We start from the raw sequence: 138,055 nt of genomic DNA, 5'->3' as shown, positions 1-138,055 counted from the left end.
TATTGTGCATGGTGGGTATGTCAGCTTAAATAGCTGAGGTGTTGATTCATAAATTGTTATAGAACTGTTAGAATAAGGGATGGAAGCTGACAGTCTCTACGCAGTTAGAATTATATAGGTATGCCCCAAATTAATGTATAAATGAAACTCTACGGTTAGAAAATAATGGAATACAGATGAGATGATGTAGAAGGTAAAAGAATGGATATGAGAAAAAGGGATTTGAATTTTGGATAGGAAAGAGCACTTGCCTTGTTCAGATCTGTTCCTCTTGATGTAGTTTTTCCACAACTGAGGTGAAAACAGGTACACAGTTGTTCTGGTCTAATTGTAATAAAATTAACGACTATCTTGAGAAGAGAATTTCCGTTCCGTCAGACCGTCAGGGTCGATGAATGGGTGCTTCTAGCTAAGCTCAAACAATGGTAACTTGATGATGGCCTGAGCCTCGTCTGATGGACTGTTTCTGCGGTAATGGACTCTGCAGGTCCTGACAGGTGATCCGACCTGGGGACAATCCTTGTGTTCGGTGTGAAGACGATGGAGAGAAGTCTAGTCCAGAGGTTTTGTATAGATAGAAAAATGACTTGCACGGTTTGTACCTTTTAGAGGTTTGTGCATATTGAAATCAAAGGAATCCTGGTCTGTTGTTTTAGTTTTTCTTTACAAGATAATTAAATGATTTAAGTTATTTCCAAATACTTTTTTTGACAAATGTACATCAAAGGTAAACAAAAGGATTCTGAAATTTAATAAGATTTTAAGTAATTCATAGATGTGATCGCTGTAACTTCAAAATATAAATATTTTTTAAAAGTCTTTTTAAATGTTATGTAATTAAATAGTAATAAATCTCAACTGCAAATCTGTAAATAACTAATACAGAAGAAATTCTTTGGTACCGTAAGCTCTGTTAGATTTATTCATTCTCATGTGAAAGAATATACCACTCATTTAGAAAGCCCGTAGATTGATGTAATTGAGTTTTTTTTTCTGTGTTCCTCGTCTGCTGTAACCTTTATTTCCCTCATTGCCTGGAAATTATACATCATCTTGCAGTTAATTTCTCAATACAGAAGTTTCTGACGAAAATGTTAAGTGTATTAGTAATTATATATATATATATATAGGGCGTTTCAAAACAACCCCGACAACGTTTGGAAAGCGATTCCTGACACTAAGATAAGACAAAAGGTATAGACCAACCTGGGTGCACAAATGTTCCTTTCGTAGTTATAGGCTGCCGAAAACGTGAAAAAAAAAAAGAACTTTAAAGGTCCATAACTTCAAAACTATGGGACCTACTGAAGTCGGGTGATGACTTCACTTAGGGACTAATATGTGCCCTACCCAAATATCCATGTTTCAGAATTCTAAGGTAATCACACAACAATTTTTATTGAGGGAATTTGGCTGCGGGTACATAATTTGAAGTACTCCGTAACTACCTCTATAAGAATTGTTGCGGAAGTACCGCAGGATTCTGAAATATGGATATTTGGATAGGGCACATATTAGTTCCTGAGTGAAGTCTTAACCCGACTACAGTAGGTCCCGTAGTTTTGGAGCTACGGACCTTTTAAAGTTCATTTTTTTTTTTTTCCTGTTTTCGCTAGCCTGTAACTCCGAAAGGAAGCATTTGTGCACCCAGGTTAAACTATACTTTTTGTCTTATCTTGTCAGGAAATTTTCATTTCTTTTATGTTCAACAACATTCGAGAGTTTTCGAGCAACAGTAGCAAAATTCTGCCCTCTCGTGTTCAAATGTGGAAAATATTGCACGACTTTCCATATTCTTCCCGAAAATTCCACGGTAAACTTCCATCCAGTGCTATTTGGACAGTTCAGTTCATTACAATGAGTACACTCAGTGGAGTAAAATTATTCAATAAATAGGTTAACCAGTTTCCAAGCAGTTTTTATTTGTGTATTATCAAAACCAAGGGTAGGAAACGGAAAATCGTCCATGAGCATCGTAAATTCCAAGAAGAATTGGAACTGCAATATTTGTGTGTTCAATGTGTAAATCCAGCATAAGTACCTAAGTTATAAGCAGGAAAAGTTACGATTATTAAATTAGGTAAAGAGCACGTCGAAAATAATAACCAAACATTCGAAGTCTTTCATGTATGATAATTTTGTAAAAAGCAAAGCTATTGAAATAGTCAGTCATGAATATGAAAATACATTTCAAAGTCTATCACCGTCCTGCAACATATCACTGAAAGAATAACTGAATTGGCAATCGATCTGAGTCATGAAATAAAAAGCGTCAAGTTTTATTGCATCTGATAAGGCTACTTATATCGGTGACATAGCTCAGTTAACTGTGTTTCTTCGAATTTGTGATGCGGAATTCCAGGTTTTTGAGGAACCACTAGACGTTGTACCGTTATATGACACTACCACTGGAGTTATGTCCAAAGCTGGTCGCGTACTTCTGGAAAACTGGTGTACCTCTGCAAGCAATCCTGAACTATGGACAGAGTTCCTTCAATGACTAAAAAATAATGGCTTCGTAGTACGCTTATGTAGAAAGAAAAGTAAATATTGTGAAAGACCTAATTTCCATCACGTCTACTGCATTATGCACCAAGAAGTGTTATGTTCAGAACTGAATAATATGAAAAATGTTATGAATCCGTAAAACAATCATTATAAGATCTCATGGTTTAAACCATCAATTTTTTTTTTAATAATGTAATACATGCTTTCTACAAGATCTACAAAGCATGTATTACGGGCTTCCCTATTGTACAGAAGTGTGTTGCCTGTACTACTCGACGATTCGTGAAAGATTCTGGAACTTGACAGACGAAATTAGACACTTCTTGGAAATCAAAGAACAAAATAGCTTGCTGACTGCACCTTTGTAGGTATGATATCTTTTTCTCACGATCGATATTACGAAATGTTTGTCAGATGAATTTGAAACTGCAAGGAAAAGCTACAATTACGTAGGGTGGCACCGCCTATGGTCGACCACTTCGATAAAGTAAGTTCGTAAGATCAAAATTATACATTGGCGAATCACTATGAATAACTTTGTAAAAACTTTAGACATTGCCTAATATCACTGCAAACTTGTATTGACTGATTCTTCACGGTTCGACTGGATCGCGCCAATGTTTGAGAGACTACAGCGGGAGGCTGAAGAATTAAAATTTTCCGTAATCCTCACGAGAGGAAGGGAAAATGTAGTTTTAGAAATAAGGTTGTAACTTATTCACAATTAACGTTGCAAGAAGCTTTTATGGGATTAGTGGTTTAGTTGAATACCTGAATATAATGACATTTGTTTCTTTTGAGGCAAACAATGGTTATGCAAATTACTATTTTTCTGAAGTCGATGATTTTGTAACTTTATTAGAAATCAACTAGGAACGTATATGTGTTTGAATGTGTGCAGTCAATATGCTGTTTACATCGCAGAAGTATAAAGTTAAAGCAAAGGAAACAGTAGGCGACCGGGGAGGTCGACTATGGGATATAAGTGGTCGACTTTGGAAAAAGAGTAACATTTGTGGTAAGAGAGTGGTATAAAATGAATTTGAATAAGTTTCAACGGACCTATGAAATTTGCAAAACTCCAGCAACAGAGTGTGCCATGCGACTTCTAAAAATTGCTATTACGTGTCAAAGTATGATAATGCAGCCCCTCTTTGCTCTATTCAGACTTGTTTTCATTCGTATGATTTCAGATGCTGAATAATGTGGGGTTTTCTCTCCTTGCAGAATGTTGATCCACTACTCAACGTGCTTAGAGTGAGAGAGAGAGAGAGAGAGAAAAAAAAACTATCCAGACTATGAAGCCACTTTTTCAATTTATTTATTTATTTATTAGGTTGAAGGCTGTAGGTCTATTCAATCGCGTTTTCTTGTTCGGAAGTCTGATAAGTGTGATGATACCTCATACGATTATTGTAACTGTAATTTATTTCAATTTAGCGTCCCTTTCAGTAGCGAGGCTATATGAGACGTGGACCTACGGATTAACGTGGAATCCGAACCACATAAGCTTCCGCTGGGAGTCGAACCCGGATCTCCCACGCCAAAGGCGTGTACGCTACCGCTTAGCCACGAAGGAGCTCTGTAGTTAGTTTATGTAAGATGGTGTGTATCAAGTTGTGTTTTATTTTATAGTTTACAGGTGACTTAACATAAGGTGTCTACATGACGCTTCAATTAAGAAACAACTGTTCAGATATAGAAGGACATATTGCATGATGCTCTGCATACTATACGCTCAAGGAACATGAATGTGCGTAAAGCCTCAGTAACCTTCGGTGAGCCCCAAAGAACATTACTCGAAGGCTGTGTGGAAAATGACCAGAAGTCGACAAGTGGGACCTAAAACAGTATGGTTAAAAGAAAAGGAAAATAAGCTTAGTGAGTGCTTAACACTATGGGCTTCACAAGGAGAACGATTTACGTATATCGTTCAACGTAGTTCAGCAAAATAACAGAACAGGAAGATACGTTGGCTCATATCATGCTTTTCTTAGAATATATCCGGAAATGACTGAGAACAGCGTAAACAGTATCTAAAGTACGTGCGTGCTTTACAGAAACTGCAGTTGCATATTGGTTTCAGGAACTGGAAGAGTACATAAATAGTGTTGTGAAACTTTCTTGCAAGATTTAGAAAGAATTCTCAACATCGACGAGGTGAACTTTTAATTATGTCTATGAAATGGTGTAATTTAGGCCTCAAAGGTTGGCAAAACTTATACGGAGTTGCTCATGGAACAGGGAAAGATACACTCACTATTCTAGCTGAACTCAATACTGCAGTGTATTTTGCCAACTATGGTAGGTTTCCACAATGGTCACCTAAAGATTTGATAAATATTGCACTAGAAGAAAAAAGAAAAGGGCATAGGATGTTATGTGATAAAGGATCAAATCTGAGGCATTCCATGATTATGTCTATATTGTTTACATTTTGCTCTCTTGGCTGAAGAATAAAAAACGAGGTTCTCTTGCTTTTCCTTGTTGGCGAACACAACTTAGCTTTAGTATGTATAACCTACATTCCAATGTCAGCCACATATTCAAGTAGCCGTACATTGTGCTTGGCGAAAAATTGAAAAATTGCAAACACACCTTCCATGCACTCTCAGGAGTCACGAAGCGTTCTTCCCTGATTTGAAAGCTGTTACTGCTGAACAGTACGAAGATTTCCAGTGCTCAAAGTGTTTCTATGTAGGGAAAAAAAAAAAAAAAAAAACTGCAACGCGCGATGAAGATTTTCTAGTGAGTTAATGTGACCCTACGAAATGACGACCCATAACAAAATTGCAGAAGCCATTCAATTAACTTGTTTCAAGGGTTCTACGCAGTGGTGCTATTCTAATTTATATATAATTTATGTATTATATAATCTAATTTATAATAGCCTAATACAAGGTGCTGTGACGAAATTATGTAGCACAGAATATCTTGGAAACGAGTTCTACAAGATAGATTGTTGCCAAAAATATTGGAAAGACCATCATCCAGCAATGGATCTACAATTGTTGATAATGGCGTATCAAATATAAATAACCCTAATCATTTCACTATGATCCTAGTTCTCATTCTTGATATCTGAGTATCATTCTTGGTACTCCATGCGTGGGTGTATATATGTGTGTTTATGTTTAGGTATAACAAACGGTTCTGCGATCTCAAAATATTTTAACAACCGGTTCTAATGAACCAGTCCGAACCGGCTGAATAGCATCACTGATTCTACGGAATATCATTGATAAGGACTATGAATCAGAATTAGATCATCGAGCAAGCATATTTATATATATATATATATATATATATATATATATATATATATATATATATATATATATATATATATATATATATATATATATATATATATATCTTACGTATAACAAACAAAGAGTAATAGGGAATACAGTCTTAAGGCTCTCTACGACTGGTTTGGTTTGCTACATCAAACCAAACCCTACGACTGGGTTCCAGAATAATAAGAAATGACTAGAGTTTTATGTTCAGCTTAAGAGATTTTTGTGTGTCTGGTACAAAGATGAAATTATTAATTATAATATTTTAAACTGTATTTGTAGTTTTTCGTTCAACTTCATCATTTAGCTATACTGTAGCTTGCACAATTGGCAGACCCGTAGCTAGGAATTTCGGCGCCCCTACACTTAACTCAGCAAGCTTCTTCTCTTTTTTTTGGGGGGGGGGCGTGGTGGCTTAGTGGTAGAGCGTTCTCCAGTGCAAGGGGTCTCTGGTTCGATCCCAGCTCGCGCTAAGTTGATTTTGTGTTGGACAAACCGTATGCGTAGGTTTTATCGTGGTTCTCCCGTTTCTTCCCACTCTTCATTCCACCATTTCCTTTCATCCCCTTTAACGTAGCCTGCATATTCATGGGACGTAAAACCAGGCCCGTAGCCAGCCCAATAGTGTGTGGAGTCCCGATCCAACCATATTATAGTTCATTTGCCAGCCTACCGTGAAATTTTAGGGGGGCCGGCCCCCTAGAACCCCCCTGTATATGGGCCTGCGTAAAACTAAAAGATTTTATTTCATTTTTCTTACATATAAGACAAACATATTTTGTTATGATGCTACGCTGAAGTTTCAACAAGCTGCTTGGACAGACCATTGCAACAGCCGAAAGCGATCATTATTAGTGCGGAGCTTAAGTGGACAAGTTTATGAGAATTGTGCACTTCTGGAAAAAAAAGGTGAAACTTACAGGAATACTTGTTTACACCTGGCAGAACAAATCTAGAGGTAGGGCCCAAGTTTTTGGCCGCCATATTGGAAAATGGGCTCCATTTTGAAAAATAGGGCTTTTTTCAGAATATTCATTTTCAGTAGCTACTGCTTCATCACTATTCATCCGAATTTCATGGTTGATACGTCATTCTCTTCACAATAAAACAGGCTTTTAAATACAATATGGCGCATGTCTGTGTGACGTAAAAGAAAAGGGAAATTTGGAGGAAATCGGGAATTTTTCTTTTTAAAATATCGTTTTTGGAAGTTTGAGGTCCCCTAGAATCGCCCCAGGTGAGAGTATGCTACTCTAATGTACCCTGAAATAATACAAAGTGTTATGGTATCTCTTAGCCAAATAACATTGGAATATCCTATATAATGACCTGAGAAAACATATTTTCTAATCCTGTTTGAAAGTAGGAAATTTATACTAACAGGGAAACTTGCGATCTAAAATTTCTGGATAAATTAATATTCCAACAAATTTCGTGGCTTATACTTCATTTTCTTTAGAATGGCACAATTTCTCAATTGCAATAGTGTCCATGCTCCTGTGAGGTTGGAAAAAGGGAAATTTAGGGGAAATCGGGAAATATATCTGGAAACTTTTAAAAAAAATATTTCTTGGTCCTAGAATGATTCCGGATGAAAGCATGTATCCTTAATGTATCCTGAAAAATACATTGGAGCATTGGTAATGTTTCTGCCAAATACCATTCCGATATCATACATAGTAACGTTGTGAAAAATAATTTCTCAATCTTGTTTGCTAGGACAAAATATCACTTTTTAGCAGTACTTCATAAGAGTTAACTCTGACGTTACGTAGAGAGAAACACTTAACTCATTGTGGATTAGTGCCTATGTTTCCGGACGTTGCGCATCCACCTGCTATGATTAGACATTCAATGTCAATAGTAGTAGATGTTGTAAATTATCTCAATGAAGGACAAACACCCGGTAATACTTGTGATGTTTCCCTGTATGCTATTGGAAAACGTATTCAGTGGACATGTCTTGAAAAGTTTGGTGAAGACAGATATGTTGTGATGATCGGGACCCTACAGCTGGAAGAGTATATCATGAGTGTATTCGGAGATCTTTTAGATGGCAGTGGATGGGTTGAATGTATCATTGGGGCTGAGTTAATATCTGGTAGAGTTCAGTCTTATACCAAAGTGCATTATATTACAAGGGCAAGGTATGCACATCAGGTGACGTTGTGTGCCTTTGTTTATCTTGTCAAAACAATCTTATACACAGTATATTAATTGCCATGAAGAAAAACATGGTACTGGTGAACCTCTTCCATTTAAGGAATGGTGTAAAGACAATTGTGAAAGAATTCCAAGTTTTGCATATTGGAGTACAGTGATGGAACTAGAGAATTCGCTTCTGAAAATTTTGACATTAATCTAAAGCTCCAACTTTGAGCTCTATGTGAACTCTCTGAGAAGATGTTCTAGTTGTCTCTTTTCATTTAACCACCAAAACCATGCCAGGTGGCTTCCAGTGCATTGGAGTGACATAAAAACTCTGCCAGAGATACACCCGAGAATTCATTATGAATTTTTAACTGGGAAGTTTACTGCCAACATTAGTGGGAGATTATTTTCTGCAACGGCATTGGACCAGGCGCATGGACAGTGCAATGCTTACGTTAAGGGGGATGGAGGTGCAGTGGGATTAACCGAAAACACAGATGTTTTGAGGTGATGGATGGTGGCTCATTCAGAAGTAATAAGATTGATACAAAAATTAGCCTAACATAGCCTCAAAGGAACACCATGAATGCTCATCAAAAACCCAGTCTTTATTTTTCAAACATGTAAAGACTTTGAAAAACACTACTGAAGATTTAGGCAATCCCTCTGAAGACAGCAGGCAAGATTTGCGAAATGTGCAGGATCAAGTCATTGTTTCTCAAAGGGAAATTGTGGATAATAAGAAATAAGAGACCTTGGAATGCATTAATTTAAAGAATTTGTCAACAACATACTTAAACAGAATTGAGAAACCGATCAAACGAAGTCAAGTGAAGTTATTCGAAACCAAAATTCCAACAAGAGCAAATCCCAGTTGCTGATGAGAAAAGCAGGAAATGATGTCAGACTCTTTTCAAAATTATACATCGTGTGTCAGCAGCGAGGTTATGATCTTGAATTTTTAGCCATGAAAACCAGCCATTTCCATCTTCTTTGTCAGACTGTGAGCGTCTTGGAAACTCTAAGAAATCTGATCTTTAGTGTTTCAGAAATGTTTATGACTATCCCAGCTACAAACCTTCAGCATCATGTGCCATACTGGATGGCCCATCCTTAGCCCACATGATACCTCCTGGAGATGCCAAGACTTTTGATATGTACACAGAAATATGTCAGCATAGTTCTTCACGAATGGAGCAGTATAAAGAGAATTGACATTGTCTGGTATGATTTTCTTTGTCAAAATTTAATCAACTACAAGCAGACTTCGTATGGATTGCATTCGGCACTGGAAATAATTCAGAGTGCATCCCAATTCATCTACTATTTACCAAACTTGGAGTCGAGAAAGCTACTTCCCTTCCATTTTTCCATGCATTGTCGGGTTGCAACACAATTTCCTCGTTTACTGGTTATGGAAAAAACGCTTGGGAAACATACAGAAATCTCCCGAAGATCACACAGACATTCCAGATTTTGTTCCAGCAACCTGCAGAAATTGAGATGTTTATGGACGAAATTGACCAATTTGTTGTTTTGGTGTATAATAAGTCATCATGTTATAGCACAGTTAATAAGTGTAAAAAATAACTCTTTACAAAGAAAGGATGTTCCATGGAAAGAATACCATCAGCTTTATTGTAACGTCTTGAGGAGTACTTATCAAGCTGGCTGGCTATTGCTGGAGACAGTGTTTGGTTAAACATCCTACCTTACTTGATCCTGGCCTTTGGGGTTGGCAGAGAATTGAAACTGGGAGCTTTGAGGTAGTGGTGGGCACAAAAACCGGTTTTTCGGTTTTTAGAAAAAACGAAAGCGGTTTTTGAAATTTTTCACCGAAACCGGTTTCGGTTTTCTTCAAAACCGGTTCGGTTTTTCACCTGATCCGGTTTCGGTTTTCTTCAAAACCGATTCCGTTTTTTTTAATTTGTTCAAATTCTGACCAGAATGGTGTTTCGTTGTTCTCCGGAAACCGAATCCATTTCCACAGAAATAGTCTTATGTGTTTTCGAAAATAGCGGATTTGAACATGGCCGCCATTAAGGCAACTCTTACCATAGACCTAATATTTATCCACCTGCTTTTTATTTAATTATTTTCATTAACACTAAATTTACAAGGTGGGGTAAAGGACTAATACATATGCTGCAACAATATTTAATTTACCTGTAACTTTTTACCAATTGCGCGTAAATCAAAATTAACGTCACCATTGTTCTTCTGATTAAATTTTGCGCCTTAAATCATGTATCACATGACCCTATTCCTATTTTAAAAACTTAACCTTAATTCAAAATGGCGGATTTCAAGATGGCCGCCGTCAGGTATACCCTTACTATATGACTTCCCCCTAGTCCTAATATGTACCCATATATTTGTTATTCACCTTTTGTCGTTACAAGAGGTCTTACAGGGCTTTTACCTCCAACTGTATGAAGACTATTCTGTACTTCCATGTGATGTTCTGGTAGCTGTATCTCCTAAACCCCTGGAGCTTCGCACCTACAACTTCACTGAAATACTGACCACATTTATTACTACTTTCTCATATGTGTCTCAGTCAGCAACTCGATTCACCCAAACGTAAGGTTTACTTGTCAGGACCCCGTTTTCTCGTAGGCCGATGGAGGAGAAGGTTGAAATAAAAAGTTTTGGGCGTCCAACTTCAATTTTAACAATCAATCAATCAGTCAAAACAGGTAAGAGACAGTTTCAGCGCTCTTTTAAAATCGAGTATTATAACAACATAGATTAGGACTAGCTCGGGAGAGTAATGCTCTTGGAAGTAGAAACGAGAAACATAGTTCTGATTGGTGGGAGTTATCCACTTCTTGCCACGTTGCATTAAAATAGCAGAAATCAACCGCTTGCTGCTGTCGGTCTTCGTGGCCGAGTGGGCTAGCGCTATATGCTAGTAACAAATGTCTCTATTGGCGCGAGTTCAAACTCGCCCCGAGGAAAGTTTTTTTACATTTTTATAACACTTATTAAATTAAAATATGAAAATAATACTTAAAAAGTGATTTACTTATTTTTTGCAGATAAGTAGTTGTAGTACTTATGCCCTTGTACTCCATGATATAGGGCTCGTTTTGTTCCTCTTGTACTTCATGATATAAATTTTGTGACCAACTTTAAACAACTGGCTAGGATAGCGCGTAAAACAGCTGGCTAGAGTAGAGCGCGGAAAACGTACTTCCGGGAGTATTACTCTCCCGAGCGGGTCGTCATAGATTGGCTTTGTGGTTGTGATGGGGGAAAATGTTTTTTTTTGTTTTCCTTGTTTACTTTTTTGGGGTGAACGTGTTTGGACTGAAATAGACATAAAAGATATTAATCATTTGAGTACACAAATTAAAGGACACTAGGGTACAAATACCCAGATGAAAAATGTATTACAGTTAGCTTTATTTGGTACTGTCAATATAGCTCAACAGTTAGACAGTGAGTATAGGCGAAATAAAGCTTTGCATAACAAAGAGTGAGACATAGTTATATTTTAAATATTATAATTAATTGTGTACGTTTTTGTGGTGCATTTGAATTAGCGTTGCGGGGTCATGACGAGACAGAAGGATCTTCAAACCCAGGTGTTTTTCGTGGCCTCATTGATTTCAGTGTAGAACTTGACACAGCCATGAAAACACATTTGGAGAAAGCTACTGTCTTTAAGGGAACATCTAAAACAATTCAAAATGAACTTTTAAGTATTACGTTAGAAGTTTGCCAGAACAAAATCTCACAAGAAATAAAAGAATCAGAATTTTTAGCTGTGATTGCAGACGAAACTAGTGATGTAGCTAATACTTTTCAAATGGCCGTCATTTATCGACATTTAGTGAATGGAAAACCAGTTGAAATATTTTGGACTTTCCTCGAACCTCCTAAACACGATGCAAAAACTTTGGCGTCATGCCTGTTAAAAGAACTTGAAAACATAGATTAGAAGAAACCCCACAAAAATTAATTGCGCAGACATACGATGACGAATCAGTAATGTCCGGAATGTCCAGAGGAGTACAAGCAATTATTAAACAACAGTTTCCAAATGCCGAGTACGTTCATTGTTATGCACACCAGCTGAATCTAATTATGTTCAATGCTGCTTCAGTGGTAAGAAATGTTAGAATATTTTTTGCCACTTTGCAGGGAGTTTATTTCTTCTTCTCAACAAGTCCACAGCGTACAAAATTACTTGATGATATCGTAAAGAAAAGACTTCCCGGTCTGTTCTACGAGATGGAACATTATATTTTTTCACCAGATATAATATTCCTTCAGGAAACATGGTTAAATTTTAGGATACCTTTAAAATTGAAAGAATATACTTGCATCAATCAAATAAGACATGATGGATACGGAGGAATTTCTATCTGTATTAAAAGAAATATTAAGTATCAATCTTTTTCGATAGATTTCAGTCATTTTCATCCACACATTCAAACCCTAGGAATAAAAGTTCAGAATATTAAATTGATTAATTTATATATTCCTCCAAAAATTCAAACTAATCAAAAAATTTGGGATGAATTATTAAACTCAAATCATAACATAGATTATATTATAGGAGATTTCAATGCCAACTCAAAACTATGGGGAGCTAATAAAAATGACAAATCTGGTAATGATTTGCTAAAATCTTTAACTAATTCGAACTACATTTATCTCAATGATGGATCTCCCACTAGAATCAGCATAAATTCTTATAGTGCACCGGATTTAACACTAACTAAATATACTTATTATATTGAAACAGATTGGCGCACTTACCATCACCCTTGCAACAGTGACAATTTACCGATCATATTTAAAACACATTTCATCAAAAATTTGGATTCATCTTCGCAACAAATGACTAAAAACTTTAATTCCAAATTACAGCATGTACAAACAAATTTCAATGTGAACGAGTATCAAGAATTAATAGAAAGGAAAATATTAAATTCATCACCTCCTCAGAGTATCTTCAAACTTATAAAGAATTCAGCAACGGAATTAAATAAATAAATAAATAAAAATAAAGAGAATATAGGCTTATATAAAGCATATAATAAGAAAAAACCCATATGGTGGAACCAAATATGCCAGAAATATGCCAATGCTTGTCATCTAGCTTATAAGAACTTCCTCAATAACAGGAATAAAACAACATTCATCGAGTATCAACAACAGAAGGCTCAACTAAGGAAAATTATTAATCAAAATAAAAGGTTTTGCTGGCAATCTTTTTGTGATTCTTTATCGGAACGCACTTCGACATATAAAATCTGGACATTCTGGACAAAATTTCAAAATTATCATTCAAAACAAGATTCACCGTTACATCTACAAGATTTAAACTGGCTAGAATTATTCCATCAAAAACTAACTCCATGCTCAGCAAATAATAATCGTCTTGGGTTAACAAAATTACTATTTAGCAATAATTCATCAGACTTAAACTCAGAATTCAATATGAAAGAATTACAATTAGTAGAGGAACTGTACCAAAAGTGGGCCCCCATTTTGTTTTTTCCATATATCTAAGAAAATATCGATCAGAAAAAAATGATATTCAGGCTGAAAATAATACGATATGTAATTGCATTGCTTGTTTCTTCCCATAACAATCAAGAAAAAAATAGGTTGAGAAAAAATGGATTTTCATATGGACTGCATTTTCGGCATTCGAAAAAACTGTTCCAAAACCGGGCCCCTTTAAATTTAGATAAATTACACAAAACGAAAACCTGTGTTACTTAAATGAGTTACGCATTTAAGCTACAAACAACATCCTAAACACTGGGGATTGAAATAAAATGAAATATGAATGTTTAAAAGACTTTATTAGAAGAAATTGAAACAAATTCCGAAAAGTAAAGAACACACTAAAATTGAACTTAAAACTTAAATATTCTACATTCTAGTGGCCGAAATGCAATCTGAGAGTCTTTTTCTTAACTCCAGCACAACCTTTCAAATAGATTAAACTTGTAAACTGAAAATGTATAAACTTAAATATTCCACATTTTACTAGCGGAAATAGCAGATCAAAAAGTCTTTTTTTCTTTTTTAAGCTCTAGAACAATCTTTGAAATAGACTAAACTTGAAGACTGAAACTTTCAAAACCGAAATATTCAATATTCTACTGGTAGAAATAAGAAATCTAAACATCTCTCTTTCTGCAACCTACTTATTTGGCATTTAAAAAAAATCCTCAAACTTCAGAACCAAAACTTCCAAATTAAACGTGATAAATGAAATGTTTCACAAAGTTAAGATTTATACTGGCGAAAGTCACCAATATAAACGACTTTGGCAGTCTCCTCACAATCTACATGGGCCCACTAAAAGCACATGATACAATGGACCCAGAGTTCAACTCTCGTATCACTCAAAAAAGTTTCAGTGCAGAACGTGCAGGTGGCATCGTCATCCGTGGACGATGTTTTCCCCGGTGGAACGTTTAAAGTTTAGAATATTGTTGATGCTTCCTTATATCAGAGATTGAGCCACAAGTAGAATCGTCTTCCTTGGCTCTTCCTTTCACCTTCAGCGGTATCTTTTACTTTCCTGGATCATAGGATCTTGATAATGACTTGACTCTACCACGTCCTCGACCACGATATTGAGTAATTAGTTTCGACTTTGTTTTGGGCATTTTGGTCCTCTTGAAAATTGTAAATAAATTGCACGAATCATGATAATTTGGTATGAAACATATCTTTTACTTTTGCACAACATAGTAGGGGCTCGCTTTAGGATTGACAAGGGGGCCCACTTTACGACCATACATGTTTCTACTTTCGCTGCAAATAATTTGTCACTCCTACGTCTAAATTACTAGCTAATTACATAGAACATACCTCTTACCATTAAGATTAAATAAATAAATAGTTGGTTCAATTATCTCTTTACTAACTATGGAAAACAATGCTTGCTCGTCGGAGCTTCAAAACTTTCCATTGCATGAAAACTCGTCAGATGTTCATTGCAGAACAAAGGATTAACTGATCAACACAGGAACTAGCGCTGCATGCAACAGTAACGGTAAACTACAATTCAGCTTATTTCTAGCATTCTACGCCAATACCCGGAGCAGCAATTGAGGGGGCCCGCTTTATGGACCCGGGCCCGGGTTTGGTACAGTTCCTCTACTCAATAACATTCATCGAAACACAACACCTGGAATTGACGGAATTGGTTATAAACACTATAAAATTTTGCCACTAAAAGGACAGCAATTACTCCTAAAATACTATAACCAAATATGGAATACAGGTAATATTCCACCAGAATGGAAAAAGGTATTAATTATACCTATTCCCAAATCACAAGCGTCTCCATATTCTGCAGACAACCTTCGACCTATTTCGCTACTTCCATGTGCTTATAAAATCTTTGAAAATTTAATTCTAAATAGATTAAATTGGTTTCTAGAATATTACCAAATTTTCCCGTATAATATAATTGGTTTTAGAAAAAATCAATCAACATATGATGCATTAGCTTTAATTACATCAGATATTTATAAAGCTTTCATTACCAGGAGGTCAATGTTAACAATTTCATTTGATATAAAAGGAGCGTATGACAATGTAATATTGGACATTCTCATAGGAAAAATGGCAAACCTAAAAATTCCAGGAAAAATTATTCGTATAATTCACAATTCTCTCATAAATAGAAAAGTATTCATCAAACTTAATAATACGTATTCGGAACCTAGAGAAACTTCCTTAGGATTGTTGCAAGCCAGCAAACTAAGTCCAGTATTATTTAACATATATGTACTCGATTTAATAAAACAATTGGAAGGATAGTAAAATAATATCATTTGCTGATGACGTAATTTTATATAATCTCAATTCCTCAATAGACAATGGAATAAATACACTAGAATTCAACATTACATACTTGGTTTCATGGATGAAAAACAATGGTTTCGATCTTAACTGGAATAAAACCAAATTTAACATATTCACTAGAAAAAGACATAATGTACAAAGGAAAATATCATACAATAATATAAAATTAAAGTCAGAACCTTATATAAAATATTTAGGAATGTATTTAGACAGAAAGCTAAACTGGAATCAACATATTTCTCAGTTAACAAGAAATATAGAAAAACAATCGCAATTATTTAGATGCCTTTCAGCGAAAAAATGGGGGATTAACCCAATAACATTAATAACAATAATGAAACAAACTAGCCAAGCAAAATTATTGTATGGGAGCATCTTCCTTCATAACAACAATAAAATAAATAACAAAGTGGACCAAATTGTATACAACATAGCAAAAATCATCTTTTCACAACCCTCATACTGCCCAAAATTGGCGATATTAAATGAATCCAAATATACCGCTTTTTCAATAGAAACTTCCAAGATATCAGATAAATTTATTATAAAAAGCTTTAGTAAATCAAGATCATCTCTCATAGCAAACTTACAAAAAATAAATATGATACTAAGAAAAAAAAACTAACACGCCTTACAAGAAGAACAAACCATGGATTTTAATGTCATACATTAAATTACAAAAATACGATCTGATAATTCATAAAATACCATCAATCCCATGCTAGGCATTGAAATACTCAATAAATTTGGTTCAAATAAAATCGATAATTCCGCCATACTACAATTTTAGGAATGTGGGAATACAAATAGTATTTACCAAAATATTTGGGAATATTATATAGAAAAATATGGTAAAGAACATTCACTAATTTATACAGATGCCTCAAAATTTGAAAATACGAATGTAGGTGCAGCTATTTACGTAGAAGAAAGAAAGATTACTCAAAAGTTTCAACTTCCAAAATATTTGACAATTTTTGATGGAGAAGCATTCGCCATACGACAAGCTCTACTATACATTAAAAAAATAAATAAATAAATAAAACATATACGCAAAGCAATAATATGCACGGACTCCTTAAGTGTAATCAACGCTCTAGGTAATACTCACTGGAATTATAAAGTTTCATGGATTATTCTCAATATAAAATATCTTTATTCATCCTTGATTAAAGAGAACTACTCAATACGTTTTTTATTTATAAGATCACATGTAAACATAAAAAATAGCGATATAATAGACCTAGCCGCTAAGAAATCATGTACAGAAGGAAACAGAATATCACTAAAAATCAGTCCTCAAAACCTAAATTCAGAATTAAAAAGCATAGTAGAAAATGAAATTCAAAGTTACAAAACTCAACATACAAATCCTCCAGGAAAGCTATATTGGAGTATACATTATAACAGAAATAAAAATTTCTATCAAACTCTACAAACCTGGTCTAGAAGAGAAGTTATTATATACTATAGATTACTATTTGGTACTGCTTTGACTCCATACAAATTATATCAAATCAAGAAAAAGGAAACCTACCACTGTTGGTGCGACAAAGGTATTGGAACTCTGAACCATATATTATTTGAATGTGAATTGTACCAAAATCTAAGAAAAAAACCTATATGAAATTTTGATCAAAGCTCATGAAAATACTCTAATTTCATATAAATTTATATTGGCATCTCATAATTGGAATTCAATAAAAATGATTATAAAATTCTTGATAGAAACTGGTATCAATATTAAAAAAAAAAAAAATAATCACTTCATACTATCAACTCTACAGGCATAAACATATAGGAATCAACAAGAATTAATTAAAATTAACATAACAATTCAAAAGGAAGAATTACAATAAAGGATTAGTTAAAAAAAAGAAGAAGAATACATATTTATAGAAACTTAAAGTCAACGAAGCTATATTATGATCAAGAAAAATGCAATCAATACAGCAGGAATTAGAAACCAAGTTAAATTTGGACAAGGGCAATTTGGAAAATAAATAAATAAAATAAAAACCTCTTTCATCAGCATAAGCAATATAGCTTCAAAAAATTATCATTCAACCATGATAAAGAATTCACGGATTTACTAAATAAACACACAACTTACATTTATAGCATACTAGCTTATAATAGCTGATGCTGTATAAGGAACACCGATGATGGTGAAGAAGACAAGAGATGGAACTTCCAATCACGCAGCGTTAATACAATTTATCTGTACAGAAAAGAAATATTTCAATGTTTGAGAGAGATTCTAAATAATGAAGACATTAAAAATTCGAGCACAATTGAGAAGGTAAGAGCGCACATTGACACACTTACAAGACGCAGCTTTGTGTTTTGGCTAACCCTGTTCCACAAAATGTTACCTTATGTTGATATCTTGTATGGACAGTTCCAAAGAAAGGACATTGATGTGGTAGGTGCTTAAAAGTATGTTTCAGGTTGAAAAAATAAGAAATGAAGAAATCGATATTGAGTCTTTAGTTTCGTCGGAGACACCGAAAAGAAGAAATACTGATAACACACAGCTAAACATGGAAGCGAAGGAAGTATGTGATGCGATAATTAATAACGTTAAACAAAGTTTTAGTTTTACTGGCCATCTTGTGGCGGGCACTTTATTCTGTAATGAAAAGTTTGGAGAATACAGGAAGGAATTTCCAGAAGAAATTGTTCAAAACGTTTGCGACTTCTATCCATTTGTCAACGCAAAGCAGCTTCATTTCGTATTTTCCATAATATATAACACTGCCGAGTTTTCATCAATATCTGGACCAGTTAGTTTATTAGAATTTTTCCAGCACAATAACATTGAGAGAACCTTTTCTGAAATAACCAAACTTCTGAAGGTTTTGCTCGTTATTCCAATGACTTCATCAGAGGCAAAGAGATGCTTCTCTACCTTAAAGAGAATAAAGACTTTTCTACGGAATACCATGACAGAAGAGAGACTATCTGCGCTGGCAATGTTTTCTATTAAGAGAGACTTGGTGAACACCATTCCAGATTTTAATCAACAAGTAATAGAAAAAATGCAGCTCGAAAAGAACGAAGGATGGACTTTCTTTTTAAATAAGGTACGATTTATTTAATTAAATAATTTTGTTTAGCTTTATTTTTGTGTATATGTATATTCTTTCTTTTTCTTTAATGTTTCCGTAATGCTCTCATGCTGTATATATTTCCATGCCTTACAGCACATGCTACATTCTAGTTATCTCTTGTTTATCAACATCTTTGTAAAAGTGTCGTATAAACGTGCAATGACAGTGATTGTTTACCTTCATAGGAAGGAAACAGAAAAGATATGTTAGTTTAGTTATTGTAAATATACTTAAATCAATAAACATAGCAGTAGAGCTTGGAGGCAAAGGCACAAGAGAAGCAAGGTTGGTGGTGAAGTGGAAGTCACGCGTAGGCGTAAGCATGCACCTTTGATACTGCAACTGCTGGTTTTACAGACCACGAACCACTACTGATGTTTACTGTTTATATTCAAAATCCAAAATACAGTTTGGCTACTATATATGTGCAAAATTACAGAAATTATTTAATTTCTTAATGAATGAAAGTTCTGAATTTAAGGTTACTTATTATTAATTAAAATTAAAAATATACTAACAGTGCATAAATGTCTTGTATGAATATGTACAGGTAACAGTATCACACTAAAAGTAGTTGGAGAAATGATCCTAATAAATTTCCTCCGATTAGAAGCATTTCAAATGTCATTGGAATAAAAAATACTGGTAGTGATTACTTTGAAAAAGACGAAATTCGTTGGGTTAAGTTCTGACCCCATAAGCCCCTATTCTACAACTGCTTCAATTTGGAAAATGTTATTCCCCTTTGTTTGCCTTCATTTTTATTATTCCCGCGCAAACAGCAGCTTGCCTGTGTCTCTTTGTTCCTCTCGTTTTCATACCTTCATTCTCACCATCGCACAGTGGGGTCAAACTAAGCAATTTTTGGCAAAAAAAAAAAAAAAACTCGAAAAATGAAAAAGATTGACTCGATATAATTTGTTATAATGGAACCTTAATAGTGTACACGACACAAGATAGCGTGCAGGAAAGGAAGTGATAGCAACTTACAATGAGCTCATGACACGTGTAAACTTGGTTATCTGTCGAAGCCAGGGGCGCTGCTTTCCTGCAGTAGTCAGGTCTTTAGTATGACTCCAATCTAGGTCAAAACGACTCTGCATAAGGCGGAATATGTTTAATATATCCGATAATGTATTCATATCGAGAACTTGTCATAATTTTATGTATGGAAGCGTCCTTTCATCATCAATGCTGGTACAACGAATTATCCACAACTTGGAAATAATTTTGAGAAGCAAGAAATTTTCATTAATTTTATTCTTCTTCAGTTGTGAATTGTATAATTACGGGCTATTTCATCGTCACGGGCAGGACATTTACACTACATTTTTGATGCTTTAAAGTTGTATATCTCTAAAAGTACAAGATAAATTCTGCATAAATTCTGCAGTGGCATGCCCACTGTCACGAGCAGGACAAGATTTCAAATTGGAATAAATCGAAATTTATTATTAGCATTAGTCCAAAATTTGGTAAATGTGAAATGCACGTGCAGATTGATATTCCTACTAATTGTTAAGTACAAACCACACTCTCAAATTTAGTAATTTAATACAATAAACTTTTGATAGTTTTCTGTCACAGGCAGGATTTTCAAGTTGTCATTTACAGATGGTGATCAGAAAAATGGAAACACTTGTAGTTGGCAACACGTCAGATGTATGGGTTGGCAGTGGTGTCGTGGCACCCGCAGCGCTGACCGCTGGTGGTGGTGTGTTAGGTCGGTCTCCATACTATGTCAGTCGCAGTGGAACAGCAGTGTCCAGTGGCTGCAGCAGACGGAGGTAGTGTAAAATGGGAGACCTCTCAGATTTTCAAAGAGGGCAAATTTTTGGTGCGCGGTTATGTGGAGTGAGTGTGACGGCAGTGGCTACTGTGTTCGGTGTGTCGCGTGGGACAGTGTCGAAGGTGATGACGGCCTACACAACACACGGGAAAACCACATCGGCGAAGCGGAACAGTGGGCGGAAGGAAATCATGAGGGACAGGTCACGCCGGGTATTAAAACGCATTGTCACGCAAAACCGTCGTGCCACTGCGGAGCAAGTGACAGAGGAACTCAATCAGCACCTCCCCCACCCTGTTTAGACAATCACAGTCCGCCCCGAATTACATGACATGAAGTTACGGGGTCGTGTTGCACGGGCCAAACCGCTCATCAGGGACCATAACGCTTTCGTACGCTGCAAATGGTGCCGCGACCATGCCACTTGGACCGTTGAGGACTGGAAACGTGTGATATGGTCGGATGAGTCATCCTTCACCCTATTCCCAACCACGGGCCGTGTTTATGTGTGGAGAACGCCCAAAGAAGCTTATGATCTGCAGTGTCTCCGCTCAACTGTGAAACATGGCGGCGGCTCGGTGATGCTGTGGGCCGTCATATCATGGTTTTCATTGGGTCCTGTGGACACACTAAGCGGACGAATCAATACCAACGATTATGTCGCCATTTTAGGAAACCACTTGCATCCTATGGTCCGGATGTCGTTCCCGGACAATGACGCCATCTTCCAGAATGATAATGCACCCATTCACACAGCTGGCGTTGTTGTAGCGTGGTTTGAGGAACATCGGGATGAAGTTCAACATCTCTCCTGGCCCGCCCAATCCCCAGATCTCAACATAATTGAACATCTGTGCTCCTTCTTGGAAACACGACTCCGGCGACGATTTCCACCTCCATCCTCTCTCACAGAACTGGCCGATGCCCTGCACGAGGAATGGTGTAAAATTCCACTTGCTACCATTCACGACCTCTATGCCTCCATCCCACGTCGCATCAAGGCTGTTCTGAAGGCGAAAGGTGGCCCGACACCATATTAATCTGGTAAGTTGCAATTTTGTTCAGGTGTTTCCATTTTTCTGATCACCATCTGTATATCTTTAATGATATAATAAGTTTCAATTGCCGCTTGTAGAAAAAGGAAGCATCTTGAACAGCTCGAAGTTACTGTAGTCAAATATGCACTATGTACCGTAAAATGTTGCCAATAATAAGAATTTAAAAAATCCTCCAAGTTTACATATGTTTGTGATATGTTACAAATCCACAATTTAGACTTAAAATTTTACGTGAATTGAAAGTATAAATAATATTTTCTTTACAAGAGAGTAAATTTGGTTCTATTTACTTCATATATATGTAAAAATGCATTGGTTTCGACAGTTTTTGAAAATTTGGGATCAGGCTCACTTTCGCGTGGAATGGCCATTATACTTTTTCCTTTCACGCGCAAGAATATGAACAAATGGTAAATTGCCAAATCAAAGCATATTGCCCACACGTGCGATTATGCCATTCATAAAATTTTATATAATTTGGGGGCGAATATAAGGAATATTTCCTTTCGTGATGTAAAACTGTATTTTTGATGAAATAATGTCGAAATAACATAAACATTTCAGTCCACGGATCGTTTACATTTTCAGACATGATCATATAGTGCATCTTGGTGCGCGCCACCTAAAAAGTGTATTTTTTGTTTTTGTTGTTTGGTTGTAAATGTATTTTATGTCAAAATCTTTTCTTCTACATATTGAATATATTATTGTAGCCACAGCACACCAAACTAATGGGTTTTCTTACAATTTTCTGCTTAATATTGCGCATTCCTACTTTTTGCCAAGAATTCAGTGCTCTGGCCTCACGGTGCGTCGTGATTAATCCGATTGGGTGGAAAAGTTGGATTAATTAAGGAAACACATCATCATCAAACGCGGAACACATATTTCAGACTTTGGGCGTTTCTGATTTTCAAAACGCTTCTGCGTACACTAAAAGTTATCACTCAGCACCTTGCATATCACGTCGTCATTAAGAAAGCGTATATAACAACTTTCTTGAAATATAAAGGAGAAACTTGTTGTGACTCTTATTGAAAAGTTTAGATTGCGAGCGAGCGAGTAAGAAAACTTTTAGCAAATCTATTTCTTTGCAAATCGATAACAATATTGATTTAATAAGGCGCCATAAAGCTTTTCCGGGGCGCCGCGTCGTTTACTCATTTCCAACATATTTTCTTCCTTTTTGCTCATTCGGCGCACTGACGCTTACGGCATGGCGAACATAACTAGAACATACTAGGCACGTTCCACAACATGTCAGGCATGTGCCTAAGGGGCGGACATAGACTGTGACTATAACTTGTCGTCCATGTGATTTCTCTCTCAGAGGTACATAAGGCATATACTGGACACATTACCATGTACCTGAGGGAACATGATAGGCATATGCCTGCTATGTGATTGTGCTGTTAGAGCTGGTCAACTAGTGGTATACGTAATGGTCGAACTTAGTTTTTGTGCGGTCAACAACTGTACAATTTATCACATTTTTCATTAAAATTTCAAATAAATTGTTATAATGAATGTTTTGATAAGTAACCCAATCCGATTGTTCCTGAGGGAGCACGGTGTACGATACATATTTCTTCAGAGCTGTGCCGTTATAAAAAGAAAGTAAATTAACGACATAAGTTTTTTGCAATCAAATTCGGTCGACTACTGTGTGGTTGACCCTACATGAATGATCAGGTAAAAGCATTCGAACGCAAGTAACTGATCTGGGAGAAACAATAAAACAAACTAATTCTAGACAAGTTCTCAACTTGTGCAAAGTGCTGCAATATCCCCTCATATTTACAAACAACACAGGAGCTTGCGCTTCTGCATAGAAACAACCAAACAGCCGACGGTTGCACTCTCCAAGGATATAAACTAGAAGGACGAAGAATCACGAAGACGACCCCTGCATAGGCTCTGCCTAAAAGAATGGCTATAAAAGAACGTGTTAAGAAGCAGAAGACAGTTCCAGCTGACAATGCTTTGGAAAAAATACATGCTAAAGCCCCAGGAATAGACCAAACACCAACGGAAGTAATTCAGAATCTCGGAGTAGCAACAAAGAAGAAACTATTTAATCTTATTAATGAAATATACATCTCGGAAAAATACCAAGACTTCGAGAAAAGCATATTGGTTCTCATGCCGAAGGAAAAAAGCGCCTGGGAAACGCAAATGCGTAGAACACAGAACGTTAAATTTGCTTTCCCATGCATCAAAAATACTGTGCAAAATTATCGCACAACAAATGCAAGGGAAATCGAAGAACGGCTATCGTAAGATCAGTTTGGATTGAGAAAAAGGGGAACAAGGGAAGCAATATTAATCATACGGTGGATCATAGAACAGCACAACAACCCAATTGTGATAGCATTTGTAGATATAGAAAAAGCTTTTGACAAAATATATTGGAATATCATGTTCAGAGCGTTGAAGAATCTGAAGGTCGATTACAGAGACAGAAGAGCAATATATCAACTTTACAGGAACCAGACAGCTGTTACAGAAGATGAGAAACAAGAATAAGTAAAGGAGTAAGGCAAGGATGTGGACTTCCACTTCTCCTGTTCATCTATATAGAAGAGGCTATGAAAGAATTCTTTGATAAAAACGAGAAAGGCGCAAAAGTAAATGACCAGGTTTTCAGCAGAATAAGGTTTGCTAATGACAGCACTGATAATGGAGAACGCAAAGGACTTGCAGAAAGCACTTTGAAACTTGAACGATCAACTAGAAAATAAAGAAAAACGAAGTGATAAAATGCGCAAGAGCAAGACAGGAGAGGAAGAGAAAATCCAACAGTTAAGACGTTCTCCTATTTAGGAAATATAATAACCTCGGACGGGAGAAGTGAAAAAGACGTAAGTTGCAGAATAGAACAGGCTAAACAAGTATTCAATAGGAAAAGAGGACTACTAACATCAAGAACTGTGCCGTCGGACGTTCGAAAACGATTTATTAAGAATCCTGTATGGATCGTGGCGCTTTACGTATCAGATGTGGACATTGAGAAACGCAGAAATATCCAAGCTGAACGCGTTTGAAATGTACTGTTGGTACAGAATATTGCGCATATCATAGGCCGAAAGGAAAAACAATGAAGATGTACTAAAGGAAGCTAATGAAGGACGGTAGATCATGAATAGGAAAAAGAAAAAACAGCATGCTTGGCCATTTTATTGGACACTCCGTTTGGATCACCTTGTTGATAGAGGCAAAAGCAGGAAAATCAGAAAAAGGAAGACGAAGGATAGAATATATAGATGCAGTTACGATGAAGAGACCTTATCGAAGTATAAAACAGCTCTCCCAAAGAAGAAAGGTTCTAAAATTTCCATGTTGCCCACCAACCTATGGTTGAGATGAAAGATAATATGGGAGGCTCTATTGGTCACCTTGTACATTAGGAATAATACATTGCTTCTCTATTAGATTTCTCAAACAGAAAATACAATTTATTTTCTGCTTACATTATTTGCTAATATTATAATATGCTGAAACACTGGGCGCGGCATTAAAACGTTTAATAAACGCGCCCATTCTCTTTTGATCATCGCAAATGTTACAAGATTGATCCAAGCTTTCCACCAAACTTTTGGAATATATAAAGTATTGTCTCCTGCCATTTCCATTTGACATGAACGTAGTTTATATATCATGCAATGTATGAACGTGAACCAAATTGCATTCACACTTCCAAATTACCGCATCTGTCAAGATTAGACAACTAACTTTGTAGTGATGGTGCCTGATTTGGGAACTAGGTAAGGCGATTCCACAAGTGCTCTAATTTGTTCTATAGATGTTAGTGTAGCTAACTGCAAAAAGTAAAAATCCCTTTGCCTTTGTAACGCATAAACAATCAGAAAGAACCAGTGGCGGTTAATGTTAGTGTTGCAGCGTTGCGCAACGACCAATATTTCAGGAAAACAAAATATTATTAGCAATAGTAGTAAAGAACAGAAAAAATACTTTCTAATACTCCCATACATACTTTAAATAACATATTTTTTCACTTCTGTAACTGTTCGTTTCGTTAATCCGTTTTAAAAAAGCGAAAAATAATCCGTCACAGAGTCTCTAATTTATATTATGTTGCAGCGAGCATACAACGACCAGATTCCTTCAGCGCGGGAATTGAAGCGAATGTTAAGTCTCCTTTCCGCTATCTCAGATGTTAAAGGGACTGGTCGTTGCAGTGCTTCTGCAACACAGCACGGTTTCCAGTGAATGAGAAGGTTTTTCCTGCTAAATAAGCTTTCTGAATTTTATTTCACTAGCAATTAACAAATGTTATTTGTTTTTATGCATTCATATTTTTAAATTACGGTACTTATACTGAAGCAAATCAATATAATGACAATAAAAAAAAAGTGATAGCAGAATTACAAAATAAGAAAGAAAATATGTAGTAGAGCAGAAATCAAATGAAAGTAGATCCGCATTTACAAGTTAATTCTTGGCTTATATAGATAACAAAGGTTTCTTCTACAGTAATTTGTGAACCAAATGTTAATAAGTCAATATGTAGAATCCCCCCCCCCCCTCTGTGGATAGTATTTTAGTATATACATATCTTTTATAAAATAAGTATATTGTATACTCTTGATAAAACTGTATGGTGCGGAACGCCACATTGAATTTGGGACTAGTTAGCAATGCTCAGAGCCGTAGTCACGAGGAGGGTCCAACGGGTCCGGACCTCCCAAAAATTTCGAAACTTGACTAACATTTGTAGACTTTCTTAACGAACTATACTTGTTTAACAGAGAAATGATTGATGTACGCCAAATATTTTAAGTCTCATCATGTACTCTTTCTTTTATTATAGAAATAATCGTTCTATCATTTTTTTCTAAAAATATAGGCAGGGGTGCCCACAAGGGGGGGCTATGACGCAAACTGCGTTATTGAAATATTTGGGGGGTAAAAATTAATCGAAAATATTTTTTTTCATGGAAGAACACCTACGGATAGACAATTGAGGGGGGTGCGTCATGGACATGAGGGGGGTGGGCACCACTGATATAGGTGACAGTAATTAAGAATTACCTATCTTTTCGCGTACAGTATAAGACAGGTTCGTTATTACGTAGGCGTATTGGACCTTCCTCAAATACTTTGTACCCCTCCCAGCTAGCATGTTGTTCCTATATCTGGCGGATTTCAAGGTTGCTTTCCAGAACGTATGACATTCATAAACATTGTTTCGCCTCATGTGGAAGTATATTGTGTTCATCGTGCATTGCGTAACAACCAAAACGGATGATTTGGAATGTAGTTTTTTCTTTTACGCACATGTATGTGTGTGTGTGTGTGTTGATATATGAATAGGGTTGCCAACTCTGTAAAATAAAAAAAAGGCACTTCCTCAAAATTTTCTATGATATATTTCTCAGCGTGAAGTATCTCTGTTCGGACCTATCCATGGAAAGGAAATGTACTATCGTGAACAAAAGTGCATTAACACATATATTCTGTATGTCCTTAGGACATTCACTAATAAGCTTAATAGATACATTATGCTATAAATGAGAAACTGAAGTTGATCAATCGGCATTGATCAATTTATTATATTTACCAGTAACTACCATTTCTTTTAAATTACCGAAACAGATGAACAAAAGCATAATAATCTTTACGTGACAATTTTGGATATGGAAATGAAATTCACTCTTTAAACATACACCGCCTTATGTAAGTCGTTTTGACGAATGATTAGCATCATACTAAACGTCTGCAGGAAACTAACGTTAGTCGAACTCTTTACCATGGTTCTAATCACACTTCATAAAGACTCTGCATAAGGCCCATAGTCTCTACTTCATCTATAGGAAATTGCTTTAAGAAGTCCTTTTCCACTCTTAATAAATACATAAAATTCCTTGAAAGTAAATTTCAAATTTTCCCTGATAGAGTTCCTGTCATATCTCTAAAATTTTCTAAACAGGTTAACAAAATATATTAATCGTTGATAGATGGTGAAAGGTAACAGTTTTGAGTTTACAGAATGAGCTACTTTTCAATATCTGTACTTCGAACTAGATACAAATTTGAAAAAAAAAAGTTATAAAGGGGCTGGTGAGAAGTTTGTACCCGTCACCGGCTTTAATCAAAATAACAGCAATCTTTCTGCCCAGGCGAATGAAAAGCCGGCCAGCTGACAGCCCTATGTATGAATATGTGACATTCGCAATTCATATATATCAGTATCTCTTTTGTATCAGTTGTTTTGGTTATTAGTTATTAGATCTAATTTTATTGTGTGTGTTTTAATTCTGTACATAACCTACAAATTCTGAATGAATTGCATATCATGACTTCTGTAAATAACTTACAAAAATTGCCCAGCTTTCAACTGAGGAAAAACTTACAATTAAGGCTTAGACAAAACGAGCAAAGTGCAATTCAGGAGAGTGTTCAAAAAAAAAAAAAGGTTTAAATTTACAGGACAGAAAAAATATTTAGTGAATCTACAAAGCTTCTGAAATTAATATTAACTGTGCCTATGGCTTCAGTAAAAGAATATTTTTTTTTTTCACATCAAAAAGAACTGACACTTTCAAGAAATTGAATGTCCCAAGAAAGGTTATCACCATTGGTTATGCTTTCCATCGAAAAAGACCTGATAATAAGAATACCAGAGTTCAACCAGCATGTATTAAACAGATTTGCTCCAATCAAAGAGAGGGGAATGAACTTACTAATTAATTAAGGGGATTAATCGGATTAAATGTTCTGCATTTTTTATTTTTTAAAAACAGAATTTTATTTAGTTTAACATGTCACATAGCATTTGCATCTAAAGTTATGCTGATTAGTCAATGAGTCCACTTTATATATTCTGTCTCCGATCGTTCGTACTGCAACACCCTAAACCACAATTCACCAGCCGCCACTGGAAAGAACACATCATTTAGTATGTACAGACCGATTGAGATCATGAGAGTTAGAAAGTGATCTTAACCTTAGAGATACCAGGGAAAAATCAATGTTGTTCAAACTAATTTTGTTCCAAAACATACAATATTTTATAAAATATTTGAATGTTTTATATTATCAGTTACGTTACCTTCACATTTGTTAGTTTTCAGTTTTAATGTCTCTACTAAAACTTTATGAAAAAGTATCACGTCGTATTGGGAGATTTGACTCCGATATTTGTTTTGCGAAATTTTATTCTATGCGCAAACCATCTTATTTTTCATTATTTTTTTTAATAAGTATTATTGTGTCATTTACACACTAAAGCTAACAAGAATATTCTCCGTTGTTCTATTATTGGTTTTCAAGATGTTCGAAAAATTCAATAAAAAAAAAGGACACTAAGAAAGTAAAAACAAGATGTACAGTGTGTCAATTTGTGAAAACCATTGCATAAATAGAAAACAAATCAAACAAATCATAAGTTTCGAATATGACAAATAGTAAAAATGTACATCTTTGAATATTCATGATTCATGAGTTTATGTAATTTAATCTCCATTAGAAGCATTTGCGACAATAAAGAAACACAAGTTATCTTTTGTAGAACGCTGTAACATACTTGTATCATTCACTATCCCTTGCTATATTCTAATTAAACGAGAACTGTAATTTAGTAAATAATAATTAACAAAAAAATAGAATATGAAAATGGATTACTGTTCCTGATAATATTTCAAAAAGATCTATCTCCATTCTCTCGGTTAACATATGCATGATTACTGCATCTCATCTTGAGATGAAGAACTTTCAGCAAAGAAAATTTATCATTCACCGTGTAAGAACATATTAAAGTTTAAAGTATTAGTGTACAATAGAGTGGATTTGAACTGAAGACGTTGGCATCAGCAGACCAGCGCCGATAACACCTCGGCTGGCGAAGTCTCCTAACTTGATAGTTGTCTTTATAAGATCAAGGCCGGGGAGAGAGACAGAGCGAGACAATGAAAAAAGAAGAAAATAAACAGACGAGTTTCGCTTCCCGAATGAAGGTTTAAGTAGCCAAGTCTAGGTTATCCTAACCTACATTTGGAAACTAATAACCGAGCAATAGTCGATTAAATCATACTTTGCTCTTGTAACCTATTTTTATGATAGTAGTTACCGAGACAATTGGCAAAAATTTTGTTTTCAGCGACTTACTAGGGTTCTTTAGTCAATAAAAGCAAGGCGTTAAGTTTTTGGCTTGTTTCAATTTTCGGTTATAAGGTATTTTCTCAACCACTTGCTTCAATTAGCAAAGGAACTTTTGTCAAGTAACGTATTGGTAAAATTTTCTACACTGTTACACTGTGGGTGTTACACTGAATCACTATTATGATATTGGAAAACTATTTGCAATCAGTCGTTCTTTTAGAAAATATTCCGGAGAGGCACCGCTGGTACTATTCTATTTATTATTATATTATAGACTATTATAGACGTATTATTTTGGTCTCCTCCGGAAGGGGGGGGGGGAAACATGTCTGGAAGAAACACTGTAATCATACATTATATACATAGGGGCAGTGTGCGAATTAGATAATCTATATTGGGGGGGGGGATAAAATTAGGCCAAAGGACATAGTCTGAAGGTTCAAATTTCAAAATGAGACAATAAATGCCTTACCCCCATATTATATATATATATATATATATATATATATATATATATATATATATATATATATATGTGTGTGTGTGTGTGTGTGTGTGACCTGTAATAAATGAGAGATTTATTAATTTAATAAATCTACCGACAATAACTATGCACATATATATTGTCTGACATACACACACCCCACTAAACCTTTCTGAACGTGTTTTAATGTTGTACTCACTCTTGTCCCCGTAGCTCTCTAAGGTTTATTTAGTTAATAACTTGGCTCGAGCGATAGCCATGATCACAAGCATATGTTAATTTTTCCACTCATATTGAAAGCTTCCACTTTGCATTAATACATACAGGTTGCGAAAAGAAACCTACTTCAGTCTTGTGAAAACCACTAAAATTATCAGTTAAACCGGACATTTTTTAAAAGAAAATCTAGATATTAGCCTATCAAATAAGAAATGGATTGTTGCTGGGCCCGATTTCTCACATCAAGGTCAAATCGAAGGCCAAATATTTAAAATCTCTCAATTTAAATTTCGAGCTTGTGCTTCTACTTCCCGCTAAAGCTGTGCTCATCACGGCTTTTTTTCTCCAAATATCGATTCCGTGATGGGCACGGAAAGTCAACACTTAAAAATTACTTTACTGTTAGGTTGAAGATGAGTTGATTCACTATGGGCTACGTTATTCAAATAAAGTAAAACATTACACTGAAGTTTTTCAGATAACATTAATTGCGTGGACAGCAAACTGTACAGAGAAAAGATGGAAAAATGAAGGGTTAACTTTAAAAAATACCCGCTCCAGTTGAAATGCTTATACAGACACGGACAATGACACGGAGAACCAGTCGTATTAACAAATGCTGAAACAAATCTTGAATTATTCGCTTATTCGCCTAAAAATCACCTTCATTAACATGTCTGCTCACTAGGAGCGTATCCCCCAGCGTGTACGTTAACATATACTTACGAGAGAATACCTATATCTCAGATTTTGAGTACAGTTTCAAAAGTTCATTTCCGTAAACTGTAAAAGCAGTGATTACTATGCTAATTATCACAAATTAAATGCAACTTTTGAGTTGCATACACACAACCTACTAGGGAATGAAGACCATGTGCTAACAAAGAGTACACTGGAAAATGAAATAACATGTTATAACAAAAATTAAAATAAGATGATAATCGATACAAATATAGAGGATGAATAAGACATATCCGAACTTCGCCAAGTATGGTAGAAGAAGCTATTTGTTTACTTCTTCTTGGCCAACCGCTAAGAACATTTATAAATCTATATGTGGCTTTGTTATACGCAATTAGTACATTCAAATTCACGAACGATGACGAACTGAAGGGTACGAAGGTACAGTTGCAAGTAACAACCGTAGTCATAATAATATAGTTCTACTAAACAACGTTGAAAATAGTGGGTAATTAGGTGGTAAGTAGAAATGACCAAAATTGAACAGTTTACATCGATCATTTCGAAATATAGATAGAAGATTAAATTTACAAGAAATAAAAATCAGTGAAATTTGGAGTTACACTAAGCATAGTTTGAGGGGGAAAGCGAGCATCCCCGGTGGGGATACTTCAGCTGACTTCTTTGGGGGGGGAACAAAATGTGATTGAGGGGGAAAATCCCCCTCATCCCCCCCGGTAATTCGCACCCTGCATAGGGGTCTTAGCAGGGTACAATTCTGTTCAGAAAAACCTAGAAACCCTTTCAGAGACTGTCCAAAAACGTGAGTCTATATCCATCGCAATTCTCGCAATCTGTACAGAGGGAATTGCATTCTCCCTCTGTTCTTACACAGATACTAGCTGCAGAAAGCACTTGTGCCTACGGTAGCTGAGCGTGAGGAGGCACTAGGTCTTCGTAAAAACTTTTGAAAATTGAAGATCGAGAGTTCGAAACTCGTTCTCAGATGTTTTTGTATTTTTTTAAACATGAAGACATGAGGAAATAATTAAAAGTGTAATATTTGTTACACATGTAAATTCCAAAACAAACATTTAAAAGGCTTCGAGAATTAGAATCTATGATATGAAACACAACATTGTAGTTTAGTGCCATCTGTTTTTGTAATTGTGTCCCAACTAATCGTCATTAAGGAAAGGAAATTTAAGGCCATTTTCCTCATGACTTCATATTTAAAAACAGTTCCATTGGATTTAGTAATTTCAAAGTGTAATTAGAAATGTATCCTAGGGTGTGCACTTAACCATTGGCATAATCAATACAGGGTGAGAAAAAAGTCCAGCATCACTCTTTCACTTTTAACACTGGCTGCAGGAAAGATGAAGAAACTTCGGATGTGGATAGTTGGGTGAGGCCACCGGCCATCTTGAAATTTTTCATTTTAAATTTTGATTCAAAATTTCAAATGGGAATGGGCCATGCGACACGTGATTTAAGGCTAAAATTTCATAAGAAATACAAATCTCAATCTTTTACTTAACTTTAATCAGTAATGCAATTTTGTAAAGTATACATTGCATGTGTTTGATCGCAGTGTCTGATGAAGTCAATATGTTCAGTTAGTTGACGAAACCCTTACACGTTTATTTTAAAATAAATGTTGCTTTGCTCAACGACTTGTATTTTTAGTTCAAATGTAATTAAGGCATATCCTTGGCGGAGAAATCATAATCGACATGTTGAATAGATACAAAGACACAGGAACTTAAGGAGAGTCCCCCTTTCATCAACTGACGGGACAAGTGTGTGAGACGATTACTTGGGACAAAATTGCAAAACCAGATTAATTGGACTACAATGTTGTTTCATATCACTAGATGGAAGAGATACAGTAAATCATCCTTTTCAGGAACTACAAAATGAGACAAATGCTTAGTGGTAGAACCTTCGTATATGGTGCGAGGATCCTGTTTTAGTCTGAGGCCGTATTTCTGAACCAAATTCGTGGGTTTCAAGGTTCTTCCGTTTCTTTCCACATTTCATTCCATTAATCCATGTCATAAATCATCGCCCTTCTTTAGCTTCCAGGGCATAATCGTGGGACATAACGCTGTTCTATTGGGGAAAAATGGATGATAGCTTTCTCCAGGAGTATATTTAAAATAGCTATCATACAATGACGTGTGGTCCTGTTTCTGATCGGGGAACATGTTATGAATAGTAATACAACTTTCACCATTGACAACACAGATAACATTAGCATCCGTTTAATATGGAAAATATGTTCACGGATTTTCTAGCTTCTCCCGTTTCCTCTCACGAGCCTAAATGACATAATCGTGGGACGTTAAAGCAGGGGCGGATCCAGAACTGACTTCTGGGGGCGGTGGGTTGCCATACTGTTACTTAGAACTACTTTTAAGAGCTTCAAACTCTGGGATGGGTTTTATTTACAAATATATCAAACAAGAAAGTTTCCTCTTCTGGGGGACGATCGCCCCCTGGATCCGCCACTGTGTTAAAGATTTAATTTCGGCCGATCGATTTCCAGTAATATCTGCGAACCATGGAATTCATTTTTTTTTCTTTCTGTAACAGTATTCAAAATTGCTACGTCTGTTATTTTGTGAAGTAATATTGCAAACAAGAAAGAACTGAAAATTTTCTCAGCTACAGAGTTACTTAGGTCATTTTGTATTCTACTCGAAATTCCAGCAAACGTAGTTCTATTTAGCAAATTGCTTTGCAACTTCCTAAATCATATCTTAGAATCAAATTCAGCACTTCAATGTAGTTGCTCCTGCTCATTGGCTTGTTAACTCGCCTATGTGTTCTATGTTTCAATTCCTGCTCTCCTAAAGAGGACTTCTGGCACTCATACATTCTCTTTTTCTATTTGTTTTTACATTTACATAGTGATGATGATAATTTGCTTGACCATCAATCCTTTTGTAATTGAATATCTTTTCACCGTAGGCCTACTTGGACGGAGTTGGTTTTGGGACAATTCACGACACTCACTATTTACATAAAAAATGATAATTGAATTCTGATACATTTCAAACGCATTTTTAGTAACAAAATAAACACTACTATTTATTTACATTTACATATATAAATGCTGAAGACTTTTTTTCAGTGCTAACCAACGTATCTGTGTCGAGTTGTGGTCGTTCTACTTTTCCGCAGTGTTGGGCAAGTACGTGTAAAAATGTAACGCGTTACTTGCTCCAGAAAAGTAACTGTTACACTACGAAAGTAACGCGTTACTTTTAGGTCCGAAACGTTGAATATGTGAAAAAAATTATTACTTCAGATTTTTATACTACTACCACTACCACTATTATTATTATTATTGCAGTTCTGAATTGCTTTCTGTAAATGCAAGAACAAATTCTTAATTGACAGCTATATGAACATTTTCATATAATGAAACACTGACTAAAATACCATACTGCGTTACTCGTAGTGATGGGCACGAGTGAGTTTTCTTTGAAACTCGATTCGACTCAAAGGACATCTTTGAGCTCGACTCGAAAAATTTCCTCCAACTCGACTCGAATTCGGGTCGAGTCGAGCCAAATTCTGTGTATAGCTTCAAGTACCCTACATAGACAATATAATTATTATCAACGATGCTACTACTACTACAACACTGTGTATAAAAATGAATGATATTCGGTTTGTGCATGAATACTTAAAATCTAGGTCTGCCGACCTCGGTAGTCGGTAGGTCTAGAAATCAAGGACATTGTCCACGAGGTTCTGAATTTGGGTTGTGGGTCTAGGTCGAGTATTCAGGCTCGAGCCAAACATTGTTAAAAGAATTGAGCGTGGCCAAATATGTTCAAAACCACGGGCGTCTCTGGCGGGGGGGACGCGTCCCCCCAATATTTTGAAGCGCAAAATATTCAATATTTTATTCTAATTTATTTATTAACGACAGAATATCATGTAAATAATAGTAATTATATTTATTTGGAATATAATATTCAGGCTGTGAAACGATTGTAATCGAGTTCTTGATATACCTTAGGGGTCCGTGAAGGTAAGCAGAAAGGTAACAAATAGAATCGAAGTTAATAAACAGGTTGGGCTAGGTAGTACCATTTAAATCACTTTCTTTGATGCCCCCCCCCCCAAACTTTACGTGCCAGAGACGCCAGTGTTCAAAACTACTCGGCCCGATGCAGATTTGTCAACGACTTGAGCATCTCGGCTCACAGCTCATTCACTATCCATCCAAACCGAGCCGAGCCAACAGCTCACCCAACAGAGCGGCTAGAGCCCTCGGCTTAGTTGAGCCGAATCAAGCAAATGGCTCATCCCAACCAAACCGGCTCGAGCCGATGGATCATCCCAAGAGAGCAGTTATAGTCAAATATGTGCGGTTAAAGGAGCACTCTGATTAGCCGAATGCAAAAGACCTCAATAATTTATCCCTCTACAAGCGACGTTCTCTTCGTCGGCTCTGTGGCCAAGTCGGAAGAGCACGCGGCTAGTGATCCAAAGGTTGGTGGTTCGCGCTCACCCTAGGGTAGGTTACATTTTTTACTTGTTTAAAATGTTGCTTAGACTCACCTTAAAGTAAACACATTACGCAATAGGCGATTTAACATATTTTGGGGGAGTAATTTTGTGGTTCATTGACGCTTACGGCATGGAGAACATACTAGGCACGTTCCCCAGGTACATGTCAGGCATGTCCCTAGGGGCGGACATAGACTATCACTTGCCATCCATGTGATTTCTTTCTCAAAAGTATATAAGGCACATACTGGGCACATTCCCATGTACCTGAGGGAACATGATAGGTATATGCGTACTACGTAATTGTGCTGTTAGGCTAGTACTGAAACATTCTCCACTCTTTTATCATTAATGCACTGATGTTTAAGCTATAAATTGTCACTTATTGCACCTCCCTATCTTTTCTCGTTTCAGAGTAATGGAGCAATCCATGGCATTCAGTGGTGACGTCTGGTTGAAACAGCGCGATGTCTTTGAATTTCTGACTGCGGAAGGTAGTGCGCCCAGGAATATTCATCGCAGGCGGCGAGTCGTAGAAATACCATTACTACCTGGAAACGAAGTGTCAGTCGATGGAGTACCGCCACATGTCCTCTTCCCCGCCAAAAAAATCAGTTCTCATCTGCTGGCGGTGTTGCTGACATTCCGCCTCATCCCGCCTATGGTCCGGATATTGCGCCATACGACCTTTGGCTCTTCCCCAAACTTAAGGATCATCTTAAGGGCCCACGCTACACTTGTGACACAGAGGTAGAGAAGTAGTTCGGCAATTTTGTTGCCAGCAACTATCACAATTCTTCGCCGACGGCCTGAACAACCTAGTTTCGCGTTGGCGCAAGGATGTTGCCCGTAATGAGGACTATGTTAAAAAATAATGCTATCATTTGTAGCTGATATTGCTAGCTTTCCACTTATACCTGCATTGGTGCTGTCAAACACAAATTAAGATACCACCTTGAAGACATTAATTTCTGAATCGCCCTCGTAATTTATGCTAACTGAAATGCCCGTTCTTTGCACGGGGAGGACGTTTATGGAAAATAATTGAAACCCTTTCAGTGCCTTAGGGTACACCTTTTGATGATAACCTGACATGATAAAAACCCAGTTCGAAGTAGGAAACAACTATTATGGTCCAACATTTATTTCAAACTTTTTTACTTGTTTCTCTGTCATGATCAGAAAAAACAAGACAACATCAATTTTAATATGAAGAAAGTTTTAAAAATTCCCTCATGCAAAATGGAATTTTCAAAAGTGATGAGAGACATGTCCGCTTACTTTTAATGAATAGTTTATATATCGTTTCGTTTTCCTATGTTCAAACGATTGTGAGAATTTCTCGCATAAATTTTGAACTTGGCTCCTCTTAAAATATGCATTTTAATATTAGTAATATAAGAGCACAGTTCACGGGAGCAGATTCAAAAATTAATTTCAAACAGTTCAGATGCTTTTAATGTGATTCCACCACAAGATGTTTCATTTTTATATACCGTATCAGACTATTAGTTAAAAAAAAAAAAAAGAGCAAGCGTCAAAAAAGGTTGGAAACCATTGATGTGAAGAAAAGATTGATTCTTATTTTCTCCCAACGCACGCAGAGGTAAACGCTACAACAGTGAGCCACCGTGGCTACAGTAATTATCGTGTCTTGGTACTCCGAAACGGAACTTCTAGTTTTACGTTACACGATTATGTTCTGTATGCTAATTGATACGAATGATCAATGGAAATGAATTACGGTGGAATTAGCTAAAAATAGTGTTCCCGCTTGGATAAAGAAACCTGAATGGGCAAAGGGCCTAACATTCATATTCCAAATGAAATTAAACTCAAGATAGGCTAGTTTTGTGATCATTAACCTAATCCCTCCGACCTCTATATTAGGTCTGCTAGACAAACTGTGGAAGCTGTTAAATGTACATGTCCTGATGCTCATTACATGTCCTGCTGTAGGTTTCTGGACCACACTGTACAGCTTTGCTAACCTTAAATATGCGATGGGGCTTTGTGGTGGACAAACAATGTATGCATTTGTGTTCTCCCACTTTGTGTGGCCCCGCGGACCGTAGTTGCTAACGCCCTTGCTTTTGGTGCGAGCGGTTCCGGGTTCGATTCTCAGAGGCGGGTACTCGGTCGAAAGTGTAAAACGCTTTTTCAGGCCAGCCATCCTGAACAAGGGTTTTCTCATTCACACCAGCCAAATGTCGGAATGGTAATTAACATACAGGTCCCAGGCCACTTCGTTTTCCAATTTTTTCTTCCTTTCCTCGGATAGTATGGTCGCTAAGGGACGTCATCCCTCATACGAGACGCGCTAACATGGTCATAGATGCTGAAAGCCCAGAAATCTGAATCCTCCCACTTTGTCTTCCACTATTGCATTCATTCTCATCATCATGGTCTCCTTTAGCATAGTCACATAATCTGAGATTTCATTTCATTTACTTAGCTATTCGATCTCAAAATCTTCAATATGGAATAATCATTTCCTAGACAGATTTTCTTGTACAATGTGTTATGTAGTCCGAAGGCTTATTTTTCTCGGTACTACAAAACTCTTAAATTTGGGAATGATTTTTTTTTTTAACAGAGCATCTTTATTTTCGTTAAATACAACAATCTCTTAAAATTTGTGTTAGTAACTTAAAAACTGCCTAAAAAGATCAGTTGCGAATTTCCACCGTAAGCAACTGATAGATTATCCCAGCTTCATCTTTCAGTAATCAAAATAAATAAAATAAAAAGGAAGACGTAAACGTATGTTGAAAAATCTTAGGAATATTGAACACTTACTCAAAATGATTCTGATTGGGATTCTAACCACGAGTCCCTGGCATTTGACCCCGAGTACTTTTATTTATTGCGTCTAATAAACAATACTATTAATTGTGCTATTTCTATGTTCTCTCAAATCTTCCTTAGCTGGATGCCAGCGAGTTGTCCGATCTGCTGAAGAAGGTGTCAAGGAACACCGAAATAATACAGTTCATAACAAATTCAATATTAAACGCAGTAAATAAAAAGAGTACCTATACAAATTATTTGGTCTAGGAATTAATTCGTGCGGGTGGACAAGAGATGGCGCAACGAACGGAGCGTCCCACAGTTCCGTGTATCCACACATGTGTTGCAAACCCCTGTCATCGCGTATCGTTCGTAGTATAGGGCAGTGGATTAAAGCGTCAACAACACCAGTTTGTAGTTAAGTGAACATGGCGCAATTTGTGCCTGATAAAGTGTTTTTGCGGGGTGTCCTGCTGCATTACTTTAACATGCAGAAAAGTGCGACTGAAAGTCATCGTATTTTGGTGGAAGTGTATGGTGACCATGCTCTAGCTGAGCGAACGTGTCAGAAGTGGTTTGCACGGTTTAGAAGTGGTGATTTCGGCTTGGCAGACCAAGAGCGAGCTGGACAGCCAAAAAAATTTCAAGACGAAGAATTGACAGCATTGCTCGAGCAGGATTCGTGTCAAACGCAGGAACAACTTGCAGCAGCATTAGGCGTTGATCAAACAACAGTCTCCAAACGCTTGAAAGCCATGGGAATGATTCAAAAGATGTCACATTGGGTTCCACATGAATTGAAAGACAGAGACGTTGAAAGACGAAAAACCATTTGCGAATTGCTGCTTCAACGACAGAGCAGAAAGGGGTTTCGGCATCGAATTATTACGGGTGATGAGAAGTGGATCCATTACGAGAACCCTAAACGAAAAAAGGCCTGGGTGAAACCAGGTGAACCAGGTCCATCACAACCAAAACGAGATATTCACTGTGCAAAGGTTATGCTGTGCATATGGTGGGATATGAAAGGTGTGGTGTACTATGAGCTGCTGCAACCGGGTGAAACTATGAATGGAGAACGTTATCGACGATAATTAATGCGTTTGAAGCAAGCTCTGGCCAGAACACGACCAGAATGGGAGAACAGACATGATAAACTTATTGTTCAACATGATAACGCTCGCCCACATGTCGCAAAACCGGTCAAAACCTATTTAGAAAATGTCGGATGGGAAGTTTTACCCCAGTCGCCGTATTCACCAGACGTTGCTCCTTCGGACTACTACTTGTTCGATTGCATGAACAACGATTTGATTGGACAGCAGTTTACTTCTTCAGAAGATATCGAAACATGGGTCTCTGACTGGATCGCTTCCAAGGATGAGGACTTCTTTCGCCACGGAATCCGTACATTGCCTGACAGATGGGCGAAAGTGGTGGCTAGCGATGGACAATATTTTTCTTAAGGTATTTATGTATTTTGTGTTTGTACTACAGCTTCAATGTGTGCGTACCAACCGCACGAATTAATTCCTAGACCAAATATTATAAGCATGTACCATTTCATATCCTTCATTTCCCGAAGTGGTAAGTTTAAATTATAAGCATAGTTTTAATAATAATTAATGTAACAGTCACAACCTCACATACGAACAAATATGCCATGCGCTTCACTCCTCCATCTCATGGCTCCGGGTCCATGTGTCTTTCAAATCACAAATTCAATCAAAAAGAGGGAGGTTGGTCTCCAGAGAAAGCAATCCACATGCGAGGCTTAGCTTTGTACTTTGTTGGATCGCATATTTTAAATGCCGGGTGATTGACCCGGCACAACCCCTTACCTGGAGGACCAGTGACTGACTATCGTTTCGAAGAATAGGCAATGGGATTTTCACACCTCAACGCCCCCCCCCCCTTCCCAAACGCTCCCTAAAGTCCTTATACTGATTTGCATCCCAAATAATAGGTTATTTAACTTGGTAGCCAGTGTCCATTTCTTTCTATACAAAATTAATCAGTATTTGCTTATGCCTCCTGCCACAATTTTGCTCTTTCAATCAAAAGAAAATGCAAGCTTTGCTATGATAATTAATTAACTATGATTGTCTATTGTATATTAAATGCTAAGTTCTCCTTCACAGTTAACGCTTGTAAAAGCATCACTAACGTATAATTAAACTTCGATTGTCCCATTTTCAATGACTTCTTTTCTTTCGTAAGAAATACTATGAGCGCCACCTGGATCCTAAAACTTACCTGTCTTAATAATAATAATGCTGTGCTAAATCTAGCACCAAAAGTAGTAACACTGGGCCTTACAACTGGAAAGGTTTGTTCAGACCCGCCTATGTAGTTTACCGAGCATGTAACGGGCGCACTACGCTTGCACTACTGTACACAAAAACTCCTTGTCAGCAATAGTACGAACTCATAGATTACACCACCATCTCATATGAGGAGGGAGTGAAAATAGTACTGAGAACACACGTTGAACATGGTCGTGATATGAACCTAGGAAAATTTCGTACTTGTTGGAGAGGGATAAAATTTCCTCCCCAGGCCATCCCTTGAAATCATCACTAATTCACACAACTCCGAAAATATAAAAACAGTGAATTTAATATCGCAATATGACCTGAGGTATTGCTGTCTTCTTTCCAAGGCTGAGTCCTCCACCAAGGATTGAACCAGGAATCACGTGTATTGGTAGTATGCGTTAACCTTTCTCCTTTAAAAACAGAATTTGCTTGTTTAACCAGAGTTTTGAAGTAGTCCGAAGGCTACAGCGTGTTTAGCAGATTTTACAGTGTGTTTGAATAAAACGAAAGAATTCATTACAAATTTTAACATATAATACTGTTTCAATTTAATATATACATACTATGCGTGTGTGTATTATGATACACTCTGTCTTGAAAAGTCCATAATACTGCGCTCAGGAGAATATCTTAACTCTTAGTAAAAGTGAAGTTTTTTTTTTTTTTTTTCCAAAACGAAACAATTGAACACAAAAAACAAAGTGAGGTGAATAGCATACCCAAGTAACGATCTAACTCCTTAATGTATTAAAACTAACCTGATATTTGTCGTCGCCCAGTTTTGGAATCGAAGAGAGCCTGGACAAAGACTGTAGAAGGGATTTTTGTTTAAAACGAAAAAAAAAACTTAAAAAATCAATGGCATTTCTTTATTTAAAAAAAAATCATGCTTTTACTGAAAATATGTCTGACATTTAATAATATTGATATGGTAACCCTTGGCTAATGGGAATTTATCCTTACCGATTACTATTCAATATACACCTTGCAATGGTAAGCATGTCGTTCGGAATGCTCCTCCGAAAGGGCACTTCCAGTAGGTCTCCGTGTGACCATTCTCATTGGTTAGAAACAAATTGGTTGCCCTAATTTTTCGTTAATGGTCTGTTGAATGTTGAAACTTCTCTGGATCTGAAACAAACATATACAAAGAAAGAAAAGGGGGAAAAAAAGAGAAATAAACAAACAGGCTCCATGGAATTTTCTTCAAAGCAAGACTCCCTGTCTCACAGCCGAGCGTTTGTGTTTTTGAGCATTTTTCCTCCTTCAGGGAAAAGCATCTGGAAAGCAGAAAGCAATTCTACATGACTCAGTGACCCGTTCAATTAGCCTTTATTCATGTGTGTCATCAAAGATTACTAGTTTGTGAAAGTCAGTAGCAATGATCGCAGGTGGAGAAATTTGCTTTGGATGCATCTGTAATCGTGGCAATAAATGTAGGTATTGGAATAAGATTATCACGCAGCTACAGTATTATTTTTAACAGACGGTAGGACTTGAGTAGGAGAGAGAACCTGCCTGTTGACCAGGGCCACAAGAAAAATTCTCTAAAATATAGTCACTTTGACATATGATTAACATCATACTAAAGGCCTGACTATTGTAGGAAACATGTCGAACTCTTTAGTATGGCACTAATCACGTGTCAGAACGACTCTTGCGTAAGATCGACAATATCTTTATTTCTCACTTGCATTTTATTCCCTCCTTGCCTTTTATTAACATCTATTGTCCTAAGAGTTGAGTTGCTCGTTTGGCAGTTATGTGACAGAAAGCTCTTGTACTTTGAAAGACAAAACAGTACCATATTTACTCTTCAGTGAGCAAACTAATGATCCTACAGTATTATAAAGGCCGAAAAACAACCAAATTTTACAATGCTCTGCAACTGTAATAAGGCAAGTTAGACGGACATCCAGTGCCATCCAGTACCTTAGTGTGGATTACTATGATCACAATATGGGTTACATGGGATAGAAAATTTGACTTTTTACAAAAGGCTTCCTTTCGAAAAAGTACTTAGATAAGCATAATATCCAATCCCATGGAGATGATTGAAAGACTTAAAGATCATAGTGCCATTTACAGCAACTTGATATCTTATATCGTTCCGTACTAGGGTTTGCCCAAGTGGGCCCAGCCCGAAAAAAACCACCTAGTTTTTTCGGGCTGGACCCACCTGAAAAAACCCACTTTAAAACCCACGTGGGTTTTTGACCTATTTGTTAGTATAACTAAGGTGATCACATTGTAAGTGATTTTTATCAGATTTTAGACTTTTCTTGGGCGCATTAGAGTCTTTTACGTTAAGGTATACAACAACATTCAACATAAGACATTTATAAAGTTCTGAATGCACTAAATGATTTTTTTTTTAACTTACCTTAGCTTGAGATAGTTACAGAACAAATTAATGTATGGACTATGCTTATAGCCTATTTGAAGTAAAATAAGCAATTTCGTACTTTAGAAAATATTTTCCGTGAATAGTGTGCTCGTCGACTTCGTGACACCGAGGGACATTATCACTCATACGTTTGACGGGTTTAAGGTCATAGGTGCCGATGCTAATAGTACATATGTAAATACATTAGTAAAACTATTAGTATTATTTCTTACCTTTGATGTAAAACAAGTTTCTTCAACTAAAATTTGGTTGATCAATAACAGTTTAGTTCATTCATTTGTTGCTACTCTTCAAATAAGCATTCTGTAAAATCAACACCAGCAATAGCGTAAAAATTCTTGTCAAATTTAAGAAGCTTAATGCTCGGGGTTCCGATGACTATGTAACGCTTACTATTTCGAGTGCTGAGTTCAAATTTCCGTACTAGTGGAAGTTTTGATGTACACGCCGTGAAAGAAGTGCTCGGGAAATTCCCGAATTAAACGCAGAAGGATCGGAAATGAATACTTCAACAATAAAACTATTTATTTTACGCTTAAGCCTTCCATACGTCCCGTAAAAAACGGGACAGTCCCGTTTTTGGGACCGAGTGTCCCGCGTCCCTGTAAATTTAGTCGGAACAGGGAAATGTCCCGTATTTTAACTCCGTTCCATTTCTGCTATCAATATCAGCTTATTCGAAAAGCAGGGCTCATAGCGAGTCACTTTTTTAACTAAAAGTTACTTTTTTTCGTTGTCACTAAAAGTTACTTTTTTTTTTCAAGTTTGTCACTAAAAGTTACTTTTTTCGGAGGTAGACTTTTTCGTGAGATTTATGTTTTGCATTGGCAGTTTCCTAAGAAAAATATTATAAAAATAAATGGAAAAAGCCAGAAACTTGTTACTTATTACTCTTCTGAAAGCTTCAGTACTTGCTGCCACATGTGAAACAGTCAGCTTTATTCTCACTTCATCTTATTCTTTCTAAAGCACAGTGGAGGGTTGGTAGATGCTTAAGCTCTCAAGGTGGGGTTGAGAACCCTTCTGTGTCTATTCTTTCTTCTGTCATGATAGTCTTTAGTTTTTTCTCGTAATAGGTAACCCTTCGCTCAACGTTGCGTGTGTGTATTTGTGTGATTCATCATGTTCGTCTTGTGTTATCGGGGTGCTTATCGGTCACGAAAAAGTCACGAAATTTAGCTTTTGGGTCACGGTTTTTTATCTGTACAAATGTAAGTACAGATTGGAAAATTTTGTTCTATAAAACGTCAAAATTTACCACCAAAATTGTCTATGGTCGGCTTTAGACGCTACCAAATCGCATGCAAGCCACACTTATATCGCATGGATGAAAATTCGTCCTAATTCGCACCCAAATTCACTCTTGAGAGTGTTACGATATTTTATGATTTGGTAAAGAAAACGTTACGAAATTTCACTATGCTTCTTGTATATTCTTCTTAAGAGTATGCATGAATTTGAATATTTCATGGCTTTGAGAACTCTCAATGATAAGTTAAATATAATGTCTGGGATGAAAAAATTCGCAAGTAGCCCAGAACTGCTTCTACTTACTCAGAAGCTTCTTACGTCTGCTAAGTGTTTACCATAACTAGAAAGCATACTTAGAAAACCTAAGAAAGGAGGAAACTCAAAAAGAAGAAGTAAAGAAGAAAAGATGAAACACACTGAGAGAGAGGTGATGGAGAAATTGACAGATGCAAAAAGGGGCATGATGAGATTTTGGTCACTTTTTCATGTGCTTTTGGTCACTTTTCAACTATTTACAAGAGACCAGATCACTATGAGCCCTGGAAAAGTGAAAAACAAAAAATTCTGACATTGGCTGGGAATCCTGTAGTTAGTGAATGAACAGTACTCTGTTGCATGTAACAGTTTCGAGGAAGTTATTACATCACCCTGTTCGACTTGATAGCGAGCGAAATTTGCAATGCTACTTTTTCCATTGCACTTGATGGAAACTCGGATACTCTCCGGAATATTAAAAAAAAGAAAGAAAAAAAAAGATGACTATGAGTGTTTCTACATTTACAAACACATGGAAGATGACTGACTTTTTCTGCAGCAACATTAGATAAGTTAACAAGAATTATAATCTTGTTCAGAGGCTAGGGGCACAGAATTTTGCTTTGGTCCAGGTCTTAGAAAAATGTAAATCTGGTCCTGACAATTACACACGACACAAGAAGAAATATCCGCTTTTCATCAGGTTAAACTGACGAACGTAATTTTGGCAAATACAGCCATGTAAATAAATATTGCTAAACACGCGAAGAATATTGAAGGTAGATTGTACCACTGATTTAAATAATTTGCATATTATTTTCCTGTAAAGCATTTTTATAGCACATCTTAGGTTTTTAGGCATCTTCATCTGTATAATTAATTGCAGGGCACGAACAGAGAAAAGCAGCTGCAGTTTAGTGAACTTTCGCCTATTATATTCTTGAAAAAATAAAATAAAATCGTTTAGTTTTAGTCTCACGGTTATGCCTGCAATGCTCAAGGTGACGGTGATGATAAATGAATGAAATGACGGAATGAAGAAAGTGGGAGAAAACGTGAAATCCCGAGAAAACCCACGCACGAGGTGTTTGTTCACCACAAAGCTCACTTGGCGCGAACTGGGATCGAACTAGGAACCCCATGCACTAGAGGTGAACGCTCTATCACTGAGCCACCGCGGCCTATTATACTTTTGTTCATAACCAGACTACAGTTCATTGCATTGTGTTGGAAAGTTGAAGGGGAGGAGGGATCTGAGGTGTCATGGAGAAAATATGGCAGGTTTATTTACGCTGGAAGATGTTAATTTCATATACGACATTTTAAAACATTTATTTATTTCATACAACATGAATTGTATCTGTTTTAAATTAATAGACCCCTTTTGGTATTCATATTTGGCGAACGTCAGTCAGGCTTCTGGATGATTTGATCTACATTTGTTCGTTTGTCTGCCGAGCTCCTTCATGGCTATGCGGTTAGCGTACGCGTCTTCGGCGTGGGACCCGGGTTTGCTTCCTGGAGGGAGCTCATGTGGTTCGGATTCCACGTTAATCAGTAGGTTTCGTCTAATATAGCCTCGCTGCTGAAAGGGTCGTTAAACACAAAATCAACTCAACTCGTTTGTTTTCCTCTACCATACACACTACAGGGTACAACTTTCGGTCTTTTAAGTTAAAATTTTCAGAGTACAAGCACGAGACACTCTAAATTTCCTGTATAAATTTTGGCGGCATACCAACGTAAATATCAAAATGGCGGCCATTGTTTCAAAACAGCACCGAGCAGAAAATTGTTCCAAGTTGTGACAACGACAGTCTTGAAATATAAATCATATTTTAACACTTTTACCCCAAAGACATTGAAATATTTCGAAAAAACCCGAAAAAACCCAATTAAACCCGAAAAAACCCATATGGGCCCAGGTGGGTTGGGCTTTTTTCAAACCCTGTTCCGTACGTATGATGAAAATTGGTAAAGTTTGCAAAACTGCTTAAAACCACGTAACTTAGTGAACTTCTTGTAATTGCAACTTCAAAAACTCTTACCGTAATGCCAAAGAAACAAACGAAAACACGTCTTCCATATCTCCGAAAATGTTTCAGATATCAAATAGCTGTAAAAAGTATTATAATCTTTACGCCGGTTGGGTCCGGAGCACAGTTAATGTTGTGTTATTGCAGAGTATATATATATTTGGATGATGCAAACCTTCAGCGCTTCTTTTTTCTCTTAGTTTTTAAGTTACAAGAGCATTTCGGGATAAATGGCCCTCCCTTGTATATGGGAGGGGTAAAGGATGGTCTCAAGTCTTCATTCATTCACTTGCTTCTAGTCTGCGAAAATTACACAGTAAATTCTCACTGAAGAAAAGGATAGAATGTTATTAACTTTACAACAGTGTAAACTTAACAAGAGAACCGTGTTACGTTGAAACGAGGTTTATATTTTTTTCTTTTTAATATGTATTCATTTTAAGAAGAATTTTCTATTTCCAATAAAATGCTCATCATCTATCATCAGTTGTTTCACGAAGTTTCGAACTAAAAAGCAACATCGAAAGATACCACATTAACAGGTAGGTTGTGCTGAAAGAAGGGTCAGCTGTTGTCATTATTCGGGTGCTGTCTTGAAGTTGTAAGGGAACGTAACTGAGCCTTTCAGATTCAGAAACTACATTTGGAAAAAGTCTCATACTATACCAGAGAGCGAATGCTAGATGATATTGAATCCCGAATATTCCCTTCTTCCCATCGCCAGCTGCTTAAAAGAATGAAAGGAAGGGTGGAAGTACGTACACTTCAGATAAAATACAAAAAGTAAATGTTGCTGCTCTTCCCGCTAGTGTGTGCGCCTTTGTGCGTTTCAATGTAAGAGCTTTAAACTATACGTATTACGGTGATTCGAATTCCACGTGAAATTGTGCGTCCCCGTTACAAATATCCTCAATGCTCAAAAGGAACGTCCAATCTCGACTAATAACCGAACATCACTCACTGCAAGCTATCATCATCATCATCATCATCATCATCATCATCATCATCATAAACATTCTGCTATTATTTGCAGGTCACTTGTTGCAAGTGAGAAGCTTCCATGTTCCACGGTCTTCCACGAACCTCTTTGTCTTCACGTACGATTTTCTGTTTTGATATCGTCCATTAATTGTAATCTCTTTTGTCCCCTCCCTCTCTTTCCTGCCACCATACCCTATAAAACGTCCCTCATGATATAGTTTCTTCTTAGCCAGTGTCCCAAGCACTTCCTCTTCTTAATAATATCTAAAATTGTTCTTTTCTCCCCCACCATTTGTAATACCCTCTTATATGTTTTCCGTTCACCCAACTAATTCTCTCCATTCTTCTCCACACTCACATTTCGAGAGCTTCCAGTCGTTTTTCATCATTTCTGATCGCTTCCGATATACAAGTAGAGGCAACATCAGAACTATAGACGACTACAATGATTATGCACTTGTTTCACGCAATTTGTTTGTTTCACCCCTAAACCATGATCCTGCACAGTTAGCTTTATTGAAACTAAGGAGCAATTTATGAAAAATTTATCGAAATTGGCAAGTTAAAAGCAAGAACATTTTAAAAGATTCTGCTACTATCTGATAACATGTGATTCGGCCTATCCACGAACGTACGCAGGAATTTATTTCAGGAGATCAAAAGCTTCTTCATAAGGGGAGGGGGCAGGGGAATTCAATATGAAAACAAATCGGATTCAAAATTATAAAGCCACCCTTAAAATTAGGCAAAATATGAATGTTTAGCAGAAGGGGTCTAGAAGTACATAAAATAATAACAATAAAACACGAGAAATGGAAACACGAGGCAAGTACTCAGATCTAACATACGGTAACGTAATATTAATACAGATAAGCGAAATTCCATCATTTTTTCGAAAATTATGCTGCACCTCTAAACTGAGAAAACCTACCTAATGTGAATAGAAATTACCGAAATTGTAACAATTTTTAGAAGAAAAAACTTACTATACCCTTTCTGCTACACTTTCACCAAAACTTGCAGAAAAGACGGGATTTTGGGAGAATTAGGCTCGAAGACCTACACCCTGAGTACGTTCCTCGTGAGTTACTTTTTCCTAACAAGAGAACCGCCGGAAACCTAAAGTAACACTTCCGTAAAGGTCTCATATGGTAAAAATGCACTTCGAACAGAACAAATAATTTTGTCACAAGATGTTGCATTTGTTCACGTCAGGTAGGGACAAGTAGGGTAGGGTTGGGTTAGCTAGGAGTTAGAGACGTTTTGACCCATTTTGTTAAAATTAATGGAGTATAATTTCTTGTATTGCTATTTATTGTGAATCGGTTCCTATGAATGTTCTGCTCAAAGTGCACTTTTGCTCTTTTTTTAAAAGGCCGTCAGCCGAACTAAAGAGGAAATTCTACTATCCGCTATACATCCCAATACAAAAATATGTAATTAAAGATATAAAATCAGCCCCAAGGTTTCAAATACAACGACGAACCAAGAATATCTGCAATCTCTATATCAAAATAAATGCACCACAATCCCGGCCGAATACTATTTACCATTTCACCGAACGTTAACACTGAGAATTACCTATCAAATTCACAGTATTAAAGATTAAAACATCCAGGCTAGAAATGAAAATTTTAGGGTGAAAGTTAAGCCCTTCACAAGTAAGGTAAGTATAGTGTCTAAGAAATTAACTTTTATCCATCGCCTTACAGTAACTAACCAGGAAATACAAAACACTACATAATGTACGAGAAATCTCAGTAAATCATGATCGGAAAGCCGTGCACTTCATACACTTAGCAAGGCATTTATAAAGGCATTACTCGAGCAGACGGTTCTACCAAAATTTGACATTCCTTATATTTCTAGGGCAAGTTAGAGCTTTGCATTTTTCTTGAGTTGATTTTGAGTTTAACGTCCCGTTTGGCAGCGAGGCTATATGAGACGTGGACCTACTAATTATCGTAGAATCTGAATCACATGAGCTCCCGCCGGAAATCGAACACGGATCTCCCACTCCATAGGCGCGTACGCTAACCGCTTAGCCACGAAGGAGCTCTTGTATTTTTCGGCCTATGTTTAGCAGAAGGGGTCCAGCTCTTTTCTCTAAAAAAGGTTACAAGTTTGGTAACTTCTGTTCATATTCGGTTAGTTTAGGGTAGGGTTGCTTAGTTTAAGGTAGGTCAAGCTGGTTTAGGTTACGTTAGGTTAGTTTAGTTTTTATTATATTAGTGTAGGAGTCTCGCGTAATTTTTCAAAAAATGATAGAATTTCGCTTATTTCTACTAATATTACGTTAGTTTAGGTTAGTTCAGGTTAGCTTACGTTAGTTTATGTTAGGTGAGGTTAGATTTGGTTACATTATGTTACGTCTAAGTACTTGCATCACTCATTTCTCCTGTAAATTTTGTGTTTCTTACGTTCTTCTGGACCCCTTGTACTAAACATACCCCCATTTTTCTTATTAGCAGACCACGCACTAAGTGAGAAGCTCAATTACTACTTGCAGATTGACTTTAGGAGAGTTCAATATAAATACAGTGTGGAAATATGGCATACAACACGAATGCTATCCAACCGAGTCAGGGCAGGAGCCCAAGTGATAGCGAAGGGAGCAGAAGCGTCAGCGACGGGGAATATACGCTTAAACGAAGATACTGTTAAAGTACACTTACACATACAATACTTTCACTAACACTCAAAATTCATTTCAGTATGCTCTGTAATGACATTAATTACTTATATTTACACACTCATTCCTTCATGAAAAATGTTTCACATAGTATTTTACCTATACATTTTGTATTGGTAGAACTGTCTACTCGAGTGAACCTGTTATAAATTATACCGACTTACATTGCTACCCCTCTTTTACTACTTCAACGTCTTAATCCTCAGTGGCACTTGACTAACCCGAACTGTCTCCGGCGGGTTACTAAAGAAAACCCTTCGTGCAAGCATACAACCATAGGTTGATCTACTATGATATAAAATAAATGTAAATGTAAAATAATCAAGTATCATTTTGCAGATATCAGTACTAAATTTTTGCTAATGTAGCCGCAACATGGGCTGAATATTCTTAATTTCTATGTTTAGAATGCTCAAATTGGATACCGTACATGATCAATGAGAATTCCAGCATCAACGGAAGCACATTTCATATTGATGTGCTACAAATATATACATTATTACGGTATCTAGGTAACACTTTGTATCCGTTCCATTCCTATACACGCGAAATTTGGTCTATTGTGAACGCTTCTTGGTCCAGCATACGTATTTCATGTTACATAATCAAGCATACAATATACCTCAAACCTAACTGGAGCTTACTCGAAGATGTTTTATGAACATCAAGGCAATAATTCTTAAAATGCACTTTCCTGATATAATAAAAACAAAAGTACTGCACAGACACGTATGTATATACAAGCAGTAAACTCATAAGTAATGGAATCATAACTATCACACTTCATTATAGAGTCCCCCGTTCGGTTCTATACAAGCAACTACAGCTGATCGGTCAGCGGAAAAATCCCAGGTACTCAGTACGTTTCATTCCATTTAAACACGAAAATTTTTATGTAACATATCACATTTACCATATACCTAATATGAAGTTCGATTATATTAAACAACACACCCCTTAAATTTTAATTTATGCAATTCACATTCATGGGAACGATTTTTAGTTCAATCAATGCTACTTCCACGCATTAACGCAGCACTTTTACGATCTCCCTCCCCTCCCCCAATAATAAATAAATATCTGCGCACTCCACAATATATAGCACTTCATGGTAGTTTTATTTTTTTAGTATACTAACAATGCTACAATTATCTTATTTTGCACAGATAAACACGTTAAAAAATTGAAATATGACAACTAAATATTTTTTTCTCACACGGACCAAATGCCAACACAACAAGGTCGTCCGTGAGTACGCCAACTAGTGACACCAACTTTAGCGGTTTCACTTACATCCGTACAGAAGCCTTAGATAGGGACAAATACGAGAATTTAGCACTAAACACTTTTTATCTGAAAAATATATTTCTAGAATTAAAGACGGCATAAAGTTCGGGTTCGAAATCCCTTTAGAACTTTAAAGACGTTTCGCTCATTAATGAATTTCTTCTAGACATCCTCTAATTTCCACAACCCAATAAGAAGTTAGTTGACGACATTTTAACCAATGAAACAACGAGTATATCCTGAGTTCAACATGGCTGGTGGCGGGAAGTATACCCATAATTCCACTGATTGATTTGCGCATGTCAGTTAAGTGCATTGCAAATGGCGGCTCTTGTTATTGTTCCATGGCGTTTATGACTTCGTCCAAATTATGCCTGATTTTTCCTTATTCTCAGGTAAGTTGTGAAACAGGAACAAAGAATTAAGCATTATTATTGCATGCAGGTTTAATATAAATTAGAGCGAGTTTTATAAGTGGACTATTGCATCGGCATAAGGAAGACCAAAATTGGAGTTGGAAGAGATTTTCCGATTGCTCGGGATCAGTTTTCGTTCCCCGAAGGAATAAATTACATGTAAAATACGTGATCAACGTTGAAGCTAAAAGTGGCAATTGCATAGAAAAATCTGTTGTGTGTGTTTTTTTAGTGGACAAAAGTGTTATTAATGACTTCGACGCATGTTTGTAGTGATATTTATGCGAAGTTAAGAAGCATGCTGCAGGTCTGTTCCACTCCCCCATGTCACAAAATGGAGGTCGAGATCCCTTTCAGTGGCTTTTTGCAGGGTTGATGCAACGCTAATGTTTTCCTGAAGTTCCAGTTTGTGTTATGTGATACGTGGCTGCTATATTATATATTATAATGTTTTTTGGCTTGTTTTCTACACATGAAAAACAGCTGAGTTGTGTGGTGGTGCGTGAAAACTGATCGGGGCTAGGCCCTACTGAAAAGTAATGCTAGTGCTGCCCCTTTAAACACACGTTTGAAATAAATATTTAATAGTCCCATCACATTTAATTGTGTATGCTGGTAATGTGATATAAGAGACTGCTTCTGAGGATTGAAGTATATTTTATGTACAGTTTAATATAAATTTGTGGTTTCGGTATTTAATATATTCTGCACCTGCATTCCTCTATATGAATTGATAGCAATGGGGTGATCCGGTTTACGTCGTGCGTATATTATACCGAGTAGTTTTGCGATGTGGTGATGTTAGGTTTTACAGTATCCGGATTTAATGCAAATAAAATATAATAGAGAAGCATTTTGCAACGCAAGGACCTTTCTTGAAAAGAAATTTACGAAAAAGAGATGCAGAATTGAGAATGGAAGTCCGGTGCTAGAATGTAAAACAGCAATTCATGCTTCTGAACTGCATTATGGAAGTGAAAGAAAGTTATACTTTGTTTATTTTTAGCGGTACGTTATACAAATTGGCATGGAGTTATTTTTTATTTGTTTACGCACCAATGTTGCTTCCATACATTTAGCATAGCTTCTATGGTCCTAGTGATGAGGCAGGTTCATCTCTGGTTGTGTTTATGAGGGATGTATATATCTATAAAGTTGTAGGTATACGGGATTTTGAGAATGATATGAAATCGACTAGTAACCATTCTGGGCCGCGAATCAGCTGTTTTTTGTTGTGCGTATTGTAGGAAGGTCAATCTGCGGGAAGCACTCGGCGCTTGCTGGCACCTGCTAGCTTCAGCCTGTGGTAAATAATCACACCTGTAAAGGCTCAAGGGGAATGACTCTAGATTTTTGTTCCAAGTATTATTTATTTATTTATTTATTCCGTGCGCTATTGTAATATTGTTATTTATCGTTTTGGGGCAGAATATGGTGTAGCCAATTGATCCAAAAGGTAAAATATATGAGAAACCAGCAATTTATAGCGATCTTCAAAAGTTGGGTGCATTCTTGTTATTAAAATAATAGTGCATGTTTATTTTGTTTGAAGCGGTACGCATTTTTTTTTTTTTCGCCATTTCTGGATTCTGTTTAAACTGCACAAGGGATAGGGATTTTTTTTACCCATTTCGGTTCTGTGGTCGTATTAAATCAAAAACGATCAAATTAATGGTAAATGACCATTAGGATATTAGAAACAAATCTAGTTATACCAAGATGCTCGTTTCCTAAATTTCATAACTTTTCTTGCTGTGTTCGTGGTGCTTTTAATTCGTTAGCGTATAAGTCCCTTTCGGTGTTTGCTTTTCTTAAGTTACATAATATTTATTACATTCGTTGTGGCGTGAGTTCCATTCCTTAAGGAAGATAACGCTCGAAATTACTTCGTTATGGGTTGAGATTCTTTATTTAAGTGATTTTGGGATTACTTCATCCAGTTTGTTATGTAAATTCAGCAGATATTTGCACGCTGATGCCCGTTCAATTCATTTTATACATATAGTCTAGCTCTCCATGGAGGACTTTATACGTGATTATTGGGGGATTTTAATGACATTTTTAGTTCCATTTAAATTCACAAAATGAAGAGCAATGTCGTTTATTCACTGCGACTACTTGGATACTAAATTCCTTTGTACACGTAAATTGGTAAGTAATGAGTAGTTTTCGATTTCTTGGTTGATATCAGAGAATATGTAGTATTGTTATTGAGCAGGCAAGGCTGACTTGTGTAAACAAAGCGAAAATGATAAGTTATTGATTCTAATTATAGGCTACATCAGTTCCATCGCACGTTTTATTTCTCTTACGATGGTACTGTAACATACCACATAAATTGGTTAACAACACTTTCTAGTATCGCGCGTAAGTAAGATGAATTTTCTCTGCGGTAGTAACATAAGTGATGGGTTTCGTTCATGAAGTTGTATAGATCTTCAATCTACAGCTTAGCTTGGGATCTGGATCGTAAAGATTCCTGCCGGGAATCGAAACTGGGAGCTAAATCAGGAGGCTTTTTGTAAGTTTCGCGGAGTAAGTCTTGGCAAAATATAATGAAGTGTAAATGTTTAGCAGACGGAGTACGTAAAAAATATAAAATTTACGGGAGAAATGGAATATGTAAGTGATTAGACCTAATATAACCTAACCAAATCTAATCTAACCTAAACTGGACTAACTTAAACTAACCTGAACTACCCTAAACTGACCCAATATTAATTGAAATAAATTAAATTGTATCATTTTTTTCGAAATTATGCCGGACTCTATGCTAATATAATCTTACATAAAGAACCTAACCAAATATGAACAGAAACTATCGAAATTGTAATATATTTTTGAGAAAATAGCTGAACTCCTGTTAAACATTGTCCTAATGCAGTTGTGTCGCTCTGTTGGAAGTATTGTTACGAATGTTGTAAGTAGTTGATGTAATCCATGATAAAGTAATGATGCTCGTATTTGATCTGTACTTGTTTTCGGATCTGGTATAAGCAGAGTAACTTTATCTTCGACGTTGGGTCCTTGACTTATCTGTATTTGAAACACAGTATAGTTGGTTTGAAAAATGGATGCCATCTATTTGTCTTCTTTGCACACGGTATTTGTAGTCCAGAGCGTACTCACCTTGTATTCCGGACATGAAAATCGCAATTACATAGCGTTTCAGGGATTCTTTGCTCCCTTTTTTAATTGTTTACATTTTTATTTGCATATGAATTTATTTACATTAAATACTACTAACGATACTTTTTCTGTCTGAAGGGCACATAAGTATACTATGGTAGTGGTTAGGCTTTCTATGATACAGGCCTAAGTAGCATCGTACTCAGTATCAGTAAGGTTGGTTGTGTAAGTAACTGGTTGTTTTTATCGTAATTCGCAGTCCGTAAAATTTACAGTTTGGAGAGCGTTCACCTCTGGTGCTTAGGGTTCCGGGTTCGGTCCCAGCTCCCCGCTAAGTGAACTTTGTGGTGGCCAAACACCGTGTGCGTGGGGTTTTCTCGGGGTTCTCCCGTTTCCTCCCACTTTCTTCATTCCACCATTCCATTCATTACTCATCATCACCGTCTCCTTTGGCCTAACCGGCATAACCGTGGGACGTAAAACTCAAAAGATTTCATTTACTTTTAGAAGGCATTGAATGAAGTTCAAAAGTCCCTCCCCTTTTCTTGTAAACCGTAATTTGTGGGTGTTTTCCTGTCTAATGTTGATTTAATCATACCTGTAATCATTCTTTTTCCATCGGTAGATAAGTTGTCTTTTAAAAGATTATATTTAGTTGTGAAGTAATTTTTAATACTCCCGAGAATTATATAATAAAGGAGACTCAGGTGTAATAGATCTAAATGATAATGAAAGAATTGGTGGGGTGGGATGAGAATGCGGGAGGAAACGGGAAAAATTTATGATGTCCACCACATTCCCTAGGAACGAACGAGAGGTGAGCGATCTACTGTTAAGCCTTCCAGTTTCTGTAAGTTACTTAAGACCTTTGAATGTACCGTATGTTTCTTACATATCGTAGTTGTTGCTATAAAAAAAAAGTATTAAGTTCTTGTAGATATTTACCCAACATTGCCGGAGGATTAGTAAGTATTCATCTCGGTATTATGAGTGCAGTCGATCTTTTTTCGCCTGTGGTAGATATGAATAGTAAAAAAAAAAAGTATTCATGAAAGTCATTATATGTATGAAGTTCAAGCATTAAACGCTACATGTATGTAAAATTGTAGCAAGACATGTGCAAACAATGTATGGTTGTTGATATTCTGCCACTTGAACTTTAACGAACTTGCAACAATAATTTTAGTCTAAGCGGCGGCTTTTACCATTATATTTGTGGTTTTCATGAAGACTAGAGTTAAAAAGCATTCATATAGTGTGATTTATGAACCGCCTCATACTAAAATTGATCTTTCAAGTTCGAAAAAACGTTTAAATTGGCTGAATATCAATAAGCATGCTTTGTTTACAGCAGTCATGTGCAACAGCCGGTCCCCCGGGGACAGTTCCGGTGGATTGGACCCTTTCATCCGATCTACCTGACCCGTTATTCAAAGTGTATTTCGTACGTATTGTAATCTCTTAAACAGAATTGATTTTTTTCCTTCCTGAATAACTGATGCTCACCTTGAAAATATTTTACCCATTGGAGCATCCAATGTACCACCTAACATGAAGAGACTAATCTAGAACATAAATGGTCAGGTTTCCCATTAACATGGTAAACAAGTAGATTTTTCTGTTTTTGTTTAGTAAGTAAATATGCTAGTTACCGTTATAGCAGTTTTTGTGTCTTTAATATTAGTGTACGATGAGCTAGTTTCTCCGTTGAATTCGTACGGCTTTCGATGTCAAAAAGTCCTCTGTGATTTTCCCACTCTCTGTTTGAACTTACACATGCATGGTTTACAGGGATCTTTATGCGACTGGTTACGACAGGGTGTCTACTGATACTGGAAATATACTGGAATTTTTATGCACACACTGGAAAAATCATAAAATTGATTTGTCAATTTTTTTTTTTTTTTTTTTTTTTTTTTTTTAATAGTCTTAGAAACGATTTTGTATTCATTGTAAATTTTTCCAAAACAAGACTTGTATACACGTTGTAATTAGACATTTAAAGCAGTGGGTGGAGTGGAGGGCTGTGAGGGGAGTTGGGAGGCTTTTTAAAAAATGTTAAAAATCATTGTATTTCAAAAGATCAAAGTAAATTTATTAAAAATAAAATATTCTTTTGATGATACAACAATTACAAATCTGAAATCATCAAGAGTGTGATAATTCCTGAAGAACTTTAAAAAATCATTATAGTAGATACTGGAATTTTGCTGATAATTATACTGAATATACTGAAATTTTGAAAATGAAACTCAGTAGACACCGTGTACGATATTTATCAAATGCATCTTATGATATAACGTTTAATGCTTGAACTTCATGTATTGCTTTTAGTGACTATCATGGGCAAAGAAAACACGTATCTTTACTTACTTTTGTCGCACATATGGCTGTTGGCTTAGACATTGTTCTTTCGCAGATAGGATCCGTCTCTTGCCATTTAATCCAGTAGTTTAGCGTTGAAAATTTTTGTTCGGACGTGAAATATAGACGTAAATTAGAATTTATTATAATTACTGGGAAGTAAACATTGACGAGGAATTGTTACATGAGTAATTTGAGGAGAATACATTAATTAATGATAGAACTAAGGAATATATTATAGCATAATAAAATACTGCTTTCACTTTTCTTTATCACATTTTTTTTTTCCTTGAAGGCATGCATGTACTGTACGTGTTATTCAATAGGCCAGTAAACGTTGCTGCTCTCGATTCGGGGCTTTTCGCTTAAGTGTTAATATTCGTATGCAGACTAATTTGTATTTCAAAGATCGGTAATTTCGGCTACATGAATCGAGTAACCACCAGGAAGAACCACAGGCTTAAATCATACTTTGTAGTAAGTAAGCAACCTCGTGTAAGTCAGTACTTTAGCATACCTGCTGTATTAAGAAAATAAATGATAGTGTACAGTTAGCAGTAAAGTTCACTTAACTTATAATTGTGGGATGTCGAATTAGTGTGTGATGACCTGGCTATAATTTGTGATTATAATAACACTTCGTATACGAAGTTCATATAGTTTCGTTATTTCCACTGGTGAATAAAATTAAGTGAAATGTTTCAATTTCATGATAGAGGGTTATACGTTGTAGGCTAATGGTGACGGTGATGATGAGAATGAAAGAATTGATAGAACGAACATAATAGGAGGAAATAGAAGAATCCATGCGCACAGTGTTCGTCCACCACAAAACTCATTTGGCGCGAGCTTGAATCAAACTGGGAACCCCACGCACCAGAGATTTACCTTTTGCTTCGCAGGTTCACCTATTTCTACTGTTGCTACAACAAAGCATGTAGCGAACTTAACCCTGATGACGATGGTTACTCGTTTCATGTGGTCGAAATATCGATTTTTGAAAGGATTGATCTCCAAAGGAATATCAAGAAAGATCAGTAAAGTTCTTTATTGTGCTAAAATTAAGTGTCCAGATTTCTTCCACAGTTGAGAATTATGTTCTGGATAATTTTTATTGTATTCTGTAATAGTAATAGAGAAACTGTAGTATTTTAAGATCCGCTTGTTTAAAACTTCGGTATATCTGTATATCTTCGGTACTGAGCCTGTCATAAAACTGCGATATCGTTTGAGGGAATAGCTTATTTGTCTTTGGCAATGGAAAATCTGTTCAGATGTAGCCTGATACCAATTAACAGCTGAATGCACGCTTTGTACCCGTAGAATAATGTGTTTGTTTGTTACAGAATATATATATATATAGAGATGCAAAAAAGCCGGCTTTTTTGAATCGATGGTTTTTTTCACATAAAAAGCCGGCTTTTTTGGGAAAAAAACGAGAATTTTGGAAATTTTGGCTTTTTTCATTTTCATGGTTTTTCTATCTAAATAGCTTTCTTATAGTATATTTTATAGTTAAGTAAGAATTCCATGACCTAAATGCGATATTTCGCTCTGAAATTCACCATCAAGATGGATGGAGCACATGTTTTACGAATTAAAGCTAACATGAAGAATGTAGTATTTGAGGGCAATTTTAGAGGCTATTTAACTTTATTTTATCTTTTGAGTTATCGACATCTTTTTTCTTCTCTATATCATTTTAGTTTGTCATCCGTGTTTCATTTCTAAGTGCTTAGTACTCTAGCTTCTAGCGCCAAAGTTAAACTTGCCCGTTTTTCTATTTATCCGTCAAAGCGTACGTTTTTCAATATATCCGTCAAACCGTACTTCCACATTTCTGTTATACTGTAGTTGTGAAGTGATTTAGCAATAATTTTCCGGACACAACCTTGAATACCAATTTATACAAATAATCAGAAGCGGATTTAGAAAAGTACTTTAGGAGGGGATTTTCTGATTGTTTCGTTTTCTAAAAAAACTCCTAATTTTATTTGAGAGGTGCTTGAAGTTTATGAGTACAGGCATAACTAATTTTTCGTTTCGTTTATATGTTTAGCAATAATCTTCCGGATACAACCTTAAAGACCATTTTATACTGAGAATCAGTGGCGGATTTAGAAAAGTATTTTGGAAAGGGTTTTTCTTACTAAAGTTTAGTTTTTCTAAACATTTGTAATTTTTATTTGACGGTAGCTTAAAGTTTATGAGTAAAGGCATAACTAATAGATATTTCGTTTGTTGCAGACATTCCGTAACTTTGGGGTACAGGCTTCAGTCCGAAAGACCGCCCCCCTAACCTTCGTAAAACTGTCACTGCTGGTAATTAGTAATAATAACGATTTAAAAACAATAAGAAAGGAAGTCGGCCAACTCACGGTACACGCACTATTTCTACTTCACAGATGGAATGAAGAAAAGCTTTGTCAGAATGGTTGAATGCTGGATTGAATATCGGACTTCCCGATAGAAGCACAAAAGCTAATCACTCACTCATTTTTGTTGTGCAGTTGTATTTAGCTTAACTTAAATATATTCCGTAGTCCCTTTTTTTTTTTGGGGGGGGGGGGGAGTTCTGTAATGACATGTTGAATCCCTCTTGTTAAAAATTCAGAAAACTTGAGGATTGGGTAAACCATGATGGTGGTTATGTAAAACTTAACTGTAGAATTTCAAGAATATACAGAACCAAAAGCTCTAGATGTGCAGCTTTTAAGTGTATCATATAAATCTAAGTATTTCTCTTATGTTTTATTTTAATTTTATTTTGTTTCAAAAAGAGGATATGGAATATTTTGAAGTAAAAATATTACATACAATTTTGCTAGTTATTTGTGTATTTTTTAAAAAGAAATGTTTACTTTTAGGGTTGGCTGGTTTACCCCAACTTTTTTTTTTTTTTTTTAATAACTGGTTTAAACCAAAAAAATAAAAAGAACAAAAAATGCGAATCGTGTGAACTTCATGGTGACGTTTCCAGATATCAAACCACCTGCAATAGTTGCATTTCCCCTTCACCTTTTAATCAAGGTGTCCCATGTTCAATTTTCGGTCGAACCATAACCCTTCTTTCATGCGTAAACCAAGTAGCGGTTCAGATGTCAGTTTAAGCAAAAGTCTTCTCCTTGATAACCTCTGTATTTCGTAAGGATGTTAATCCTAAACGTACGAAACGAAACCAAATTGTATATTCCTGCATGCCTAAATGCCTGTTGTTTTATAAAGAAGCCAAGATTGCTTAAATATATTGATAGAAATTGGCAAAATTTATCGATTGCCTACGTAGCTTTCAACATCAGCTTGGATTGGACTTTCAATGATATATACGCACTAAATTTGTAATTTAATACCTCAGTTTTAGCGTACTGATTATGATACGTTAACCTTTAAATTTTATATGCAAAGCAATAACAGGATTTTTCCGTTATTGTCTTACATTTCAAGTAATGACGGGATTTTCCCGATGGTTAGGGCGGGAGCTTCTCAATTTAAGAAATTTACTGACCGGACTTCTTTAAGCTTATGGGAGTTCTTCCGGCATAACCCCGCTGTTGCGTAATAACACCAAGGCGAAACAAACTTATTTCTGTGAATATATATTACAAATACATAAAGCAAAGAATCTAAATTTTTAAAAAAAAAAACCTGGTTTAAACCAAAAAAGCCTGGTTTAAACATCCCCCCCCCCCCAAAAAAAAACGGGTTTTTGGCATTTTCAAAACAAACCATGGTTCGTGCCAACTCTGCTTACTTTTGTATATAGGAGGTTAAAAAATTCTTATTATATACATTGGTTAATCCTTTGCAGTTCATAATGTAAATATGTTGAAGAAAAATCGTTTGAAATATCTTTTCGAAATTCATGGTTTATTTTCGAGGTTTTATATTATTATCAGCATCAACTACTAATTAAATGACTTTTTGTGTTATAGAGAAGCGAAACAAAGTCTGCTTTATCAATTTAAAGCAGAAATTTTAAAAAAGCCCAAAATTTCCCAAGCAAAAAAGCGAAGCAGAAAAAACCGAGTTTTTTTTCAAAAAAGCCGGTTTTTTTCCGAGCCCTTGCATCTCTATATATATATATTATATAAAAGACCGAAGTTTACAATGTCAGCAACAGTGATTATCCACTTTTATAGCTTCTTCTTAAAAACTGGTTGATTGGTGGAGCGCTTACTTCTTTTACGAGGGCCCTTTGGTTCGATCTCAGGCTATATTGTCTCCATAGATTTTCTTCTGTTTCCTCGCTTTCTCATTCCTTTCCTTTTTTCATAATCATTCACCATTTAACATCAGTCTACTTAGAATATTATCTTGAGCTGGATATTTTCCCCTAGAACTGGAGTATTTAAGCCGGCCTGAAACCTTTAATCTAAAGTCCCACGAGTATGCCTTTTAGGTCACAAGAGACGGATGATAACGAAAATGAATGAATGATTATGAAAGGCTTGGTGGAATTCATGCTTTGGGTGGGAACAATCAGGGACTCCTTGCAACAGAGTGAGCGTACTGAATACTGTTTGTTATCATTAGATTTATAGCAGTTTGTATTCAAAGGATTGTCTTAATTTCTGTTTCTGAAAGTAAGAATTATTTTTGTACCCAATTTCGCCGACAACAAAAATTTATTTGTAGATTAGATGTTAAATTTACACTGCATTAATTAAGTGATATATATACATATATAGCTACCTATTTAAATAACGCGGCTGGTGGTAGTTTTTGCTTTCGAGGAAAATGTGGGTGTTCTTCGATTGGAGTTCCATGTATAACCTCTGAACCGTAAACGACAAACAAATACGTAAAATTATGGAATTGAATTTCCTCGTGTAATAACTCCATAGAGTTAAATGAAATATTTAGTTTAACGTTCTCTGCTACTTCTGTAGAGTGAATATAGTACACGTTTCTTTAATTATAATTCCATGGTATTACTTCACGAATAGGCATAATACATGAATTCTTACGGTGTTTTGGGAAGTACGATAAATTGGTAGATAACAATAAATACTGTTTGAAGTGTGAGTATTTAGCCAGTTCTCAGTGAATTAGGCCTAACCCATTGACAAATATGTTTTCTTTTTCAGATAAAAGCGTTCAGACATTTTCTTAATAGGGATTTTTTTTTTTTTTTAATTACTGCACAGTGTATTTTATAGTCATTTATTGGAAACGTTAAGGATATTCCTGTAATGTTTGCATGAACGGAAATGAAAAACTACTATGAACTTCGGAACTTTTCCGTAATTTTGTACCATTGAGTTCAGCTCTTAGCTGAACAACTCAGCGTCCCTTTCGTTATCAAGCTATATGAGACATGGACCATTAGTTTAAAGTGGAATGCGAACCACCGCAGTTACATCAAGATTAGCGGAGGAATTTATAATTCTTGTGCATAAGCTTCAACAATTAAAAAAAAAAAAATCTTGAATAGGTAAAATATGTAGGAGTGCACTCTACACACTTCATCAATTAAAAGAAAGCCAATTATTAGGATTATCTGTTACATGGAAAGGAAAATTCTTCAATCTTTGTATACAAATTTTGAACTGTCCACTGATACCAAAACAGTAAGCATGTGAAGAACTCAATATAAAACGGATATTAATCTTCATGAATCCTTCCGAAATACAGGAAAATTTAATATGCATTACGAAATACAAATAGGTGAGTACTTTAGTTATATTAAAGGTTTACATTGTTTGAAAAATAGGGAGAGAGAACGAGAATAGAAAAAACAGTTCATGTAGTTTCTAGACCCTTGCTACGCATACATTATCGTAAGGTTACTTGTAAAAGTTGCAGTAAAGCATGTTAACAGAGTTACAAAAATTAAAATAAAGAATAAGGAGACAATATAGGGAGAAGTGTATATTCCGATTATCTTATATTTTGAATGACTTTACCTATACTCATTTAACCCTTTAATACAACGCTGTAAAGACAATGTTGACGAGAAGTACTGTTAGACATATCTTGCAAGAGCGATATTGCTGGAAGTGTTACGTTGAACTAGTTGTTTTCAAATTTACATTATCTTTTTATTGATCTAATTAAAATCAATCGTAGACTACTTCCTGTTCCGAATGATAATTATTTTTGTAAGATATGTGTTATGTCCTCTTGTGTAATTTGTTTTAGATGTTTTGAAAGATTAGAATGTCGTATTTGTCTTGGTTAATAAGTACTTTCATTCTTCTTGCGTGTTTCTGGAAAGCCTAAGTAATACAAATATTACTGTATGAAGAGGTATCTCATATACGTAGTTTAAAAGAAAAAAAGGGAGGAAGTATACTAATTGAAATTCCGTAAACAAAAGGTAGGATTTAATCCCCAGCCTCTAATAAGAATGTGAGTACTCTCAAGTTGTAATTTTCGTTTCATATAGCTTGATAATAATGATTTAAGAAATGATGTTCAGCTCCCAAAGTATCAATCAATATATTATATCAGTTGGAGATTAGTGTGGTTTACATTATAAATATTTTAGTTGAATTACAATCGTTTTTCTGCCTAGATGCATCCTTTTCATTTTCTCCTATATTTCAATAATGTCACATGTGGGATGGTGAAAATTCAACCTTCAGATATATTTAACTATTGGTAAGACTATCAGAGTAAATGATAATATACTACAATCCCGATTAACCGAATCGTTGAAGCCCATCCTTTTTTAAAGCTTACTTACTGTACTGTACTGAACTGTAAAGTAAAGGATGATGTTCCTGGACTCTCAGCAATACACTCACGAACTACTACAATGTTTCGTATTGAACGACTTGTTCAAGTACAACCAGTGTGTTTAAAGTCACAAATTGATCCAGTCTCTACCTAAATTTTTAAGTTAATCTCTTCACAGTTGAAGTTAAATCACTAATATCAGGGTTTATATATATATATATATATATATATATACGAAGATTGCGATTTGTAGCTGCCAGACCTTCATTATTTTTAAAATATTGCTCAACAATGAAGACTGGTTCTTTCGTGTGGCGTTCTATTTTTAATAACCCTGAGCTGTCAGCAGTCACGCTTTTTTTTCTCGTTAACACCTTACAACGCGAAATTCATGTCTTGTGAATTTTGGAACACCCTGTAGAAGTTGTTGAAATGGTATTCTCTGTAGAATGGCAAAATTGAGAATTCAAATAAATTGATGCTGTTATTTTTAGAGGTGTAAAGAAACCGGGCCTTTTTTCAGATCCATTTTGAAATATACGTAGGTATGATAGAGTTGACAAAATTGCGGCCAAGATATTTTGCTTCACTGTTTGAACCGCCCTTACTATTATCGTCTTCATCAGTATTAAATCACTTACATGAAAATCGAATTACTTTTTGTGAGAACATTTTGCAGTTGTTTGGTGTTATAAAATTGGTAAGTTTTGCGGAAGTTCTCAGTTTCAGTTTTAAACTCTCTCCTGAGTATGTGGTTAGTATACGCGCCAAGTATGAGACAACTGGGTTCGATTCCAGATGGGAACTTACACAGTTCGGATCCCCCACGTGAAGTTGTTGGGCCACGTTTTGTATAGCCTCGAGAGCGTTCACCTCTGGTGCATGGGGTCCTTGGATTGATCCCAGCTCCCGCCATTGAACTTTGTGGTGGGCAAGCACCGTGTGCGTGCGTTTTCTTGGGGTTCTTCCATTTTCTTCATTCCAAAATTTCAGTCATTTCTCATCATCACTGTCTTCCTTAGCCTAGTCGGCGTAATCGTGGGATGTAAAACTTTAAAATTTTCATTTCATTTTCCAATGTAACCAAACCGTTTCAGTTTTGTAACAAAAGTCTAAAAAAGTTTTCGTAAGTGACTCGATTTTCACGTTATTCTGCTGAAGAAGACCACACAAGAATGGTTGACAATAAATTCAGCCACCATCGTCATTATCCTGTGAGTCTTTGGATAGATTGGTTTCCAATTACGAGCTTAATGTGAGCGCTGTTGGCAATATTGTAGAATTGAACAGTTGTTTTCAGCATGTTGTAAGCATAAGTGTGTGTGTGTGTGTGTTTTGTTTAGAAGATATCGTGAAATTTTTAGTTTTAACCTCCCTACGCTCATACCTTATAGGCTAAAGGAGACATCTGGTCCCGCGTAGCGTAGTCATTAACGCTCTCCTTTCGGATTCGATTTGCAGTGGGACACTCGGTCGAAAAAGTATTAACAACTTTTCCCAGCCATGCATCCTGACTGAGGTTTCCTCATTCATACCACGCAAATGCCGGAAAACATGTTTTCAGGCTACTTTTCTTCCTTCCCAATACTCCAGACAGTGTGATCGCTGAGGGACGTCGTCTCTCATATGTAACAGTCTAACATGTCCATAGATGCCGAAAGTCCAGAAATCTAATTACTAATTGTAAAGAAAACGGATAATAAGAGTGAATGATTTTGAAATTAATTTTTTTGTGATTCCACCGGGGATCGAACCTGTGAATACATGTTTCAACGACATAAACACAAGCGACTAGAACAGTGCGAAAAGCCAGTTTTTCGAGATGGAAACCTTGGAAATAATGTAGAAGTAACATGCGATGCATTTGTATGTATATACAGGGTGCTCATGTTCAGAGTTAACAACGTTTGGGAGATGATTTCTGACACCAAAGTATAGATAGACCAACGTAGGTGTGAAAATGCTTTTTTCGACGCCATGACCACCCGGAAACCTTTTAAGTCAATACTCAAGAACAAAGCTTCGGTTAGAAGTTAAAAGTAATGTCCATTATTTTTAATCGTTGATTCCATTAATGTACAGTTGGATATAGTACAGGGGCGGCGCAAGTGTGGCCTCTAAAGAAATTGGAGAGTTCTTTTTTTCAAATCAAAAAATGAATGAGGGAAATGAACAAAATTTCAGCTAACAAAAAGCATAGTACATCGTTCAAGTTATAGGAATTTAAAAGGAGGAAGGATACACAAGTTTGATTGATCTTTGTTCTAGTGAAGAATAACCTCTCGGAGGAAGAATTGGTATGACATAAAAGTATTTAACGTTTTACGGTTATGCCGTTTAAGCTAAGGGGGACGGATGATAAGTAAACTGTTTCTGTCCAAGTTTGAAAATGTGGGAAAAAGGAACTTTGATCCAGAATAGGTGAAAACGAGTGCACGTAGGATAGCGGTGTCATGGCCTGGTTACGGCCTGGGTTACCAGCGGCATGGAAAGAAACGTAGTATCCAAACGTGTTTAGGTTACATGTGATGAAGGAATATTCAAGGGATTCTCCTAACGAACACAGGGATTCCTACAAATTACTCTACTACAGTTGAGAAAGTAAGCTACATGAAAGTATTTCCTCTTCGTGATATGTAGTTCCGTGCAAGATGACAATTCCTGCATAGAATAAACGAAAATGGACTAATACGAGCTACTGTGCATGTTGCATAAGAATACAAAGAAATACAGTAGCAAACCACTATTTTATTAAGTTTTGTACAAAGTAGGGTAGAAGTAACCTGTGCGTGTTTGTGCACTGTAATATGTGTACATGAGACAGCTGTGAAACGTAACAGTTCAGAGAGGGTACTGAATGTGACCGCATTGCAAAGATGACATTGATGAAATAAAGTTTTGCCGTGTACGCTGAAACACACCTAACACTTCGAAGATGGTTGCCTTAGCAACATTAACTCCTGCAACAAGTTCTTTGGTTGTTGTGACCTGTGTTGAATACATAAATGTTTCATTTCCCCACAAAAAGAGAAATCGAGGGGTCGTAACAGGGTGAGAGAGGTTCCCATAACACAGGTACTTATGTGAATCCAACGATTAGGGAATGTTTCATTTAGGTAGGTCCGCATACTCTGTAAAATGTGCAGGTGCACTGTCATTTTGGAAGCACATCTACTCTCTTATGTTCGAGAGGATATTTTGTAACAGATCTGGGAGAATGTAACTTATAAACACAAGATACTTCCCACCACCGAGGTGGATCGATAATAAGTAAGGTCCTACCACTAGATCATCACATTTGACCTTTGGACCAGGATACTACATGGTGTTTCTTTACGTGCCGCCTGACACTGCAATCCCATGCACTTTTTTTTTCCACATATTCTGAATCGGAATTCCTTTTTCCTTATTTTCATACGCTCGTAAATTGAACAGAAACCCCTCATTTACCATCCATTTCCATCAGGTTAAAAGGCATAACCGTAAGATGTTAAATACTTTTGTTTCATTTCAGTTCTTTGTGCGAATGTTTATTCTGTACTGAGACGAAGTAGATAAACCAAACTTGTGTATGCCCCTTCCTTTCAAATTCTAATAGTGTTCTTTTAACTTGAATAAGTACTATGCTTTTTGTTCGTTGAAATACTTTACTTGCTTGTTCATTTTCCTCATTCAACTTTTGATAAAATACCCTAGGGATTCTTCAGTTTCTTCGGAGACAACCTTTGCGCCTCCCCTGCACTATATGCAATTATAGATTAGTAAAATCAGTAACTGAAAATAATGAACATTACCTTTTACCCAACTTCGATCCGAAGTTTTGTTCTCGAGTTAAGGCTTTAAAAAATCCAACAAATTTCGGCTGGTCATAGCACCGAAAGGAAGCATTTCCATCCCCAGTTTGGTGGGTCTATACCTTGTCTTATCTTGGTGTCAAGAATCACCTACTAAGCGTTGTCAGTCGTGCGCGTTAACATCGTATATATAAAAATGTATGTATGTAGTATGTTTCGGCGTAACTATGGAATACCTGGAACCAAATTTGATGCTCATGTGACTTACAGTCTGGAATTAAATACTGTAGGCTTAAGATCTTCGTAGAACCCCTTTCCCTAGGGACGGATTGAAGAATAATCCAGAGCTACGGACATTGATGTCGAATTTACAGTTTTTGAGGTCTCTTGAGACGAATAGTGGCATTTCCGATACCGTTTACGTCCAAGTTCAGCCTCCCATCGGCATGGTGGATGAGGAAAGGTGAAAAATGAAATACCGAAAACGACCAAGAATTGTGTCGAATCCGTAGTTTTCTGACTCGGAAAACTGCTAACCCGTTTGAAATAACTATTGGAATATAGTATCAGGGCGCAAAATTTCCGGTCGCCATTGGCGACTAGAAATTTAGGGCTGGCCACCAGTGTTCGGTAGGAATGGTTTCTGCCTAAACTCACAAGGCTGCGCACTTTATATTTCGCACGAAAATAATTGTTAATGAGTGAGAGAAAAGTCTTAAGGCATGATATTTTTTAAGATGTATATGAATTGTCCAGTTCATAATTGATTATCCTGAATCGTCTGATTTTTAAATTTTATGCTCTGATGTAATCTCTTTCTTTGTGGAGAGTCACATACAGAGCACAGGCGGTGGTGACCGTAGGTGAGTGAGCGCTTCAAACTCATATATAGAAACCTATCAGTTTCTGCTATGACAGGAATGCTACTGTAAACAGTTAATTTCTGATTTCCTGATTAGCTTCGAGACTTCATCTGAGGGAGAGTATGGTTTTGTAATTTGACGCCTAATCAAAATATTTTCCGTCGTGAGGTTCTGTTCCATTCTGCATAGCTATTCTGGGAAGATGTTTACAGTTGGTTAATCCGTTTGTTTGTGTTGTGTTATAAAAACAGTAGTTGGAATTTATCGAATTTTTAGGCTATTTATCAGACAGGGTACCCACCCAACCGTGAATAAGCCGTGAATTTCGTAGTCAAACCTTGAAAATGTAGAACATGTTCAAATTAATAGAAAAACTTACCAAAAGAAAAGTAGTTTTAAGTCGCAGAATTGCCCTTGGGAATTATTTCAAATTTAAAAGTTGGAGGAGAGGGAAAACGTGGATGTATTTGCCAGTATCTACATCATGATTTTGTCACCATTGAATGTACTGAGATATTTCTTCGTGCGATAATCTTTCTAAGCGTTCAAAATATGTGAAGACAGAGAGAGGTATACAAATTTAAACTTAGTACGTACTCTGCTCATTTTTATATTACCGTACTTGTTTTTGTTTCATAGAATATGTTAGTGTAAGATTGAACTTAACAGTTTGTTTTTTCTACAGAACTTGAATTGGAAATGTACGATATTTCCTTTAATGCACGGTAACGTTTTTGTCCGTACTGTTTACAAGTAATATTTAATACGTTGTAAGTTTTCAGTTACTATGGTTTGCACAGTCTTCTGGTACGTAGCGGTTCATTGAAGATTTAGATTGCAATTAAAGATAAAGAGAGATAATAAGTTTAACATATTATGAATTATATTTGTTTAACGTTATATTTTGTCCATCCCCTGTATTATGGAATATATCTTTAAAACTAGCGTCGGTTACCTGCTTCGCTGACTTTAAATAAGAAAAACTAGTAATGTATTTCGTTAGTTCGTCACTTTTTACTGTTACTGAAGTGCTTTTTTATAGCGGTCATTTTCTATCATTTTTTATCTCTTCACCCCTCCCCAAGTTGCAGGGCTGAATATGGATTCAAACGTCATCAGAAGTATCACTGTTCTTCCCAGCGACCCCGCAAACTGAATCCGACACTAATATCGATCATTTTCGATAATTTTCATATATCTTGCGCCTTCCCTAAGTTGCACCGTCAAATTAAATGATAAAATCCTTCCAGACCCCAACCTCATCTATGTTGAAAACTTGATTGAGATCAGTCGGATGGTTCAAGAGTTAAGTCACAAAAATGGTTACTTTCATTATATATATAAAAATTTAAATTGTCTAGATCTCGTTAACTGTAGCACGTTACAGTACTATCTGTCCATTACATATTTCTTTTCACATCTCCTTGTAGTCGTTTGAAGATTGACATGGATTCTCTAACATCTTTATATCATGTGATGATTTCGTTTTGTGTTTGTTAATTTCCATCGTTACCTGGTGACCCCGCGTGGCGTAGTTGCTGACGCTCTCGCCTTTGGTGCGAGCGGTCCCAGATTCGATTCCCGGTGGGGACACTCGGTCGAAAAGGTGTTAACAGCTTTTTCAGGCTAGCCATCTTGAGTGAGTTTTTCCTGGGTTTTCCTTATTCACACCAGGTAAGTGCCGGCCGCTTCCTTTCGGCCCTTTCATCGGATAGTGTGATCGCAGAGGGATGTCATCTCTCATTTACGTGACGGGCTAAATGGCCATAGATGCCGAAAACCCAGAAATCTAATTCCCACTTCCAACATTACCTGACCGTCACAGCTGATCTGTGATTAGCGAGTGTGTGATTGGTGTATAGGAATTTGATTTCTAATGGGAGAACCTTACAAAAATTGAACGCATTCCACTTTAAACTGTAGCCCCACGTCCCATAGCCTCGGTGCTGAAAGGGATGCTGAATGAATAAATAACTAAATACTCGTTACGTAGCCAACGACAATTGTATTCTTAAATTATGTGTGATTTTTAGCTATCTTGATTTTTTTAAATATCCACGTAATTTTTCTTTTTTCTAATACTAATAATAGGAAGTTTTGGGATTTCTAATTATTATGGAAGTTATGAGATCGTTCTTTTAACATTATATATGATGAAGGCGTTAAGATCAAAGGTGATTGCTGCTTCGATTTTTTTATACTTTAAACAGTATCGGGCTTTATACGAATGTGTGGTTTCACAGTTTTCATACAAATCTATCACTGTTCTAAATATTAGCTGTTATAAAACCCGATAAAATAAGTTATTACGAGGCTAAGTGCCCGTCGTTTCCTGGTTTTTATCCTTTGCTATTATGTAAGCCAACATGCCCACAATGTGATGCGGGTTGCGTATAGGGAAGGCGTTCGTGGAAACTACGAGAAACTTGTATACCATGTCGCATATATTTTCAGTTCCCCGCAAATTCCCGTTAGCCGAAATTAATTAAAAAAAAAAAAAAAACCTTCGTACACGTTTATATATGGTGATTTCTTTCTGTGCGAAAAGTTTGATAGATACACATTATTTTATTGTTATTAAAGATGACCGATTTCTTAGTAGTACGCACTAGTTGAAGAGCACAGTTATAAATTACAGTTTTTTTTTTTTTAATTATGCTCTAAATGTTCATTTCAATTAAGAATTTTAACAGTTTTTACTTAAATATGGGAGCTGTAGAGTAATTTTATAATGGACACGTTTCATCATTGCTTCTTGAAAGGTTTATTTTTTAAAATCAGTTTCTTTCTAAATAGAGATAGAAGAGTAATATTAAATTCAAAATGGATTGTGCCTGTTGGACTAAGAGCCTGATCAAATATTTATGAAGAAGAAAGAAGAAAGTTTATAGCACGCGAATCCAGAAATTGTATTGTGAACTGAGCAAAAACATAACTATTATTACTGGAACTCTTTGTCCTAGCATCGTGATATAGTCATCATTTTCGACTCAAGATTATGTTGATTGCCGTGTACGGCTGCTTTCTTTCAAATCTTTAACCAGTTTTGTTATTTTTCTCAATGATGATAGACAGATTGAAATGGTCACTTCGTACTCTAATACGAAATTAGGTAGAAATCTTCCCCATTTTTCATAAATGTGCTCAATTGAAGCGATCCTCATTTATTAATACATTTCACCGACTCCGTAGCTAACAACAAGGCGTTCAATAGAGAGTCGATCTGCGTCCGTCATCCTCAATAATCTGTATGTCCGTCCTCAGGTTTTCGCATAAAAAGGGATCTCCTAGCGCTACCAGATTTTTTTTTACACAGATGTATATCCTAGATAAAATTGCTTACGAAGTTTTTTTTTTTTTTTTCTTTCCGGGAGTCAAAATGTACGCGTTTCTTTCCCAGTTTCTATGAAACGCCTACCTGTATGTAGCCAACATTATATTTCGATTATGCGGACTTACAGAACACCAGAGGATAAATAACGAAACACTGGAATAAGGCCTTTTTTTTTTCTTTTTTTTTAATCCAGGTTCTGAATGAAAACCAGGAGGTGCTTATAGCTAGTTACGTGTAAGCCAGAGAATTCCTCGGAAACGCATAGAAAAAGAACACCGCTTTTGACACAGCGTGGTTTTATCTTCAGCATTGAAATTCACCGAGTGTGGAAACAAAAATAGTTTTCTTCCCCGTGTCCTGAATTCAGCATAGCTTCTTTGTGATGTAAATATGAAAATTAGGCTAACTAACTGCATTCAAGGTTAGCTTAGTTTATGACATTGAAAAATTATTTGTAGACAGGGTAATTACTGTCTTGCTTATCATTGGCAAAGTAGGTCGATTTTTCTTTTTCTCATGTTCGCAAGAATGTTGGCTGTGTTTTATTCTTTCTTGTCTTATCCCAGGGTTGGCTGGTTTAAACCAGCTGTTAAAAAAAAAAAGTTTAAACCAAAAAACGAAAAATGTCCGTAAATGTGTAAGTGTTAGTAAAATCTTGATGAACACACACATTTGTGGCTTATCACGTTTCACTCCCGTATATTATTCGTATTTTATTCAGACCTAAATTCCCCATTTATTACTCAAAGAGATTATACTACAAAAACAACTTTTTAATGTAAGTTTATGAATGTTTCGTTTGTGATTCTTTTATAGTTTATTATTATTGTTATTCAGTTGCAATCAAAGGAAAATTCTAAATAATGTTTCGTTTTAATAATGTTTACTATTGATAAAATACATCGAAATGTCGTACTTTTTTTGGGGGGGGAGGGGGATCATACAAACCTCACGAGAGGCATTTATTGTTAAATCAGAAGTATCTTTGGTATCTTTTTATGTATAAATTGGTCATAGCCAAAGTGGACTCAAATACTTAATATCTTTATTCACTTTTCGTACTGATATGCAAAGTAGGCCCTTAGTCGTTGTATTTCTTTAACTTGAACTAATAAAAGTCGTAGTGAACTAACTTCAAATGGAGAACAAATTCTCTCGCATGTAAGCCGAGAAGCGATTTGGATTCTGCTTTAAGCTTTTGTGACCACTTCCAGCATAACCTGGTTGTTGCATAATAACACCAAGGCGAAACAAACTTATTTTTGTCCATATGTGATATAAATACATAGAGCAAGTTATTTAAATAAAAAAAGTGGTTTAAACCAAAAAAACTTTTTTTTTCTTTTTGTTCAATAAAAACTATGGTTTTTGCCAACCCTGTCTTATCCAGAAACTTACGTGGGAGCAATATTTGAGCGATTCACGCAAAATAAAAGTTACTTGTGGATATATGCCGATATTTGTTAAGTATATGTTACAAATAAATAATTGGGTTTCTTATTAATCCAAGTTATTAGTTTTCTTTCATTTTGATACTTTAAAAGAACGGATCAAAAGTGCGTAATAAAGAAAGAGAAAAACTAAGCTTAAATTATTAATAATATAAGTTAATTGTAAACGTGATATGATCAACAAAGAATACCAAAAGAAAAGGACCGGGAATAATTTCTGATTTAAAGACATGCTCCTGGTAGTCGCATGACAGAAAATACCTAGTTATTTCATAAATATTGTCCGAGATTTTGGTCTCAGTCTAATCATGCTGGGTATATGTGTATGCTACCATCTAGGTATCGAGGTGAGGTCTAAGCTTTCATTCTACAGTGAGAGCGTGACAGTGGAGACGTGAAACGATGGACTGGGGCGACTACGAGATTTGGGTTGCAATTATAGCACTACACAAGGTGGGTATGGCATCACAGCGGATCTTTGCCACCCTGAAATCCCGGTAAATCAGTGAATGATTTGTATACCGCACCATCCAATGTTACAATAAACAGTAAGTGTCAGTGACCGGAAGCGTAGTGGCGGACCGCGCACATTGAGAAACCACGGACAATCAAAGCTGTAGCTGCAAGGATTCGGCATTATCCCGTCAGGACTCAAATCAGTGATTCCGAGAGATGACCATTTCGAGACTAGCCATGTCACGAGTGCTCAATCAGGATCTGGAACTCAGAGCTTACAAACAATGTACAGGCCACTTCCTGACTGATGCGTTATGCAGGAAATTGACAAAGGAAAATTCTCTTTTGAGAGAAGCTCTTTACAGTTCAGTGGTCCTTTAAAGCTCAAAATGACTGTGTATACGCACCGTCATTGATGCAAGCAGCCGAACGTGCTTCGAGCGTGCAAAGCAGGGTTGGAAAAAACCATGGTTTTTATTGAAAAAACCAAAAAGCCCGTTTCTTTTTGTTTAAACCGGTTTTTTTGTTTAATTTGCCCTGTGTATTTATATCACATATGGAAAGAAATACGTTTGTTTCGCCTTGGTGTTATTATGCAACAACTGGGTTATGCTACAAGGGGTCACATAATCTTAAAGCGGAATCCAAACCGCTTCTGAGCTTACATCCGAGAGAAATTGTCCTCCATTTGAAGTCGAAACCGCGACTAATCGGCCACAAATGCGATGCCGACTGACTCACAAAGGACTCCTGATAAAAATACGTTGTACTAATCTTTACATACTTGTTAATATAATTGTCAAGAGTCATTTCAGAAGAACAAAAAGATAAACAGTTGCACAAGGGAAACCATTATACAGAATTACATATGGACAATTTCAAAATACTGCAGAGTACAGAACTAATTTAGACCAAGTTAGTTAACAACGACTTATTAGTTCAAGTTAAAGAAATACGACGACTTACCTTGCATATCAGTAAGAAAGGTGAATAAAGATACGAATTATTTGAGTCCAATTTTTCTCTGACCCATTTATACATAAACAGATACCAAAGATACTTCTGATGTCAATAAATGCCTCTCCTGGGATTTGTATGATCCCCCTCCCAAAAAAAGTATGGCATTTCGATGTATTTTATCAATAGTAAACATTATTAAAAAGAAACAATATTTAGATTTTTCCTTCGATTGCAGTTGCGTAACAATAATAACAAACTATAAAAAATCACATAAAACACATTCATAAACTTATAAAAAAAATGCTTTTGTAGTATAATCTCTTTGAGTAATGAATGGGGAATTTAGCTCTGAATATAGTACGAATAATATACGGGAGTAAAAGTTGATAACCCACAAATGTGTGTTTATCAAGATTTTACGAACACTTACACTTTTAGGAATATTTTTCGTTTTTTGGTTTAAACCAGCCAACCCTGGTGCAAAGGTACTAACATCAGTCATGATGTGGTTGAATGTGAGCTTCAGTTGTACAACATGGCTTCAGCTTTATGGAAAATGGGGTGAAGACATCGGATACCGTGTGCCAAATTAACTGTGGAGGATTCCATTGTGGAACCACAGGGTGTCTACTGATACTGGAAATACTGGAATTATACTGGAATTTAATTTTGATACTGGAAGTACTGAAAATATACTAAAATTTTTATCCACATACTGGAAAAATGATGAAATATACATATATTATCATTCTTTATAACCTATTCTGCATTTTTGAACTCCAGAAGTGCAAAGTAATAACAGTCTTACATTATAACTAGAACAGAATAATACACAATTATTTATACAAGTTATAATATAACTTAATAATACATTTATTATATACAAATAATGCTCTTGGCTCACTGTATCAGGCCTCCTAGCAGGTTGTCTACGTTCCATGAAAGTCATGAATTGAGATTGTCGGTCAACGGAAACTGGTGAAATTGAGCTTCAAATCATGAAAAAAAAAAAAGTAATTTTCCCTAATGATCCGGCGTGAAGACGTGGCGCCATCTCTCTTGGGGTTGCAGATAGTCACTATCTTTCCTCTCTCTACTAATACTGTTTTCAGTTTACGTTTTTCTTTCTTTCTTTCTTTCTTTTTTTCTTCATTATCTTACGTATAATAACAGTAGATGCATTATATTATATGCAATGCCTCAAGTACAGTATACAGGCTGCAAACTAGTCCGTAAAGTCAGTAAAAGTAAACTGTCAATGATGGGAATGTAAAATCAGTCAATGATGGGAAACTGAGGGCCAGTGTGGATGTGACACATTGCTTGTGTAACGATTTCAGCGGTTTCATGAGCAGTAACATATACCTAATCATTGGTATTTCAAAGAATTCAAGGCTAACTAAATTTATAAAAACTAAAATATCCATTTGATGGTAAAACAATTTTACAACCCTGAATTTATCAAGAGTGTGATTATTCCTAAAGAACTTTAAAAAAAAAAAAAAAAAAAAAATCATTTTATTAGATATTGCAATTTTGCTGATAGTTATACTGGATATACTGGAATTTTGAAATTGAAACTCAGTAAACACCCTGAACCACTAAGTACCACCATATTCTCCAACCAACAGGATTCTGCTCCCGCGTACAAGGTCCAGTCAACATGGGAGTGGCTATGGGCCAACATCCCAAACTTTATTTCAACGTCGGACTGACTATCTAGCAGCCCAAATCTGAATCCATTAACCGCAACTGTGGTCAATAGTCTGGTAGAAAAAAGACCCTAATGTGGACTCCCTAAAGCGCGCACTTGAGAAGGCTGCCGGCCACTTCCCCGTCCACACTGTTCGTAATTCCATTGACGAGTGGCTAGCCAGACTCCGAGCCTTCATCTAGCCTCAAGGTGGGCATTTTGAAAACTGATTGGGGTTTTCCATGTATCATTTTGCAAAAGGATATCAGTATATCGTCCGTACTGTTTCTATGTTTCTTTCTAAACCTCTGGCAGTATTTATGAAATAACTAGATATTTCTAATAGTTCTTAATATAATTTATTTTTAATCGATAGTTCTTAATGTAATTAAGATTCCAAATATTTTAAGTAATTAACTTAAGTACGTGAATACAGGAATGTTGTAATGGTAGATGGGTGGTTAACCTATTTTGAACGTATAGAGAGGATTTGAGAAGTGTTCCCATTAGTAAAGGAGAAAAGATTCAGCAGTATTTCGTGGTGTACGACCTAGGGCAACAAACTTTGTTCGTTTTTAAATTTGCAATTTTTTTTCTTGCTTTTTCGGAGGTAACTTCATGTCCGTTTAAACCTTGAAGTTTGAAATAAGTGTTGCCGACTAATGAAAAATATAGATAACCAATATAAGATAAAGATTTGTGTAAGAGCTTATTTCAGGGGAATGGAAGTTTAATTGCCGTAAACAGGCCAACATGTAAAAAAAAGTCACCAACAGAATTTTGTTATGTTAACTCAGTAAGCATGCATTGTGCTTAAAAGTTGTCGATTCTGCCCTGATTTTTTCGATCTTAGTTTACCCGGCAATTTTAGCGCAGAGTTTGTTAGTACTTGAGAGATACTATGAAATGCCTGAATTAGTGATTCGGAAATTTTAGATATTAATTGCAACTGGAAATTCATTGTGCAAGTATAAGTAAGCTGTGTATCAAAATTCTGCCAGCGGTATTAGAGTGAAGGAAAATTTTGAAAGAATGAAAAAAATAGGGTGAACGTAAAAGGATAAAGATATAATTATTATGGATTTTGTTACTGAGTAAAATTGTATTTCTTTAACAGTTACTTTCTACTGTTTATGAAAAAGAAATTGGGAACTTCCTGTAGAGTGGTTGTTTAATTTCTATTTTAAATGATGAAAGCGTAATTATTCTTCGATCACATTATGATTTATGAGTTGCTCTCATACTAATGTTTCTCAGTTTTGTCTTCTCTCTCGAGTGCCATCCTCGGGCACTCCTCCGGGAGGAACACAGGCTTAATTACTTAAAAAAAAAAAAAAAAAAAAAAATCAGAGTAAGTCGTCATATTTTTGTATGAACAGTGAACATTTTCCATAAACGATTACCAAAATTTAATCAGTGCTCTTGATCACTTGTTATTCTCAGTAACATTATAAGCTACTCCTATTTTCTTATTATATACAACACGGTGGCTCACCTCTGGTTCATGGGCCCCTTGGTTCGTTCCCAGCTCGCGTCAAGTAAGTTTTGTGGTGGATAAAACACCATATGTGTGGGTTTTCTCGGGGTTATCCCTTTTCCTCCTGTTTTCTTCATTCTACCATTTCATTCATTTCTCATCATCATCTTCTTTAGCGTAGCCGGTCTAACCCTGGGACGTAAAACTTAAAAAGATTTCATTTTTTTACTATGTAGATCAATTAACAATATATGCACAACGTTAGTGACATGTACAACATCCTATTAATACCTTTAAAAAAAATTCGTGTTTAATCAGCAAGTTTATTTTTGTATATTCGAATCGATGCCACTTGCCAGGAAACATTTGAATTGATGTACGCTCTGTGCGGCCAAACCACACTTTTATCCAATGATGTAATGCTAGAAATTTTGGTAGGTATACACTCGACCGTTTTCAGAAGTCGCATATAAGCCCCCTACCCCGTTCGTATATGCTTGTTCTCTTGGACTATAAAAGTATTTGATGTTTATACACTGTATACGCCCCAATATATCCCTGCTGTTGTCCTATTTTTTGTACACATCCGTACGATTAATGTTTTAGTTAAAGTATTAATTGTTAATTATATTTATCAAGAATATATGTAATAAAGTTTTTTTAAACTAATATTTACTTTTTGGTTCCATTGATTAATCAGTAAAATGGTAGAATGACGAAAGCAGAAGGAAACAGACCCTATAAAATCCCCCCCACACGGTGTTGCCCACCACAAAGCTCACTTCGAGAGAGCTGGAATCGAACCAGGGACCCCACGCGCCAGTGGTGAGTGCTCTGCCACTGAGCCACCGAAAAGTGACTGGTGGGTCAGAGTATTAATCCTGTAGACACATAGATATTTGTACTATTCGCTTCAGTTTGAGCGCACGCTGGCGTTTTGGGGGAGTTTGAAGAAGCTCTAGTCATTAGTAAATGATACCATATTTCTTCCATCTTTCCCACAGATTTTGTACGGAGCGACAATGTTCTCAATAAAATTCAAGAGAGAACTATTCAAACTTGGTTGTCCAGATACAAATTGAATTAATAATTAGACAATAATCCAGGGTTGGCAAACCCATGTTTTTTTTTTTATTATTATTGAAAACAAAAAACTTTTTTTTGTTTAAACCCGGTTGTTTTTGGGTTTAAACCAGTTTTTTGGTTTAAATAATTTGCTCTATGTATTCATATGACATATGGACAGAAATAAGTTTATTTCGCCTTGGTGCTATTATGCAACAACTGGGTTATGCTGCAAGGGGTCCCATAAGCTGAAAGCGGAATTCAAACCGCTTCTCAGCTTACATCCGAGAGAAATTGTCCTCCATGTAAACTCGAAACCGGGACTAATTGGCTACAAATACGATATGTCTGCCGACTCACTTGCGAAGGACTCCTGATAAAAATACGTTGTACTGGTCTTTACATACTTGTTAAAATAATTGTCAAGACTCATTTCAGAAAGACAGAAAGATAAACAATTGCACAAGTGAAACCATTATACAGAATTACATATGGACAATTTTAAAGTGCTGCAGAGTACAAAAGAACTAATTTAGTCCAAGTTAGTTCACAACGACTTTTATTAGTCCAAGTTAAACAAATAGCGACTTACCTTGCATATCAGTAAGAAAGGTGAATAAAGATACGAATTATTTGAGTCCACTTTGGCTCTGACCCATTTATACATAAACAGATACCAAAGATACTTCTGATGTCAATAAATGCCTCTCCTGGGATTTGTATGATCCCCCTCCCCAAAAAAGTATGGCATTTCGATGTATTTTATCAATAGTAAACATTATTAAAAAGAAACAATATTTAGATTTTTCCTTCGATTGCAATTGCGTAACAATAATAACAAACTATAAAGAAATCGTGAAAGAAAACTTCACAAACTTACACACACACACACACACACATATATATATATATATATATATATATATATATATATATATATATATATATATATATATATATATATATATATATATATATATATATATATATATATATATAAAGTTGCTTTTGTAGAATAATCTCTTTGAGTAATCAATGGGTAATTTAGGTCTGAATACAATACGAATAATATACGGGAGTGAAACGTGATAACCCACAAATGTGTGTTTATCAAGATTTTATGAATAGTTACACTTTATGAACATTTTTCGTTTTATGGTTTAAACCAGTTTATATATATATATATATATATATATATATATATATATATATATATATATATATATGTACAAAAACAGTTGGTTTAAACCAGCCAACCCTGCAAAAATCCCTATTCCTTTTTTGTGATATTTTGTTTCTTTCTTTGTTAAGAGAGTTATTGTTGGAAGCATATTTCTGAAGAGTAAAATTAAGTCCTCTCAGTGTTCCCGGCGATTCTAAAATACAATGGTTCATGTGAAGCTATAGACCTATTTCTTTCTTTTTTATAGTTATATTTATCACATGATTAGGAAGGAGGTTACTGGACCTAAAAGGCCGAGCCTATGAAGAAGGTGTCCAATGGGAGGCCGAAACGAAACGAAAACTAAATAATTAGAAAGTGCACAAATTATTTATATAGCTTGTCTTCGGACAAAATTTGAATATTTCTTTCTTCAATATGATTATTTTGAATGTTGTCGCTCTCAAAAAATACGTTGGAAAGGTAGGAGAAACGTGATGCCGTCTGTTGGCCATAGTAAAGCATTTACCTTAACGTTGTATGTTGTTCAATCGTGGTTTGGGGGGGGGGGGGGGATAAGTCATTCTAAAGATGTGCAATGCTTGAGTACCAAATTTTTAATATTATTATTTTAATTTTCTAAAAACAGGTGAGGTTCTGAATATGATTATGGTAATTCCATTTTAATAAATCCTAAACTTTCTTTTATCATACTTTTGCTGTGTCTTTGTAAAATATGTAATAAAGATCCGTATGTTTCTATTTTCAGGCTACCTAGCTGGGAATCAGATACATTTGTTGGTCCACTTGTGAATGTGATCTGGAAAGCATGTGAGTATCTTTTTTGCTATAATTATAGACTCTTCAAATTATTCTGAAGTGCACAAATTTCCTTAGTTTACATTTGGATTATTGGTCTCCGTAAATTTTCTGAAAACTGTAATCTTCTTCATTGAAAAGAGGGCTGCGGTGGCTCAGTGGTAGAGCGTTCACCTTTGGTGCTTGGGGTCCCGGGTTTGATCCCAGCCCCCGCCAAGTGAACTTTGTGGTGGACAAACACCGTGTGCGTGGGTTTTCTCGGGGTTCTCCCGTTTCCTCCCACTTTCTTCATTCCACCATTTCATTCATTTCTCATAATCACCGTCTCCTTTAGCCTAACCGGCATAACCGTGGGACGTAAAACTCAAAGATTTCATTTCATTTCTACTTCATTGAAAATTGAAATGGAAATTTTAGTTTCAGACATCCAAACTGTAAAATATCCATACGTTAGAAGATAATGTCAGTGAGACCTAATTTAATGTTTGCTGTGATTATTCTATGTGAACTTGTGTGATTTGTGCAACCATTTATTTCCGAGAGTTTTATGAGTTTCCACTGAAGATAAAATCTTCAGACTGATTGACTATTAAGTCTTGGCAAGATAATCTGATGGAAGTTTGATACAGTGATCCAACTTGGACGAAGACCTGAACAGTAACATACTGTTGCTGTGCAAGATAAAAGTATAGACTTGTTTTTAATTTTTGACATTAAAATTACCGTCGTCGATTTTAAGAGTGGGCAGTGCTTTCTCTGCCGCTTTTGCTCGGCTGCATCTGACTTATTCTTGAAAATATATTTAAAAAAAATAACGCGACCAAAACCAGACTTTTTTTCTGCGAGACTGAAAAGATTAAAAAGTATTAAATAATAAAGAATGCAATTGAAAATAATGATTAGATTTTGTATGTCGAAAAAATACAGTAAGAGTAGACTACTGTATTATTTACAGGCTGGTAACCATTTTAAGTTCTGGTTTTGTCTCACGGGTTCGTAATAGAGATGTAAATATTTAGAAACTTAGATGTTGTCAGAAGAAGCATACAGCCACCGTTCTGATGAACTAATGTAAATACAGTTAGTGTATGCTGCATTCGTATGTTATGAACGTACCATGGAACTTCCAATGGCCAACATGCTTGTTAAGTAAAATTGAGGTTTAAAGAATGTATTATTATTATTATTATTATTATTATTATTATTATTATTATTATTATTTGGTTCAAAACTTCCTTATTTGTGAATACGAAAGTAAGTCTGAAATAATGTAAAAAATAACAGTTTTTTTTTTTTTTTTGTTGTTGTTGTTGTTGTTGTTGCATTTCAATACACTTCGTAGTCTTAATTAAAGCTCAGTCAGACTATACCAATTGCGAACGAAATGACCTCCTATAGTTTCGCCATGCTTCCTATTTTACTCATTCATTCTAAAAGATAACTGCTCTCTTTTCTTCCGTAGTGACCTTGTGTACGGCTAATTCTTCTTATTCCGAGTGGATCTCATGTGATAGATCCTTAATACCGTAGTAAATTTGTGTATTTCTCAATGTATCTGTGATTTCAAGTGTTCAGAATTAACGTAAACAACAGCAAAAGGAACATCACTAATATTGATATCCGTAGAATGAACTTCACTTGGAAATCCGTATTTATCAATATCGTCACGGAAAATGTCAGTGACTTACTTTGAAAATCTTGGAAGTCATTTTATCATGTGATAACTGATCTGTTTTTCTACGTTCTTGTTCTTCGGTCAGCCTTCATGGATTGACCTAAATCATGGTGTCCACATTCTGGAAAGTCAGGGAAAATCAGGGATAGTCAGGGAAATGGATTTTAGTCAGGGAAAGTCAGGGAAATCACAAGAAAAGCTTGCCAAGTCAGGGGAAGTCAGGGAAAATGCACAAGAAATTGTACGATCAATTACAAACATTACAATTAGAAAGATTTCTTGTATGTTTTGCAGTTGATTCCTGGAGGGACAAACACCATATGTTGATGGAAATGTACAAGTATTTTTGTATTCACCTTCTGATGCTTATCAGAAGGTACTTTCCCGCCTTCCTAGCGGCTCATTTTTTTCTTCCGTTTTTTTTTTTTTTGTTTGTTTTGTTTTGTTTGTTTGCTTTTTACTTGACAGTAGAGTATTTTGAATCTCTTCTTGGTTTCATACATACTTTATTTTCATCTTTTTCTAACACCTGTACTATAGGAATACCAAGTCAATATTTCAGGCTCTTTGGTAGGCTAAGCGAAAAAAATTCAGTTGTTAATATCAGTTGAAATGTTTCGCACGACCTGAGCCCAATAATGAAACATACCAAAACTGAGGGCTTGTCTAGATACTTAATAGATTGTTTCGCATGGCCTGTACCCAATGATGAAAAGCAACAGGATGATTCAAAAGACTTGCACCATAAACTACATCCGTGAACATGTGATTGTGAGTCAATGATGCAGGCATAATGGGCTTGCTTATTCCGTGAGCGCTTGCTTCCCGTAAACAAACTTGGCCTAGCTGTCAGTCCAAAGTCCTTATCAGTTAACTATTCCTTTGAACACAGTGTTTTTTATATAAACAGGGCTCCCACTTGTCCTGTTTTCCTATATTTTGGAAATTTGTGACAATTATTATAGGACAAATATATATGTCCTTTATTTCCTTTATTTTTCAAGTGCAGTCCCAATGATGATTTAAATTGCTACATATTAGCAATATGCTAATTGTGTCTTAGGATTTTTTCTGAGGGACTAGAATATGCATATGCCTTTATGAGCTATACATATTTGCTAATTTAATTGTATTTAAATTTTTCTTGTATAGACCATTAGTTTACAATGCCAAGAAAAACTCGATTTTGCGATCAGTGGCTAAGTGATCAGTCCATATTTATTTTATTATTATTTTTTTAAGGATACAGCAGATCTACTAAGTTTAAAAAGTAAAAAGATACTCTTATTTTGTATTAATCTAAATCTTGTTTCCGGTTGCCCTTGGAGGTGAAGGGTGACCTTTTCTTACAATACATTTATATTTTTTTCTGTGCTTCAGAGCATAATATTCTATTGTATCTACCTATCTACATAATTTCTAAACCGCAAAAGTTGGACCGCTTTGTAGTTACTAACATTGATATACTTACGGGATAACAGGTGCTGATAGTAAACTGTTACCCCAATTTGATTACCATCACTAATATATGTACGAGCTTTCGAGAACTAACTCACTGTTCTCATCATCAGGCTTAGATGGGAGAATAGTATGGGTGAGGGCAGCACGGACGATGATGTGAACAGTGAGTTAGTTCTTGAAAGCTCGTACATATATTAGTGATTGGAATCAAATTGTGGTAACAGTTTACTATCAGTACCTTTTGTCTGGTAAGTATTTGGTCTAGGAATTAATTCGTGCGGGTGGACAAGAGATGGCGCAACGAACGGAGCGTCCCACAGTTCCGTGTATCCACACATGTGTTGCAAACCCCTGTCATCGCGTATCGTTCGTAGTATAGGACAGTGGATTAAAGCGTCAACAACACCAGTTTGTAGTTAAGTGAACATGGCGCAATTTGTGCCTGATAAAGTGTTTTTGCGGGGTGTCCTGCTGCATTACTTTAACATGCAGAAAAGTGCGACTGAAAGTCGTCGTATTTTGGTGGAAGTGTATGGTGACCATGCTCTAGCTGAGCGAACGTGTCAGAAGTGGTTTGCACGGTTTAGAAGTGGTGATTTCGGCTTGGCAGACCAAGAGCGAGCTGGACAGCCAAAAAAATTTCAAGACGAAGAATTGACAGCATTGCTCGAGCAGGATTCGTGTCAAACGCAGAAACAACTTGCAGCAGCATTAGGCGTTGATCAAACAACAGTCTCCAAACGCTTGAAAGCCATGGGAATGATTCAAAAGATGTCACATTGGGTTCCACATGAATTGAAAGACAGAGACGTTGAAAGACGAAAAACCATTTGCGAATTGCTGCTTCAACGACAGAGCAGAAAGGGGTTTCTGCATCGAATTATTACGGGTGATGAGAAGTGGATCCATTACGAGAACCCTAAACGAAAAAAGGCCTGGGTGAAAGCAGGTGAACCAGGTCCATCACAACCAAAACGAGATATTCACTGTGCAAAGGTTATGCTGTGCATATGGTGGGATATGAAAGGTGTGGTGTACTATGAGCTGCTGCAACCGGGTGAAACTATGAATGGAGAACGTTATCGACGACAATTAATGCGTTTGAAGCAAGCTCTGGCCAGAACACGACCAGAATGGGAGAACAGACATGATAAACTTATTGTTCAACATGATAACGCTCGCCCACATGTCGCAAAACCGGTCAAAACCTATTTAGAAAATGTCGGATGGGAAGTTTTACCCCACCCGCCGTATTCACCAGACGTTGCTCCTTCGGACTACTACTTGTTCGATTGCATGAACAACGATTTGATTGGACAGCGGTTTACTTCTTCAGAAGATATCGAAACATGGGTCTCTGACTGGATCGCATCCAAGGATGAGGACTTCTTTCGCCACGGAATCCGTACATTGCCTGACAGATGGGCGAAAGTGGTGGCTAGCGATGGACAATATTTTTCTTAAGGTATGTATGTATTTTGTGTTTGTACTACAGCTTCAATGTGTGCGTACCAACCGCACGAATTAATTCCTAGACCAAATATATCATTGTACGTAATTTCTAATTTCACTTCCAAAAATATTTTAGATGCCTTTCTTTGCATTGCTTCAGAAATTAATATCACTTTCTCTTTTTGCAGGTTTAAGTGGGATGTCAACTCAATAATCTGACCTTATGAGTCATCATAATGGCTAATAAGTCAACTTCTTTTAATGATCAATGGCTTGATGAAAAGTTGTACCCGGAATTTTCATGTTGGATTGGACGTGTACACGGAAATAGTGGATGTGCGTTTTGCAAAGTATGTTCAAAATCATTCAAGCTTAGTAACATGGGACGAAGAGCAGTGTCCTTTCATGCTAAAGGACCTCAACATCTTAAGAACTTGAAAGCTAAACTCATGCAACCTGCTGTCAGTGTGTTTGTGCCTTCCAGTTCAACAGGTCAGTCATCAGGTACAAGTGACTTTAGGCAGGAATCTGATCAAACTGTGTGTAAGCATAAAGATGATCAGCCAGAATCAAGTGAAGGAAGTGGTGAAATCAATAGCAAAAATAAAGAGCGTGGTTTACATTCATACATACAGACCGAAGAAGTTATGAAGGCAGAAATAATATGGACTTTGGAGTTGGTTGCAAAGAAAATATCCTTGAATGCTTGCCAGAACATTAGCCAAACTTTCCAGTTGATGTTTCCTGACAGCTCTATTGCTTCCAAATTTACCCTTGGGAAGACAAAAGCCTCTTATCTAGTAAATCATGGCTTGGCTCCATATTTTAAAGATTGTGTTATGGATAGAGTTAAACAGGCTTCAGATTAAGTCATATATTTCGACGAATCTCTGAATAAAGTAGTTCAGAGAGGCCAGATGGACCTAGTCGTAAGATTCTGGGATGTAAATCAACAAAAAGTTTCTACATCATATCTAAATAGTGTATTTTTGGGATGGGCAAGAGCCGATGATCTTTTGGAGAGATTCAGAGAGGGAATAGGTCTTTCATTAGACAATTTACTGCAGGTTTCCATGGATGGACCAAACGTAAATCTCCTCTTCAGGAAAAAACTAAAGAGTGAAATGTGCCAACGAAATCCCGATGGAAAAAGTTTGATAGACACTGGTGTTTGTGGACTACATGTTTTGCATGGTAGCATGAAAAATGGGCTAAAGGCATCACAGTGGCATTTAGACGAGACTCTTAGGGATATGTATTACCTTTTTAATAACAGCCCAGCTCGCCGGGCGGAATATACTACCATTACAGGATCCACCGATTTCCCAAAAAAGTTCTGTTCTATCAGATGGCTTGAGAATGTGGATTGCTTGGAAAGGGCTGTGAAAATTTATCACAATGTGAAGAAATTCATACAAGATTCTACACTACCTAGTTGTCGGCAACAATCTTCTTTAAAGGAACAGATGAAAGACCCTCTGTTGAAGAGTAAGTTGGCTGGTTATAGAGTTGTTTCAGCAGAATGTGAAACTTTTCTTCGAAGATTTCAGTCTCCAAAGCCACTAATGCCTTTCTTGCACACAGCACTTTTGGACTTAATGCATAGTTTATTGGCTCGATGTGTGAAACCAGAAATATTGCAGCAAGCTGACTGCTCAAAAACTGATGTCTTTGGAACTTTCAAATGAGAACCTTCTTCCTTCAGCAATGATTGACATTGGTTTTGCTACGAGGAAAGTATTAAGAGAAACCGTATGTACAGACAAGGAAAAAGCAGAATTCAAACTTGAGTTTCGCAAATTAATCATAGGTTTAGTTCAGAAGTTGCGTGAAAGAAGCCCGCTGAAGTACAGGTTTGTGCGTGGTGTCACTTGTTTTGCCCCAAGTATTATTTTGGAGCAGCCATCTCTAGCAAGAAAGAGAGCGCAGATTGTTCTTGAAGACCTTCACAGTGCAAACAGGATTTCGTCAGATGTGGCTGAACAGGCAAAGAAACAGTTCAGTGTATTGTGTGTTGAAGCACAAGGTTCCTTGAAATCATACTTTTGCGAGTTTACTGCAAGACACGACGATTCTGTAGGATTAGATGAGTTTTACTACAAGATGCTAAAGGATGATGTCAAGTTTGCTAGCCTTTTGAATGTAGTGAGAATTTGCTTGATAATGTCACATGGCAATTCACCGGTTGAAAGTGGTTTCTCCATCAACAAATCACTACTTGTAGAAAATCTTGTAGAACACTCTCTGGTGTCTCAAAGACTTGTGCATGATGCTATCTGCAGTGCTGGGGGTGTAGGTAATATATCCATCACCAGGAGCTTACTACAGTCTGTAAAATGTTCCAGACGAAGGTACCAAGATTATCTGGACAAACAGAAAAGTGTACAGCGCGAAGAAGAAAAGAAAGTTGTAGAAAAGAGAAGGATTAATCAAGAGCTAAAAGATTTAAATGACAAAAGACAAAAGTTGCAGAATAACTTGAAATCAGAAGAAAGTGCTCTTCAAGCAAGAATCGATGAGCTGGAAAAGAAGAAAGGCAGTTTGTAATATGGAACACTTATTAAAAATATAAACTCTTTTATTCCCCACTTTTATGGATAGATGTGCAATCATAAGTGAGAAATTTTCATGTGAACACATTCTCCATATTGTACAGAAGACGCTTTATTATTATTATTATCATTATTATTTTTTATTTTAAACCATGATATTTTTCAGTTTTATGTCAACATGTGCTAATATAATACATTTTGTAAACTTGTAAATGTACGTTAAAAAATCTTTCTGTATCTTTGTAATCTTGTGTGCATAATGTGTAATAAAATGTAATAATACGACAGTAAATAAGGTGAGAGTTGGCTGGCTATGGGGATGGTGGAGGCCAGAAAAAGTCAGGGAAAAATTGGAAATTCAGTCAGGGAAAATCAGGGAAAGTCAGGGAAATTGAGATGGAATTTTCTGTGGACACCATGTAAATCTAGGAATAATATCTTATGCATGTGAAATCCTTTCCCGAGTTGTAAGTTCTGTGGTTACTGAACACCTACATGAGTAATCTTACCGTTAGGGATGCGAGAACTTATAGAAGAAAGACGACTTACTTATATTTTTCACGGCTTTTTTGCCTTGGATTTTTTTAAACGTTTCTATTTTAATGAAATGACGGTACTTTCTGCCTTTCTTTTCACATGTTATAACACGTTAGGCAACCAAAATGACACTAGTGATATATTGGATTGCCTAACTTATACTTGCTGGCAACCGAAAGAATATCAATTTCAAAACCAATCAAGATAGCCAGCCTCGGAGTGAAAATAGAACTCATAAGTAGTGAATATTTTGAAGTCAGCTTTTTAATTGTAGAATTTACTGTGGGAATGCAAAGGTGTTATTTGAATAAGAAAGAAAGAAATTTTCCGTCTCTGCTCCCTTAAAAAAAGCTGCTTTTGTGCATCACAACTTATCGTCTATGGATTTGACGTTGAACAATTTTCCTACCGTGCAAACAACATATTAAAGCGGTTTTTGCCTTTTTAATATGCAGAGGCCTGGATTTACTCAAGTATTTTCACTAAAAGCCAATTATCGTCAATAGATTAATTTAGGTAGGCCTCAACTCCATTGGAAAGAGAGAAACAAAGGTGTTTATATTCAACTTAGGGGTTGAGGATAACCTTTGTGTCCACTTCGAAAAACGAATCATTCGGAGTGAAAGTCGAATGGTCTTCCTAGTCACTTTGCAGCAGATCGTTCACAGCAAGTAAAATTGTTGTGGTATTCAGGTGTAGCTTTGAGTGCACGTTCCTTTTCAAGTCTCTTTCTAGTTTTTATAAAATTCTGTAATGAAAAGTGTGCTGTTTAACCGAGGCTGTAGATTCTTCCAGAGTATAAACTGCAGTTGGTATCACGCGCCAGATAATTAATCCAGGAATTTCTTCAACTGTTCTAGATCAGTATCCCGATTTTATTGTGTTCTGTACAGGTGGTTCAAAGGATGAAAATATTACTAGTTGTGTCTTTGTGAGCAACGAAGACAGCTCAGAATTTAGTCCGTATTGCTTGTGCTCAATCTTCTATACTAAGTTGATCACGGTCAAACATGCTCTAGACCAGGAATCTTCAACCCGTCAAACACTACGAGCTACTAAGCCATGCTGCTGTATTTAGAACCATAATAAATAGAAGTTGTAGAAGTATTTGGGAATTGTTTCGGACACCTTAATTGGGCTAATCATTTGTTTCAGCGTTCTTTATTGGTCATTATATTCTCGAATGGAGACTGGATTGTCATTATTGGTACACGTTTAGTACTTTCAGCTTTCAAAAATACGCGGCCCACGACAAAAAGCCCCGCGCGCGATGCTTTGAAGGCTACTGCTATAGACTGTGTTATCGAACTTTCATTGGATTATATGCTTGTCCACCGATACTAATTATGCAGAATGTCCTCATGACTCACGTACTCTTGAAGGATTTTTTTATTCTTTCTAAATACCATTGGCTTCAGCAGTTCTATGCTGGATGCCAGGTCATGTAGGCATTCGAAGTAATGAGTGTGCTGACTTAATAGCCAAGCGTTCCTCCTCATTCATTGATTAAAGTACGTTTCCTTACTCAGGTATATTTTCCATGAGTTCAACTTTTACTGTCAAGCGTATTGGATCCAGGATAATAAAAAGAAACTTTAATCTTTAAATCTTTGCTCTTGGCGCATTCCTGTTCACTGCACGGCGTTGGTCCTCCGCCTGTATGTAAGGATTGAATCACACCTCCAAGAATTCGGCGTATTCTAATCGAATATAGGAATTTTCATAGACACTAGGCACGTATGAACTGCTTAATAATATGAACGTGTTTTGAGGGATAACTCGACTGTACTTGCCTTCAGTGCACAAGACCAAGTTCGGTTTCCTGTTTAAATAAATGGTGTTCGGGCTAACTTTAAGCGGATAATCTAGCCTCGTATAACCTTAAAACTAGAAAGGAAAGTTAAAACGCGCAGTAAATAGAAAGTGCAGAACTAATAACATATCAAAGGATGTAAGGCTGTCCACTAAAATTTGACAAAACATTAGTTTATTAATTATTACAAAAACAAAAATCAGGAGCAAAGTAGCTAATATGTAAAGAAATTTACAACATATTTTGCAGACTCAGTAACCCCTTATGGCGAATACGATTTAGTCCGCGTATAGTTCTTGCTAGTGATCACTGTATGCCATCAGGTTGAGCTTTCTTGAGACAGTACTTGATAACATGATGAGTTAATCTGTGCATGTATGTCCTGTACATTTGTTAGCGTAGACACTTTTAAATAAGGCCAGAAATATTCGATCGGTCTGGCTTCAGGGACGGTGGCATGGTTGCCCTTTTCTATGAAATTAATCTTTCGATGTCGCAAATGTTCAATAGCTATTTTTGCGTTATGTGGGGTAGCAAAACCTGGCCAAAATACATAATTGTCATTCAAATTGTTCTTTTGTATATGAGGAATAAATCAGTCTGAATATGGTCCTTTACGTACGTTTGGGCATTGATGGTAAAGTCAGATTTCCGAATCAATGCACCAAGTATCCCTTCTATTGGCTATAATAATGGATTTACAAAAGCATATCCATGAACTCGGCTTCTGAAAGTTAATGTTGGTTCGCAGCAAATCCTCGCCGATACGCCAGTTTGATATACCAAAGCTAAAGCTTTCATCAGATAAATATTGTGGTAAAGTCGCGGCCACCGATAAGCGACCCTTACCCATACCCTTCGTAAGAAACAGCCCCTTCCGCAAGCGTGACCACAAGTGACCACAAAAGTGTTTTCTACACGTGCTGAGGGACAAGGTTGTCACATTTTTTCTTGAAAATGTCTGGACACCATATGTTCTTTTTTGTAGAGAAAACCGTAGTAGAAACGTATTGACTCGTGAATTGTGTAATAAAAAGTGATCAAAAAAAAAAAAAAAATGTTAAATGATCGAGTGCCAACAACATGATTCAAATAGGGCGAAAATACCAAAACTGAACACGAATTATTTGAGTTTTTCCTTCACTATTATATTTAAAAAATTAAAAAAAAAAATATATATCTAAAGTGACTTACTCATCAATAGCTTACTCAAACTATTATAGATAGAAACATGGATTTGTACAGAATATTCCTTTGTCAAAATCAAGGGCTAATAAATTTTTTTTAAAATATATATGTCCTATAGGAGAGTGTAAGATAGTTTTTTTTTTTTTTATTTTTATTAACTAAGAATAGAATATATAATAAATTCTTGAAGTTAAGAAGATGGAACTACGTCTCATGGTATGCCGGCTGGGCTTAAGAGACGGTGATGATGAAAAATGAATAAAATGATGGAATAAAGAAGGTGGGAGGAAAAGGGAGAACCCCGAGGAAACCCACGCACACGGTATTTGTTCACCAATAAGGAGGAAGGGTGCAATTCAGTTAAAGTCAAGATCCAGGAGTTTGTTCGTGAAGATATACGCACATCGATATCATAATGAGGGATATATTATCCTGTTGAAAGAACGAGGTAAACCACTAGTTCCATCGAGAAGTAGTGAAATGTTCTTGGCCTGCAGAAGATAAAAGAGGTGTCACCCATCAAAGACCACAAAGACCAATAGTACATGTGTCGTGTACTATATAAAGACCTTCGGTTCACTTTGGAATTATTCTTAAACGCATTCATTGTGGATTGGTAGCGGACTAATATTGTCTGTCGTGACAGTTGATTTCTCCTTTCACAAAAAGGGGATTCTGTCTCCGAACGGAATCTTGAACTTGAATGTGCAGTAATCACTTCCTGCAACCTCAGTCAAACAGCTAAACATGCCTAAGAAGTCACATCCTTGCTTAAATGGACACTTGAAGTTTATAGGGATGTTCCTGTTAAGACATGATATGGAACATTGGCTGATACCACATTCCATTGACAGCTGATTCTTTAACTTACACTAAAATATAAATGCTGAGCAAAGCAACGTTTATTATAAAATAATAAATGTGACAGTTTCGGATATCTAACATATCGTCGCTGCGCCTCGAAGAACCGGTAGGTGACATTTTTGTCGAAAATGAGTTACGTCGTGCAAATAAACCAGAAAGCTGTTGGGCAGCGTTCCTTATAATGTCATAAGTTAATATTCAATTGTTTCGCCACAACAATGAAAAATTATAGATTGAAATTAAAGGCTTCTCGTTCTTATCACGTACGCATTGATTAATGTATACAAATCCTCTGTGTGCTTATAAAGGCGCAAAAGGTACTATGTAAACACAAAAGTAGTAATATGATACTGTTGAAGCAAGCTACAACAATGCCCAGTGCATAATATATGCAGAACCAATTTTATTAATTTTTCAAGTATTTCCGTATTTGGCAAAATTTTAAGAGTTCGGAATGTTTTTTGCTTCTGCTGGAGAGTTGTGGTTTTAACACATAGCGGTTCTTTGAGGCGCAGCGACGATATCCTTCTTCAGACACTATCGAAAATAAATGAAAATGCATACATATGTATAGTCATTGTTATGACAAATTTTAAGATTCTTTAACAGACATCTATTCATTGTTAAGAAATGCATTTTCATTTATTTTCGATAGTGTCTGAAGAAGGATATGTTAGATATCCGAAACTGTTGCATTTATTATTTTCTTATTTTATAATAAATTGCTTTACTCAGCACTTGTATTTTAGTGTAAGTTATTGAATATAGCAAAGCTAGTATGAATCAGTTAGTAACTGATTCTTGTTCTTCTGTGGGCTTTTTACTAGTGCTTCTGTTTTAGAGTCCTCACTTCTTGGTTTAGCACACAAATTATTAGTTATCCGGGATAGTTGTAAGCTCCTACAGCACAGTGGGCAGTTGGTTGACTACCTGGTTGTCTACTGTTAGCACAAAAAAAATCTTATATTTAATTGGTTGGCAACACGCCATTAATGCATACTCCCTGCTGGTCTAGTGGCTAGCGCTTGTGTCTTTGGTGTACAGATTCCTAGTGGAAGAACCTTGAAATTTGAACGCATTACGGTGGTTCTGGTGGTTAAACTGTAGGTTCACGTTTAATATAACCTCGATACCGAGAGGCACGTTGAATTCCAGGTTGAGAACTGCAAACTGCAAAGCTTGTGAAAATCAGAAGTACAGCAGGTTTTTCTTATGCAACATTAACTATTTTTTTTAATGTAAATTGGTTCGAAAAGCGACATAGTGAATTTCTGAAAAAGTATTTTGCATTTGAAATACCACTTGTCCCCTTTCTCGTTGAACAAAATTACGTTCAATTCAAGATGGTGACTTAGACGGACCACCTAGGTCTGTTCTATTTGCTGGGTTTTCTAAGAGTTGTTTCAGACTTAGTAACAAATAACGAACACTGGCACTGAACCCAGTTAAAAGGTTTTATTGTACCACAAAAGTCACGAACACTAATTTACAGGTTTAGAATCTAGATACACTGAACATTAAATCTACACTGTAAACTTTCAAGCCTCGAAAAGTTTAACGATGGAGTGTAGAGAAAAGTAGCATACAAAAAGAGTAACAGAGAAAGATATCATTGTTACACATTAAGTATTAGGTTTTCTAAGTGATACGTGAATACTTTTACATACAAAAAATTCATTACCAAACAGATAAGTAGAAAAGGTGGTTGTAATAAGCAAAAGGAGATTGGCCATATTCTGTTATTTTGTTCTTTATAAATACAACGTGGAATAATTTGTTTTTCGATTAATTTAGTCGATGAAAATACGAAAGATTGTAAGACAAAACTACGAAAATAATACTATAAAATAGTTGAAAATTCAGAAAACGGTAGGAACTGTTGTTGGCCAGAAATGATGATGGACCTGTTTGTTTGGCTTTAGGAACTGCGATGGTTCATGGTCAAAGAAACAAAACGCCATTAAATCTTATTTTGTGTCAAACTAATCCAGACATGCTTGATAACACCGTACTTTCTTTTAACAAAAGAGACACTGACCAAAGCTTAAAACCCACTATATTTTAAATTATAATTTGTAACTGTTTCGGATATCTAGCATATCCTTCTTCAGACACTATCGAAAATAAATGAAAATACAAACATATATATAAATATTGTTATGACAAAGTTTAAATTATTTAACCTTCATATATATAGTCATTATTGTACTTTTTTATTTTTATTTATTTTTTCCCCCTATTTACTGAGGCCTTCAGCCAATCCCATAAATAAATAAATCCGAAACAGTTACAAATTATAATTTAAAATAAAGTGGGTTTTAAGCTTTGGTCAGTGTCTCTTTTGTTAAAATAATCAATCCAAAGCCATGAATAGTCTTACTACCGTACTTTCGTAAGGTCCTGTTTTATATTCCTATCTTTTTGCCTTATTTTGTTGTATCTTCCTTCAAAGCTTTTCCAGCTAGAAGTTTATACATCTCGCACGAGTTTCCCACCTATCTGAAGCATTTTGAACTAACAGATTCTTTAACTTATTATTTTTAACACCATAAGTAATAGTTCATTACGTTTCCAAAAACTTAAGAATCTTGTGACTAGGATACTATATTTTCTGTTCACGTATTGGTTCGTCTCATTCGACTTCAAACTGTTTTTGAGTATTAGTAACTTAGTCGTCCTCGCTCTTTTAATGGTTAACGCGCGCGCCTTTGGTTCGATTCCCGGTGAAAGAGCATTGAACGCCTTACGGTGATTCAGGGTCTAACTTAAGCTATAGGTCCACGTCTCAAATAGATTCCGTGCGGAAAAGGAACGCAGAACTTGTAACCAACGATCCCCGCCAGCATCTACTTTTAATTTCTTTATTTGTGTTAATTCAGCTGCACCTAAGTATTTAAGTATGTTCACTTCCTATACTTCAGTTATTTTAATTAATGTGACACTTATTTGTCACCATATACTTTTTTCTTCGTTTACTTCCAGGCCAATAAGAGAATCTAAGTGACATATTATATGTAAGAAAAACATTGCTATTCTTTAATGCTAGCCGAAAAAATAAATTTGTTTTCCTATTTTAACTAGCTTATGTAAATGTTCTATACAGTGAGTGTTGTGATATTTTTGTAATGGAGACATTTTTGCTCCTTAACAATGTAATATTTTATTCTGTTAGAATAAAATTCCACATGATCATGTTATAGTATTAACAACCAAAACTAGGAATTAAAAAAAAAAAAATGATGGTAGAAACAGGATCTATAAAGGTCCTAAATATTGAAGAAAGCCACAAACTTTCGTCGAATCACTGTGGACTTCTTACAGACAATTCAAAAAGTTGACAGTGGTTCGATGAAACCGTTTGTAGTTAGTTGTCTTCAGTTCTTAGGACACGTATAAGTTGTTTTCACAATATATAATGTGTGTCCGATAGTATCTTAAGGATTTTTCTTTTTTCTTTTAATTTGATAGTAGATTCTAACACTTAACGAAATTTATTTTAAAAATTACAGAGATGGCCGCAGACAGTGATGGAGATCTAATTGAAACTGTGGTCACCTGTGAAGGAGATTTAAAAGATCCACACTTTCCCAGTAGATTTAAGTTTATCGTGCAGAAATTGCGTGGTCTTCTGTGTACTGGTAAGTGTAACCATTCAAGGTTGGAGTTTTATACTTTATTATATCTTATATATGCTTTATTATTATTATTATTATTATTATTATTATTATTATTATTGTGTTTGTATTGGTTACGTGCAAAAATTCTACTCGTTTAGCGGATTAAGCACCTCACAGATGGCGTTGTCAATGCGTAAATTGATAGTCACGTACTCGGAGGAACATTGGAGTAGCAACAGGCAGTAAATGTGAACGATAAGCTCGTAGAGCAGAGAATAGCATGTAGATAAAATGGAGACTGATAAGGAACATACAAAAACAAGGTTTACTTTTTAAGTACGACAATTGGAGAAATTTGTGGAAAAAATTAGTTTGAAATAAAAGTAATTCAACTGGAGCTAGAAGCGAAAAAGGAAGAGGACATGAAGAAGTAGGAAGGAAGGGTAATCACGGAATGGTATGAGAAAAGTTGCACGTCAAGGAATTACCGTCATGCCAGGGATGAAGTGGACTACTTGACGGAAGGAAACTTCAAGGCAGATAAACAATGAAAAACGAAGAGTGAAGGAAAATATAAAAGTTTTCCACGAGCATTTAGAAGGAAATGGATACAATAAGAGGAAATTGGAGTACAGAAGAGGGACCAATAAAGGAGGAACATGAAAGAGGAGGAGGGGCACAGAAATAACACAGAATGCTGATGAAAATTTGAAGTATCCAAACTTCAAGTAAGGAAGCAAGACGTTGGAGGTACGAAGAGGGAAAAAGAAGAAGAGGCGGCAGGAATAATGGAGAAAAAGGAATAATCTTTAGAATTCGGTTCTGAGAGTGTGATATGTGCTATGCTGGAAAACATAAAAGAAAGGAGCGAATTAAACAAGATAAAGTTAGAAATAGGTAGAAATACAGTCTATAAACACATACGTGATACAGGACATGCGGTTAATTGGAATGAAGTGAAAGCTTGAGGTTAAAGAAGACAGAAAGAGAATCAGGGGATGAAAAGAAACAATGTTCATTGAACTTGAAAGTGATAGTGTGATGAACTGGAGCTCAAAAATTAAACTTGATGAACAGTGGAATAAATTAAGAATCCTTAAGAGATAAATAAATAAATCTGTCCTGTTGTAAATTAAACATAGTTGATTTCTTCGTTATTGGGTATATGCTGGTACACTCTTAGCAGGGGGGTGAGTGGATATAGCAGGTTTTGTATCTGTTTTGCCACTGTTAGGTGATTTTGTCAGCTACCAATAAGGTTAGAGAAAATGTTCATCTTTCTCGAAGTATTTAATTAGCTGTTAATTCTCATATAAGTCAGTAGTGTCTGGTGAAGCCAGTGTTTAGTTTGCTAAGCTCTCACGAGATATAGTGTATTCCTTCAATACATGGGCAGTTCGGCAAATTCTTTGAACTTCCCCTGTTGAATTTTACAACAGTATCTCTTCCTTCCCCTATCCCTCTTTTGACCGCATTTGCGGGGTTGCAGTGTCGCAGCACCCACTGTGTCTCGTGTCTCTTACTTTCTCTCCCAATACTATCGCTAATGTGAAACAGATGTCAGGCCTCCACATTTTGCTATAATCGAGTAAGAAAACTATATATGTTTAACAACAATCTTCTAATCACTGACTGAAAGAACACCGTTTGGAACTGTGGCAACTAAGTACCCCACGTGGACTTGACGAGCGGTTGTCAAATGATAGAAATGAGGGTTCTGGTTGGCCATTTAGTTATCGGGGGTGTTTTCCACAAGTTCCCGCGGACGATGATTTATTTATGGCACTAGCCTCCACACGTAGAAGGCGGCATCCTTTATATACAAACTGCACACGTATAGATGGAATACACAAAATTGATTTGCTTTGCTCAGTAATTAGACAGGCTTGACAGCGATCTGGAAAACCAGGAAATGTCAGGGAATTTTGTATACTGATGACATTAATTTTTTAAAAAGAACTTTAAAAATGATTGAAAAATGCCCATTAAAACACAAAATAGTGCGAAGTCTGTCATGTCTTATTCTAAACAAAATTTGTCCTAACCAAAATGTAAGCGAAGGACCATGTATAATGTTCTTGAGTAACTCCATAACAAGAATATTGTTGTAGCTGCCAAAGCTGAAAAAATAAAACATCAGTTTTTCAAATTATATGTTTCAGCAATAATGTATACAGAGATAGGTTAAATGTCTTTTATTGCAATCTACTTGATAATTGTGAATTCGTTGATTTGTGGGGCATAATTACAATGTTACTTGTCCTTTCCCATGGAAATACTTCCGTTGAGAAGGATTTCTCAGTTAACAGCGACATGCTGGTAGAAGATATGTATGAAGAATCTTTGAGTTTACGAGTTGTTCATGATACTATACAATGTGCTGGAAGATCCCTTGGTATTTATATAGACAAAAATGCTTCAGTACATACGTGGATCATGTGCACGTTATGGAGAAGCCATGCAAAGGAGAAGGACGAAAACCACTGCAAATGAATTAAAGAAAAAGGAAAATAAGCACATAGCTGATCAGATTACCATTTTAGATTTAAAAAAAAAAGTAGCAAAACTTTTATTAGAGACTACCATTGAATGCAGAATTTGAAACATGAAATTGAAACCTTGAAAGCATCTCTAAGGTAGAGAACTGTGGAAGTAAATGGAAGGCAATGGGTGGATGTTGTGGAGAGCTTTCCATTCGTTCATTCTTTGGAGGAAGGGATTATGTCTAGAAAATATAGATCTTGCCTGGAGAACCTGGAATTGTCAGGGAAAATTGATTTGAAAAATCACTGGCAACCCTGTTAGAGCATTATTTAATTATACTATGTAATAAGCAAAGCTAGTATAATAGAAAATATCGCGTACTGCGCTCAGAGTCTTCCACAACATTCGACAGCTGTATTGCACTGGTGTAGTTCGTAATAGCACATATTTTGGGAGTCTTTCTGGTTCCGAAAATTTAGAAACGGAGACATCTGTCAAGATCAAGTATCATCTGGACGTCAACTTGTGTTTTTTGAAGACGATTTTGACCAAACCTTAAGAAACAGGCTGAAGCTAACCGTAACAGACACCTTCGAGCCACACAAGAAGCTGTCTCAAAGCGTGGCTCAAAGCTCCACGTTTCATCACAATGTTCCAGTTGTTGTTATGTTTCACGTTGGCTGATTGCAAGTGAAGAGAGGACGAGTCATGACTTGCTTCCTTGCTTTTCCGGTACAAAAATGACTAGTTTTTGCCATACATTGTTACGAGCGATGAGAAGTGGATTATGTTCCGGAACCTAAAAGCGTGGCAGGACTGTTTGCCACGTTTCTGAACTGTCGCCATCGACGTTCAAACCAGAACTTCCCAAGAAAGTGTTGTTAAATATGTATGGTGGGATATCAAATAATTCACAGGAAGATTCTGAATCCTAATCAAACCATTAATATCATCTCCTACTGTAAGCAGGTGAGACGTTCAAGAGGCTACGAGCAACACTTGATCGAAGCTGCCAGGTCTTGTTAATCGCCAAGGAGTCATCATCTACCTTGATAACGTCAGACCACAAGCTGCTGTCACATATCAAAGATTACATAGGTTTTATTTTTACCTAAACCACCCTATTCTCCTGACTGGGCTCCTACACATATAATTTATTTCGCATGTTGCAGAACATTTTCGTCCAAAAAAATTTTGAAGTGAAGGCTGTAAAAATTGCCTTTCAACAGTTCTAAGAATCCAAACCTCAGGACTTCCATCAACTTGAAATTTATCTCTTACCAGTAAGGTGGAAAGAAATCTACTACTGCGATGGCGATTGTGTAATTCTAGATGAGTTCGCACTTCTGCATGCACATTAAAAACTGGTAGAATGTTTGCACGTATCCAGTATAATATGATGTAAGTAAGGTAGCTTTGCAGAAAACGATCTCAGAACGTGTGGTGAATGAGGTAACTTTGAGAGAAATACATTAAATATCAGTACCGGAGGTAGGTTTGTGCACTTTATAATAATTTCTGTATAAAGTCGGCCATGCATTTCTCCTCTAAAATAAAAACCTGTTTTAATTCAACTTGAAAGCACTGGTAACTGTTTTGAAATAGCTAGTTTAATTTCTTTCTGCAATATTATTCAAATATTTCCTTCGTTATTCAGTGAGCACAGTGATTTCAGTGTATAGTTAAAGTATATCAGCTAAATGTAGAAACTACTATAATGAAGTAAAGTTGTAATTATCGGTATATTTCCCGGTAGTATTTTGTACATTCTATAATATTAGGTGAAATATTTTAATATTCGATTCCTGCAATATTTGGAGAACAGCTGAAAAAGTGAGGATAAGATTGATGAGCATTTCGAAGTTACTGAAAAATATGTTTCAAGTTTGGTACTTGCACTTCCGCTGGTAGCTGTCCAATCCATGAAAAGCATGTAACCAATTTTAATCATCAAGGAATATGTAAAATTCTAAGCATTTTATTAAATTTTATGACGTACATCGGAAATTATGAGTGTAAGGATTCTTGTAGTCATGTGTATTGGGGTTGGGGTCAATGGTTTTATATAATTATTAACACTGACTGACGTAGAGGAATGGTTCGCATTCTGGATACTAATTAGAAGGTCTAGATTTGAATCTCGCGACTCCTTTTTCTTCCTAAGGTTTTTCTAGAGTTTTTTCTGTCATATCAGCTGGTGATAATTGTAGCTGTAATATTATAAACATTATTCAACTTCTTATCTTAACGTTGTTAATGATCCATTATATTTCGGCTGTATCTGCAATATTGTTGAATAAAATTTGGAGTTTTTCTTATATTCAGATGTTGTCTTAGTGGATTATTTTCTGTTGTTCAATGAACTAAGGTTCTTTGTTTCTTTATTTTGGTTTCAAGGTATGTTTCCCATTCGAAGGTAATCGCTATTTCATAAATTTACATGTACCTACCTATGGAGGGATTCTGTTACGATATAATGTTGTTCTGTTTCAGGCAAAGGTGAATCGCTTCGAGTATCTAAAGTGGAACCATGGAATTCGGTGCGAGTGACGTTTACGATTCCTCGGGAAGCGGCACAGCGCCTGAGGCTTCTGGCCCAGCAGGGTGACAATGCTTTGCGTCAGTTGGGAATCTTATCAGTCCAGGTTGAGGGTGATCAGGTTAGTAATACAATATGTGCTGTTATGCAGAAAACACAGTGGTTATTTTTACTACTTACCTTAGAAGAATGAGCCCGAGATGAATAGTGAAGTAGTAGAAAAGATTGCTCCATCGTAACCTCTCGTTTTTTGAGAACTTGCGCTAGGGTTAATAGTAAAAAATGAGTATTACAATTTGTTGTAATAACGTTTCGTAGTGTAGAGTATGCATAAATGAAATCCTTACTAATTGTGTTGAAGCAGGAAAAGTATTTTCTCAGTGCTCTTGACTAAACCGTACCGTTGTTAATTATGGCCGGTCTGATAAGCAGACCACCCCTCTCCAAGGTGCCACATGAGTGCAGGTAGACTCTCTCTTTACTCTGTTGTTAATTGACGATGGTAAAAGGACGACTGAAATAGGTAGAAATGGTTTCAAGTAAGTTAGGATTAGTAAAATAATCAGCAAATAAAGCAAGTTTCAACGCGGAACAGAGAGCGTCCTTTGTTAAAGAACGTTTGTTTGCAGTCCAAGATTCATGTTAAACTGAAAGACGGTAATGAATAGTAACGTATGTATAATATGAATAGAAGTGGAAAGTGTGCGCTCTTATCAGTTTATGTAGTGTTAATGTTTACATAGCGCACACGACTCCAATAGAGTAGGTGGTTTTTGGTCGTATGTTACAGAATTTCTTTTTTATCAGATATAGATTTCATCACTACTAAACTATTGATAGGCTGTTCGTGTAACCAACATGAGTATTGTAGTGACATAGAGAAATGCATTTAAGAATCCCCATAGTTTCCACCAAGTCTACTCTTGTTTCAGTGTGAAACAAACTCACTCAACGAGTGAATGAGAAAGACACATTCATTGTTATGGTTGAGTATAGAATCTGTGGAAGAAAGATATGTGGGTTCCTGACATCTACCGCTGAAGAGTTTCGTTCATCAGTTTAATTTGAGATTGATTGAATAGACCTTTATAGCACGGTGGTATATCGTCGTCGGCAATTCAAAATCTGCTATGTGACATTTTCGGCCGTTTCGAGATAATAGTATTATCTGGTGCAGCTTTTAGACTCTTTTAGACTCGAATTTATTATTACTTGAGAAGGTATCAAGTTACGTGCAGCATCAAATATTACTTATAACATACTTTTATAAAGCGAAAAATCTAACCAGGATACTGTTTTTCGTTTCTCCTGAAAAATTTATAAAAATGCACATAGCAGGTTTTGAATTGCCGACGACGATATGAGAGTAATATACAGTGTGTAGGATCCGAAACAAACGTGTATTTCCACTCAACCCCCCCCCCACACACACACACACTGGTAGTCGATCCCAGAACCACATGGTTAGTCGTTTGAGCACGAAATCGTACATTGAAATTTTATTCCAGTAATAACGAAAAGTGGTAAAATGAAAATAAGTTTGGTAATAAATTCGCAAACTTTCGCAGAATTTTTGCTTTCCTAGCGTTTATAATAAAATAATATTTACTGACACATTTTCCTGTGTATTTTCACAATCAAAACAAGGCTATAGCAAACACAAGACTGTGGTCTTTTCGTGTATCCCAAACTTGGCACAGAAGATACAGACAACTACAAATGTATCATAGTTAATTACCGAATTACGTCTTCCTGTAAGGCGCCTCTTCAAACAGTATTGGGCATGACGTAAGTTCAGCTCTATTCGTCAAGAACCAAAATTTGCTCTGTTTCATTTGTGTTACAAATTAGTGCGCTCGTTTTTTATTTGTAACAATGTGTTGGTTATTATAATATATTTATTCCGGTAGACTGTAGAGAATACATGAGATCTTACTACATACTGTATAACTAGTCTCAGAAAATGCTTCCGGTACAGATTTTAAGATAACTTATACTTAATTTATGGAAGTCCGCGATTGAAAAGTTAGGTCAACTTGTCACTCTTCGTTAACTAATGCACACAATGGATATTTTGTTCTCACTATGTTGATCCGTGAAAAATATATTATGTTCAGGCTATAACAAGGAAAGTGCTAACTAATTAAAGGACCCTGTCACATAGCGTTTTTTTTTTTTTTTTTTTTTTTCATATCATCTGTATATAATTCATTTTTCATTAGTAGTAGTAGTAGTCATTATAGTAAAAGTGTTGTCCCGTGGCTAAATATGTAGGCCAAGTTTATGACATGCTACAGATATAAATTTAAACTAGAAATATGTAGTATGTGTTTGGGACATATAAATAAATGTGACAGAAGTGATTATATTGTATTGCACGGAACGTTGAAATTTTTATTTTTGCCTTTCCCATTTCTCAAAATAAGATTAATGGATCAGTTATGATTATGATGATCATTCGTATCTGAAATGTCATTCAGTCATGTATATATTAGTGAAGAGTAACTTACTTTGACCTTCCAAAGAAGGCTACTTATAATGTGTAAGTATATTACCTTCTGAACATTTACATCTATCCTGTTAGTTTTTTTTATACCGGGAAGCCATTGAGAGACACACCTTAAACAAATGTAGTAAATATGATTAAATTTTGGGAATAAGTATCAAAGTCAAATAAGATATATACTAAAGTTTATTGATAGTATAAATAACAACTACAGGAATAATGTGTTTACCGTAAGATATTGAATTATGAAATGTAAAATTGAAATATTGTAAGTACAAGGCTTAACATTTTTTTAAAAAAATTTTTGCTACTAATACAAATTTCTCTGGAAGAATATTTTTTTTTTTTTCTCAAAATTTCTGATTTCTGAATTGTAATTAAATTCTGGATCTGAAACAATAAATAATCATTTCAAATTGAATTTATGATTTGAGTTGAGAAAGTCCTACTAAAAATTAATTACAGATATATATATACAGGTAATAATAATATATATGTTGTAAATTAGTGTCGAACGTGTGCTACATGGAACATTGATTAAATCTCATCGTTGGTCTGCTACTTTAGCAAGAACCTGATATTGGCAGTCAAATTCCGTTGCGTATTTAAAAATAAATGTTATAAAATAGGCTACACCAGTTAGGGTTTGTTTATTCTGATATTTTGATTCATTTTAAATAAGTGTCGTTATAAAATTGGCCATACCACCCAGGATTTTGATTTGTTTTGAGATTTTTTTTACTCATTTCGGGAAAGTTAAACGTTATAAAATTTGCTTAAGTCAGCCAGGATACTGAATATTCCATCTCCCTCTGACTTACTGGATTTTAATAAACGTTATAAAATGATGACTACATCCATGATTTTTTTATCAATAGTAGTTGTTATACGTCAATATTGTAATCCGGAGAATTTGGTTCAAATTCTGGTCGTCTTGCATTTTTCACTCTTTATATATTATTGAATTTGCATCTTTATTGAAATTGGTTATCTTCTCCATTATTCATATATATAATTAATAAGTGATAGTTACATGATTTTCTTTCTCTTTCTAGGTTATATCTCTCACAATTGCTGGGCGCTACAGTGAGCCTCAAGAAATTGTACTTCAAACGGAGAACAATTCCGGAAGCGGAAGTGGTTCATCATCTGCAGGTCCTTCTGATCCAGGACCCAGTGTTAGTGGTGTTTCTCGGAATGTGACCCAGGTTCTAGCACAGGCGGGAAGTTCAACGAGTGAAGTGAATCAGTTTCGAAGTCCGAATGTGGTGGCTCCGGGCAGTGATCCCATTCCTTTTCCACCAAAGAACAGCACAGTGGCGGCTAGGGCTACTGGAAATTATGGACCATTTCCGTTTGCGAGCATGACTCATGCAGCTCATGCGATTCAAAACCGGGAGTCTCATCACCAGGGAACTTCAAATGTGCAAGGCAGCTCCTCTAGATTTCCCTTCACACCTCCTCCCCCATATCCGGGCACTAGTAATGTAAATGTGAACTCATCAGTTGTTCAGCAGTTTTCTGCTCAGACTTCATGTTCGTTAGCAGCATCTAAAAACACGAACCAGAATGTAGGTGCAGGTTCAAGTGGTGTAGCAAGCAGTGTGCAGAGTCATAATACTGGAATCCGTCAAGTAGTGAATCCACAAGCAGGCACAACTCCCTCAGCTGTAAATAGTAATCCATCGCCGTTGCCTATTGCAGAGAGACCTTCAAATTCTGCGAATGTAGTGTTGCAAAGCCCGTTGTTAGTGAACTTGCTACAAAATGACCAAGGGAGTTCTGCTTCTCAATCTAGCAAAATGCTTCCACCATCTGACAAACGGAAGCTCAAGAAGAAGAAAATATCCGGAAAACCAGAAGGGCTTTCTCCAGGAACATCACCACTCATGTCTCCCAGCTCTCCTTTGTCAAATCCTTCAACCCCTACGACACCTTCGTCGGATTCACAGCCTTTTCCATCGAGTACGTTCAATATCTCATTACCTAATATCCCCAATTTAAATCTCTCCCCTCCACCTCCAGAAAGACCAAATGTTGTGGAGAATGTACCTTCATCACATTTACAGCAATCCACTCCAGTGCCTGCCCAACAAACAAGCATACCGCAGCAAGCTCCTGCACTTGTTTCTGTAACTTCCAGTTTACAAAAATTCTCTCAAAACCCTACATCACAATCTGCTGGGCAGATCCCTGAACGAAATGTTACTTATCAACCCTCTGTTGTGCAACCTCGTCAGACAATTGGTGGTTTGCAAACCCAACAACAGCTTTCATTGGTTTCCCAGCAACAGAAGCAAAATCTTCACAGTATTAATCGATCAACAGCAGCTGCAGTGAGTGCTGTGGGTCCAAGTGGTGTAACACGAACTGTCACTGTACCAGCAGGACGACATCCTGCTCTTCAACAACAAAGTGTAGTCAGTGGAGCCCCACAGACACATCTGCAGCCTCCACCTCCCCCTTACCCTGGTGTTCAGCAGCAACAGTCGCAACAGCAACAGCAGTTGAGCCGTTTAGCCCGTCCTGGAAGTGGAGCTCCATCTGTGCCCCCAGCCACAACTGGAAGTGTAGGTGTTGCCCAGTCAACGGGAAATACAGCTTTCCAGAATTCTGTGGTATCACATTCTACCCATCAGAGTGAAACCACGTTATTTAGTGGGCCAAGTGGGGACTATCGATATACTAATGCAAATGTTGACTCAAGAATTGGTAACCCGAGTGTATCAAATCAAGTGTCTAACGTAAGAACTTTGCCTACAGCGTCCTCTTGGGGACAAAACAGACTAGACACTACTCAACAACAGCGTCGTTATACTTCTTCGATGGATGTAACATCACAAAGCTCTGTGAACTCGACGGGGTCTATTGTTAGTAATTCTGCTGCATCATGCGTGACCAGTGAAAAGAACGAGGCGGAAACTAGTCAAAAGGAGCCGACACCTCCTCCGCCGTCCCCTCCGTTGACATCTTCTGGGAAACGTCGTCAGTATTTAATAAATCCATTAACTGGCCACTTGGAACCTATGTCAAGTGAGAGTAGTTCGGAAAGCGAACCCGAAATGCCAGACGAGTCATTCTTCTTTAATGAGCGATCCAACGCTGTGTTCTCCGACGAAGAGGAATCTAATGTTAGTACAATATCTCGAAAAGAAACTGATCAGTCGGATTCTGAGGCCACTACAAAGTCATCTGCTAGCTCAGATTCAAAGAGGATGATTTCAAAGGACATATTAAAATCTCAGGATTCCAGTCCAAGTACCATTGGCAGGGAAGTATCTGGAGGCAGTCCAGGTGAAAAAATTAAACTGCGACTCAAACTGGAGAAAAGTGAACCTGCATACAAAGTTGATGTTTCATTTGTGAATGTGCCACCAGTTAAGAAAGTAGATAAACTTGGAAGTGGTCGGTTGTTTGGCGGTTCAAACAGTGGTCAATCAACAAGCAGTAGTGGTGAACCCCGAGTACCTCCATTGCACATTTCTTTAAGGGGCCGGAATGCTGCAGTGGTGGTAAGTTCTAGGAAGGAAGATAAAGAAAGTAAGAAATCTCGGGATAAAGATTTTTTGGTGCGGACTGATCTAGACAGTAGTAAAAGTACTCTAGACAGGGATCTAGAGAAAATTAACAAGCGTAATAAACTAATCCGGTCGAAAACCAAGGATAGTGATAGTGGTGATAGTGTAAGATTGAAAAAAGCCTCCAAACTGTTTAAATTGAAAAGTAATAAAGAAAGTGTGAAAGACACAGATGACCTTAGGCGAGAGTTCGAACATCTCGAGAGGATAGAAAGTGTAAAACTTAGGACGAAATATAAAGAGTGTCAGGATTTAGATGATGTACCGTTAAAAACTCGTATTAAGAGTAGTAGCAGGGACGTGGGGGAAACGTTTCGTAATAAAATAAAAGATACGGACCTATCAAGTAGGGCAGTGCGTAGTTCGGAGGAATTTCATCCCAATAGTCCACGAAGTGAATTCGATTATCGGTCAGTTCACGTAAAGACAAAAAAGAAAGACGCACGTAAAAAACCTGACGGTCCATACGTTGCTCAGAGGGAACAGAATCTTCTTTCCGGCGGTGGGTTGGTCGGTGATGAAGCTGGTACAGGTGAACGTGATGTAAGTTCCTTACGATCAAAAAGTCAAAGCAAGGTGAATCCATCGTCATCGGTTGCTTCCAGTGTTTCAAGCGAAGTGTGTAGTGATCTCAGACTTAAGGTTCCTCAGGCGAGGCATAGTAAGACCTTTGACCAAGAGATAAAAAGTTCATCTCGAAGTAGCTCGTCGTCTCATCCTTCAAGTGTGGTGTCGCAGAGGGAAGTGAAAAGTGAAAGTTTACAAAGGACAGCAGAAAGTTCTGGTGGGGGAAAGAGTGCGGCGAAAAGTGTGGAACAAGTGTATAATGTAATAATGTCGATTGAAGACGGTATTGTATCAGGGATGAAAAAGACGTCTCAAGGTAGTGAACCTGTGTCGTCACAAGTAAGAACGTTGGAGGATAAGGAGCTGGCTCCTTCGCACCAAACTGTGAAAAGTCACTTGCCTGATAGGGATCTCAGTTACACAGGTTAGTTTGTTCATATTAATGCTTTTTCTTTATTTGAGTAAAAGAAGAATTTATTGTATTATAAATAATTCATAGACGTTATATTTGTATAATATACAGGTGTCTTTTTTTTTTCTTTCTTTCTTTCTTTCTTCAAGGATGAAAGTAATATTCTCTACGTAATTTTGTAGTAATTAGAGGAATAATTTCTTTTTGTAGTGAGTATTTTCCTTAATGCCGACAAATACAACTTAACTTTGATATCCAGGAATTAGATTGATGTCATGTACAGTTTACGTTGATACATAATAATGAGGGCAGACGGAATAGACGAAGACATAGTATTTGTGTAATTTACATATGCATCCGGAGACACTCACTTTTTTATGAATACAGTGTGTTAATGAACTATACCGACGAACTTTTAAGAGGTCATTCTTCTCATCAGAATAAGAAGTAAGTTCATGTGAAAAAAGTGCATAATTGTGGGAAAAAGTTCATAATTTCAGAGCTACCGTGGAAGCGGTCCATATCGGCGTAAAAGTTGCACATGCCCCATCCACAAATGTATATTTCAGCAATGTGCAGTGGTGCACAAGTGACTTTCCAGAGGGCATGATTCCCGGACATGTTGCCAATAGAATTCTCAGATATACTACCGCTCAAAAGTTCTCGAACACCCCGGATTTTTGTAAGCATCTACTGTTGATCCTATTATTTTGGTACGAGAACTTAACCGTTCTGCATCAGATAGCATCGAGTTTGACGGCAGTTAAATCGAGGTCTGACAGGTACTGCACATACGTCGAATTAATAGTTCTTAAAACTGAGGCCAAAAAAGGATATTTCATATAGATATTACATAGAATAAACGAGACTGTTTAAGGCGAGGCAACAAATTAGTTTTGTTGAACGATTTAGATACAGTGGGGAAAATGTGACAGAAATTTGAAAGAAAGATCAGTTCTTCAAATTTTGCAGTTCCCTGAACTTTATAAAAGCTACAAACGCCATTCTTTGAGAAATGTTTACAACGGTCAATGGTACATTCCTCTTTGCTCAGTTGTCGCTCACTGGACGCGTATATGTAATGCTCATCGTTACTATTTCAACGAGCAACAATGGGGCATACGATATCTTCGTAAACACTTCTCAAAGTGTGATATTTTTGACGTTTTAAACGTTAGCATATCAACACGTTATAAAGAATTGCAAAATCTGGAAAATTACTTTCTCTTTCAAATGTTTGTCACTGCATCGACTCTCTTTGTCTACATTTTCCAAACAAAACTAATATATTGTCTCATCTTCCACACTTGTTTATACAATGCAGTATCTATATCATATTGTCTTTCTTGGTTTCAATTTTAAGAATTATAATTTGACATGTCTACAATACCTGTCAGACCTCGATTCAAATGTCGTCAAATTTGATGCTTTAGGCAGGAGTACCTGTGATGCAGGGTGGAAAAGTTCTCGTGCCAAAATAATAGGATCTCAATAAATGCCTACAAAAATTCGAGGTGTGCAAAAACTTTTAAGCTGTAGTGTATACATGGACTTAAAAGGTGAATCCAAAGTAAGTAAAAGTACGCCTTGACAGTAGTAAATACGGGCGCGGAAAGTCGGAAGTGTTGAAACCACCATAGTTTGAGATAATTTTACTATTTTTCGATTAAACCATCTAAAATTTTGTATAGAATGAGATGACTATAAAAGTATGTTCTAGAGTAACTGCGTTGAAATGTGGCTTAAGAAAAACATCAAAAATCGAGAATAAAAGCAGTCTAGAAATCGTATTCAGAGAGAAAAATGTAAGTGTTGGGTTGTCAGATATCATCTCCCATCGTTCTTAATTTAAGAAAGAAAGAAAGAAAGAAAGAAAAAAAAAAAAGGACCAGCGACTCTGTCAATAATACGTTCTTCTTCCTTGTTTTCGATATCTGAGTAGTGCCAGAAGGATTAACAGGCTAGTTTCACCGGAACTTAACTCGAAGAATTCATCAACACGTTTATAACTCTGCGTCATAGTTGACTTCGCAGATTGTTGGCTAGCGACCAGAAAAAGTGAGATATTCCCCTGCTGTAGCGCCTTTATATTATAGTTGCTGAAAAAAAAAAAAAAAAAGTTTTGGACAGATAAACATCGTATTGAGAAAACACGCCATGTTTCCGATCTGTTAACTGAATTAATTGAGCCAGTGAATTTGCTGAAGTACTGCATTAATCGTGGTGCTTTTAGCATCATCAAGTGTACTTAAGTATTCCTAAGATCATTATCTGGCGTGGGTGCAGCTCTTATCTTGGGACTGTAATTGCCTAGACTAATCTAGTCTTTTCCCTGTTTCATATTGACGTAAACACTTTCTCATCGCTGGTAACGATTCAGTAAAGAAGTCTATTTGAGTCCACTAATAATGTGGTAATACTAGGGAAACACAGGAAATTCTCTGTTCCGTTCAGAGCATGTGCCATTCATAGAGTAAAGATGACCATATCAATAGAGCATTTCGTTTATTGGATATATTACGTAATGGATTGGCGCATATGTATGTGAGTCAGTTCGTTCAGTCGGTCCTCATTGATCTGATAAGTCGGCAGGAACTCGGATAGCCTAGTAGTTTGAATTTCTTCCCTTTAAAGCGTGGATTTCTCCATACACAACAGAAACATCTCGAGCACTTTGTAACTTTGATTCGAAAAGGATAGAAACAAGTGTTGAAAATGCCCATTTTTGCCTTCTTGATGCACTATTGTCCATATATCTGGAAAGAGAAATAAATCTCAAAAGGTATAGAAGAATAATAAACCTACAAATACGTGTAGCATTTATTTAATATATATATATATATATATATATATATATATATAGATAGATAGATAGATAGATAGATAGATATAGATAGATAGATATAGCAATGGAGAAAAAATGAATGTCATTGTACTGATAATTTTTATGTATTTCGGTAAACTTGATGGGAAACAGGCTATTTGAGTGTAGAAGAGAAAAACTAGCACCACATATTCCACTATACACAGCATTGCCATAAACTTCAGTGATCCCAGTCCCCGCCAAGTGAACTTGGTGGTGGACAAACACCGTGTGCGTGTATTTCCTCGGGGTTCTCCCGTTTCCTCCCACTTTCTTTATTTCACCATTTCATTCATTAACTCATCATCACCGTTTCTTTTAGCCTAACCGGCATAACTGTGGGACGTAAAACTCGGAAGATTTTATTTCATTTTCAGTTGTCAGTTTGTTGTTCGTGTAAAAGATTAGCGCTTTTATTCTTCTTAATTTATTCAACAGGTGCCGGGAGTTAGCAAAGTGATTTGCAACATATGTTTTCTTGGTCAGATATCATGTTATGTATACAGCACGTAGGGTACCAAAGCTGTGCGAGTATATATATATATAATATATATATTGAAGCATTTGCGTATGACACAATGTTCGTATACTTCAGACTCCATTTCGCCGCCAATGTTGTTTGCGAGTGGCATTTCCTTATTCGCAAAACGAGCTTCGGGAGAAATCAGTTTTTGTGACTAGTGCTTATGAAGTGTATATTTCTTTAACAACTCTTAAGCTATTTTGGTTCATAACTAACGTAATATGATGATGTTTTGTAATCATCTTACTAATAAGTAAAAACTAATTTGTATAAGATATTCTCCTCGAAAGTAATTATCCTCATTTAGTATTTATTCAATAACAGAAGTGCAACAGTTACTCAGAGACCCAAGTAGTGCTTTTTTGTAAAATTCATTTTCTACCATTTTCAATAGAACGGTTACCGCAAAAGTTATGGGGTTACGAAAATAGGAACGAAAGAAGAAATTCTGAAACATGGAAATGGAAGGCAAAGGTTATTTATAGCAAGTTGGATGAACATACCTCCATTAGGATGTAGCATGAGAAAAATGGGTACAACGAATCGTTCGTTTCGTACATGTTTTACCTCAGCTCAGAAACACATACCATAGACACCTAGACTCCTTCGAAATAGTCTCCCAAAGAATCCACCACAATACAGTGCCAACGATGTGAAAGTGGCCTCACCATAAGCAAATCTGATTTCGCAGTTCACTGCTGTGACAATGTGTTCGCGTGTTCGAAAGCCAGCATGTTTCACGCAGTGGCTCCTTCAGTTTTGGTATGAAGTCGAAATCGCAAGGTGATAAGTCTGGCGGGTATGATGGATGCTCGATTGCTTCGTATTCCTATCGTATGAGAAGATTCTACATGTTTTCTTGTAGACTGTTGCGTTGCCGTGAAACATGAATGCATCGGTAGACGTCCAGGGTTTCTCTCCCGCATAGCCGTTGTCAGTGTTGCTGGGCTTGGCACACAATTGTAAATGTAATAGTTCGTAATGTTGTAATTTGAGGTAAAACATTATGAGATGAGCAATTCGTTGTACAGATTTTTTTCTTGCTATATCCTGATTGGGATCTGTTAGTTGATCCAAGTCCCCGCATGTAACATTTACATATGTACTAACTTCGGAGTGCTTCAAAATTCCTTGTTTCGTTCTCATTTTCGTAGTAAAAAAAGTTGCCATAACTTTTTGCGGTAACCCTCGTATTACCAGACTTTCAATTTTAAGTAAAACTTCAATTCTGTGATGTGTTGTAGAACCAAAGCTTAATATTTTTTGACGTTTTAAGTTAAATTGGCTTTTTTTTTTAATGAATTTTTATCTTACTACACTCAAATAGCCCTAGTCTCTCTCGTAACTAATTATAACTTTTTCTACTGAATTACTTATAATAACATTGAGTGTGAATAGCTGATAATAAATTTGGAGAAATACTTCAGTCTGATATGTAAGAAAAAGTAAAATCTAGTTTGGAGTACATAGTTGCCGTTAAGAAATATGTATGTAATCACCGTGATAAATTAAGAAATTTTGAACACTTAAGTGTACAACTTTAATATTAGTTCATTTCGCCTGATCAGTTTAGTAGCATATACGAGACGTGATCACAAAATACGGTGAATAATTTTATTAGAAACAAAGTAATAAGCTTACATGGAATTGGATTTAATCTCCTTCAAAGAACTGTCCTTGGCTAGCAATGCATTTATCCTAACATTAAATCCATGACTGGAAGGCTTCTTTTGAAAGGGCGCTCAGCTTCTCTGTCGTGACCCTCTCAATGCCAGGAATGGTGTCAAAACCGTTTTCCTTTAAGCAGTTTTAATTTTTGGGAAGAGCCAGAAGTCGCATTGTTGCTATATCTGGAAAGCACAGCGAATGTGAAAAGAGAAATATTTTTTCAGCCAAAAACACGCGGATCAAAAGCAAGGTGTGGCACGGCGCGTTTTCGTGGTGAAGAAGGAAGCCATTTGCCCATTTAATCAACGGTTAAAATGCTTTTTACGGATCCATATGAAATGTTTAGCTCTTCAGAAAGCTTTGAAATAGTCATTCACCTCCTTAAAAAAGTCATTTATGCCACTTTTTGCACGTTTTCATCTGTTTTTGACGAAAGACATCTCGATAGTTGCTAGTTTTCAACCGACTCCTTGCTGCTTTTGAATCGCTCATACCACTCGTAAACAGTCTTCAATGCCACTACTTCATCGTTATACACTGATTTTGTTATTCCGTGAGCTTCTTTCGCACTTTTTTGGTAGCTTAGAACAAAATGTTTGCACGCGACAGACACTCTTAACACGTCCTTACTCTTCTGTCTCTGGAAACTAACTAACACGTCACAACTCGTTCAAACTCGGCATTGACTGTACAAAAGGTTTAGGCTACCGGGGTTACTAATTGAAGTGGATACAACATCGATAGATGGCACTGTGCTACTACAATCATCGTAATTTTTGATCACACCTTGTATATATATCACAGATTGTTTTTCATTCCTTTTATTTATGCATTTGTTTATATTTTTTCTTTAATAAATTCTTGTATGTTACTTTAAATATTAAGATTGTGAAATGTTTAGCAGGTTTGAAACAGTTTGTAGATTATAATCGTGTTCTGTTGATGTTTTTAACATAAGAAAATATTTTTCTGAGGAAGGTGTGTTCGATATTTCCAGCTGATAAACACTTAACTTTGAAAGCAGATGTTTTAAAAGACGTAAGCTAACTTCATTTAACAGTGTATGGTGGCCTTATTAACTCAATCTTTATTCTTCTTGTCATGGCATAACCTCTTAACCACTGGATCTAGATAAGAGTTTTTGTTGTATTTCTGTCCTTATTGAAGTTAAAATATCGCGAGCGTGTTCTTCGGGATAGGGCAGTGTAACAGTTGGTTGAATAACAAAGAAGCAACCATAAATAACGTTAAGAACATTATGGGACATTTACTTTTCACTGGATTTATATACACAAATTAAGTACTTCATTCAGTAAAAATACTCAGGTTTTTTTTTTTTTACTTCTCAATTAGAAACACTTATAACTTAATGATAGATACATGAAAGTGGTGCCTATGGTTTAAAACTGTCTCGTAGTTTTTACAGTTAGTCGATATAGGTATTACGAGAAAAAAGTACGTGCCAAACGAAGGTAGGAGACCATTTCGTGACTTTGATTGTCGCTTCAACAAATCTTTAATTAATGTGCGATTTTTGCCTTAACTAGTCTGTTATTAATGTGCAACATAATTTTAGAAGAAAGTTTGGTGACGCTGCCAGTGGCCACGCAGTTCGTAAGGGACACTCCGATTATAAAGGAGGTTTCGGGTAAAGTAGATAATAGCATTGTGGAAAGCTTGGGATAGGGCAAAAAGCGTACCTGCGAGAAGCATTTGCACGTACGCGCGCGTGTCTCTTCTCTTGTCTGAAAACAAATCACAGAAATGGCTTGTACCTCTGTTGACATTGCATATACCAGGCTTTGGCTTCTAACAGGACGAGACTCCTATCCTCCTCACGTTCACGTCACAAGTAAGCTCAGTCGGTGATAGAGTAATCGTGAATTCTTCATTGGCATTTACGTTCCACTTTTTATTTCCATATATTTATTACTTTTTTTATTTATTTATTTTTCATTAAGTGGTGCATTAGAAGCTACAAGACATTCTCGGAAATTTGAGTAGCTTTGATATGTGTCGAGTGTCTAAAGAAGTTCGGATTGAAAGCTTGTATTTTGGAAAACAATTTTGATGTGAAAAAACTTTCTAGTTTCTTTTCTCATTGTCATCACTTTTGTGTGTCTAAATATCATGAAACGGGTTTTTCTTATCGGGAAATTTACGAGGGTCAGGCAAAAAGTTAGTTGCACTGCTTAAGAAATAAAACAGGATGAAAATTTTACAATAACTTTATTTGTATCGTAAAGTTCCATTCACAGTCTACTTTTCAACGTAATTACCTCCGTTTTTTAAGCATTTGTCGGGGTGTGGTACAAGTTTTTCTATGCCTTCTGCAAAGAAATCCAGTCCAATGCCCGATAACCATTCTTGGGTTGCAGCTTTCACCTCGTCATCCGAGTGGCATCGTCGCTTTGAAAGTTCATCTTTCACAGGGAAGTCACATGGTGAAAGGTCTGGGCTACAAGGAGGGTGATCCCACACTTCCCATGTAAACTTTGTCAAAAGTTCGCATGTTTGTTGTTAATATCTGTACGTCCGTTCTCAAACATGTTGTACTACTTCGTGATAGCTTGACGTGACATTGCATTTTCACCATACCTTCATGCAGCTGCCGATAAATGTCAGTAGAGTGACACCTTTTCGCCCACAAGAAACTAATCACTGCATGCATTTCCAGTGGACGCCACTTGCAGCTGTCGAGACATGTTTACGACTAATTATCAGAATACTTCCACTTGCCTCGTGAAAGCCGCTACGTCACACGATACAGCTACATATCTGCAGTGTTGCTACACAGTTTCATCGAAATAGCCTTTGACCGGAAATATTTACGAAGTTCAACTAACTTTCTGACTGACCCACGTATTTGTAATAATCTATCTATGCTATATTTCTGCTTCTAAGCTCCACCGAGTCAAGTCATAGATATAACAAAAAACGCAGTTGTGACATTTCATTACTTTTTGTGTAATGTCAGTAGTTCTAAAGCAAAACAGTGTGTTGAACCTACACGGGCGTTTGAAAACCTTTTCATTATCCCACAATCCTCGTACGTTGTCATTATTGCAAGTCATCTCCATAACGTACCACGTAAATCAGTTGTATGAGACGTGATAGAATCAGGCTAAAATAAAATCCCGAGGAAACACATTGAATCTCTTTGTATGTCAGTTGATCTTCTGCACTTCATAAATCATTCAGTATTTTTAGAATACAACTAATGTTCACTTTTCGTTATATGGCTTACTTGCGTAAAACTCATGTACAATCTGAATTCGCACTATCTTACAATGTAAATTCCATTAAAATTGCCTTCCAGATGTAATGTGCCCACATAAACAGTTATTTAAAACTATAACTATGTGTATTCAGTTAAGTTCTCCAAATGATTTAACTTCCGTAAGCTAAAGTAAAGCAAAAAAATATTATTTGCTCAAACATACCCTTTTATTTATACAACTGGATATATTCAAGCAAATAATTTATAGGTATCCTCACCATTTGTCTGTTTAGAAAATTACTGTTGCTTGAGGAATTACATCATCGTTAATTACCATTGTTCTATACATATCCATAACCTTTGCACTTGCAGTAGTCTTTTAATTAAATTCTTGTGACTTCGTTTTTAAGTATGTATCTTATTGGATAAAGTGAAAATATGAATATTCTTTAGTTGCTTAAAATCTTCATTCAAACCATAATATTAAATTGTCCTATGTCAGGTGGCCACATTTTTTTAAAACCAATATCCACATAATGTGTTTTTGAACTATGAACTTTTCATAAAATCAATCCGCTCTAATTTTTAATGCGTTCTAAGTTTTTGCCCTATAAAATTTGAAACTGAAGAGAGCTTTATTGTTTCCGAGAAATACAACCTATTCCAGTCGCTTTTTCTGTTAAATCTCTTGGTCAGCAGATCTAGCATGGCCATTGAAAACTTAAAAAACACACGCATTGAATTCTCTTCATTAAGAAAAAAATCGATTATGACAATCGACTTTTATTATTACAGGGCTCATAGCGAGTCACACTTCTTTAACTAAAAGTTACTTTTTTTTTTAAGTTTACTAAAAATTAATTTTTTGAAGTTTGTCACTGAAAGTTACTTTTTGGGGGGTAAAATGGGATTTTTTCGTATTGAAACTGGCCATGTGGAGACATTTTTCCTAGGAAGAACCACAGAAGAAGAACTCGTGAAACACATAAATCTAGCAATAAACAATGCAAACCTTTCCAGAGAGAAACTCTTGGTGTTAGGTGGTGATGGACCAAATATCAATAAAAAGGTTTACAGAATGATAAATGAGGACATGAAAACATTTAGAAAAAGGTATTTGCTTGATAAAGGAACACGTAACACACACAAAGTCCATAATGCGTTCCAAAAAGGACTCCAAGAATTTGGAATTGAAGTGAGTGATTTTGTCATCGGTGTGTACTCTTGTTTCAAAGGTTGGCCATCAATATGGGAAGATTTCACTAAGATTGACTGTAAGTTAGGACTGCGTGAACATAAATTTATCAAACATGTGAATTCAAGGTGGCTTACACTTGAAAAATCATGTGAAAGAGTTCTTGAACTACTCAGTGTTCTGCAGGAGTATGTCCTCAAGTTTCTTCCTCCAAAGAAATCAAACCTCATGGCTACTGGAAAATACAAGTCAATTTCTAAAATTTTGAAAGACCCATCAACGAAAGCGCAGTTAAATTTTGTCATGTCAAATGCATAACTTTTCAAGGATATCACAGAACTGCTTCAGCAGGAGCGCCTTGTACATGTTTTCTGTAGTCGAAACTTCAAACTGTTACCAAAGTTTTGTTGTTGCGATTTGTGAAGAAAGAAGTTGTTACGTCCTTGACTGAACTGGATGAAAGTGTTTTAAGTGAGGAAGATCTATTACCTGTTGGAGTGGAGTGTGGAGAAGAAGCAAGGAAACAGCTGGAAGAAGGATGTGCTTAGTTTCAAGAAAAATGTAAAGTCTCAGTACGTGGCAGTATATAAACACACAGTGAAAATCATTGAAATTTCCCTCTTGCCTTCATCCGGAAAATCTGAAATCATTTGAGAGTGTCACGTATATTTACAAATCTGGCAAAAGTTCTTCCCCTCAGCATCGACTTGAATTTACTGAGTGATGAGCAGCGGTTATTTCAATTTTGAGAATTTCTCAGGAAGTCTTTACATTGGCCGAATAGATGTTTACCAATCTTGTAATACCAAGACAAAATTGCTAACAAACTAATTGTGCAAGAAAAAAAAAAACTATTACCAGTTAATGGTAATCTAGATGCTATGTATTGATAAATATTACTTTAATTTTGTATTATTGGACATAATGAAAATATAGAAGTTTGGTCTTACCCCATCCAGATCAGAGTTGAATTATAAAACCGTGCAAAGTATGTAATTAATAACGAACTTCTAAATACAAGTAATCCAATTTTTTTATTAGCCAACAAACTGAGTAAAATAATTTTTAATCTTAAGATGTTAAAACCCAACGTATTTCAGCTATGATCCAGCCGGTCCTATTTTGGTTACGAAAAAAATTGTAAAATTCAATTCATACCGAAATTCATCATCAAGGTTACTTTTTGATGAGATTTTGGTCACTTTTTCATGTGCTTTTGGTCACTTTTCAACAATTTAGAAGAAAATAGACCACTATGAGTCCTGTTATTATTATTATTTCGGGTTTTAATTGTATTAACGTAGTAGAGACAAACTCTAGTGTAAAATAACCAGAACACGTGTATATAATTTTCTTCATAAGAAAACCGTTCAATTTTAATTATGACTATCGATTAAAACATACATACATATATATACGCACACTGAGTTTTAGTTGCATTGGTAGTTAAAAAAAAAAAAAAAAAAAAAAAAAAATTAACAAGTGGGAGGCTATTTGCTTCGCTCATTATTTTGGTTTGAAATATAATGAAAAGCCTTAGGCTACTTATTTTCTTTCTCATTCTCTGCATTTTTGAAATATATAAGTAAAATAGGTCGTAGAATTTTAATGATACATATAATTTGTGGTGTGCTTCCAGCAAATCCTTGAAAATCGATTGATTAAAAAACTAGTTTTGTTAATAAGTGTTCCATGTTGAGCTACTAATTAAGATTATTTTAATAATGATAAACCTTGAAGTAGTAGTATTCATCACTTATTTATTTATTTATTTCCTTTCATTTCAGATTCTCAGGGTACATTGTTAAGTATGAAGATGCTATCCCGAGGATCGAGAGCAAATAGTCCAGATGTAGTTGTCAGTCATAATCATTCTCAGGAATCAACAACTGTCACCAGTGGACCATTGAAGAAAGAAAGTTTTAATGTGCCATCTCGTTTCAAGCTGCAAAATGAACCTGTGATATCATCGGAACATGCAACATCTGACATTGGAAGCCACGAATGGCAGAAAAATGTGAAGGAGGTGCAGGAGAACGTGGGTGCAATTAAGACTGATAGGCTGGATTCTTTGGTACCCATAACGAGTGCAGATACTGCTAGTGTAAGATCATGTGATTCTAAACTTAGTAAATTGGACAGTGTTTCACAATCCCAACATTGCTTACCCAGTGTTTCAAACAGAACAATAAATAAAATTCAAATTCCAAATGATATTACTCATAAAAAAGCTTTCTCTAGTTATCTACATGAATCACAATCTGTTTTGGATGTATATCCTAACAAGAAAACAGACTTCGTTAGTGAAAAGAGTCAAACATTAGAAACATTAAAAAAGTTGTCTGACAAAACAGGGGTTATATCCGTAGGTAGAGTTTCTGTTGTTAATACTGTGACTCTTGAAAAGCCAGATATAGCGTCTGTTACATTTAGTAGTGCAAGTTTGAAATCTGTAACTCCCCTGCCGATAAGTGATATTCCAAGCTGTGAGGGAAAATCGAAACAAGATGTTCTTGAAGATTCTAAGTATAGAAAATGTGATCTGGAAGCCGCTGATAGCGTGATAAATGCTTGTGTTGCAAGTACAAAACTCGATGAAGAACCTGATCTAAGTACTCAAGCGGAAGACATGAGAAAGTGTCACGTAAACACAGGTAGCAGTTACTGTTCAGTCCCTGGAGAGAGTGGCGACTTGTGTGATGGACATAAAGTAGAAGCGTCAAGGGAAAAGTGTCTTTCTCAGTGTTCAGTGCCATCTCAGAATGTTGAACTGTCAGCTTTAGTGAAAGGTGAGCATGTCGAAAGTCCTGCAGGAAATCCCAGGGATGAGCAGGCTAACACACAGGGAGAGGACTCAGGAATAGAATCAATGGACGCGCTATCGGAGAAGAGTCCGAATCAAGGCGAAAGTCCGTGTCGGAAAGAAGATAAGGAAAATGAACATTGTTGTGATAAGTCATCAAATGATAGCAATAGCGTTACAGCAGCTAAAAGTATAGTGCCTTGTAGTGTTTCAGACGATTCCAATAACACATCCTTATCAAAAGCAGAGGTAGCTAGTGAAGAAGCAACAATTGTGCCTGCAATTAGTGCTGTCCCTGTAAGAGATTGTTCAGAGTCTAGTGGTGCGAACGATCAGCCGGCTATTAAACATACAGATGTAAGTAGCAGTGAAGCCACGTCTACTTTAGAAAGTAATGAGGAATTCACGGACATAGAACATAACCAAGACGTGGGGAATAATGAAAAAACTACTAGTGCCCCTCCCGTTTCAGTTAACAATAGCAACCCCCAACAAGTGGATATGGAAAGATCGAATGAAAGTGTTAACAGCAATACTGAAAATACAAAGGAAACTATTTTGGAAGAAAATAATACATATTCATCAAGCCTGAAAGATCAAACTAATGAAGAATCTGCTAAACAAGAAGAATCAAGCACTAGTAAATTATCCGTGACCACGGCAGACATAAAGCCATCAGTAACATCTGTGTCCATGCAGTCTTCGTGTACAACAGCTGGGACTTTGACACCAACAACAGTATTCGCCATACAGTCAAGTGGTACTATTAGCCAGCCAGCTATGATTACAGCATCTTCACCGTTGTCGGTCAGTGCGCCGTTTAATGTTCCACCAGGAACAAAAATGGTTCCAATAAAGCTTGTTACTCTGCCTAAACCCTCTCAAGGACATAACTCATCAGGTAAAACTGTTTTAGAAGTTAGCATTCCGCAAACAGACACGCCAAAAGGAAATCCCGGTGCCGTTACATTGTTGCCAACCACTGCCAGCCCTGTAAAAGTGCTAGTTTCTAAGGTTTCCCCCATGAAACCTGGTGTTATGCAAGCATCATCACCAGGAAACGTCGGGGTTGCTGCTGTTGTTGTTAAATCGGTCGTAGTCACGTCTCCGTCAGTGATAAATGTTTCACAAACTGTGAATCCTGAACAATTACCAGTTATTTCTCACAATAATTCGTCGTTTGCTGAAAACGTATCGGAATCAACAGCTGACGACGAACTGTCATGTGTGAAAACAGAGAAAGACGCTGTTTGTAATAATGACGAACCCGAACATCATACCGAGAACAGTGAATCTAGTAACAGTTCGTCAGGTGTTCGGTGGTACGGTGATGTGAAATGCGAGAAGAGTGTTGATAGTGAAATGAAAGATTTGTTAGTGAAATCTCCACCGTCGGTTTTATCCTCTCCAACCACAGAAGATCCCCAACCAATCCGTATCACGCCACCTTTGTATACTTATTCGAATCCCGAAAAGCACCGAGAAACACCTTCCCCATCCTTGGAAGATGGACAACATCTTTTGGATTTAAATCTCGAGCCGGAGCAGCTTGTGTCGCCAAAAAAGGAATCTCTCGAAACGTTACATTCTGGGGATGAGGATCATAAAGCCAAAGAAAAGTTAGACAGCTCCAACAAGCTTCTCGATATTAAGAAGGAAAAGGATATCTTGGTAAAAGATAAATTTGATGCAGAGTCTGTAGTGGATCATGCGTTTCTTAGAAATAAAGCCAAAGACAAAAAATTAGAACAGCTTTTGATAGAAATTCCGTCAGAATTAGATAGTGAAGAGAAGCGTATTACGAGAAATACTAGGTCATCAACGCGCTTAGTTAGTCCAGACTCTGTGAAAAGTGAGCTGAAAGTTAAAGAGGAGCTGCTTTTTTCTCGTACACCAAAAGGAAGCTCAGATGAGGAGATTTCGAAAGCTAGTCCCACAACAAGCAAGTTGAGTCCAGTGTTGAAAGGTGCAAAGCGAAAGAGACAAGAATCGGAGAGTAGTGCTTCATCCGGTGTTAAAGAAGATCCAGATGACCTTGTGAAGAAGGAGAGAAGAAGTAGAACACCAGATGCTGATTCTCTCCGACCAGTTAAAAGGAAGTGCTCTGAGAACGCCGCTGAACTCATTAAGGCTTGTATGGGGCTGGAAGATACTCCAAAGCGGACAGGGCTTATAGTGAGGAGATACGAAGATGAGAAGGGGAAGCTTTCTGGCTGGAAAGACGATAAATTTGATGCCGATAGGAAAGTTTTAAGACCAAAGAAAGGTAAGAAAACAATAACGTTCATTTCAGTATTAATACTCAATTACATTTTCAAGTTGCAGGCATAATCTAAAGTTCAAGTAAAATTTAGTTCAGTAGTAAGATCGGTATGTTCCATAATAAAAATTTACATTTCAGCAATTTATGAAATTTTTCCGTGAATTAGGTGTAACATTTTTATATATAATAGAGTAAAGATTAGATGTGTAATTCGTAATTTTCTTTCTTATTTATGAAAGTTGAGAAAAGAGCACCAGTAGAGAATTCTAATGGGGTTGAAGATAGGTTTGTATAACAGATAAATTGTCCCAGGTTTTGTTACACAGTTTTAATCATATACAGAACTGCTTCAATAATAGCTGTGTGTGTTTTATTAAAAGAAAAAAAAAGTTTCTAAGTGGGAGTACCGGTAGAGTGAAAAGTAATGCTTTTTTCCCTGACGATTTATCAATAGCCAAACAGACAATCACAATAGAACTGTAGCTCTTACCTGTATGTCAACATAACAAAGAGGTTACCAAAGTAGCACTAATTTTAGAAGACAGTGTTAATAAAAGGAACGTATAACCACCCGTGAATCGTTTCAAGCTGCAAAGATGCGGGTGTTTGAATGAGCCTGTATAATGAGTACTGGAGCATCTCGTAGTCAAATTGAGAAGTTTGGTACCACCTGTCGAGCAGCGTTAGGGAGAGTGCTATCGTGGAGCAGTTTTGGTATTTAAATTATGTCTGTTGAGGCGTTCTTCACGGACAGAACGGAACTTTGCTAATGTCTCAGCATAAGTGGTTGCAGTCACATTGATGTTAGTGAGAAAGAAAAAAAAAAAAAAAAAAAGAATGATTTTCTGAAAACAGTTAATAGAACGTTTCGAGCCAGGTGGATGACTGGATTTCCATACAGCACTAGACTCTTATTCCGGTTGTGTAGGGGAATACCTAAGACCTACTGTGCTAAAGGAAATTCATGTTCTTCATAAGAGTAACGCACCAGGGCTTCAAACGATGCCATTGTTTGGCTCTCGTCTTTGAACGGTAACTACAGTGGCATGCACAGTATCAGATGTTATATTATACTGAACGTGGAACTTAGATGCCAACGTTTGTAGATGGATTTGTCGGTATTTCAAATTCCTACTCAATTTTGACACTGGCTACAATAGCAGTTAACTGGAACGAGGCGATCGGTTAAGGTTTACCCGACCCTCTTCAAACAAATTGTAGCATTTGGTCGTGTTGCTGCTACTATGCAATCCATACGTGTTCACCATTTATTTGTGATTGTCTGTTTTTTAAATTCAGAAATGTAGTTGCTCGTTTGTAGACAACACTAAAGCAGGTGTCAAATTTGACCTCACTTCTTCCATCTAGACGACAAACAATCTAATTACACGTATTTCTAGCATAAACTTGTGCCTGCTAACTTACTACCTGCTGATCACTCCTTCTAAGATGATACGTACCAAGTAATCTTAGTTTGAATGTCGTGAAAAAGCACGCTGTATTATATTACTTTTGATTCGTTTGAGGTATATGCTTTGTATGTGTTTGGTATGAATACAATAGTAATCGATGAAAGAGACTACTTATTATTGTTGAATGTTAATAAGCATATATATATTATTTGATAAATACATAACGTAGTGCATATATAGAGAATATACATTATTGTATATAAGTATAGTAATTTATAATTAATAAGATAAATATTTTAGAAAGATAACTGTCTCTGTAGTGTCAGTTATTTTTATAGTCAAGTAGATTGCGAAAGTTTCAGTTCATTTCAGATTGGACTTACATTAAGTGTTATTAAGTGTGAGTAGTTTTGTTCGTTCCTGAATGAAGCATATGGTTAATCGATTATGAAATAGTGTACAGATACATTTATTTCCAATATGGAAAGCTTGGGACCAAGGGAAAGCATCCTTGTTACTAATTAAAGAGACAAATCTTAAGTTTTACATCTTAAGGAGTAAGAGAAATTACTATTGACATAGGAACAACTAAGGTGCATCTTTAATTGGATGTCGATAAAGATGAAATTCGAGCTTTTCTTGTAAACAGAACAGCTGAATAAAATATATTGGATGCATTTTCTACAGTTCTTTACAAGTAATTTTCCAGTTAATTAGCCTTCTCAAAAAGAGAACGTGTAAGCTATTTTTCTGTGTAATTGTTGAACTATTATATTTCAATAATTCGTCAGGAATTTTTTTTATTATTTCAATCTTTTAAAGACAATATGACACAAAGGTTCTGTTTAGAGTATTTAATTATTTATCTTACTTTTATTACGAATAGTAGGCTGCGTTTATTAATTTTTATTTTACTTAAATATGTTAATTTGATACTTATCCATTATTTTCGCAGTGGGTTCTATGACCTTAGAGGAATCATCTGATGATGAGCCCTTAATAGAAATAGCAGGAAAAAACCGAGTTAATAAAAATAACAGAGGATCATCAGAAGATAGGTCAACAACAGGAAAAATTTCATCTAAGTCCAAAGGAAGCAGTGACAAAATTAAAGATGAAGATTTTAAAGAAACAAAGGATTCAAAGTAAGTAGTAATATTTTCTTTTTTAAACAAAAGACTGAATTGATTTGTTCTAATAGTGTTATGATGTAATAGTTAATTCGTAGTTGTTGATACTGAAGGTTTGTGGATCTCAAGTTTTCACTTTAAATACTTCACTTATATTCATTTGTGCAGATATCTATTTACTAATGGTAAAATTGCCTGCTTTTGTACTGTCTAGTTTTTCTTACTCTTCTTCCTGCTTCGTATCAAATGAAGCATTTAGCGATAATCTTAACGTGAATTATTGTTTTCTTTGTTTTACTGATAAATTGTTCAAAACGATCCGGACACTGTGGATTTGCAGTCGAAGTTTGCTCATGGGCCCATCTCATGGTATGGTGCATAATACGGGGTTGGTTCAACCAGTCGTGTTAGTATTCTTCCGATCAGATAACGAAAGATTTCTTGGGGAATGTCAGCTGCAATAGGGACCTGTATCGATGTTGGTTGTTGTGGTCTGGCGCAAAGTTGGCTTCCTAGACCATCTTATAAATGTTTAGTAGAATTAAAATGGGGGCTCTCAGCAAATCAGTTCATTTGTAGATGATGATTCCTTTCTTTCTTGATACACACAATGCTCATCGCGAACTGGTCTTCGATGTTATGCAGCAAATAAACGGTTAAAATGTCGTTATAACCCTCTGTCGTCACATTGAAATGTAGAGCAACAAGAAACCGAACTGTCTCCACGAAAAGTAGGACCACGCTATAATGCCCTACATCCGAATTTCGCTACACGTGTCGGTAGATGCCATTCACCAGGCATTCTGCAAATTTACGCTTTTCTCTCAGAACCCCACAGTATATCGTGATTCATGTCTTCGAACGACATGCGTTCATTTTTCGTAGTCTAGAGGAATCGCTTAGATGTTTCACTCTAGTGTGTGGCTTTTGAGCACCTGCTTGGGAATGGAAACCATTTATGGTGCTAAGAATATATCCAGGTACACAATAGTGACTGTTGCAAGAATGTCCATCTTCAATACGCGACGGTCTCAGGAGTTCAAAATGCAAGATTTCTCTAGTCGCTTTTAGGTTCTGGATGTCTCGTATTTTCATTCACTGTAACATTGAAAACATCAGAGCTGAGTGTGTTTAGTTGGGCTGAAATCTACTATGTCGTTTTGTAACACGTGTGAGACCTGCTTATCTATCGAACTTGGAAGACCTTGAGCTTGTTAATAACCGATTATGTTCTGTCACGTTGTCTCGTTAAGACTGTGGGTGCTACCTTTGTGTTCCACGCGATAGGGACATCACTGTGTTTACAGCACACACACAGAAACTTCTAGAAGTGTCCCACATCCCCAGTGGGATTCGAACCCGCACTTACGGTGATCCTTAAGTTTGGGGAAGAGCTGAAAGTCGCAGAGCCCAAGGTCCGGACTATAGGCAGGATGAGGTAGAATGTCAACAACACTTTGCCAGCAGATAGGACTTTTTTTTTTTTTTTTCGGAGGAAAGGACGTGTGGCGGTACTCCGACTGACGTTTCGGTTCCAGGTCGTAATGGTGTATTCACGACTCGCCGCCGGCGATGAACGTTCCTGGGCGCACAGTCTTCCGTAGTCAGAAATTCAATGACAACCCACCATTTCAACCAGACGTAATCACTGAATCCCATGGATTACTTTATTACTTCGGAATGAGAAGAGATAGGAAGGTGAAACAAGTAATGTTCTGTACGTCAGTGCATTAAATGATAAACAGTTCAAAATGTTTGCGGTATTATTGGCCAAATAGTGGGTTTGGAGGCATTACTTTACGAATCGTCCACGTGCTTGCGAAGAACGGAAACTGGTTGTAATAATACGCGTATAAATCTATCTTGTTAGGTATTCGTTGTGTAGTTTACCAAGTATGTAAGCACAACAAATGTCAGAACTTTCGTAGGCTGTACGGTTGCTGTCCAGTGCTGCCATACCGTAGATAGTGCAGAATATTACCAAACTTAGTATAGGGTTGCTTATGGCCGGTTACAAAGTAGTCCATGAGACTTGTTTTCTATATTTCCATAGATTTGGAAAAATGTCAGTTTCTGTTGTTGCGTGTGCTGTGAGTTTCATTCATTCATTTGGCATTTAGTATGCCCAAATTAACTAGTACATTCTAACATTAACGAGAAGAGAAGAAAAAGTTCCGTAACTCTACAGCAATGAAAATTCACTAGAGTGAAAAGGATAGAAGGTTCCCGTCATTGATAGATACGAATGAGCTTTGGAAATCTCGTGACTTCGTCAACCAAACGTTGCTTCGGGAAGTGTGATATAACGCAGCGTCGAAGAACACATTAAAGATGTATTTTACTAGCGGAAGGGTAGGTTATTAGCATCATTTCAGTGCTGCTTTGTGGAAGGGGACTTGTTCTTTGTGCTTCTAAAGCTGTGCATCATAATAATGTCTCTGCTATACATTAAAAGAACTAAATACTTGAGCACCATTTACAATTAACAAAAACTGAGTAGTGTTGTGGTTAGCATATCGGGTCAATAAACGAGATACCTTCGATCCTCGTTTCAGTCACATATTCAACGAAAGAAAGTTCGTTACTGAATTCATTCGTTCTCTCTCTCTCTCTCGCTCGCTCTCGCTCTCTGCGACTTTTTCAGTTTTCAGCCCTCCATTCGATAGAGTATCAAAAACTATCTGAAAGAAGTGATGGAATTTTTCCGTGTTACTGGTACCGTTCCCTAGATATTGGGCAAAACCGTTCCGATTTCGGGAGATTGCAGGAACCGTGAGTCATGGAGAGATGATATTGGTGTTGATCAATACCTATGAGGATGATGAACATTTTGGTACCAAATAGTAACTGGTGGCCACTGGTTATATCTGCATTTTCAGTGTATATACAGTGATAAGCAGTGACAACTCATATACTAACGCTGTGGGCTCAATACGTTTTAGATAACCTGATATAAATATGGTAATGTAATAAAAAAAAAAATAATTAAAGAAGTTACTGTGAGACAAACTATACTTGTAACTGGAGGTTCAATGTGTAATTTGTATTTATTTATTTTTTAAAGGGCAAATAGCAGGTTAAACAACAAACTGCCGTCTTCTAAGGTACAGGATAAGGAGTCTTCAGCCAAGCGGGACGGTCGTTCGCGTTCTGATGTCCGCACTGGAGTAGAAGTTGTTTCTCGGGATGAAACCCCGACGAGGCGATCCGTCAGGCAGACCGGTGGGAAAACGAATAAAGACAAAGAGAAATCACCACCACCGAAAACGAGAGCAGGGAACAGGACGAAAGAGCCAACAGAGAAACCATCCGTAACATCGTCGACGTCGTCATCATCATCGTCATTGGCCATCGATCCAGAGGTCAACACTCGAAGGAAGACGAGAAGTAGTGGGCAGTCTGGCAACTGTCCATGTGGTACGTTCTCTTTTATTTAATTTATACTTCCGATGTTATTACTATACATATATCATAGGGTTTGTTAAAGTGAAACATTTCATACATTAGGGACGCAATCCTCTAAGAGAGTGTCTATCTGTCACGAAATCAGAAAACGGTCATGAAAGTCAAGAAATTTAACTTTTGGGTCACAATATTTTTATCTGTACAAATATGAGCAGAGACTGGAAAATTTTGTTCTATAAAACCTCAAAATTTATCGCCGTCGGCTTTAGACGTTAAATTGCAAGCAAAGCACGCTTCTATCGCATATATGAAAATTCGGCCTAATTCGCACCCAAATTCGCTCTTGAGAATGTCCTTCAGCTGGCATCATTGAGTAGTGGCAGTGCAAATCGCATCGCATCGCCGAAACAACCTACACACCTAACCAGTTTATTCAACTGTGAGAAGACACCAAGTTTTTATTGCTCCAGGGAACAGTCTTTGAAAGTAGAGATAAGATAGAGATAAGTGCTAAAGAATATAAGTACAGTTATTAGTTTCTTATTGTTACGAAATATTATGATTTAGTAAAGAAAAGGTCACGAAATTTCATTTTGGAATTTTAGTAGACACCCTGTCTAATCTCGATAATACCAGGGATATATATATATATATATATATATATATATACGTATATTCAGGATCGTATCAAATTTACATTTCCGTCATCGCTCTTCTTTTTAGCCACTCTTAAGAACTGCTACCAGCAATAATTATATTTAACTTCTCAGCTTTAAATACTATAAGAACTAAATTGTTAGAGTTAATATATAGTTCGAGTGTATTATTTGTAACAATTTGTAGTCTACATTCGTTTACAGCGTATTTCATATTTAGTCCTTAGCGAAGCGAGAATTCAATCTTGAGTTAAAGAAAGAGTTCTGCAAGAAGAGGTTGATTTATAGGTGGTCACGAGATATGTATGGTTTTTTTCTAATCAGTTGCTTTCTTACATTATATATATAGACCTGGAAGTTTGTAAATCGTGGCCTGGGAATCCTGCAAAAGTCAGGGCATTTTTGTTCATCACAATAAGTGGGAAATCTGAAGACGAAATTACCGTGAGAAAACAGAACGTGCCCTGTCATTTCGGCAACTCTTCATCGTTTGCCGTTCCAACATAATCTCACAATCCCCAACTACCAAATTAATGACGAATGTTCAATTAAATTTATAACTATACTACCTTAACTACTTTTGAATAACATTACAGCAAGCTAAATGAATTGTATACTTGTTATTTCTAGGAAATTCGTGCCAATTATTTGTTAGGGTGAAGGGAACTATCTTTATTAGCATAGTTTCGGATTATCCCAAATAGTACAGTCTTGATGTTGTAGTCGTAAATCTATCTATAATATATGATCAGATCTATATCTTATGAAATAGAGGTGACATATTTACCGATCATAGCTTTCCAGTACCCTTCGTTAAAACGATATTAAAATTTCTGATTCAATATCTCAAATGACGTTTCTTGTTGGTCTGGTTCTCTCTCTCTCTGTCATGGACTAAGTACATAGAATTATTCAAATTGGCATGTTCTCTGTTAGTAACCATTTTTACTCATAACTCTCTTGCACTAACTCTTAATAGTACTCATCGAGATTTACGTTTAACGTAGATTTAAGATTATAACAACATCGTCACAAATTACCTGTTCGGAGTGAGCAAAATCTTAGCAAACTAGCATAAAATTATGCAAATCCTTACAAAAATCATCTGGATTGGTTTTTCACAGTAATAATTTCAAAAGAGGAGTTTAGTGCAAGGAATTTGCATTATCATATGAACAAAATTCTGCAAGAGGAAATTCTGAGAAATAAGATAGGTTGACAGCGAGTTGCCCGATCTGCTGAGGAAGGTGTCAGGAAACTCGGAAACAGTATAGTTAATAATACTGCGAAATATTGGACGCAGTCAATGAAAGGTTTATTGTATTTTAAATACGCAACTTTGCAACCACGAAAGTTAAAACGGCAACGAGCCTCAAGAGTGTATCCAACTTAACGACATGCGGCAGTCCCAATGGAAATTAGTTCCGCAATGTTGCTACTTCGATTCGATTTTCCCCGAATAGGCGAACGAGACTATGATTTAATTAATTAAACTGAGAAACATTCTCAAATTTTTGCAAGTCGTATCGTGTCTTAATTACAAAAGTGTCAACAACTATTGAGAAACCAAGACATGACATAAATTGGCATCACAGTATTAAATATATATAAAGAGTATTGTGTAAAGAGACTCGTGCATTATGTAACACCTTTATCGTCATATTCTCTGATATACATATGTAGTGCACGAGATTGAAATCGGATAACCAACTGCTATTAATCTACCAGTGCTTTGACCTATTTAAAATACAAAATACTATTTTGTATTTTATGTTTTAAATACCTTTTGAAAAACTATTTTGTATTTTATATTTCAAATAGGTTTTGCAGCGTATTTTGTTATTTTGCATAATATGCAAAATACAAAATAGGTCTGATTTTGGGAATAAAATATTACGCAGTATACGAACCTGCACACAGTATACTAAAAACTAACAGTTTTAAACATTAAGTGGCTGCATCATTCTAGATTGCCTGCTGTTGGGGAACCTACAGCCGAAATCCCCGAAATCATGCGAAGTTTTCAAAGATATTGTTGGTGTGTCTCCCATAATACCTTGTCGTACAAGGTGGAATTCTTATTTTGATAGTTCAATGAAGCTTCAAAACGTCAAGTTAAATGATGCATGCCTTGCAGTGGGAATTCCCACTTCTAAAGATAACGAGTTGGAATTACTCGACGAATACCAGAGTCGTAGCTACGGAGAGGCGAACGGGGCGGTTGTTCCGAGCGCTGATAGCAAGAGGGCGCCAAACGAGCAAGAAGAAAAGAAAAATATTGAAAATGAGTAAACATGCGTCACTCCGAAAAAGTATTGGCGCCCTATTAAATCAATATTGTTGCCGGTTTGCAAAGAAATAGATGTTAAAATTTTGTTGCTCCGCTCGCAACCCAAACTTCGATAATGCTGATAAGTTTTTACTCTTACTTAAAGAAAATTATTATATATGATTTGTTAATGTGGGGGGGCGCGGTGGCTCAGTGGTAGAGCGTTCACCTCCGGTGCTTGGGGTCCCTGGTTCGATCCCAGCTCGCGCCGTGTGAACTTTGTGGTGGACAAACACCGTGCTCGTGGGTTTTCTCGGGGTTCTCCCGTTTCCTCCCACTTTCTTCATTCCACCATTTTCACTCATTTCTCATTATCACCGTCTCCTTTAGCCTAACCGGCATAAGCGTGGGACGTAAATCTTAAAGATTTTATATGATTTGTTAATGACCATTTGATGTACGCAGGAGCATTTTTAAAATCGGAAATGCTAAAACTCAGAAATACATGCTCGGCGTTTTGATGGTGGTGACTTTGCTTAGTTAATCACGCTTTTCTACCCAATCGGATTAATCACGGCGGTGGGAATGAAGGTATGGAAATGAGAGGAAATAAAACACACGCAAGCTGCTGTTTGCGCGAAATATGAAAAAAAAAAAAAAAAAAAGTTAAACAAGGGGAATAATAACATTTTTGAAGTTCAATCAGTTGTAGAATAGAGGCTTAAGGGGTCAGAATTTAACCCAAGAAATTTCGTTTTTTACAAAGACTGATCACTATCAGTGTTTTTAAAAATTAGATTGACATATGAAATGCCTCCCATTTGAATATAAATTTATTGGGATCATTTCTCCAACTACTTGTATCGCCTGGATATTTTTGTGGGTACGTATCTAGTTGTGATATTTTTACATATAAAACATATACACACATTACCTAGGATATATATATATATATATATATATATATATATATATGGAGGTGTTAGTGCATTTTTCATGTATTAATTAATAATAAGTAACCTTAAATTCAGAACTTTTATTCATTAAAAAATTTAAGTATTTTTTATAATTTCAAACATAATGTAAGTAGATAAATTATATTTTGGATTTTAAATACAAACATTAAACATATTCTTCACCTCTATCGGTCAAAGTTGAGAAATTTCCAAGCAAGGCCTCTTCTGAATTTCCGTTACGTTCCACAAAATATTTTCTTTTTACCGTAAAAGAATAGAAATTAAATGTTACTTGTGTGGTCACATACAGAATAAAATTGCTCGATTTTGGCTGTTGCAATGGTCTGTCCAAGCAGCTTGGTAAAACTTCAGCGTAGTGTAACAACAAAAGCTGTTTCATGTAATAATAATAATAATAATAATAATAATAAACAGGAAAAGGAAAAGCTTGGTAAGATTGGTGTAGTGGGGCGCCGAATTCCACTTCGCCTCGGGCTCTAAAGTATCTTGCTACGACTCTGCCGAATGCTTAAATTGTATGGGGGCCATCGCACAAGAACCCGATTGACTCCGTCTGACTCTTTCTTTTATGGCGAGCTCATCCCAGAACTTATTCGCATGAAGAAAGTTCTGGAAGAACTGGAACTACGTTCATTAAAGTACTGTAATACGCTAGTGAATGCATTATTAAAGGGCATGGGCAAAAGATTCCATGAATATTTAACCTTGGAGTCATCAGTAAATGATGTTATCCTTGCTTCTGTCACTCATTCGTTTTTTAAACTTAGAGGGGTTCCCAAAGAAAACAGATCATCTGTGAAAAATGCATTTATGGAAGTGATTCGCCATGAACACTCACCTGACAAGCCTGTAGCATCAAATGAGAAAGCACATGATCTTAATGATTAACAATAATATTCGTTGGAATCAGACATCAGCGATCACGAGGAGAATATCTGTGCGTCCACCAATGCTTCTTAGTTATAGTGTCTCCAGTACCTTGAGGATTCAGATACTTCACTGTGTGTACTGGAAAAGTACCCGCTTGTTCTTAAATTATTTAGAAATTTCAATACACGTGTACCAAGTTCAGCAGCTGTTGAGCAACTTTTCTCGTTTGGGGATATCATTATGAGACCCCACAGAATGAGTATGAGTGAGAGAGTGAAAATGTTCGAGAAACAATTGTTGCTGAAAGCGAATAAACATTTCCTTAAATAAAAGAATCGTGTTTGATGTAGGCCTAATGTTTGATGTTTGTTGCTGCAAAGAAAATGGATGTGCTTGATATCTAAACTATTGTATGAACCATAGTCAATACAAATATTTTGCAGACTGTGTATAAAATTAGTGATACCTATTTTGTATTTTGCAAATGTATTTGAAATTCGTATTTTGTATTTTAAATACACATCTGAAAAGTATTTTATATTTTGTATTTTAAATACATTTTGTGATACTATTTTGTATTTCAAATAGGTTTGCTTACCTATTTTGCCCAGCATTGTAATTTACATATAGTGCATTTGTTTCAAGCTTTGATGTTAATCGGTACAGTTGTTTCTCTCTGAATAAAATCAAAATTTCACTCAGACTTTAATTTTCAGTTTTAACATTCAAGGATTTTATTATTTGTATTCAAAACTATATAAATATTCTTTCGTAAGTTTGCTAAGCTGTTAGCAAATCATCACATCGTATGAGGTGAAAAACAAATATCATATGTGAGAGTTTTCTCAGGGTTCTCCCGTTTCCTGGTACTTTCATTATACCAACGTTAATACCACATTATCACCGTGCTGGGCCGCAGTGGCTCAGTGGTAGAGCGTTCTCCTCTGGTGCATAAGAGTCCTTGGTTCGATCCTAGCTCGCGCCAAGTGCACTTCAGGGTGGACAAACACGTGTGCGTGGGTTTTCTCGGGGTTCTGTTTCCTCCTACTTTATTCATTCCACCAATTCATTCATTTCTCATCATCGTCGTCTCTTTTAGCCTAGCCAACATAACTCTGGGACGTAAAACTGATTTTTTTCCCAAGTGTTGATTTGTATAGTAAAGAAGTACATTCGTAGTTAAGATTGAGATAGCTCGATTCATTTTTTATTTCTAGATTGCAGAAAATATACCAACTGTGTAATTTAACAAACAACGTCATTAATTTCTTAAAGAATAAGTACTGATGGTCAGAATAGAAAAGAAAAATAATTCTTACCTTGCATCCTGGCAATAAAAATCAAAGCATACAGTATCAAAGTTTGTTTGATCCCTTTATGAGTTTATTTTCCACTACACTACCAAATTAAAACATTGTTACAGGTTCTGTCTGTCCATAAGAGCGGGTGCATTATTAGAAGTGCTTTGCAAAGAAACAATAAAGTGCAACTTGCTAAGTATGTAGAAGTCGCATCACATGGAAAGCCGTTAAATTGTATCTTTTTTTTCTTTCTTTTTTCTTCGGTGTTTAATATATATTCTACAGTAAGTTGGGGGCGCGGTGGCTCAGTGGTAGAGCGTTCACCTCTGGTGCTTGGGGTCCCGGGTTCGATCCCAGCCCCCGCCAAGTGAACTTTGTGGTGGACAAACACCGTTCTTCATTCCACCATTTCACTCATCTCTCATAATCACCGTCTCCTTTAGCCTAACCGGCATAACCGTGGGACGTAAAACTCAAAGATTTCATTTCATTTTTCTACAGTAAGTTACGATACTTGATTACATTGATGTCTGTTCAATGTTCATAATAATATTTTCTTTTATCTTTCTTACAGTAACGGATTCTCCATCATCTGAGCTGCCACTTAATAAGAGACGGAGACTATCCAAGGATAATAATAAATGATCTATATTTCCATGAAAACTTCATATTGAAGTTATGTGCAATGACGTTGGCATCGAAGCCTCGAAACCTAGCGAGCACTTCCTGTCAACTTTTATATATATAAATTTATATAGAGATAGATAGATATTAACGCTGAAGGTGTTCAGGAATCAAAGCTGTATTATGTTGACTGTTGGATTACAGATATGTTAGTTATTGATTGTGTTACTGGAAAGGTTATTAAAGAAAGGTTGCTTGGTGTTGGTGCAAAAGGCCAGTACAGTACAAGGGCTACCTGTGACAAATTCGTATTGCTTATTTTCAAGCAAGATGATTTTTACCAAAGTGCATCCTTGGTGCTTTGTGATTGTATTTATGGAGTTTCAGGGGGTAATTTTTGGGGTATTTTGTAATCATGATACAAGCACTTTTCCAAGGAAATATATATATATAAATATATATATAATTATATAAATAAATATAGATATAAGTTGTGGTTATTAACACAACGGTATAAGACAGATAAAAATAAAATTACTTTGTTTCCCAGGTTTTTGTTCTATCTCCTGATAACTTTTGTGCTGCCTTGCAAATATTAAAAAAGTATTTAATATTTTCCGTATGGATTACATGTTGTTATATTTCGTGAGTGTCTGATGAGTGAACTGTGTATAAAGTGACATAAAAAACTTGTTTATATAGAAAAGAGAGTTTAACTATCACGTACTTTGCTTTAAGAAAGAAAAAAAAGCATGTGCAAATTGAATGTTGAAGAGAAAAAAAAATGTCTTAATTTTTATTCTTATTTCATTGAACTTTTTACCCACCTCCAGTTGTGATATTTTCTGCAGAAACAATCATTATTGTGTATGAAAAAAAAAAAAAGTGCTTTGTTGGAACCAGTGCATTTTTTCCAGCAACTGCCCCTTTCTGGAGGAGATTGTACTTTTTCCACTGAGCAGTTTTATTATGAAAGAAAGTCTGTGAAAAAAAATATGTACATACTGCTGTAAATATTGATAACTAGTTTTAGTGTATATGTACAGATAAAACATTAGGGTATTTGTATTTTAGTACTGCTGTAGGCTGATGAAGTCAAGACTATTATTGAAAAGTGCTGCAGTACCTCACTTATATAGTGTCCTGTTAATAGAATGTGTTACTACCCAGTTCTTTTTTTTATTATTTTTTTTCCTCCGCTACAGAACTTCGACATGTTTACCATGCGGTTAATAAACAAGACATTCTTTGTCTTGAGGATATAACTTTAGCCCAGACCATGGACTTGTAGTTGAATTTTATATTCAATCTATTTTATGGACTTGCCTTTTCCAAATTCGTATGGCAAGTTTTCTGTAACAGTTGTTTGTATATTGGAAAGGTGATTTATTGTAACAATACAGACACTGTATGTATAATTTTGTGTATAGTTTTAGTATATGAATCAGTATGGTCTGTTTCAGTTGAATATACATCTTCCTTCCCCCTGATTTGGTGATTTGTACCAATGTTAAGAGAAAAATGAAAAAGCATTTCTTCGCTGTAGTTCTATTTCAAGAATGTCTCCACAGAACCTGTATTTTGTATTTTTCTATACATGTAGATTATTGTGTAATATACCTCTGGCATATGCAGAATTAATTTTTGCATATTAATTACCAGTTTTAAAAATTGGAATTTACTCCAGTCTCTTGCCAGATTTGTTCCTCTCTTTTTTCTGTACATATGTTTAAAAGATATTCGTTAATAATATTAATCATTAAACATTCTATCAGTATTTTGAAATTCCTTCGCCATTTTAGAAAATACATTTTTATTGTCCAGCTTGGAAAACAAATTGTTCAAGAAAAAGAAAAATACTCAGTCTCCAGTTCTTGTCGTTATTATTATTTTTTTTTAATTTAACTTATTAAAACATTATTACAGATTGATTCTTTATATATTCTGTGTAGCTTCGTCACTTACTTTGTGCACGTTGTTAAGCATATATATATATATATGAATATTTTCTTTATTATTAAAAGAAACGTTTTGAGTGAAGCAATGTATGTTATCTTCTTAAAGAATCTCACTATCTGTATCTACAAATTTTCAATTGAAGAAATTTTAAACGTGTGGAGTACCTAATGTGCAATTAAGAACACAGAAA

General features: G+C 36.2%; 1 protein-coding gene across 2 annotated transcripts; it reads left to right on the top strand.

The window, feature by feature from the left end:
- The first annotated feature begins 52,077 nt into the window (after positions 1-52,077).
- LOC145670420 (uncharacterized) lies at positions 52,078-136,708 on the top strand. Of its 2 annotated transcripts, none has more exons than XM_081739088.1 (9): positions 52,078-52,213; positions 81,433-81,494; positions 96,534-96,662; positions 101,619-101,785; positions 105,226-108,739; positions 119,984-123,265; positions 125,630-125,819; positions 128,869-129,221; positions 135,857-136,708. In XM_081739088.1, the coding sequence occupies exons 3-9, from the start codon at positions 96,536-96,538 to the stop codon at positions 135,925-135,927; spliced, it is 7,704 nt and encodes a 2,567-aa protein (XP_081595214.1). In that variant the 5' UTR covers positions 52,078-52,213; positions 81,433-81,494; positions 96,534-96,535; the 3' UTR covers positions 135,928-136,708. The 2 variants fall into 2 exon arrangements, with proteins under 2 accessions (XP_081595214.1, XP_081595222.1); XM_081739096.1 differs by lacking the exon at positions 52,078-52,213 and adding an exon at positions 52,270-53,242.
- Positions 136,709-138,055: the final 1,347 nt, after the last annotated feature.

This window comes from Thermobia domestica, chromosome 2 (genome assembly GCF_964235325.1).
Source record: "Thermobia domestica chromosome 2, izTheDome1.hap1.1, whole genome shotgun sequence".
NCBI lineage: Eukaryota > Metazoa > Arthropoda > Insecta > Zygentoma > Lepismatidae > Thermobia > Thermobia domestica.
This window is presented reverse-complemented; position numbering and strand designations above follow the sequence as displayed.

Coding starts and splice junctions, on each gene's coding strand:
- LOC145670420 (XM_081739088.1), top strand. CDS start 96,536: ATGGCCGCAGACAGTGATGGAGATCTAATTGAAACTGTGGTCACCTGT. Junction 123,266..125,629: donor AGTTTTAAGACCAAAGAAAG/GTAAGAAAACAA, acceptor TTATTTTCGCAG/TGGGTTCTATGACCTTAGAG. Junction 125,820..128,868: donor AAAGAAACAAAGGATTCAAA/GTAAGTAGTAAT, acceptor TATTTTTTAAAG/GGCAAATAGCAGGTTAAACA.